Raw genomic sequence first — 123,105 nt, 5'->3', positions numbered from 1 at the left:
TGTGTCTTTTCAAAACCAGTTGCCATCAGCTGTCAGGGACAGCAGCTCTGCAAATGCTTCAGCTGGCAGAAAAATTCATAACAAGCATTAAAAGCCACTCAGAATAAGCTTTATAGGAACAACAAACCTCTCAGAGAAGGCATTCAGCTAATTATATTGCAATGAGCCTCACAAGGCCACCGTGTCTGGAGTTCTCTTTCCACAGTTCTTCACTTAAAAATAGTTAGCAAGTTGTGTAAATGTCCTCATGAGTCTGAAATAACTTTTTCTCTGGTTATCATCACTCTGACATAAGAACAGTCAGCAGGAGTGAAACCCCAGGGCAACACGAATGCACCCCCAGGTCAGGTCTAGAAAAACTAGCTGGGAAAAATTTTTCTTCTCTGTGCACTGTTCAGTGGGATGCCAAGAAAACTTGCAGTTACAGCATCAGCTGGTTAATCTGAGTGACAACATGCACCGGCCTAGTTAGGGAAGGAAAACTTACATTAACATCCACACCTTTGTACCCCCGGCCCCGTGCAGCTGTGCTCAGCCACATGGAAGAAGTTTCCAGTCTGTCTGACCTCGGGAACCAGCCATCCTCTAGGCTGGCTCTATCTGATCGCATCTAGTATGATGACACCTATGTACACTTACTCTGGCCGGGACTCATTTTTCTCTCTTCTCTGCCCTTTCCCCACATTTCCCTTCTCTCTTTTCCCACTGTCTGGATTGTTTACACTCCTCAGGTCCCAGAACAAAGGGAATCAATTTTTGTCTGCCAGCCACAAAGTGAAATAAATACATCTCACTGCAGATGTGAAGTGAAATGAGGTTTTTTTAGTGAGATGAGATACTGGAACTGCCACATCTTTATTAATTTAAAACTGTGATATTCAAATTACAATGCTGTGATGTAGATATGGCATGCCGCACAGCTGTGCCCCGCTATCACAGAACAACATATTGGTCTGATCCTATAAACGCAACATTTTCTCATGGTGTACTCCCCAGACCCTAAAACTTTGTGAATGTACCTTCTAGACTAGATATAAGGAAGAAATATTTCACAATGACGGTGGTGAAACACTGGCCCAGGTTGCCCAGAGAGGCAGTAGATGCCCCATCCCTGGAAACTTTCAAGGTCAGGTTGGATGGGGCTCTGAGCACCCTGATCTACTTGAAGATGCCTCTGCTCACTGCAGGGGGGGTTTGTCTGTACGACCTTTGAAGGTCCCTTCCAACCCAAACTATTCTATGTTATCATCCAAATTACAGCTATATAGCACTGAGCATAAAATGAGCTGGAAACAGCTACCTTCTGCATCTTCCCTCATATAACAGAAACACCTTACAAGTGCATGTGTAGAAGTGGCATGATATGGGCGCACAAAAACATACTAGCAATAAGAGGGGAGGCAGGAAGAATAGTGGTGAGGACAGTAAAAAATTTTGTTTCCTCAAAACAGGAATAGTGGAGTGGGTGTTCAATACACAGGATGGACTCCCTTCTTACTGGCTCCTTGATTAAAGCAAACTTGAAAGAAGAAGTGGTCAGACACTGTACTCTTCTGGAGCCAGTGTGAACACAGGATGCTAATGTGGAAAAAGTCACGGAGGGAGCTGATTAACAGACTGCTCAGAAAGTCCCCTAATGCTCACAATGACAGTGTCACATCTTATGAGCCTACGTGTAGCTATTTTTCCTTGCCTCACTGTTAAGTTTCCTTAAATTTTTACTAATATCTGCATGTGTTCTGAACAGAAAAAGACAGGACAAGGCTGTTATATCCTTCTAAGTTCTCTATTTCTCATGCACACATGAAGCTGATGATAGCTCAGTGATTTAATTTTCTTGTTGCTTTACAAAGACTGTCAAGAACCAGAAAAATGGACTTGTAACACAGGCAACCTATAATAATGAACAAAGGTTTTTAATCCTACTAAAAAAAAAAAAAAAAGATTCATTTCTGACTGAATGGATTTAATCTCACTACAACTTTCACATTTCAAGTTTCCCAAGTTAAGCTCTGAACAGCAGCAAGAAAGCTGACTTACTGTTTGGAAAATACAGTAATGACATACTTGTGAGATACAAAGACAAATCTATATAGGTGTACACAGAGCAAGGTATGTGGTTTAGCAGTTTCCTGTTAGGCGTAATTTTGGCTCATGTTCTCAGGGGTAATGTAGTGTTTAAATCTCTTATTAGTTATTCAAAATAACTTATATCTAGTCAACTTCTACAGTCCTGAGAAGTTCTCTGAAAATGACTACTGGAATTTATCTACTGGCTATTGCTCTGGTTCCCCTCTGTAAACATGAAAAAATTTCTTGGTTTATCTTAACAATTCCCTTTCATCAGTACAATTTCAACATTCAGCTCTCCTTGCACCTAAGTGGAACTCCAGAAAGTTTTTTTGGAAGAACTTTTATTCAAAGTTCCCATTAATGGGAACTTGCCAAGGAAATTAATTTTGAAGTTGTGAATTTTTTTTGGACGTGTTGCTTTGGTTGAGACCTTGGACCGCCTCACTGTTTCACTTTAACCACCTAGCCAAAAAACTGTATTGCCACCTTCCCAGGGGTCATAACCTTGTATAACCTGGCTCAACAATGGAAAATTAGCTTGCTTTTAAGAATGAACAGATAAAAAAAAGAAACTCACCTGTGAGCATAGCTTATGCAAAGAGCACAAAACTTCCCTTCTCGCAGCTCCTGCTTAGGCTGCTGGCAAGGCTGTCCTCCTCCCAGCTGTGAGTGAGGCTGTCGGTGAAACCGCGTAGGGAAGGAGGAGGAGGAGATTGTGTTTCAGCTCCTGTGCTCTTTATGGTTCAACTGCGAAGGAGTCAGCCCAGCCCAGCCCTCTCCTTCCTCACCCATTCATTCATAAATGAAAGAGATGAGAGTGCCAAAAGCAGACACTAAATACGGAGATGGCAACGCACACAGAGTGATGTTCACACCCATATCTACCGTCACAGGCACAAACCAGCAGATAACCATACTATGATCACAGCAGCTGGTGCAAGGTCTCAATACTGCTGCTTACAGCTTATCTAAACAGACATAGATGTTACCTCATGCAGGCGTATTACAAAGTATACAGAGCGTTAGTGTTGTTATCAGTGTTATTTACAGTAAGTTGTTCCTAGAGCTTGCTGAGATCAGACCTTCATCATGTCCAAACGCAGCAGAAGCTGATCTCTGCACGAGGAAGCGTCTTCTCTGACTCTGCAAGAGCAAGGGCTGTGAGAGTGGGTTTCCTTTTCTTTCCTCTCTCGTCTACACAGCAAGACACACAGAGGCATAAACGGATCAAAGGGCTCGTCCAAGGTCATTCAGGAAGACTGTAGCAGATGTAAAAACTGACCTCCTGCTAATTCACACCACTACTGTGCTCACGGGAGTGAAAGCTGCACCATGGGTTATGTATTAAAGTGTCTGTCATTCAAACTGAAATGCACTACTCTTAAAAAAATAGATAGATCTGAATTACACCACTAAAGCTGCAAACAAAAGCTGTTACCAGTTCAGGCTCTGAGCTGGTACATAACTCACCTGATGCAGTGCTCTGCCGTGCTGCTGTAGGGACACCGGTGGCCCTGCGTGCTCAGTACAGCTCCTAATGAGAGTTTTCGTCTGCTCACTGTAATGGGGCAACAGTGCTCCAAGGGCAGCCAGACACAGCAAGTCTCAAAATAATAGGAGTCTTGAGCAGTGTACTCCAGGACATGTTCTCCATTTCCGACCTGGTGGAAAGCAGAATGACATAAACACAGAAACAAAACAGGAAAAAAAACCACCAAAAACCAGGGAGAGGATACGGTGACATTTACAGAACTTGGAAATACTCCAGGAGTACCCATGGCTAACGTCAGAACCAGCATCAAAAATAACTCCTTATTCCAAACACAGGCAAAGGGCTCTTCAGGTATGACAGGCTACCAGATGGCAGAGCACTACTTCTGCCAGAGCCTCTGGCAGATCAGGGATCTAAAATTTTCTGCCAGGTTAAGGGACCTCTTTGAGTTTCTGAGGAGGAATGCAGCAGAAAATAAAGAGGAAATTCTTGAACATGTCCAGAAAAGGCTGCAAAAAGCACAAGAACGGTCCTTTGCAGGCTCATCGTGCTGCTCAGAGGACAACAGAGATGCAGACAGCCTGGCTGAACAGGCAAGGCACAGGCTCCCGGGAGCACAGCCAGAGGCTGAACACCCTGTGCAATATTAAAGAATATGAAGGGTTGGTATCAAATTTATCAGAGCTACTTGGAATGCTCCCTCCTCTGTCTTGTTTTGTTTACTTAGTACTCATTTAGCACTTATATGTATTTTTTTAATATATATATAAGAATACATATATCAAGAAAATTGCACAGACAGGAAGCAAAATAAAACATTTGTTCCAGTGCCTTTTAATCCACAGTTAATGCATATTGCAGCTCCTTTATCAGATTTAAAGAATTTATAAAAGATGACATTAAGAAAATGAAGTGCGGTTACTTCCTCAGTAATATGTGCGCTACTCTTCAGTAAGGAGCAGCAGGGCATTGTACTGGACTGTTTGCCTTCCCTGAGAGCCTGCCAGGGGCAGAGATCACTTTGGTATCCAGGTCTCCTTGGCAGTTGCAGGGGAAGCATTCCCACCTCCTGCAGGGCCCAGGCTGCAGATGAGGAACAAGTCTTGAGAAGACCCACAGGCAGCGATTACCCCTTTGGGTGCCAGGGAAAGCAGAGACGCCAGTGGAAGTAACATCCTGGGCAGTGTCTCCTTCCTAGTTCCCACCTTGGCTGCAATTCTCTGTCATGAGAATTGTGAACGTGCTCAGAGTTGTGTTAGACATGTTAGATACAGGTGACCAGAATATCCAGAAAGCAGAGCCAGAGCCTTGGTCATCAGACATAATTATGTCTGTCAGAGTGTGCTAAAAAGGCAGCACTTGATCAGTGCAGCTGGTAAATCAGTCCTTGCAAGTGGAGCAGAAACAGTCACTTCCACAAACCTCCTTTTAAAAAAATCACAGAGCAAAATAAACTCCAGAAAGATCCTGGTTTGCTTTTCTTTCATCCAGCCATGCTATTTTGCTTGTCTCAGTATGCAGATGCTGCAGAGCAGGTTGCTAAAATAAAGAGATTTAGTGGTTTGGGTCACCCCCACTTTGTCACTTCCAAGGGGACAGAACAGTATCTGTTGTCGACCACAGCCTCCATCACAGCCTCCATCACACATGCTCAGCAACTGCATGCTGGGATGTATTTAAAAATCTAAAAATGAAATGACAGCTTTTGTAGCCTTTTATCTCCATGAATTATACAGCAGCTATTAAAGCTGAAAAACAGCTATTATTCAGTGCAAGTGGCAGTTCTTGCTTTTTGCTCACTTTGGTCAAACCATTTTAATGTATGTGATGATTAAGTAACTCCACTGAATTGAATAGCTCCTGGCTTGCATGTGTCACGACTAGAAGCAGCAAGCTTCAAAAAGAATGGAGCTAAACTGGTGCTGTAAATGTCACAGATGCCACAGAAATGCAGCAGGAAGGAGGTCATCTAGACCGTCTCCTTGCTCTGAGGCCCAATAAGGAAAGCTAGACTACCTCCTCCAGACCTTTAGCTTCTCTTACATGTCCATTGAGGAAGATTCTGCCTCTTCTCTGGCAATGTCTCCGGCTCCTGGCTAGGTTTGTTCTTAAAAAGCTTGCACTAATATCAAAATCTTAATCTTTTATGTTTCTAATTAATTTAATTTCTTCTTGTCTGACATGAAAAACAGTCTATTGCTACCTTTCTCCATGTTAATCATTTAAATGTCTGAGGACTAATCATGCTGTCTCTTTTAGACTTTTCTTTTGTAGACTAAACCACCCCATTTTTTTCATCTTCTTCACAGACCATGCTTTCCAGACCCCTGCTCTCACATTGGTCTCATTTCCAGCCATCAGCATCCCTCTCTAAGCATATTCCAGCAGAGGTCATTTCTGGCAGTGTTTGCTCCATTTACTTCCATTTACCTGATCTATGCTTTACCTTTAAGAGTCAACTTTCCTATGGAAGTTTGATTTAAAGCCTTTCATGTGAGGATAGGATGGAAATAAATAACCTCTCTCTCTCTCTTTTGCAGTGATAATCCACATGCACATTCCCATTTTGTGTAGCTGAGAAACAAGGACTTGCTATTGCTTCTCCTTCTGTCCTGGTACCATCGCTAGAGCCCTTGCAGGTCCAGATCCCACACTGCACTGAGGGGTGGCTATGCAACACAAGGCTTCACTCGTTTCAGCTGCCAGTGCAAGAGGGAACCCCCCTGCGGACTTCGCTGGAGCCCAGGCATCTTTATCTATCTGTCCTCCTCCTATTTTCTCGTTTCTGTCCTTGTTCCAGTCTGCGCTGCATCGTGTGCTATTTTATATTTAACCTCTTCCACAGGTCTCAGTTTTCACTCTGTGGGGCAGATGCGCGGAGTCCTCAGATCTGCAATCCAGGTACTTCGGGAAGGTGTATGGACCAATGTCCTAGAATTTATGCCCAGAATGTGCCCCGAATGGTGAGCTTTGCTTCAAGGGTTCCCAGTGGAAAATGCCATTGCCTAACACACACCTCACAAATAAGCTCCGTCACCCACACCACTCCTCTACCTCCAGAAGAAACTTCAGGTCTCTCCCCTTGCTGCTGTGCTGGCAGCTGTCAGGTAAGACCCTCTTCTCCCCGCTCTCCGCGCCTGACCTCATGGCGTTTCCCAGCTTCCCTCCGGAGCCTGCAGGGCTCCCATTCCCCCAGATTCAGGACAAGACTTACAGCTCAGCTCCATCTTCCAAGCCAACAGAAAAGCACAAAGCTCTTACCCCCAAGAAACAAAAGGAAGGAGAAGAGACAAAGTGCTGGCTAGGCAGAGCACCATGTGTGACAGTGCTCTGCTGGCAGCATGACGGGGCTTTGACAAAGCCAGCACCAATGGAAAGCACTGTCCCGCAGAAACGCCGCTGATACCATGGCAATACACGAGGCCTGTGGCTGGGGTCACCTGCAAGCAGCACCCTGATTAATCCTCCTGAGGCCTCCCACCTGCCATGCTGGCTCTTTGGGAGCTTCCATTCTTCGGATGGTGAATAACAGAAGATGTACCCAATCCTTAACTATTTTAAAGACTTCCATTTCTGCTAGTAACGTCTGTTGACCAGACTTTTATCCCATTCACCGTCATGCCTCACAGAGGAAGAGAGGGAGTCAGGACATGCACGGGACCCTCTTCGCAGCCTCCGCCGCCAGCGAGCAGCACCTTCCAACTGACTGGGTGGGTGAGCACCTCAGCAATGGCTCACGCTGGCTAGCACAGCTCTGGCCAGGTATCAGCTGGGCTCTGCAGGGCTGGAAACGCAATCTAGCTTGTGGTATCGATGCCTTCATAATTCAACTTACTTTATCCCTAAAAAAAAGTCTTGTTATTATCTGTTTTTGTTCCTTTGCCTGATCACATAAGAAGAAAACAAGCACGTGTTCATATAGGACAGGGTGGGAGACTGAAGGGAATTCAGGATCTGCCAAATGGGACTCTGTTACCATTGATACGGCTGATTAAATAAACAAGGAAAAGGATCTGTGTTCACGGGAGCTGCATGCGGGTAACAGGACTAGGCTTCAGGAATTAAAGTTTTTTTCAATTAAATAAGCAAGGAAGGAAATTCTAAAACAATGAAAATTATGTGGAAACTCATACTATTAAAAATACTTAAGACTAAATAGAAACAACATTGCTTCAATATGCAAACAGTGATACGGACCTTCTTAAATGCATCTATCATCCTATTGGTATTTTTAAGGGCTAAGAAATTCTCACAGAACTTTAACCATCAAAGATATCTGCTGGTCCTAAAACGTATAAAAAACAAGCTTAGAAATTTTTATAAGATCTTGCTTTAAAATCCTGCAACCAATAGTAGAATTCTGTATTTATTGTGATGAATAAATGTTTGAAAAACATCTCAATAACTAAGTAGATTTTGAAATTTGAAAACAAGACTGGCTCTAGACTTCACGCGAACATGCATCTTCTGCGCCACAGACACCCACAGTGGGTTCTAGCACACAGTGTATTTCCTGCCTCAGGGCTTGGCCACCACTTGTCAGGGACAGAGCAAAATGGAACAACACAAATGAGCTAAAGGAGGAAGTGGGAAAGAGATGTGATGAGAAGATGATGATTGCAGTGTGCACTGTGGAGGGATGTGAGGGAGGAAAGGTGCCTTGAGCTGATGGCACTGGTGTATTTGGGCAAAAAGTTCGAGCAGGATGAGGAAAGATGAGTCAAGGGGCGGGGGGCAAAGTGTGGGGAATGTTTGAGACAACAGTGGATGAAGTGCTAAGGAAGCATCGGAAAGCACAGAGAACAGATACTGAGGTCAGGACTACAAACTGACTTGAAGACTTGAGAATGTGACTGTGTAACAGAGAGTTTGGCAAGGGTGGAAAGGTACAAAGAGATGACAGCAGCAAGAAAAAAAAAGGCAAAAAGGTGAGAGCTGGCTGATAGATGACTAAAACCTTGAGCAATGGAAGTGGGCATGGAGAGAGTAGAGAAAGACTGGAACTAGATCTGGAGGGAAACAGGCTACAGAAAGTGAACTCAAGGTTAGGAAATAGTTAAAGATAACACTCTGGATTGAAGAACAGAAAGGTCTCTAGTGCTGGAGAGACGTCATGAAGGAAGAAGGAAAGGAAGTTGCTGGAGATAAGGTGGGCTCGGCCAGACTGCGGTAGCTGGTTGCACCATCTGAGCCGTAGGACAGGATATAGCAAGAAGGCTCCTTCGTTTGCGTATTTCATGCAAAGAGTTTTCTGCTAACACACCATGTGGTTGTTTTTGGAAGAAGTGGTTTTAAGGATATACCAAAACATGAAAAATATACTGTTCCTCATGAAACGTACATTACTGACCTCCTTTAAGCTTCAGCTATCCAGGAGCAAGATACTATTATGTGGAAACATGAGTAAGAGAAAGTAGCAACAGCAGAGAGATGCTTGTGTCAGTGAAGGTACTAAAGCTGTATTCTGGAATGTACGTACTGGTGCCCTCAGCAGCTGCTGATTTAAACCTTTGTGCCCTAATTGATCTAAAACTAATCTACATGGAGGAGGATCAACTTTACCACATAGCTGGGAGGTCTAATGGAATGGAGCACATAAGCTGCATAGTCCTTCTGCTTACACAATCATAGAATGGTTTGGGTTGGAAGGAACCTTTTAAGCTCATCTAGTCCAACCCCCTTGCAGTGAGCAGGGACATCTTCAACTAGAGCAGGTTGCTCAGAGCCCCGTCCAACCTGACCTTGAATGTTTCCAGGGATTGGGCATCTACCACCTCTCTGGGCAACTTGTTCCAGCGTTTTACCACCCTCATTGTGAAAAATTTCTTCCTTAGATCTAGTTTAAATCTACATACTTTTAGTTTAAAACCATTACACCTTGTCCTGTCGCAACAGACCCTGCTAAAAAGTCTGTTCCCATCTTTCTTAGAAGCCCCCTTGAAGTACAGAATGCTTTAGAGAGCTGTATTAACAGCATTGTTACAGCTCTCTAAAGTGTTCTACCCTTTGTCTCATCTACTTATGGACAAAACAAGCTGTGAACAAGCTCAAGAGACTGAGGAAATTGAAGGTTACCAACCTTAGCTAAATCCCAACTAAATCAACACAAGGTCTATCCCACACAGCTTGTGCCTGCCTGTTTTCTCCATTTGCCTTTTCACAGAATATCTTGAGTTGGAAGGGACCCATAAGGATCATCGAGTCCAACTCCCTTCTTCTCGCAGGACAACCTAACACTAAACCGTATGACTAAGAGCATGGTTCAGATGATCCTTGAACTCTGACAGGCTTTTGCACTGTTATGAGCAAACAATCCTTGTTCAGAGGATTGCAGTTCTAAAAGAAGATCCCAAGATTTTCCTTTCACAGACATTTCCCTGATTCTCAGTATTTCTTCTACTTTCACTCACAAATAGCCAAAAAGGAGCACTCCTACAGGAGCATTCTCAAACAAATTGAGAGTTTTCCATCTCTGTAGAAGGCTGAGATTGTGCAGTTGAACATCCCCAGGTAACCAAGCAGCTCTGAAACACACACATCTGTGGATTAGGTATTTTATGGGCTCACAATGCACCCACATGCAAATTCCAAGTTTTGGATAACTAAAGGAAAACAAAAAATCCTCTTGCAAAGGCACAGGGAAGCATTTTCTATAGGTTTAACAAGAATGGGATAATTTTGGTCAGAGATATTTAAAGCAGCAAGGGAACATAGACTTCCATATCCCATAACCTTCAAAATACCCTGCCAAATGGTAAAACAATCAGACCAGAAGCGCTACAAAATGCTCACTTTGGTCCTTCACAGACATACTTTCCCGCTTACTTCTTGCGGAAAACTCCCTTTTCCCTCCAATGCGAGTCTCTAGAGTTGCCTCAGCAGTCCACTGGGGAGTTGTGCTGCTCCAGCTGGAATATCTTAAACTCTCACGTTCTTCCTTAGCAGTGTGCTCCCAAACACAAACTGTGCTTTACTTGCCATTAACGTGTCTCATGCTTCCAGAGCACGTCAACTACTGAAAAAGTGAGCGAGGTAATCTTTGACTTGCAAATTTTGGGGATTTTCACATGGAGGTGTTGCCCGCTGATCCTAGTGTGGTAGCTCAGCTCCATCCTGAATCTGAAGGCAGGCAGCACCTGATGTTGGAGAGGAAGGGGAGTCTCCTGTATTTTACCTGATGTTGTTGTCTTAAAGCAGGTGCTGTTAGCTCTCCCATAAACTATCTCATACCATAAATCAAAAGCATTAAAACACTATGATAGTACATGTATCTATTTGATGCCGTAAGAGCCTGGTGCAATGAGTCTCACCAACAGCTTCATTTTTCCCTTCCTAAGCACTCTCCCCTTTAGCGTGACTTTCAGATCTCACCATAAGGTGTCACTCACTGAAGAGGGAGCTGGGCTCCTGATTCCCTTTGTGCAATACATGCTTTTCTCAGGCTAGTACCAATGCTCAGATGTATTGCTCCTCCTTATTCTGGTATGCAACACACACGTTATGTACTTTGGCATAGCCTCATATCATAATCCGCAGTTATGATAATCTTTGGTTAAAAACATGCAAGTGTTAACTAGAGCTGATCAGAACAGCATCTGGGAATGATAGAGAGCTGACATTAGTTTCCATGGCATTCTGTGTTTTGTTTTGGACATATTTTAGGTTCTCTAGTTTCTGTGGAATAACCACATTCTCGTTGTCATGTTCTCGGTAAAAACCAATTTCGCTTCACCACCACTACTCCCCAAAAAATCCCCAGCAGTCAATAAACTGTCCCTTCCATGGCTTCAGCAGGGGTAAGCACAGGTAGTCTGTCACTGGGGTTCCCACTCATCCATGTTACTCTTTCACAGGATTCTTCACAATCCTCCAAATCTGAACCAACCTCAACTTTGTGTCACACTTCATCAGCTCACATTTCACTGTCTTTAGGACCCAAGTTAGCCTTTTAAGGACTTTTCCATTAGAGAAGCTTTTAAAGAGCAGCTCTCTGTTGTCTACTGTGTCTCTTCATACTTTTGAAGAAATCCTTGTGACTAGAAAAAACACCATTTAGTTTTGCAAAACTTGCCATAGCTTCTCCCAGTCACCTTAAACTCCTGCCAGTACTCTCTTAAACCATAATTTTTTCCACCACTTTCCAGCTGATGCCATTCTGTCCTAGTTCTTTTGGCAGCACTCTTCGGTCAAGTTAATTTTGCCTGGTACTGGCAATTTGTAAAAACATCCCCAAGTTTTCCACCTTGCCTTGAACATTTCCAGTGCTGTCAGGATCTGATATTCCATGGTTCTGATGGGCAGAGAAGCAACTGCTAGAATCAAATTTTTTGGTGAGGCTTACCACAACTGATTCCACCCACATTCCCTTTCATCTAAAAATGCAAAGCCGCAATTCAGATGCTCTCAGCACAGCTGGGTTCATGTTTAACCTTTCCCCCCCCGCCCAATTGCGTTGATCTCTTTACATCCATTTAACATCCAGGTTGTAGTAATTTCACATGAACTAACAATTTCTGGAGCATTTCTTCCATGTTCTGTCTTAAAGTCAGTTACCTTTGGCTGAACTTCTAATATGCCCCCAAACATCTGGATGATCAGAAATAATTTCCAACCACATGGTGTTCCTTGATGTGTCATTTTTCTAAGCTAAGTACTAGCCATTTTTACAATGCACTTACGCTTGGAACTCCCCTTGTTACAGAAAAAAAAAATTCTGTTTTTTCATTCTTCTTATGGAGACTTCAGGTTGTGAACTCTGACTGAAATCAGAAAAGGTCTGTTCACTTCATGATCAGCTCCCAAGTTTAAGGAACAGCTGAAGAATATCTAATAGGAAAAAGGTTTCCATGACAAGGTGTCCCTAAAGGGCCCGGGCTTCAGATTTCTTGGTAAGGAGACACTCTGTCACTGCAGAGCACGCAACTCCCTAGAAGCAGTTTCCACAGCAGCCATTTCTTTTACTTCAAGCAAATACCATCTTCACACAGCGCGTGAAATTTTAAGCAAAATTTGTTTCCTCACGTTAAATAGTTTTGCTGACTTCAGCATGCTGCGGGGAATGGGTGTTGCCAAAGGCACAGCCCCTGGCTTTCTCAGAAACCCATCTGCTACTTAGCTGCCTCTTTGGGATGGGAACCCCTTCAAAAATCTGTCCTGTAATAGAAAACATGATCTAGGGAATTAATGAGCCACGTATACAAACTGAGGCACTCTGTTATTGAACGATATTACTTGAAGCGTTATATCCATTTGCAGAGCCATTCACAGCACTATTTAGCACACATGCTTAGCCACCTTCAGAAAGCACACGCTTCCCCCGCGTCAGCAAACATCAGCACCCGACAGCCCTTTGCCACACAGAGCTGGGAAAAGCCGGGGCACCGAAGCCATGGGCTCCTACAGAGAGAGGAGGCGGAGTAGGCTCTCCAGCATGCCACCAGCACTCCCAGCAGCCGGGCCCGGCCACCTGCCCACGCACCGTATGTCTCAGTAGCCTTCAGAGTTGTGCAAATCGAAACGGCCGCTATTTCATCGCAGTTCCCCTTTTCTTCTTGGAAGGAATAAAGAAGCCTGAAGTGGTCTGGCAGCTCTGCCCCCTCACAGAAAAACCTCTCGCGGCAGCTCCCGCCACCTCGCGCAAGCTGGTGCCTCGCAGCAGCTCTGCCTGCCCAGCCCCACCAGCACAAAGGCCAGAGGCTTTGCTGATTACGCTCTCTGCCTCTCTAGACAAGTGACTTCTCTCCCGTGTTAGCTTTGACAGACCGACACGCCCGTTTAACCTACCGATGACTGCTCTGGGCTCCCCAGAAAGGCGAAGAGTAGCAGCACCCAAGCTACAGGCAGGCCTTGCTCTCCACTCGCCCCATTGCTTACCCAATGGTGGAGCGCACAGCGAGAGCATGCAGACTTGGGAGCCACCACCTCTATCAAAGAAGAGTTGAAAACAATTAATGAATTGAGCAGACTGCAAAATGACTGCACCTGCCACTGCAGGACAGGCACCTCTACCAAAATTTTCCTTAATGTTCTCAGGAAGGCCCAAGCGCCATGGCATCGTGTGCTTCAACGCTTGCTGCGTGTGATAATGTCTGTATTTAAAGTTATCCCATACTTGAAAGGTACTATGTAAGTATTAAATACATTTTTATTCAAACTCACTAGAACTGAGAAAGTAAATAATGTATAAGTAAACTAAGGTGTAAGTGAACTGGGCAGGTACTTATAGCAAAAGCAGATTTACAGTAACGGACAACTCACAGATCAATTCCTCAGCAGTCCAGCCTGCAGAGCAAATCAAGCACCTGCCCCCAAAAACGAGCTGCAACAAGGGAGAAACACCAGTCTTTCACCGTTAGTGATCTGGCCAAGAATCAATGTTGAGAGGGAATTTCTGGAAGAAGAATTTCTGTTCACCAAAACCACTCAGTATGTTCTAAAATTGCTGTAAAGCACGTAATTTTAAAACCGTTGCAAAACTATGGTTTGCAATTAAAACAGCAGAGAATGCAGAAAGATCCTTTTGCCAATTTCGTCACATTCAAAGATGAATAATTTCTCACTTTTGTAAGGCATCCTGAGAGTTAAGCATGAAACAGATTGTACAAAATGCAAGCCTGGTCAAAACTGACCAGCTGCCAAGCATGCTTGGCACTGCCTGAAGCGGTCAGAGCGGCATAAAAATCTAATGGTCTGATTCTACAGTGACATGGAAGTCAGTTGATTTGCATGATCAATCCTCCCAAAGTCTTCAGTAAGAAGGTTACAATCAAATGGAAAGATTTCTGATACGCCTTCTGTGGCAATGTTATAAAAACAAATGCAACTCTGCCAGAGAGATGCAAATCTATACTGAGGCTTACACAAAGCTATTGCAGATGGATCTCCATCCAGCACCATGAATCGTGCCAAAATAAGTACAAAGTCATCTATTTTATTTAATCTTTATTATAAACAATTTTGTAGTTTCCAGAATGTGATTACTACATACTAGATAACAAAAACATCCTCAGCTGAATCAGTTTTAGCTTTTACTAGATTAAATCAGAACCAGCAAAACAAGTATTACTCTTTTTAAGGATTTAGCCTATTGCAAGAAAAACAGCTTTACAAACATGAAATAGAATTAAAGATACACATTTGATCATATATACATAAGCAGCTGATGACACTCTGGACAGGAACATCAGGGAACTTCTTTGCACATAAATAGATTTTTAAACGTATATTTCTTTCATGTGTATACAAAATTATTTTGCTTTCTATACTGAGCAAAATTCTTGGAGACATAAACAAGGATTTCTAAGAGACAAGATCCCACATATCGCTTAGGATGCGGGCTGTCACACACACAAGGATGTAATAATACAATTTACACAGCATTCCTATACAATACTTGAGCTTCTTATGTACATACTTACAAGACACTTTTGTACATGAGATGCCATCTTTGCAATTGAAATGGCATCTACCCTGAAAGGCTGTGTTCCAGTGTTTGTATAAAAGATAAAACAAGTTTCAAAAGGCAGCACCACTTGGCTTGCAGAGTCAAGGATCCACTGAGCTGCAGCTATAGTGAAGGCAGTGGGGTAATTACACTGGCCTCTCTGTGTTTACACAGTCCCAGTGGGGAAGGTTAAGATGTGACCCTTGAAGTCTACATGTTACCTCTACAAAGTGTGGCTGTGGCAAGAACAATTGATTTTTAACAGATCCATGGCTAAAGCCACACACAAAGCTCTTCAGCTTTCTCTTTAAGCTACTTGAAAGCCAAGTGTCTGGTTCTGTCTTTCTGGGAGACGTTTGGCTTTTACATGACCTTTTCAGTATGGTTATTTATCAGTGTTGGGGCTGGGTTCAGCACACACACAACCTGTGAAACTCTTCTTTAATGCAGGTAGAAGGGGTGCACAGTGCAGATGACAGAGGACCCTGCTAAGCTTCTCCTGGAGAGGGGAATGCTCAGCACCTGTGAGAATCAAGTGCCAAGCCTGCTGTGAGATTAGGTCAGGCTTCCACTTTGTTTTAGGCACAACAGTGTCAAAAGGGCTGGGGTTTTGTTCCTTGTTTCTCTTAATCATACTTTGTCCAGCTAGAAAACAGTACCCGGAGAACACTCAGAGCAGCATGCAGGTGATGCCTTTTAAGACCTGGCACAGTGTCTAGCCAAATGCTACCCGTATGTCAGCAATGCCAAACACACATACTACCAGCTGCATCCATGGGTTACACACACCCATACTCATACCAAACCGTCTGCTGATCCCCCTGGGGGTCCGGAGACCCAGGAGTGCTGTTGGAGCCGCTTCCTCTCATGGGGTCCTCCATAGCCCCAGCGCTGCCTTCTGGCGGCTTACCCTGGCACTTGGTAAGTAGAGCATCACCCTGGCCATGCCCTAGGGAAGTATTTCCCTCAGTACTGCTGGAAATAGCTCTGGCAGGGGCCCCTGTGGCCACCTCCCCAGTACGAGGGGCTAGCTTGGGTTTGACTTTAGAAGGAGTGTGTGATGCAGGCAAATAGTGTTGTCCAGGGTTCACATGCTCCCGTTGTTGCACGTTCAGATTGCTGGTGGATGCTGTGGGTGAGGCAGAGAACTGATGGAAGGAGAGTGGCTTCTCATCCTTTGGTGGGGCCAAGGAAAGGCGCCTCACATCAAGCTGCCGACAGCGGGAATCGACACCTTGCAAGGAACCTGCCACCTTTGCAGACTGTGGCCTCTCTCTTAAGGTTGCCTGGGAGGTTGTTGGCACAGAGGCCCTAGTAGTCTGACTGACAGCATCCTTGCCCCCACGCAGGTCTGCTGCTGACTTCTGAGGGCTCTCCTGCCTGTATGTCTCTGGGCCGGTGGCTCTGAGGAGGTCTGCAGAGGCTAAGCTAAATGCCCTGCTCAGTGATGTACTCCTCCTGCTCGCAGATCCAGGCTGCTGAGGCTGTGCCATCTGCCGCATCCCACTGGCAGGCTGGTGCTGTGGTGTGTGAGGAAGCTTAAGGGACCCCTGGGAGTTTGCCAGAGGCTCAGGTTCAACTTGTCTAAGGTTTGGCTTCATGTAATTTCCAGGCTTAGCTGTTCTTCCTTCTTCATTGGCAATGTTCATCTTCACAGTCGGAGTAACAAGACTAGTGGGCATCTTAGCAGCCTCCTTTCTGGATGGCTGAACTAGCAGGTTCCCAGTAGCTGAAGGCTCATTTGCTTTCCTAAAATAATCTCTGAGCACATCTTCTCTGTTACTGGAGGTGTCCTGGTGTGAGAAAATATGCACAAGCCATGTTAATGACATTTTTTGTTTAAAGGATCATGCAGAGCTTTGTGTTCATATAATCTTCCCACTTAATTCAACCCAAACACAACCATAGGTTTTATATTTAAAGTGGAGAATAGAAGATATAAATGTTTGCAATGGTTATAAATCGAAATCTAAGAGTAACATGCTCATCATAATTAGATCATGATATCCTTGTTTGCCAGATTAATTGTCTTAAATTTAAAAAATTTCATCTCTCTTGCAACTTGGGCAGCATCTCTTTTGCTTCCTTTCACAGCATCCACTGTCACTGTAACATCAATATCATATTAATGACAGCCATTGGTATCAGCAGATATCAATGATGGTCCATCATCTTCCAGAATACAGTTCATCTGGATAACACCCTACTGCAACTTCAGGGATACAACAGAAGAGAATACCTTGAGGGGATGCGCTAGCATTACAAAAGGTTTCATTGCTTCTCCATCAATTCCTCTCACCTCTCCCAGTTAATATACTATACATGTTAAAAGTTGTGTGTACAATATAACAAAATGTAAGAAAATGGAGAAAGTATTGCTTGCCCACAATTAACTTGCAAATTTCAAGTCAGACAATTAACCTGGCAGTAAAAGAAAGTATACAATGAATTATTTCATGGGGATGGTCCATGCAATCCAAAAATGGTGTTATTTGATCAGCTGCCATTGGACTATTAGTATGAGGCATGCTCAGAATAGCTAAGGGACATGCTGCCTTCACAAAACACGTGCTGAAACAAGCTCATGGAATTTATTTCTTTACTCTTCTCTAGGGAGTATGTTAAAGCTTAACACATTCATTTCACTAGCGTTCCAAATGTTTCTTCCAGTCACAAAACTCGTTTGCTAGAAGTGAACACCATCAATGCTGATAGTGCAGCAGGAAGTCTTCTATGCTTAACTAAATGATAAAGCGTTAGGGTTATTTTTAACTTCACTTTAAACTTCTGTTATGCACATTAACATTACAGAATGACTAGTCCTCCAAAAACACGCATATTTATGAACAAGCACTGGAAATACTTTACGAGCAATTAATGCAAGTGATCTGGCAGCCTTTAAAATAACAGCTAAGAGTTACAGTATGCTTCTAAGGTATTAATATGCTAGCAAAAGCTGTGGTAAGTTGGAAGCTGTTGCCTTCAGAGCAAGAACAAGGGATACCCTGGGGATATACAGTGAAGTAGATCTCCTATTTCCCCTGCCTGTTCTCTGCCTCACGCTGTCGGGACATGAATGACTGAGGACCGATTCGAGTGACTGTGAAGGTTCCTGACGGAGGGAAGGACATAGGGAGTAGCAAGAGGGATACAGTGCATCAGCTTCTAATAGAAATTGGTGCAATGAAATCATTTCACTCTCATTTAAACTGCGCCGATGCTGCAAAGGAACAAGGATGACAGAAAGAATGAAAATGGAGACATGGTCAGGTAGTTACAGACAAAAAAAATCAAATTTTAAACATCTCTAAAAGTTAAGAATTGTATTTAGGATAATGAGGGAATAGGAGGTATATTTAAATATTGCTCTGAAAATTCAAGGACCAGAATTTACTAATGCCATAAAATGTACAGCTCTGTTGATTTCAACACTGTTACCAAGGCATTAATGAAACAGGAACATCTGTTCCCTTACACTATCAGCGAATTGTTCTTAAGATATTAACATGCTCAATACTGTACAGCATGTCTGAGCAGTAAAAGACAAATGCCATCTAGAAAACAAACATTTCATTTCTGACAAAGCACTTCAGCATGCGGCATATTCTTGCAGTCATTGAATGAACAGAACAGTGCCAGTCAGCACACAAACACACAGTATGGTGAAAGCATTGAGAACTTCCTTCAGCAAGAAAAATATTCTCTTTCAAATTAGGAGATGATTTTAACAACTGCATATTTTGCACTTCAGTTAAAAGCTACTGTTAGGTTTCATTTCTAATTCCAGATTTAGCAGCTGAAAAATACACAGAAAACTTACCAGTTCACAAATAAAAATACCTGGAGCTGAGAACTGATGATATAATATGAAGCCTTGACCACAAGTGTTTGATATTAAAAAAGGCCCAGCAGTCCAACACATAGTACTCATAGTGAATTGTCTGCCTGACTTGCCATACCTGATACACCAAAATAAATTAGCAGAGTGCTGTGTGAAAGTTAATCTTGCCTTAGTTGTTGGAACTGTTTAATTAATTTTGCAAGATTCGATAGTTCTCTGCAAGTTTCACATATTTGAACAAGGATCTTCTTGTCTTTCCTTGTTTCCCTATGGCCTCATTCCCCTGAATCAGCTTTGAACAGTTTTTTGAAATCTGAGATGGGCCATCTAGCTCTATTTACTTACACTTTGTGGGCACAGTCTGTTGCTCTCTTCCAAGAACTCTTCCAAAGTTACCATCTCACTGCCAGGTGAGGCAGACCGTTGCCTGTCTGCATAAGATTGGGATGAAGTACTCTTCTGTGGTATATCGTAAGACACCAAACCATTCCTGTGGGAGGAGGACTCATGCCTGCTACTAGGACTTAAGACAGCAGAAGCAGAGTGAAAGGGATAGGTGTCTCGGAGCAAGGCTGGTGCCTCTCTGCTTGGCACCATATCTTCACTGCTGAGACTCTCGGTTCTACCATGTATATGATCTAAGGAACCTGAGAAGAAGCATAAATACCATTAAAGACACTGTTCTTCCCTCATTTCAGTAGATTACTCACTAAGGTAGAAGCTTTATCATCCAGGGCCACTTCCACACAGACTAGGTGGCATTTTTGACCTTACTTTCTTCTCCCACAGAACTCAAGGCAGTCAGAACTTTGAAAAAACAGGACTAGTAAATGTCTTACAGTACATACTTTGAGCCTCTGTGTTAAACAAGCACAACTACTTGTCCAAAGAACAGGAATAACACAGATAGTAAGGGGGCCTCTTCAACCCTTCATGCCACTAGAAGATCTCCCAGTCTTGACTGTGTGTGATCTGAGAGGCAGAACCTGGCAGTGGGAAAGCAGAAAGTGGATTTTTCCACAGTGCCAGGTCTCTTGGCATCCTTCAAGGATACACAATTTCAGCAAAAGTAAGTCTCCAGAGCACTCTTATTCCATATATAAGCTGTATACAGAGTAAGAACAGCAGAGACCTGTTGTTGTAAAAGAAGTCTAAGCATGGCCTGATACTTCCCACGATATGATGCCAGTCAGACTGAAGCAAAACTAGACTGCCTGCCTTGAAAGCCACCCCTTGCCAGAATCAATCTTAGAAAAATACTTCTTGCCAGCAGTTTTGATTCCCAAGACAGCCACGTCCAGATTGCATAATCATTACAATTTCAAAACAACAGTCTTCAAATTTAATTGGAAGGAAAAACAGCATTTTGCGCACCGTTTCATGGAATTTCCCTTCCTGTTTGTCAGAACTCAGCCATAAAAGCTTTACCTTTCAAATTGAGAGGTGAACTACTGCTGGAAGCATTTCTGCTGCTCTCTAAGCTGTTTGGCCTGGACACTGAAAAACACAAAACAAGCATTGAACAAACAGATCTTAAGTTCCTCTGATTCTCTAAAAGACTTGGCTACGGTCTGCCTTCTGAAAATAGGACCTGTGCAACTAAGTCACTCTGAATGCATTAACAATTAAATATACACAGGATGCTAAAGTCTGGACAGAGTAGAAATAATTTTCAAGCCAAGTTGTTCAGGATCCATCTTGCTTTTCTCACTTATTTTTTGCACAAAGAAATAGGGTTTGGGTTTTGCTTTTACAGCAACTATAAACAAAGTAATGTAAACACTGAAAAAGTTCAACAATAAGTTGTTGTCTCTTTCTAAGTTTGTTTCTTTGGAAGGAGCCAGTAACCAGCCTGCAACTTAAGTCTTCCACAAAGCTCTAAGCAGGCAGTACTGCTGCTGCACCAGTATTCCTGACGTGCATCCACACCCCACACCTCCCCTGCCCCCAATTGTTTTTTTATTGCTGATTCACTCCCTTAAGGAAAGAGCTGAACATTGTCCAGAAAAATCAGCAGCAAATCTGTAGGACATGCATTAAAGGGTCTGTTGCTAGGGCAAGGCAACCCACCTCACTGTCAGCATTATTTCTGAAAATTGATTTTGGGAAAACGTCCATTAAAAGCTTCTCAATAGAAAAACAGAAGTGCTTAGACCCACATTCCCAAAATGGTGCTGTGTTATGACATCTCATTCCATCATGTTAATTTAACTAAACTGCTCCAGGACAGTTCATGTGGATGCAATGGAACAAGCCTTAATGTAGAGGTTTAGAGCATTTGTATATGCTACAAGCTTACCGTGCTGTCTGGTACTTGCAAACTCTACCTCAGGGGACTGTTCACACAGATTATCTTCTGAATTATAGCCTGAAAAGAACACAGAACTTAAAAGGCAATATTAAACACAGGAAGGTTAATTCTTCAGGTCAGTCTCCAATGCGTTCTAGCAGTGTAGAAGACTGAGGTGAACAAGAAGCTTTTATAGAGCCAACATTGGAAAAGCAGCCATCTTCTAACCACTGCTGTGAACCACTGGGCAGGGAATCATGGGAGAACTGACATCCACATGTGGTCTGTCAAGCCGATGACATTACAGGAGTGAGAAAGCCTTGTATCTGATCAATTAAACCATTAAGCAGATAGAGTAAGATTGAAAAATATTAGTGCACTGTTTTTGCCAGTAGAAGCCATGTTTCACCCACGCGGGAACTATGAAGTAGCCTGACTTGTACTAACGGCTGGTATATCAAATGCCCCACACACACCTTTTGGTCTGCTCTGGAGCCTGGAGATGGGGGTGGAAGTGTGCAGATGAATAGCTGAGGTCGAGAAAGTCCTAGGACCCAGTTCCACACAGCACTGCTTTGTCACGGAGTCTGCTGAGCTTTCAACATTATCATTGCTGCCTCCATGATGGGAATTCCTCTTTTGCTTTAGGTCCATTAGCACTGAGGAGGAGAGATGTAAATAAATATGAGTCAATGAAAAATAGCATTAGGAGATTTTTATGTATCTGCCCATACAAACATGACAAGCAGGCACAAAGAAACTGCACAACAGAAGCACTAGTTTTGCAAGCTCTTCCATAAACAGTTCAGTATTGGATAGGAAATTTCTGCCACCAGTTTTTCAATCAAGTGCGTTCTCTGTAAAGTGTGGGAGTGACAAGGGCTGCTTAGCACCAGTGGGAGGGTTGATATTTTACATGCAACAATTACTGTGAAAGGAGGAAGAAAAGGAGCAAAGACATGAATGCAGAAAAGATAAGTGAGGTGTGAAATTCCTGTAACATTACCCGTTGCAGCTACATTTTATAAGCACTTACCTATAGTCATAAAATAGAATAAGGAAAGAGTGACAGTAGTCACACTCTTATTCAAAGAGAAACAATGCTGATTTGGAAGTTATCTAGCATGATCTGCACACTAATCTAATTACTTTCAGGTTTAGATCTTTCCTGTGAGGTAAGAGCCCAGTCTCTACACAAGATTAAAAATCTGCTGCTCTCATGATCCTCTGGTGCAATGATTTTTTTAGTGGAATTCCTGGGATTTTAGCATGAGAACACCAAAAACTACCTGCTAGAATATTATTTATAAAGATGAAGACATCTTTCCTAGTGATGAGGTAGGTTAACTCATTTCTTGTAATGTGAATGTAACAATTTAAGGCACATGCAAAATAGAACAAAATTTAAAGAATTTGCTATAGGAAACACCCATTAATGAGATGCAAGTTTCTAGTTTTCTATATATTTCTATGGAGTATTTGCTTAACTAATAGTAACTAAATGCTGAAAACACAGCAGAGTGTAGTGGTCAAAACAAACAACTTGCGGAGACAATGGGCAGACAGTTAGTTCAAAGCACAGAGCAGCAGCAAAGTTGTATTAAAGAAAAGGACCAAGTTACTGTCATCTTAGATGACTCCTGGAAGCTGACTTCAGAATGTTTTCTCCCACAGTCTGCATGGGCTCCACGGCACAGGGCTGGCACTTTCTCTCAGAACTGAAGTTTATGGCACGCCTGTAGGGGCAATTACTGGCTAAAGCTTGGCATGAAAAATCTGTATTTCTAATTGACTTTGTAGAGGCACTTAACACGTTCCATAAATCCCAGAATTATTAACTGCCCTGGAGACAAATGTTCTTAACAAATCCCAAAATGGGCAGCAACAGGCTGCTGTGCCAGTGTCCCTGGTTGTGGCACAGAGAGCCAAATCTCAGAGTAAGAAGGAAGATGAGATCTTTTGGTCTCTCTGCTGGGCTCTCGGTAGCATATTGCCCATGCTGCATATGTTTCTCTAACACAGAGTGGGGACTGGACCCACACATTCATTTCAGAAGCCACCAGGTTATGACTATCAGGAAATAAGAATTCTGGGTAATAGATCCACGATGAAGGTTATTCCCAATCTTAAGGGAACAAATCTACTTTCATCGGAAAAAAAACAAAACAAAACAAAACAAACAAACAAAAAAACTGTCAAAATTGAAGCAGCAGAAACTGAAACTTTAGCTCAATTCAAGATGAATTTCCATAGCTGGAAGTGTAAAACCTTGCTAAACAGCAGGTTTGAATGCAAACATCAAGACATTTTGCAGAGAATAATTTTCCCAGTAGCTTCCACTCTATATTCAAAGCTAGACTATTTAAAAGCAAAGATGTTAAAAAACCTGCCATTTTTAGCATTTAGTGGCACAGAACATTGGAAAAAATCTCCATGATTTGAGAATGCTTATATATTAGACTTGTATTTTAGTAGACTACAACATTGTAGAAAGCATAGCAACAGCAAATCAGTTCAACACTTCAACTGGACACGACGCAAGTATGTGATTGCAAGAAAATATCAAAGCGCATAGCAACTTCACTTACTTATAACATGCACCACAGCCAATATACATACGCAAACTGTATGCCATGAGGTCCCCTAAAAATGTGATGCATTGAAGAAATGATCCACAGTGTGCAATAGTGATTCATCTTCTACAGGAAAACTTAAGTCCATGTTCACTAATCTGTGCTTGTATTTAGAATACTGTAAAGAAATGCTGAGTGTTTCTATGAAGGTGTGTGTTCTTTCAAGGCACATGTTTGGGTTGTTTTTGTTTGTTTGTTTTATTTTTAAATACTTGTCAGAAATAAATGAAGATAAATGCTAAAGAGAAGGTGTTAGAAAACTCCCAATTCCGGGAAAGAAAGAGGTTCATTAGGAGAGGATGGGATGTCGGAAGAAGACCAGAACCGGAGCCGGTTAGAGAGAGACTGATGGTTCGATGGAGACTTAGGAGACTTTTCTTTATCCTTGATTTTGCTTCTTATAAAGGCAACCCTTTTGCGCTGCGCAGCTAAATTGTTATCACCCAGGTATCCCAAAAAGAAGAAGGGGAAAAAAAAAGGAAAAAACCTTGTAAATAAAACTTAAAGTGTCTTAAAACAGGTTAAAGACTACACAACCAATAAAAATAAAAACAGCTAAACAAAGACTAACACATATAGTTGGAAGACTGATTAACGCATAGTTAATCATAGTTAATCTGACTCAGATTAACGCATAGATTTAACACATACACATAAAATATAAGCAAGTCCATTAAGAAATTACTGTTAGAACACCCAAAATGTTTTTACTTAATAAAGTAAAATCAAATAGGTGTGCATGTTACTTGGTGATAATATACTCAAATTTCCTAGAGTTCTTCTAGGCTTTAATACTCATGCTTATCATTTCAGCATACCATGTTTCATGTAACATCAAAAATAATGAAGCCCCAGGGACTTTCTGCTACTCTCTGGCACTCCACGAGGGCCTTGTCCTGTGGAAACCCAAGCCCCAACTCCCAGGCTGAACTTTGGATGCATGTTAAACACTTAACATCCCCTGGAATCACATGGATGATCTGAGATATGCGTTTTAATTTTCAGTGAATCAATGACCTCAGAATTAGAATGGAGAAAGGGAAATATACAACACAATCAAAACAAAAACTTTAGCCAGACACTTACAGTAGTTTATAACAACAGTTCTACTCTCCTCAGCTGCTCCCCTTCTCTCTTCCACACTCCCCAGTGGGAAGACAGGAATTATTATGTAAGGATTAATTTCAAAACTGCTTCTTGAAAAGTATTCCTGGAGGACAATGATCTACACATAGAAGCTGACAGAGTGATCTTCAATAAAGATCACAGAGTATTTATTTTGAGAAGCTTTCTTTTAAATTTCCCATAATTAGGAACACCTGATTTATTCTATGAACTAACTAAACAGAAAAAAATCATTCTACCTTCCTTATGTTCACCTTAAGAGTGTTCAAAAAAATAATTTCATCATTTTACATTAAGATATTCTTAGTTTGACTCAAAGTCAAAAGACAGTATCATCCTCCAAAATAATTACAGTAAATTAGCCTTTTCCATGTTATTTCTTTTGCATGTGCGCCATCTCCTGGCAGCGGCTGTAAAACCTGCTACTATCCATTTGAAGAATAGTTCTAATGAACCGTACTATTATATGGTCCAACTTTAAACAGTTTTGTTGCAAAACTCCAGTACATTAAGTATTTCCACCAACTTATTCAGTAACATGCAATACATCCAGGAAAACCGAGATACTACATACAAAAGCTGAAGGGAGAATAAGTAGGTATAAGGAACAAACCAACCTAAAACCAAACCAACACACAAAAACCCCCACCTTCTAGTTTACTCAGATTTTTAGTTTAGGGTTTTTTTGCTTACTAAAACTTTTAGTTCACTAAAAAAAGGGATACAAAACATAATGTGATGGAGTATTAAACACACCCTATATATTAAAGATTTTTAATTTTGTTTCAGAAAAATAGTGTTCAGCTCATGAATTAAGGGCATTCCTTACCTTTGTTTGAAGAACCCCCAGGGTTCTCTCTCTCTTCCATAGAGTTTGATCCTTGAGAGGTATTATCCTGAGTCTCTTGATGTTTCAGTTTTTGGGAGGCAGATGGAGAGTTTAGTGTTTCTGGGGATTCAGAATGCCATGGAGGGCTTTCTGCTGCTGGTTTCAACCGCTCCCTTGTAGTCTCCTTCTTTGGCTTGATTAATTTGACTAAGGCTCTGGCTCCAATCCAGTGGTTTTTCCTGATAAAGCAAGTTTTCTGAATGGGATTCATAAAACATTACAACAAAATACTCCCCGAAGGAGTTTACAGCTGTGCTAAAGCCATCAAGCCAGTCTACATTCTTATCTGTTTGCTGGCATGAATTGGTTGGAAAGATGCAGCATGACTTTCACAAAGCTTGAGATCTATTTCTCTCCCAAAGACAAAATTATTTTACAGAAATATTTCTTCCGCGTGAGAAATGTGAGAAAGACAGCCATTCCCTCTGCTAGAAATTTAAACTACACATATGGACGCACATAATAATTTTAACTGTAAAAAGCTTTACTACAGGAACAGACTGAGTAGGAAAGAAATGAAAACTGCTTTAAAGATGAATCCCTCTCTTTGCTAAGGCTATCAGTCAGAATGATGTATGATGGAATTAGTTTGGCTCTGTGTTGTTGTTCTTAATATAATTTTTTAAAGTCCATTCTCTCTGATGGACTGCTTATCAGCAGTTCTGGAAGATCCTTACTGCTGCTTAGTCACCATATTGGGGGTCCCTCCCCCCTGCTAGGGACAAGATGATGTTTGTCAGGGCAAGGTGTCTCTCCTCCAGTTAATACTGTTTCAGATTCCAGTATTAAAAGAGGGCCCCACGTGAGGTGCTGTGCTCTATATTAACACAGCCTGCTGCTACAGGGAATGGCTTGCGTAGTGAGAGTGAAGACAGAAGCAGAGATGACACTGTCCTTATTTCACATGAAATTTCTGTTATCTCCAGTTATGGAGAACCTTTTCTCACCCTCGCAAATCCACACAACAACAGCAGAACTGAACCCATATAGGACTTACTTTTTTGGAGTAGGATCATAAAACTTGTACTGATCCATTATCTTCTCTTCAAGTTTTTCCTTGTGTCTCCTTAAGGCATTTAATTTATCACTGTGAGGAGGAAAAGCACATTCTGAACCATCTGTATGAAATTAAGCATAATCAAAAAACTGAAAACCAAAAGCCACGAAGAAGGAGACTGAAATATCTTCCTATTGTGTAACCTGCAGAATCCTACTGAGCTCGTTCACTGTCTGTTTAGAGACGCCAAATGCAAAAGCCTACCGAAGTTGCTGATGGGTGATGTTTGTGCAATAAGCATCAAAGGTGAAAGAACAACAGTATACTGGTGCTAGATTACTCACTAATAACTCAGGCAGAGTTTGTTTTGTGAGGGTTAAGATTAATCTTATTTTGTTTTTTGAATATTTGTTTGCTGATTGTTCAGTCTTATTTGCAGATCACTGACAATTACTCTAGGGTTAAGATCCTTGCATAATTTGAACTTCTTGTCTGCTTGATAACTGGGTATTTTATTCCTGTTCTGATTACTCTGCTGTGAGTAGAGAAATAAATATTTGATCTTTTTAAGACTGCTTTAGTCTCCTGCGAGCAGTGTCAAAGTACTTTCAGAAGTGCCATGTAATCTTACTTTTTTTTACTCATTATTTTATTAACCTGCACCGTGGACATTAGCACTTTTTTTTTTCATTCAAGTAGTAGGTATAATGTGCCTCCATCACAGAACTGTCAGACACCTGGATAAATATGCTTAGAGTACATTTGAACTGTACTCATCCAATTTCAGCAAAAAATTTCTAACATTTCAACCATATAATCCAGTACTAAAATAAAACTCAGTCAGTAAGTCCTACATCATCTTGAGCTGCTTATGCTAAAATTCTTGGCATTAAAAACACTTTTCTTCCTTCTTTCAGACCTGTAAGAGAAATTCACTGCAGCGAGAACAAGATTCTTTGTAAATGTTTAAACAGGGTATCTCACTTAAGCGTGTCACCCTGTGCATGGGGGATGCAGCAATGTATGTTGACACTTGCATCCTTAAAAACAACATCAAAAGAAGTTATTTCTTATTATGCAAATGGAAAAAACAAGTACGAGTATTTTTTATTCTTCAGGAATCTAAATATAAAATGACTTTCATAAGACTAAATTTTTATTGCAACTCAGTTTTTTTCCAAGCTCTTCATAAACTTTTGAGAAGTACCACTGGGTTTAACATTCCATCTTTTATAACCAAGTTTTCCACATGGTTTCATCTGTATTATTTGAAAAGAGCTGTACTTGTCCAGGTGGCTCCTGAACATCCCTTTGCAGTTGAGGTAACGCAAAGAAATTTTGTAGCTTCTCCCCATTACATACATCTCCTCTTAAACATCCCCTTTTCTAGACAGGTATCAAGTAGACCTATAATTCCGCTGCTTGTCCTACTCCCGATAGATGATTTGTATTCTATGTTTGTCTAGATGACTTTTTTTACATTTCACAATTCAAATCTCTAGTTTCTTACATGTACTGTTTCTGTTCTTCATGATACTGCTCCTTGTTCTCCATGTTCTGCTCCAGTAACATCTGATTCTGCTGGCTCAGCATCTGAATCTGACTCAGGAGATGATGGTTTTCTTCTTCCAGATTTCCCTTTAGACGGGACAGCAGCTATTAAAAAGATAGATTAATCTCCCTTCTGCATCTGGCTTCCCTGGAAGTACACCATAATCAAGCTACCACAGTACCATAGCAACCTGGGATACGAATCAATAAACTTCAAAGTATACAGAGGTGCTGCTATGACAACATAGCTTGACCTTCTATATATAGTGTGCCAAAAACTTCACACAATGAACGTTAGCTCTCTAACAGGAACCCAGTTACATATACTGGGTTATACAGTTATATACAGTTACATATATATGGTTATATACCTACCTATAGCTACTCACCTCACAGTGGTTATCCAGCTTGGTCAGAGAGATATCCATGGACTGGTGCTGTTCTTTCAGCTCATCGTAACGAGCCTGCCAACGATTCAGCTCCAGCTGAGAGTTGTTCAAGGAAGTTTTCAGCTCTTTAGTGTGTGAATGCAGCCCTTCATACTCTGCCTTTAGTTGGTTGTGCAAGAAATTCACCCTAAACACGAAGAAGCCAGCAGGCTTATGAAGGACACTTCATAGAAAGTTCCTCACATTCAAAGACCACACCATCGGTATGCAGCTGTCACTAGGATCAAACATTAAGTTCCAAAGACTAATTCCTAAAGACATTTTTATTCTAAGCATATAATAAAATTTTATTAATAAAGTAGCAATAGCATTATAAAATATTTCAAATCTACAAGAGAGCTGGAAGGAAAATGGATGAAACATCAAACTGCTATTTCCCCAATGTGTAAGAAACACAAATTTCTGAGGCACAATGTATGTGAGAGTATTTGGATATAAAGGCAGCTCTATTTGGCACAAATAAAGAACACTCACAGAATTTTTTTCCTGATGCATGAAATATGAGCATTAAAGAGTCCTGAACTGTGAAACATTGTAATGTTGTAAGATGATACTGTGGCTTTCTTTTATAGCTTTTGGTGAATCTAAAAACGTCTACAAATCATGGAGGCATAAAATCAGATAAATAAAAAAAGATTAAGTTCTCTATCTGCTGACAGATCAGCTAAGCCTTGCTGTCTGCCAGCACTGCAATCGACATTTTGCAACATCTTCCTTTGTCCTCAGAGAAATTGAGTTGAAAACAGCGAGTTTGAGGAAACCTCCTTTGCAGAGCTCTCAAGTGTTCTGAAGTACATTAGAATTGGGACAGCATATGAAACTTTCGTGACCGAATTTAACAAGTGATTTTTAAATAGTATTCAAACTGACACTGCTTTAACTAGTTATGACCTCCTCCCCTCATTTGTACCAAACTATTTCTCAAAATGCCGTTGTAGTATGAACAGTGGTGCTGAATTGGTTATAATGGAGAGCACCTCAGTAGGGATACAGGTTGGGGGAGGGTACGTTTTTCTGATGCATTATGTGAAGTTCAGGTGCTAGCTCACAAAAGGGGTTTTGACATGAGTTTACAGTTACCCAGTGATCATATGAATTGCTAAGGCCACTTCTAATAACAAGAATCAAGTCTCTTTCGAGTATTAACAAATGGCAGCTTTCCCTGGGCAGCAGAAAATAAAAAGCAATGCTAACTCCTAGAACTAAATCATATTGTGTAAAAAACATAATACTGTTCTCCTTAAGGAAAAAAAAAAGGTAGGAACCATTTCACAAACTTCTAGATATTACTGGGGGTTTTGGGCACTTGCAGTTCTACTTAAAGACAAGCACTTGGAAAGAAGTCATTACAGAAACACTTGAGAACTGAACTACACATGGAAGCTTATTTTGAATGAGCAAAAGTCCCAGGATCAGACCATGTTTGAAGCACCGAATAACAGTATTTGTTGACAGTGTCCAAGAACTTGATAATCTTAGATGAATTAAACAAAATTATCAAATTAACAAGACAGAAGGTGAGAAAAATTAACAGACATTAATGAAGGTATTCTGGAGCTACAGTTAACACAACACAGCAAAACAACTGTGTGTTTTACATAATTGATTTTTTAAATGAAATATGCAAGTATTTAGCAAGGGAATCATACCTGTCCAGTTCCTCCCTCAGCTTCTGATTTTCCCCAGTGCTTATTGCATTTGATCTCCTCTCTTGTTGCAGAGCCTCTCTCTCAGTTTTTAAAACTATTTCCAACTCTTCCAATTCTGCCTTGTGTTTCATTAAACTGTTGTATCTGCAAAAAAGAGGAGTAGCATACTCTCAGCTTTCATGTAAACATTTTTCTTTCTCTAGTTTAAGATTTTTAATAGGTAATGCCACTATGACCAGAAAGGATTTTTCCTGCCTGCTTAGTTTCATACACATTTGTGTGGTTAAACATCTACCAAGGCTGAAGAATTCCACACTATGCATGGAAATTCAGCTTAGTCTGTAAGTCAACAGGGAGGCTTTTAGAAAAAGAAAAAATGCAGTTTTTAAGCAAACTGGAATGCAATTGCCAGAACCTTATTTCAAGTCCAGATTCTGGTCATTTGGTAAAAAGCATGCAAGTCTCCAGGGTGAGTGGAAACTGCACCATTAAAGTGGAATCCCATTTACAAATCATTGTCAGTGGCAGGTTTCAAAAACCTGACTAAAAAGCAGAAAGCAGAGGCAAAAAGCAACAAGAAAGCAGTGGAATGAGCAACAGTTTATAAGATAACAACCTAATGCATATTAGGTTATGTGCATAGGTAACAGCATCCTGCATATGTAATAGTCTCCTGCATATTCCAGACAGACGATGAGGCTAGTATCAGCGAGTTGACAGCAAAACACCTTTAAGCAGAGGCCGACCCTGACTGAGTGGCTTTACTTGTTCACTAGTGAGAAACCCAAGAGCAACACCAGTGTTCATGTCCAGGTTTCCACTGGTTTATATGATTTGTGCATAAATCATTCAGTGCAGGGAGATGGGCAGAGACAGAGGGCAGATGCCATCAACTATGTCTTTAATTTCATTCTCTGGAATGGTAAAATAACAGAGGTGTGGAACACTCCCCTGACTCTTGGCACAGGCATCAAGTAGGCAGGCTTCCTGAGCTGCTACACCACCTGCATTCGGAAAACGCTGCAAAGAACAAGGTGGCTTGAGACCATTTTACAAAACAGCAAGCTGTTCCCAGAAGATTTTTTTTTTCCCCCGCTCTGGTGGCCTCTGTCAGGGTCTTTGCCCATACACACAAACCAGCAGAAGCCACTGGGGACACTGATGGGACAGCGAACGTCAAAAATCATCAGCACATTTTTCTGTGACTGTGATAAAAGGATATCGCCCTGAAATATCCCCGGGCAGATACACCTGTGCCGATCATGGAGAAACATCCTTCTAAGTAATTTTAAAACAGCAACTACATGGAAGATGCAGCATTGCTTGAAAAAACTAGAGAGAACAAGCATCATCTATCTGTGACTCTCATCCCAGCAGAGACGAATGCAGAGTACAATTACTCTGCAGTCATGAAAACTTCAAAACAAAAACAAAAGCAGCAGACAGCACCAAATACACTGACTCCTGCCAACTTGTTTTTCTTTCAGACTACCATTCCCTTCATCCTAGGGTCAAATTACAGCCTGTCCCAAATTCCAGTCCATTGAAGGGCCACACAGAAAAGTACCTGTCTAACCAGACAAAAGCTGCTTTTTGCTATTCATTCCCAGTAACAGCACTGGAGTTTAATTAAGCTTATTTATTTGTTTTCTTCCTCCATTCAGTTCCAGGACATTTCAAATTCAACGTCCATACAACAAATGGAAGAACCTGAAAGCAGAGGAAGGTTTCACATCCAGCTCCAAGAAGGATTTAAGACAGACTGTGTGCCAATCCAGAGTCTGAGAAGACAAAACTCCACAGTCAGTCCCTTGGCAGAGATTACCATGCTGCCTCTGCAGAAACTGTGTTGTGAATTCGTTTGCCATTTCTGTATGATAGGGCTACTCTGTTCATTTTTATCCAAGCCCTCTATTTTTTAAATAGGGGTGCTTAGAGGGAAGCAGTATACTGGTCCAGTTTTACCAGCTTGGCCCAGCTTCACAATGCTGCTTTTGAGCATGAGAACCCCTGAGGTACACCACAGCTGCTCGCCTAGATCTTAGGTATAACGTAAGAAAGAAGAGACTGTCTGCAAAAATGCAAGTGATTCTGCATCTCTGAAGCCCTAATAAAATCCCCAAGCAAAATTTTCTTGTAGTTCAGATTCAGCATGGAGTCCACCATTTGAGGAGGATTTGTGCAGCCTGACAAGCTCCAATACCAGGGGCAAGGTTACCCACCCTGTAGGCTATTCAATGCTCATGTTCACTTCTTTTAAGCATCAGCACTTGGACACAGGGGTTTTAAAAAGATTTTCTTATACATGCAAATGAAATCCATTTCAGCTCTGATGCAATCCATTCCTGGAATCAAATAATCGTATTCCTCTTTACTCATTTTGGCTTTCACTATTCCTACTGCTTTGTTAGGAGAAATACTATAGGTAGGTATTTATGACTGAGAGAACTTAAAATGCTCAGCTATGATAAAAAGCATGTGGCAAAAGGAACCCAGAAAAATAATTACCAGCCAGCATTGGTAGCATAATAATACATAATAATAAGTCCCTGCAATATGTAACCCTGCACAGCAGGGATTCTCTTTTTCCAGTGAGATGAGTTTTTCCAGTGCCTCTGCAGGATTAGACTTCTCCAGAGTAAGCCACAAAGAAATGCTCAAGGATCTGTTAATCAATTGTAGCTAGTAAGTTATTACCTCCCCTTACTAATGTGCAATATGTAAAGCAATTTAAAAAATGCAGCAAAAGAGTCCAGCTTTTCTGTGTTCACTGAAATGGTTAGCCAAACACCGCAAAGTGAAGAAACTGCTATTAATGGTAAACGATCCTAACACACTAACTCTCCTTTTCTTGCTAAGTCAAACCCACATGTTGGTGGTTTGCGTCGGTGGTGTGCTGGGCTATGACAGGCCATTTCACTACAGTTACACATACAACCCATTATTAAATGCCCACTGCAGTGCTAGTACTGTGCAGCTAGAGCCAAGGGAGGTTTAATGAAGTTTGCTCAGGTGCAGAAAATGTTCTGTGGTTAGAATGCATCAGAGTGAACTACACAGACCCTGGGGACCTTGGCTGTACATGGTGTCAGGAGTCCACAGGCTAAAGCTGCTGTGGATTTTTCTAGACGAGCTTCAGTCACAGGTTTGTGCAGGCATGCAATCCTGCCTTAAGCAACAGAACTACGATTACAGTGCTGTCACCAACCGAGAAAAACCAATTACCTTGGAGTTGGGACAAGCAAAACCTGTCTCAGACACGGCACAAGCAAACTTCTTGGCTGCTCTGGGAAAATATAGCAGGTGGTACATTCTAGCTGAAGTTGAAAGTGAGATATTTCATCTTAGCAGGGTAAATGCCTCCAAGTGGCAGAAGAAAACGGTTCTTACAGCTTCTTTTCTAACTTTCTCCCCTCTGCTTGCTCCCTCAGCAAGCTGAATTGCACATAACACATGATGGACAGAAAACAAAACGCACACAAAAAAAGTGGCTTGTTTCTCTTTTCTGACAGCCAAATGGAGACACAGGCTGTCCTTGGACAAATCACCTTGACAAGTATCTTTTGAGACTGATCTGCTGAGGGGGATATTGCACTCTTAAAACTGCCAAAATAAACCTGCTTTGAGTATAGAAAAGGCCACCATCTACTCCCCTGTAACATCTCTCGCTGGCAGTCACATCTCAGTAACAGACACTCAAAATTGTTAATTTTTACAATGGTGATCTGAGCACTTATGATTAGAGATAGCCTATTTTTAGGAAACCACTTTTTCCTCAGGCTAGAACTGTTTAATAATTGGTAGTCATCAAGAAAAGAAAGAACCCAAACGGCCTCAACACATGGCAGTATGATCATGTCAAGCAAAGCCTGAATCAATGAGAACCATTAATCAGTCAGAGATTTGGTAAGCAGGAAGTGTGTGTAATCACCTACAGCTTATTTAGTTGACAGTCAAGCAGCTGTCCTGTTACACAGCTCTGGTGGATATTTTAATCACAGTACATTATTTCTGTACTTCACAAAAACCTACCGCATATTGTATTGCCAGATCCTTAGTCTTTTGGAAAGACAAGTTCAGCATCAGTTTTTAGTTCACCCTCAAAGACCACCAGTAAGTTGCTCTGAACCCAACCCATGGTCTCACACAGAAACTGAACCTAAATATAGATATTTTGAGGAAAACCACTGAATTGTATGAGAAAAGTTTTGAGTGGTATGCAGAGTGGCATTTATGTAGTAGTACATTATGTATGTTGTTCAATCCATGCACAACTGTCAGAAGATGGCAGTGACTAGAGACTAAACAATCATAGAATCAATAAGATTGGAAAAGACGTTTCAGATCAAGTCCAACCATAATAAACAATGAACAGGTTACTCTGATTTCACAATCAGTTGAAGGGCCTGAAGCAAAAGCCTCAGATTGTGAGAACTAGAAGAAAACAAATACATCACTAACTCATAGTTAGCTCAATACGGCTTCCTTTAGAGAGCCTCCTTTGTCCTGAGGTTGATGCCATGCACAATCTTCAACGATTTAAAAATTCTCAAGATACATACTACTCACACCTAGGTGACCTGCAGACCTCACTGTATGACTAGAAAAAGATACGCCACACAGTAGAACTGGGAGAACCTTTTTAAGGCTGCATGTTATTATAGCAGAGATCTTTAAATCTAGTAAAGGCATTTAAGCTACTTCTGACAAAGCATCCCCAAGACCCAAGCCCATGTTTGCCAAATTTCACAAGCCATCTGTGGTCTGTCACCTTTAGATGTCTAAAATCTACAGCTTTGCAAATATTTTCATCTAGTCTCCTAACGATAGCAAGAATGCGAAGACACTTTTTCAGGGGAACAACTTAGTAGTTTCCAGTTGCAATTGGAGACCAACATTTAAGGCTAAAATTGTCACATGGGCACATTTCGGCTACACTACACAGCTGAGCCATGAGCGTACCTCTCACCCAGACCTTTGTGCTCCAGATCCAGGTTTTTGTGTAATGTTTTCAGGCAGCTGTGCTGGTTTATTAGCATTTCATATTCTGTAGACTGCCGTTCATGCAGTGAAGCAAGGTGTTCATGGTCCTGAAGCAATGACTCATACTCAGCTTTCAGCTGCTCCTTCTGTTTCAGTAGATTTTCATTCTCGTTCTCCTTGGCTGTCTGCTGATTTTGGAGTAAAGCATTCTGGGCCATCAGTGAAGCACTCTGGGAGCTGAGGGTTGAATTTTCTACCTAAATTTTCTCAAATAAAAAGCAAGCATTACTTATTTACACCTATTGGTGCATACAACAAACGTAGTAACAGCCTGCATCTGTACTGAGTTAATCAAGAATGCATCCATTGCTTTGTAGACTTAAGGCATCTGTGGGCAATTTGGCATCATTTTGGTATTATTGCTGGTAGTATACACCATATAAAGCCATGCTATCAGCAGTCTGAAAAGTATCAGGATAACCTCCAAACTGAAAAACTACTGTTTTACTAGCAGAAGCTCTTGATCCTGAAGATCAAGATGAATGGAATGCTCAAAACTCAACTGCATCTCTGACAATCATGTACAAAGCCGAAAGTTACCCCATGTTCGTGTACAAGTAATGAAAACTTAAGTTCACCCAAACTCAACAAAATTAACTGCACCACTGTGTATGGAGGCAGCACTCCTAGCAAGTCTGATTTCAGTAGATAGGTAGTGCACTGATTTTATATGTTGCTTATATACTTGAATTACATGTAAGAAATAATAAAGAGAACAAAAAAGTTATCTGTGAACATGCAAGCGGAAAAACTTAAAAAGAGAAATTCACATAAGAAATAACCCCAAGTTGTCCTTTAAAACCGTTCTCTTTTCTCAAGTTGTTTTTTTTTTTTCCAAAATTAAAGTATTGTTTAAGAGTATCTGTTTTCTACTGGCATCTTTGACATTTTGTCTGAAAGTATGGAAAACTGTGATTGGAAGTCATTGCTACAGTGCCTCTTGGGAGATGACTTGTGTCCTCTTCCCATTTTTTCCCCAAGCTCTTTCACAGGCATAGCATTAACAGAAAAAAAAAAAAAAAAAAAAAAAGATATTTTATTCCAGAAGTGCTTCTGGAACAACACATCTGGATTTTGCTGTATTGATTTTAAAAATTTCTCTCTAAATAACTACCTTCTTAATGAAGGTACCATACATTAGCTACAGAGCCAATTTCCCTCCTAGTTTGGAGAAATTCAGACCTCAAACTAAGTTCCACCTTACAGGTGGAACTCATCTTTATATCACTACATCTGCCTACCAAGACAAACATTTTCTTATTAGCTGTCATTCCTTCACACTACTATATAATCAGACCCAGTCTCCTGGCACAGAGGTGCAAGGTTGTCCTGACCTGGAGTTTGGCCGTTTGTGTCTGCAGGGCAGTGTTGTGCTCCTGAAGGAAGATATTTTGCTTCTGTAGTGTCAGGATCTGATTGTTGAAGGAGACATTCTGTGTTTCCAAATGCTTCAGCTGTTCTTTAAGCAGCTGCTTCTCAGTATGCAGGGCTGCATTCTGAAAGAGAGATGGCATTGAAGGAGTGACAGGAAGAAATAAAACAGCTGACCTAATCATTTGGAGTCCTATCAAAGATGAGAACCAACTAGTGATGATCATTCTGCAACAAATGTGCAAAAGCAAACTCTACTCAGCATTAAATGAAGGTAGGACAGATGTTATACACAGGATTAACCCCTGCAATGATGTTATACAGCACTGAAGTCCCATGCAGTCCTAAGTGATACTCAAGGAATTGGGTAACTTATGTACTCCAGAAAATCCACCAGATTCCTATAAGCTCAAAAATCCAGTTCTCAGCAACCCACTCATAATTGCAAGGGAAGTCTGAGAGGTAACAGGAAATAGGAGAAGGCTTACATTCCTTTCCAGTTCAATTGCCCTGTCCTTCAGCTTCAGCAGCTCCATGGTAGCTTCTCGGTGCCCCACTTCCAATTTCTCATTCATTTGATGGTTGGGAATGAGTTTCCCTGCAGAGTACCTCAGTGACTTCTGAGCATACTGCCCATCATGCTGAGTCTGCTTAAGTGCATCAAAGTCCTTCTTTACCTGCAAAGCCAACAAGCAACAATCTGCAACACTGATTTAACAGTGGGATTTTATATTAATAATTATGGGATATGCAGTTCTTCTCTTGCATTGTAGGCACTTTAAGGGATTCAACAACCATTACCCTTACTTCACAGCCAAGACACAGACAGGTGGAGGAATCCACATCTCTTGGCCTCCGGTCAGGTGCCCTTTGACTCAAGCTCACTATCACTTAACAAACAGACTGTTCTTGGGTGAGATGTTTCAACTGAAGTCTTCCTCAGCCTACGCTTTCATTAAACAAGGCAGAAAAACAAGACCACGGCAATGAAAAAACATGCGAAAACAGTGATCTATTATCTCTGAAGTAGACACAACTTGCTATTGCTGACTAAAGAAAAAAAAAATAGCATGCGAATGTTCAGAACAATTAAAATTCTGTTAACCTCTTACCATATTTAGATCATTCTGTAACTGCTGGTTCAAGTTCAGAGAGTCTTTCACTTGAGCTTCCAGCATTGCAATCTTTTCCTCTTTTCCAGCTAGTATTGTTTTTAGTGTTGATTCAGTTTTGCTCTCCAGGATCTTGTATTTTCTGAAAGACATGAGAATAGCTTTCCAATGTCTGCCACTTGGATATGAGCCACATCTATATAGGAGACTTCACCTCCACCCATTCTGAATTTCACTACATATTACATTACATGTGTTTGCTTCTTCACGAAAATTATTTCCTCTACTGCTGCAGATCACTACTGATACATTGTAGCTGGGGAACGTGTTTTTGGGAAATCCAATCAATTTTAATAAAGGTAATGCCAGCATGGTTCTACAGAAATATCTAAGAGCTACATAACTTAAAATATGTTTTCCTCTTTTTCCCCTAATTACACTACAGAAATTCCTTCTCATGGCTCCTTTGTACATTCTTGACAAGGAGAAAAACCCACAGTGGACTCTAAAGACTCCCACAAGATGGGTATGTTTCTCTAATTAGGTCTTATCAAGAGGCCTATACACACATGGGTTGTTGGGGTTGGTTTGTTCGTTACCATAGGACTTGCAAAGGAATTCCTTGCAATCAGGAACTTCACAGGCAACAACAATCTATATTTTTATTAACAGGTGGTTGCATCACCTCACTCATGTAGTAATGACAGACACTGTTTAATAGACACTATTCTTACTTGTAAAGAGAGTATGAGGCGGAATAGACACTGAAATAGCTACCCAGCTACTCTGCTGGGGAATAGGGAGGGACTGTAGTAACACTGGCTAGCATGAAGAAAGAAAATGGCATTTCTTCCTTCCACCCAAGAAAAAGTTTTACAAAACTTGCTGTATACTGCCAAGCTTCTACAGACAAATAAACTTTATGTCCAAAATTGGTAAGGGTAATTGGAGTGAGACAGATGAGAACCAAAAAGAAAGGCAAAGAGCTTGAGTTAGGCTGAGGAAAAGTCTGCAGAGTCAAAAGAATGACTAAGAGAGCTCAGCTTCCTTACGTGTCGTCATTGCCATTGTCATCCTGTAGCAGCAGCTCTTTGTTCAATCCTATCTTCTCCAGTTCCTGGTTCAGTTTGTCCATCTCACTAGACAACTGTTGGCTCTTCAGCTTCTCCAGGACCAAATCCTGTAATAGTACTAATATGGTTAGTTGCTGTGCAAAGGGTGGTGATAATTATCCAGCACTATATATTTTTTTTCAAAAGTACTGAAAAAGTCATTGGATAAAATTCTAGTTCCAAGGTCAGCTAAAACTCATCAGTGACAGCTGAGTGCAGAATTAAACTGAGTGCTTTTATTTATTGTTTACTTGAAATAAATCTGAAGAATGTTTCTTTTGGCCTTTGTCTTCACTGTACTGAATTAATTCTGCCAGCACTGGCATCCTGTCCACCAGCCAAAACGGGGAACGTGTGTGGGCCAGGAGACACCCTGCCTTTGTGCCACAGAAGCAATGGGTGCAGGTCAGGGGACACCAGCAGAGGGAGTTCCAACCTCCCAGCTAGGACAAAAAGCCCAGCTGAAAAGCCCAGCCAACGCTGGCACACACAGAGAGGAGTGACAGGACGTTAGTATGAAAGTTTCTTGAGATAATAGGGTTAAGATGTTATTACCAAGGGACTTTGTAATAGTGCAATTTCACTACTGACAGTCTGAGTTTCTGACATATGGAAAATTACTGCCAAAATGAAAAAAAAAAAGTGTAATTACATTGTCATGTAGGAGACAGGACAGGTTTGGAGACTACAGAGCTTGGTTGCTTATTCTGGCATCTACTGGCCTGTTCTGGTTTCATTTAGGGTTTTTTGAAAATTTAAGCAGAACCAGGCAAGGAAGTCATACGAGGAAGACATTTGATGGAGTTGTACCAGAAGGTATATTGGGACAATGCTTTACTGGCATAACAGTAAAGTGCTCTGTGTGGAAATGGCCTGAAAAGACCAGCCTGCATGCTTAAAAAGGACAAATCATTTTTGGTGCATAGTCAAGTTCAAAGACTCCTACCGTTCAAGATTGTCCGAAATGCAAATGTTCTATAGAGAACTACATTGCTTATGTTTCTGCTCAAAAGTTTTCTTAAACAGGCATGAGGAAAGAACAACAAAGTTACTGAAGCATTCTAATAAGAAAAAAATTTATCCTGGATATCAAACAGAAGCAAGAATAAAATTAAAAACAAACCAACCAAACTTTGTTAAACATAAATTGTAGGTATTCAATAGTCCTCTGATATCACAAATTTAGCCACATATTCATTTACATGGCAAAGGTAAAAAAAGGTAAGGCCAAGGTCAATGCCAATCCATGGTCTGTAGACAGGTCCCTTCAGATAACCATGAACAACTCCTGTAGAGCCTATAGAAAGTAACTAAGCACAGGAGGATATACTTCTTTAAGGGTCTGCACCACTGGAAATTTGCTGAAGTCTGAGAAGGAAAGATTAAAAACCAGCCTTCTCAGAAATGCTATTTTACTTATTTTTAAGGGAAGTTGGATAGAAACACAAGTTGGGACTGTTTAAAATGTTCTTTTTAAACTCTTTTAAACACTTTTTTTCCTCCTCAAAATTACACTAATGCTTCAAAAAACTAACACACCTCTAAATCTTCAAGAAAGTAACTGCTTACTGCATTAGTCTTGCTAAACTTACTTATTTCACTGAGCTACCACTGCATTGACCATTACTCCTTTGAATGCTCTTTCACAGGAAATCCTGTTTCTGGCAGGACAGCAGCAGCTGCAATAACCTGAATCTGCTCATAGGCCACTTATAAGAGAATCAGGTTCTGGCATGCACATCATTAGTTTCCCAATGTCCTAGTGCCAACTGTGTATTTTAAAAAGATTACTACTAGGAAAAGTGTCGATTGCTGCATTCTGCAGTGGAGAGGGGTTTTGGAAGAGATCGCGGCTGCTTAACAGAACTGCTTAGCATGCTCTCACTCCGAATGGAAGCTTTTGGGGAAAAATGCTGCAGGCAGTTGTAAAGCAAAAACTTGGTGCAGCTATTTTTGAAAGGCTGGTCATCTGGGATGGTTCTTGTCTTAGCTAAGTCTGTTCTAGAACAGGGACGTTAATGTGTCCTCAACAAGTGCTTTAATTTCTAGAACCTCCCCTGCTGGAGCTCTCACATTAGCAAACAATTTTGTGGTCACAAGATTACAGAAACTATCAAAATATTTGGTTTACAGCTACCACATGGAAGCTGTGTTAAAAACCTATTCTGCATGAAAAAAAGATGTCATTTGGAGACGTTGTGCTTGTGGACACGAAGTGGAACATTGCAGTTTTTGGCCATTCCAGTCTCCAAGGCAACACAGCGATGGCTGTTAAGGCTGTTGAGATCTCCTAGCTCGTGTATTAGTCATGGCATAGCTGTCTCCCTTTGGTACTTCACAGAGCTGAAGCAAAAAATAGCGTCGTATTGAAACCAGTAGTATTATTTTTGCTTACCTCTCTCAATGTAGCTAGTGTTCTTTTATCAATTGTAACTTGCTTTATGAGATCTTTATTGTCCTTTTCAAATTCTTTCAGCTTATTAGATGAATCTCTGAATCGAGCAATTTCCTTTTCCAGTGTCTTATTTTCTTTCTCAGCAACTGCCAACTTTACTGTACTATCATCCAAAATAGCATCTTTCAGCTCCACTTGCTGCCAAAGCCGTTTTGTTTCTTTCTCTAGCATTTTTTTGTCTTTCTCAAGCTGAGACATTTCTTGTTCCAGGGCTTTGTTCTCCTTTTCTAACCTCTCTAGCAGTTTGGTAGAAATTTTTAGTTCCTCAAGGTTTCTCTGGAGGCTCTGATTTTCACTCTCCATTCCTTGTACTTCTTTTTCTAGCTCCTGGATCTTTTTGCTGCTGTTCTCCAAGATTTGCTGAAGTCTCTGATTTTCCGAGTTGACGCTCTGATAGCTTAACTCCAGCCTTTCTGATTTCTTGTTCATTGCTTTTAACATTTCCACATTCTTCCTTAAGTCCTCTTTCTCCCTCTCCAAATCTTTATTTTCTGCTTCTATTTGTGCCATTTTTGTGCTGGTAAATCTCATTGTCTCCACCACTCTCCTAAGCTCTAGATTTTCTTCATCCAACTGCTTGTTGTCCCTTTCCAGGTCCCCTAGCCGGATGGAAATATTCTGCAATGTGTCCAGGGATTTTCTCAGCTTCCTATTTTCTACTTCCAGATCCCCATTCTCCTGCTCGAGAACTTCAACTTTTTCTGTCACTATTTTCATTGCTGCTGCTTTCTTAGTGAGCTGTTCATTCTCCCTCTCCAGCCGATGGAGCTCTTTTTCCATTTCTTCCACTCTTTCCACTTTTTCTTTAACCTGGTCAAAATCCTTTTGCAACTGTTTCTTCTCAAATTCCAGCTTGCTCAGTTTGCTACTAGTCTCTGTAACTGTTTCATGAAGGATCTTATTCTCTTTTTCAATATCTTTTACTCTTGCCTCACTGCTCACTTGAGATCTTTGTCTCAGGGATAAGACCACTTGATTAAGGTGATCATTTTCTTGTTTAAGGTCCTTTATCTACATAAACAATAAAAAATTCACACAAACGTTACTCATCTACCTTACAATGCGCTGTATAAATTAATCTTGAAGCAAACAGGACAAAACCACGTCCATTTAATCCAAGACAAACTCCTCAACAGTTTTCCCCGAGTAAAACCAACAAGATAAATGCGTGTAAAAATTGTTACCTCTGGTAACATGGGATTCTAACAAATTAAAAATGATGCTATATTCCTCCTACCAGCTAAGAAGGTCGAGGCAGAGGGAGAAAGTGGACAAGTGACCTTGAGAGAACACCTTGGAGAGGATGCTTTCTTAAGAGTCATTCCTAATAAAGGGTACCTTTCTGTCTAGGTTTACATTCACCCCTCTGGCATCTGAAGAGACACATTCTCTCCAATAAGGCATCAGAAACCACAAAACATTTGAAAATTTATAGCAGTTCTACATCTCATCAGGGACACACTTTCTGTAAAAACAGTATACTTACACCACTAGCCAAATTTCAGCTGAAGCAATTGTGACTTAGACTGCAATTTACATTTGATTCTTATATAGACAACATCCACACAAATCAAAAAGGACTTATAGCTGAAAAAAATCAGAATCTATCCTTTTCTGACAATTGAAGATACCTCTGTTTTTACTTCCTGCCCTACCTGTGAAGCATTCATTAATTCTTACCACAAAGAGTCTGTATGTGTTCTAACTGAAACGTAGGACTTTGGTGGTAAAGTGCAGTTTCCCAGGTAGAAGTCTGGGTAAGAATCCTTCAAGATGTAAAGCACTACACAAATAAAACATTTTGCCATTAATCTTCACCCACCCCACAAATCTTGGAAGTTAATTTTAATACAGGTTTAAAAGATATAGACCAGCCTTCAATGACCTGAGTCTGTATTTTCTTCACTAGTTAAATTAATACAGATGATACCTTGCACGAACCTGTAATAGGATAGTTTCAAGGCATTGCACATGAACTGCAGCACAGTAGTAAAAGCTGAAGGGCATTTAAAATATCAATTCAGAAGACATAAATGCTTTCTCAGCATCTTTTTAAAATAGAGCAAAGAAGGTTGGGTCTAAGAAAACCCAACCAAACCAATCAGGACATAAGGCTGGCAGAAGACCCATCTTCTGCAATAAAATGGGGGTTTATTTGCACATTCTAAAACCAGCTGGTATCCCATTTAGTAAGATCCAGGGCTTTATTCCCCAAAGAGGGAAGGTCTGTTCTTCCAACAGCCTGAAGATCCCCCTATGGTTACAGGAGCAGTAGCTACCAAGACATGCTGGGCTTTTTTGCTCAAAGAAACCTTTTACCTACATTCAAACAAGTTCAACCTGCACTTAATAGCTCTCAAATTGCCCTATCTCCCTAAGAGAACCAGATGCTCTAAATGGCATCAGTAAATTACCATTACTGAGCATATACTTTTATATCACATTTGTGGTTTGCACCTGTCTGTCTTTGTCAGCTTTTAGAGTCTCCATGATGACTTGTAGCTGTTCCTTATCTTTTATCAGCTCCTCACTCAAGTTTTCCAGATCTTGATTACTTTGCTTCTCTTTTTCAATTTGATTTTGCAACTTCTCGATCTGTGTGGAAAGAACACACCAAAACACATGAGCCACAGCTTGACACAGTGACTGCTTGCACTTTAAGTTATTTTGAAGACCAGAGAGGAATGAGATGGGGACTATGGCTGAAAGATGTAAAGTTTCGCTTCTGCAGCTTGCCAGTCTCAGAGGAGGAAATGGACTGTTTTGTTTCTCTCACAGTGCCAAAAATCACCTTCATGCCTATTAAGATCAGAGCATATGAGGTACAGCAGTAAGAAAAGTTTCATCTGCCTACCTGAATGCCCTGTTTTGCCTGTCATCAGTGACTAAGTTTCTTGTGCTCACCTTTCTCAGAGACTTGCCTCCTCCTACCCTCTCCATCACTGATGGCCTTAATCTACCAGTGAAGGCAGAGAAAGTTATTAGGACAATTCAGTGAGCAACAGAATTTAAAAAAAAAAAAAAAAAATCAGGAACAGAGGAAAAGCACTGGAGTCTCCAAGTTTAACTTCCGTCCCCCTGCGCTCTCTGTCTTCTCCAGCAGGTGACAATACTGGATTTGAAAGACCTGTGAATAAGGTTTCAGTCTTACAATGAACGATGTCTTCTTACTCTGTCCTTTTGAAAGTTGTACTCCTAATGCACTAGGCACCGAAAAGCGGTAGCTCTTCAGTATTTAGAAGCAAGAGGCTCAGAGAGTTCAGCTCCCCAAGTCAGGAAGTATTCTTTTGTATACTTGCGAAGTACTGTGAGCACCTACAGCTCTGCACAAGTATCTACTAATTTTTTATGTGTTGGTATTATAAACTTTGCCAACAGTGAAAATGTCAATGAAAAAGGTATTAACAATAATTCTTACAAGTGGGAAATAGCTGGAGGCTGGGCTCTGCGTATGTCAACATGTGCCTCATTACAGGAAGTGTTTAAACAAGCAGGGGCTGCCCAGATTGGAGATAAGAAGGGCTTAACAGTTAGAAATGTAACCATGTTAAGGTTCATTGGTCTCAAAGGAGCTGTTCAGAGAAAGCTGGAACATAAACTCAGTAACTCAGCAATAGCTGGTCTTAATTAGCACCTCCCAGAAAACTGGAGGCAAGTAAGAAACTACTGTTTACAGCTTGTTTCAGTCCAAGAAGTCAGGAATGCAGGGAAAACAGATAGGTACTTGGACTGCTGCTACTTGACTGTGCCTGAAAGGACGCTTTTCTATTATTAGCTCCTCTGAAAACCTTGCAAGAAAGAAAAAGACAAAACCATGTACGTGACTTTTCCTTCATATTATCTTGTCTTGTACTACCTGAATAATCTTGTTCTGGCTATGTGATCCTCCTAAGCACTAGATCAGTAGAGAGCCAAGCATACTCAGACAATTTTTTAAAGTCTCAGACAGTAGATGAAATCTGAATCCAGTTAAATGACTTTAGGGGGGCAAGATTTTACTATGGGTATCTCAGGAAAGTTACAAAAAAACCTACAGGCCTACAACATTTGAGAAAAAACACTTCTCGTATCTCTTGTCCTGTGTCTTTACATATGCTTGTCTTTAACAGTCCTTAAGAACTGTTGCCCTCTCCTCCGCCTACTGTAGAAACCATTCTGCAACGAATCAGAGACTTCCCCTATTATCCTCCTTTCCCCTAGCACACACCCCCTGTGGACATGCAGACCTTCTAATTAAGGGGAATGCATGTGTGAGAAATACAAAAGCATGTTAGAGGAGGAGAAGATTTAAAAAAAATTCAAACATCTCAAATCAAGACTATTTTACACATCGTGTATCAGGTCTCTGTACACTGAGAGACAGCTGTATGCCCCAGACAGACTACAGAATACTATCTACTACCTTTTTTCCCCCAAATGTCCCTGAGTGGGAGGTGAACTCCATCAACAACTTGACTGGCCTGTGGTACTCGATCAACAGCTCCCATCATGTTCTGTTTCTCTGGTGAAGAGTTCACACATTTCAACTGCTCTTAACAGCAGTATTTCTAACTGCCATTTTTTTTCTCATTGGTCTGATGCATACAGTGCCCCCTTTCACCACACAGGCATTCCCAACACGGGTGTTTGTCTTATTTAACTACCAGACCTGTAGGTAACCCCACCATGCCAACGCATTCATCATCATCAAAAACATCAGACTAATTCTGTAATCACAACTGTTGGCACCAATACAGTGCCATAACAGGAGGTGCCCACAGGAATGTGCCTGGGGCAAAGCCAAAGGTTGACCACAGTTGTTCAAGTGACTTAAACTGCAGATACACCACAGGTATCTGCTGAGTGTTTTATATGCCTTGATCTCAAATTTTAAAGCATGTAAATTAGAGCTGGAGTGCATTACTCATACACAACTGGTGATAAATGTGAGTGTGGAAGGAGGAGTACAGTGAACTGAATTTTTGCAGTATTCCTTGTTCACAGAAGAAAGCCAAGAAGCAGAACTGGTCTCTCAACTTGGCAAAAGAATCTCTCTAGAAGATGGAGTGATCCAGTGATAGATACCTGTTCTCCTTGGCAGAGAAACTGGCACTCTGCTAGTTACAATCTGGTAATCCATGACCAGTATTTCATATCCAAATTCTTTCCCCCTTATCCTTTAAAACATTCAGTTAGCCCATAAGCAGGCCCAAGGGGACTGAAATCTTGGTATCAGTGTCACACACAGAGGTTACAGCAGCAATGGGACAAGGAGAAACGAGCCCTGGATTCCGGAAAATTTAGCAAAGATAGGAACATGGAAAAAAAGAGACATAGAAATTTTCTGATGCCAGCAAGCATCCTCTTTCCCCACTGGCACTTAGGTCAAGTAATCAGGGTTCAGGGCGCAAGTTACTAGCCAGACAAAAATATAGTGGTTGGAGGTGAACTGAGCACCATGTTTCACAATGACAAGTACTGAGTTGGCATTTGAGCTGAATGTAATCACAGTTAATAACAGAGTAACACACATAAAAATAAATTTTAAAAGTGATGACCTGCATGTTTGTTATAAAGATTAAAAGAACCCAGATCTTTACAGAGAGGGAGACATTAGAGAACTTCTAATAGCCAAAAGGATAACACAAAGAGAAAGAGCTGATCCACAACTATGGACAGAAAAAAAGACTTAATTAAAAATATACTAACCTGAATTCACCCATGTGATTTGACTTACATGGAAACAATATTAAAACTTTCAAACAAACAAAATAGTTCAATGTAGCCATGGTTTCCTTGCCTAGTAGTGACTGCCATAAGACAAAAAGGGACACAATCAACAGTACAATCTGACGGGGCAAACGAGCACTGAAAGACAGCTTTTAAGAAACAGGAACAGTCACCTTTGCTTACTATGACGCTAAGTAGGCAGTGAAGTAGAAGGCAACAGAGTATACCAGTGTTAGAACATAATTAAACAGATGGGCCCAAAAACATGCCCAGTCTTCTGGGGAACACAGGTGAATTCCCCGCAATCCCTCATCATTCAGGAATGCCATACAACCCTGCACACACTGTTTAAAAACCAAAGAGCTCTGTTTGTTCCTGTGAGCAAATTACCTTTTTGCTAAGCTGTTGATTTTCCTTTTCCAGTTCCACAAACTTTAGGCTGCTCTCTCTGGAGGTCAAGGAGGCATCTCTCAGCTCTTGGATTGTGTTCTGCAAGCTCTGATTATCCTTCTCTAGCTTCAGTATGCGACTTGAAGCACATTCATTCAACTCAAACACAAAGGACTTTCTGGCTGTTGAAACATGAGAATCAGAAGGTGGCACTAACCAATTCACAAACATCTCCCTTCCTAGGTCCTTAAGATTCACCTGTCTTCATAGATAATTGCAGTCAGATCCTTATCATTTCAGCTTGACTGTTAAGTAAACACTTTGTTAAAAATAGAAACCATTTTCACAGATAACAATTAAGATTTTATTAAATAGGGAAGTATCTGAACAGATAACCATCTTAAAAGTTACTTACTTTCCTAACTCTTCTTAAAGTTGCTTTTGTCATGTTAGTAGCATGTTTAATGTTAGTAGTAAAATATACTTTGATACCCTCTCATACTTCCATTTTTACTTCCAAAATTTATGCAAGTTTTACAACAGAGAAGTTATTTTACTGTATATGTTTGTAGATCAGAAGTCTCACTACCTCTCAGCCTTAACTCCCAGCACCAAAGCCTCACTGTTCTGTTCATTTCTCTGCTCAGCACCTGAATAATTATGAGCGCAACCCTCTGTTTCACATGGAATAACTGCTACCCTTCACCTCAAAACCACATTTCATATGAAATTGACTTTCAGAAATGAATAAATAAGAGATAATAAAATAAAACTAGCATCCTTCCTTCTGTTACGTCACTGGTGAAACCAAATCAGGAAGAGGGCAAAACTTGTTATTTGAAACAAGGCAGAAAATAAGTTAGTTTTACATTTTCCTGAAATACTCTTCATCAATATTTGTAAGCTTTGAGAGAATGGTGGTTTTTCCCCACTGACTAGTATAATAAGAAATAGCCTTGATTACACATAAGGAGGAATTGACTGCCATTCACTTCTCAAGCTAAGGTAAACCTACTTTGCAAGTTTATTAATTAAAAGTAACAATTAATTAGCCATTAATCTTAGTAAAGAGAACTCAGATCCTCGATAGCAAGTAGATTTGAGAACTGGTGTCAGGGACACATTCAGTTATTTTACAAAACAAAGCTATTCTTCTAGACAGCTGTCCTGAAAACTGAACATCTGCTTACTCTAATTTATTGCGTTGTCTTCAAGTTAAACTGTTCCTGGTACACAAAGCCAAACATGCAAGTCTTAGCAGAATCAGGTGAGTAATCAATAAAAGCTGCACACTGAGCTCCACAAAATAGCTTATATTTCCCAAATTCCATTTAGCATTGTTACTTAGGCTGGTATTACACACAGAATGAATGTTAGACACAGAAACCAATGCTAAAACCTGACTAGTAAAAGAAGCATTAGTTATGTTTGTGATAGTTATGGAAATCAAATCAACCATTAAAAAAAATAATCAGCCAGTTATTTTAACTGTACATATTTTTCAGTATCTAGTAAAAATAAATGACTTCAGCGTACACTACTTCCTGGGACTTAAAGACCAGCTAATTGTCTGTGCTAATTGTACTAAAGAATACTAATGATCACAGACTCCTCCCATCCATTCAGCTAGAAACATCCAGTGTTCAGTGTGACACTTCTGCTGTGTCATTTACAAAGCTTTTTTTTTTTTTTTTTTTTTTAGTTTTCATCATTTTACTTAGAAGTCACTCTCTCAGTAACAAACAAAATAAAAGGAAAACATTTTAATACTTTCAAAAGAAAGTGAAAGAAACTAAAATTAATACATTTTAGAAGTTCTGACAACCTAAGTTCAAAGTCAAGTGGCTGAATGAGGGAAGCTCTCCACTCCAAGCTTGGACTCAACTTCTGTTCCCATCTCAGTCAACCAACCTGTTGAAAGAGGCCACAAACACAACAACAGCTACCCCAGCTGATACTCACTATCTGCAAGATCTGTGCTTTTAGACAGCTGTTCTAGTTCCCAGCCTAGGTGTGCAGACTCGTTCATGCTCTGTTTCTGTGCTATCTCCAGGACCATGTTCTCCTCCAGCAGCTCTTCAATTCTCTTCTTGTCTGTGTCCCGGTCCTGTCCAAGACACACATGAATGAAAATGCATATTCAGCTTACCATAAGATTGTTTTGTCAGTTGAACTGCTGCAAGCACGACATACATTGAGGGTAGAAGAATCTCCTTAAACACTGTAAGCTTTTATATTGAAATACATGTACAGCATTAAATGTTTGCTGTGGCCTACCATACATGCCACAAAATGCAGAGCAGAGACACCCAGCTAGCCCTGATTAGAGTCAGCTCAGGTCCATGATACACTTGGAGGGAGGGTGACTGGAGTGAGAACATACCGGGTGATGACAGGGCCAGTACAAGCCAGGGCTAGTAGGGCAGGCTGGATTTCAAGCTGTCTCCAGAGCTAAGCTCTTCAAAAACATGTAGCATCGTGCACTGACACACTGGAGACTCTGCAGATACAACCTTGAATTCTACAGATTTTCTTCAACTCATCATGTCAAATTTACATCCAGTCATATGGATTGGTAAGTAACATCCGCTTCATAATTTGTGTTTTAAAATATCCAGAAAACAGATCTGCAGAATGAATCTGCTGTTGCTTCTTGTGACTATTTTGGCCATTTCCATTTCTGGGAGCTGAAGTGGTGCCTCAAGGGGTCCAAAATTTTCAGGAAGCATTACCCAAAAATTCATCAGGTCACGTAGAAAAGAGTCATTCAGAATCATCAGCCACTTTGGCAAAGCTGGAGCATGGCATGACCTGAATCAGTTATTAAACATAACACCACACAGCACCCTCAACATCTTTGTTTCCTGTTGGAAACCCTATACAGTTAAACACACAAGAATTTAAACCACAGTGGGATAAGAGAAGGAGTGTTAAGTAAAATACAAGACATGAAAAAGTATTTATTATTTCTAGTAGGATCATAAAATCCAATGTTACTTTTTGTTTGTAGACAATCTACCACTTCTTATGTTTCCTTGTCTATGAAGCAGTAAGTCTCTGATTTACACAGAAATAAATTTTGGAATTTTGTGTCTTTTACAGAAGTAACGGATTTTTAAAGTCACTAATGGCTGGGGGCTTTGTTTCCAACAAGAAAGGTCATTTGCTATAGTAGATTTAATTTCCTATACCTACAGATTTCTACACAACTGACAGACTTTAACATCTCTGTTATCAATATGTATGAAAGCAAACTGTATTTTAAAATTGTGATATACCTTCTTGCATAAAATTGAATTCAGTCTCACACAAAGCCGCATTGGCAATATTTACACTGTTAACCTTACAGTATTTCAAGAATTCATGTACACAAAGTTCAAACTAAAGACCTCTTTAAAACCACTGCTGGTTTATTTGCCTGTCTTCACTGGTTTCTGTGACATGAATCTGTGACCCTGTATAAAAACAGAAGTTCAAAAAATCAGCATAATGAAAAAGAGAGGGCATACCAGCTCTACATCATGAAGTTTGGATTTCAACTGCAAATTTTCCTTCTCTAATTCATGCAGTTTATCACCACGAGCTCTTGCCATTGTTAGCTGTTCTTCTAGCATTGCCTTTGTTTCAATTAATATGATGTTATCCTCTCTTAACTCCTAGGGAGAAAAAGTAACTATTAATCTCTTTAGATGAACTGGCTTTTCAAAGACCAGGTGACTTTCATAAACTGACATTGCAAAACACAAGAAAGAAGTTTGACATGTTTCTCTGTTTCATAAAAATGTTTTTACCTGATGTTTTAATGGGAGATGATACCATGTTTAATTATCTGTGAGTCATTAATGCAAGTAAATCTAATATTTCTTATTGTTTTTTCCTGAAATTTTAGAAGTTTAATGGAGTTCCTTTTGCTTTCTATGAGACTAGATCAAGAGGTGCACCAAAGAGACTCAAAACACAGAACAGCAACTGTTCAATTCCAATTCCACTATTAAAATAACCATTTCCTTAGCTAACTTACTGTAGCCCCCAGTTTCAAAATAGATTTACTTTCAAAGGATGTTACAGTGTCTGTTTAATGAAGTTTCTCTCTCTCATGAACAGAATTTTAATTCACTTAAAAAAGAATCTGTTTTATACTTAGCACTTAACTCACACCCTGCCCCATCCTCAATAAACACATGAGCATTAACTGCACAAGCCATGCTGCTTATCCATTACAGCTTTGGGACCTGTTTTTACTGAGTAAAAGTTTAACTTACTATTCTGCTGTAGCCACAGCATTAGAAACAATTTAATTACACTGCACCCTGAATGTTCCTTGCAAAGCAACAAATGAAGCTCTGTGCATTCAAGTATCTTATCTCCAGAAACATGAAATGTCCAAAGCATAAAATATGGTCATCCATTCTTGGTCATATTTTAAACACGTTTATTAAATTGTGTCTTATTTCAAGTTATAGTACCTCGCTGCTAGCTTTTACTCTTGTTGATCATCAGATAAGTCTTGAGTCAGAGACAGAATTTTCTAAGGCAGGAACACATCAGCATTTAAAAGGTTAAATAGATACAGGAAGGATTTTTGCCCCTAAGAGTTACAATGGGGCAAGAAGCAGATTATTTGATTGCCTCAAGAAATCTCCTTCTGTCTTTCTTTGCTTTCCTCCTTCCTCTTCCCATCTCTTCCCCTGCTCCAATGAAATATGCAAAAACGGAAAATGCGTATGCAGGCAGGACGGAATGGTCATGGCTTCACAAGTTTATTCCTGGACAACTGTCTTCAAAATGTGAAGTCTCTGCTGACATTAGTGTTCGTGTCAGCTCTCTCAGACCACAAACATCCAAACCAAGTAGATTCCTGAAAGATCACCAGGCATGAGCAAATCACTTTCACTGCTTAATCAGCAACTACATTCTCATTTTTGGGGTAGAATCAGCCTTAAGAAACTTTATGTGACTCAGTTATTTAAAAAACAAAAAGAAAAAAAGACAGCTGTAAAGCACAAGCTAAGAGTATCTGATGACAGACATTCCCCTTGCTTTTTGATACTACAAAGGACCATGACTTAACAGCCTTATATAGCAAGTAATCTTAGTTGTTTGCTGCATCTTGACTGTAGATGGCACAATATGGAAAGTCTACTTTACGCAGTACCGTATCGCCCTTGATCTCTCAGTGGGTCAGCTACCAACTTGCAAAATATGAGAGAAAAAATTTCCCTACCACAGTAGTGTTAAAAGGACAGGTATGTTAGTGCTTATGAAGTGATTCAACTACAGAAATTAAAATGTCTGAGTACACAAGTTACTAAAATAGTAATAATAATACTGAAACACTAACTTTATAGAACCAGCATTTTGGGCCAAGTCTGATCTAACAGGGTTACTTCAGGGTGGGCAAACTAAAAAGGCTGACACTGAACAGATGACAGACCAGAGGAAGTACACTACATAAAATGTGCTGGGTGTCATGTAAGCTGCCAGAATACCTGTAATGAAACAGCAACATGACAAAAATTTACTGTGCTAGACCACCTCAATCTGGACCACAGCCCTAAGTAGTAAGGTGGTGTCTGACCTCAAAAACATGGCCTAAGAACTATCCCCAAAACTGCTTACCAAGCAGGAACTAGTTATTTTAGTGTCTCATGAAGAGTCAAGCTACGTGCCAAGTACATACACACATCCAGGCTCTGGTACAAACCACACATCACTGGGAGCTGCAATATACAGAACACTGAAGTACAGGAGGGGCAGACATGTCAGTTCAAAGCAGTTCTGATGAAATCTTAAATTAGTAACCTGGTGGAAATGCCTGCTATAGTGAGGTCAACATTGCTCACTGGTGTACCCATGATCTGAGGTTGTCTTAATATTGAAAATTCATATAATTTAAATAATTACTCCATAGGAGCTTTGTAGAGTTACATCTCAAGGCCTGGAAGGTAAAACTGTCCTAACTAAAACATGCCAGCACTAACATCTCCCAGAAGTCACTGGGATAACACAGGTGACCTAAAAATGTATCTGGCTACAAATCATACTTGTTAGACAATCAGCAGGAGGTGATCCTGGAGTGGTGGTGCTTACACTACAATTATTTTTTTTTCTTTAATTAACAAACCCATCAACATGATTTTGTAACTATAAGTTTATTTTTAAATTGACAGCAAAAATAGTTTGCTGTGGATTTTTTTTTTTAATACACAATTTACTAGGCAAGGAATTAAAAAAAACCCTGTGTTTTATATCATAAACTGTGATGGCTTAATATCCAACATATAAGATCTGCTTTTGTAATTCCTAAAATAAACTACATACTGTGGTTTAGTCCTGTATCACTGTGCCTTGAAATAGCTTTAAGAATGTGCATTGTGTACTCATATGGTTACAATTAACTCTGGGGTAAGTGGTTGCACAATCAGGGTGTGTTGCTACTGGAAAACATTTTCAGAAACTAAAGTAGCAATCAGATGTAACTAAGTCTGTGTGCATGTGCAGATTCTCTACTTTCAGATTTAAACAGAGTTCAAACCCCTCCGTTTTGGCAGTTCAGAAGCTGCCCCTACTGAACCTTGATACAATTAACATCCTGTGACAATCAAACATTTCCTTGGACAGCTATGGGAAAACATACTAAAGATGTTTTTGCTTTTTTTAATATTCACAGAAATTCCTTCTGTCATCCCCCATGGAAATGTGATTGCAGTGAGAAGGAGGAAGAATGGGCAAAGCAGACTCCCCGGCCTCAGAAAATAACCTGATCTCCTGGAGCAGCCCAAGGTTCAATGGAGAGGAATGCCAGAGGGAAGCTTTACATCGGAGAGAAGCACCTCCTTGGAGGAAGCCCTGCATTAAGCCTGCTTCTCCACATTCACAGTTACGACCTCATTAAGCCACCCCAGCAGGAAGGTCTCCAGAGCATATTCATCTCTATGTTCCTTGAATGATAGTCAAATTAAAGCATCATTTCTGAACAACTTTGTCAAGATATACAGAGAAGGAAAACACCACCCAAGCCTAAATTTGTTACATTCACATAGAGAAAGACTTGCTCCTTTTGCAATCCTTCTGCAATAGCTCCTTAAATCTCTTCCTGCTGCCACTGCTGATTTGTATTATGTGCTTTCAGAAACTAGTTGTAAGCTTGGTCAAAATTCCTAAAGCTTGTCACGGTATCATACACAGACCACATTCCATATTTTTTGCTCAAACTACCAAATGTCTATGTGAACTACATGAAAGAAAAAAAAATTTAAGTGCTCATTTAATAGCTTTTTGCATTGATGCACAAAGATAAGCCCACTTTTTCTTCTCACTTACCAATTTGACACTGCTTATTAAGAACCCTGGCAAGACCCTTACAAGCCTTAAGTTATCACATTACCATAGAAAAGTGGCTTATGCTATACTTTACGCACCTATTTTCATTGCTGTGCCTCTGCAAGATTTGTTCAGGTCTTAAGACTTAAGAGCTTAGGAAGCCAGCCACAACCAGTAAATGCCATGAGATGAATCAGCACTGTACGGTCTAGTAGTAAAATTCTCTGCCATGTTACATCCCTGCACAAATTGTGAATCTTGGAATTGGAAGCCTAGCAGTTTTTGGGGCAGTGGCAGGAATCTGAGCACACACTGATCTGACTCTGGCCATTAACCCTCTTGGAGGGGCAGAGGACTTGAGACAGGTAAGACAGAAACTGAGGGACCATGGAGAGTTTGATACTGGCTACTATGCACAGCCCTTGTGCTACTCCATGACCATAAAAAAAAGACAGGATAGTGGCCTGCGGAATCCTCTGAATGTATCCGCATGAAACCAGTGGAGTTTGCTTGATGACTGCTCAACACTGGCAGTCCACGGCTGTGCCAAGACTTGATCAATGATGGAAGAGGGAGTGGTGAGAATGTGAAACTCTCTGGCTATTCTAGACCACAGAGCAGCCTGTAGACAGCTGTGCAATCCTGCCACATATTAGAAGAGCTCAGCCCCTACAGCAGTGACTTTTGCTTGAGGCCACACTGTGGCCCAGAATTAGAAAAGTGCCATATCAACGGGAAATATTCTTTGTCTCACTACTGTATGTCAGGGAGGTATCCTTGGAGAGCCAGCACTCATTTCTGATGTTCAATACCTTCACCAAAAAACTCACAGGGTGGAAGAGGGAGTGAGGAAAGCTGGAACAAATTTGAAAATGAAGCGGAGGTCTCTACTGAATGGTATGTTAAGCAAGATTAGCATGCAGACAGCAGAGTAGGAAACTGCTGGGCTCTACGACAAGCAAGGAGGCTGAGAATTCAAGAACAGAAATAACTACTCCCTTGATCTCAGATGAAGACGAGACTAAAAAACTCCTCTCCTAGCTCTGGCTAAATTATCTAAGCAGCAGGTAGAAGCTAAGTGACTCCAGTGTGCAGCCAAAAGGGAAATGCCAGGATGCCATGCTGATAGCTAGTGTGCCAGGTTAATGCATGACTGATTTGCCAGCTCTAGGGAAGAAAACAGAGTGAGCCAGGGCTTCATACTTCCTAAAGTAAACTGGGAATTACTGAGAGGGAAGACGGGCTTTTGTAATCTATTACTACATTCAATAACCATCTATTTTAGTGATTCTATTCAAAAGAAGCACCAGCTAGCTGGCCCCTTAGGTCAGAGGCAGGCGGGTGAAATCACCTACAAAGTAGAGTTTATAGAGCAGAAATAAAGTCTGTGTTCTCAGTCAGAGGCCTGGCAAATGCGAGTTTCAACATCACTCTTCTACCTCAGACCTGGGATTTTATCTAATTATAGCAAGGTTGTCAATTACTGAACCTCCATGTGTTCAGCAAGTCTGGATATTTGACTTCAGCTGAAGTGTTTTGTATGTGGATTACTGAGAGTTTATATGAGAACGGCTCAAAGAACTGAAAAGAGAGAAAATAAGGGCAGCTTGTCCTAAACTTAAGGTCAGCCATCCTGTGAGCAATGAGTTTGTCTAGATGATCTCCAGGGTCCTTTCCAACCTAAGTTAATTAAAAATTCCAGAATAGGCATAGCTGCAGGTGACTAAGCTGAGTAACTGGCATTACTACTGGAGCAAAGCTATACATTTCTCATTGACATACCCTACTCAGGGAGGGCACTAGGGAAGATCCAAATTTTCTCTCCTTTCTACTACAAGCAACAGTTGCAAAAAGGGGTGGCTAGAATTTGTCATCTGAGGTCACACTTAAAAATGCCCAGCCATTTTAACGACAGTTGCATCTGCTACAAACCCCTAAGGAAAAACACCCAGACATTCATTTAGCTAATTTATACACGACAGTTAAAATGTCGGTCAAAGGAACAACTCAAACACAGGCATTTTACCTAAGAGTAAATTTTCAAGGCTAGACTAGAGGTCTGGATTCTCTAGAAGCAGTGTCCAGAAAAGGTCTGTCCTGTTTAGCCACATAATGCATAAACAAAGCAGCATTTATTAAAACTAATGGGTATTTATTTCTTGTGTGCACTAACTCCTTCTTGCCGCTGAAAGAAGTTTTAGTGTTGCTAAGTCATTAACTATGACGTATGTTATGAAATTTCCACTTGCTCTGATGTTTTGCTACAGTCAGCTCCATGACAAATGACACATGAACTGGTAACACAACAAAAGCCAAACATTAAGGATTACTTTCTCCCCATTCTCACTTGCCTCCATGCGAGCTTTGTAAAAATCCACATCATGAAGTTTCTCTTTGCACCGAACAAGTTCCATCTCAAGTCTCTCAACACGGTTTGCCCTCTCTCTCAGAGAGTCGAGCTCATCTCTATATGCTCGGGCAGAGCGAGCATCTGAGGCCAGGTAGATATTCTGTGAAAAGTGACAAATAAGCAGGGAGAAGAAAAATAATCTTAGTTAATACTTTAAAGCACGTTCTTTAAACTCTGTTTTTATTTATTTACTTACTCATTTTAAGCGTAGGTGAATAGCATTCCCCTAGCTCAGGAGTAAGAGAATTCTCCTATTAGCCAGTAAATTCTCTACAATTACAGAGAGGCTCTTCATCCTGTTGGGACATTTCTAACGCTTGATGCTGCATAAGCTTCAGGCATTACTAGGCTAATTGCAAGCTGAACAGATGAGACTGCTCTCACCAGTTAAGTGTAAAGTGTAGCATTGCTATGCCATAGCCATAATCATCAAACAACTTGCTGGAGTAACTTGATTTCTTCACTAAAAAAATAGGCATAGCAGTATTTTTAGCCCCACACTGAAGGGGGCTTTTTTAAATAGGGAAGACTATCACAACAAAATGAGCCCATCTTACCTCTTGTTTTATTTTTTGCAGCTCTAAGGTAAGCTGCTCAACTTCATGTTTAGAATCTACGAGCTGCTCAGACTTCTCTTCCCTGAAAAGGATTAGAAAAATCTTAGTAAGAATTTTTTTTTTCCCCTGAAACAATATTGATTATATGGAAACTGATAGGAATCTGGAAAGGAAGGTAGAAATCTCCTAGCATATTCTGAACATAGAGCTGTCATGACAGTTTCATAAAAGCAAAAGGGTTTTTTGTCATACCATACACATAACAGATACAAGTTTGCAACTCTACTTTTATACTAAGGACCTCTGTTTAAATCTCATTGGTGCTACTGCTGTCATAACTAGCTTCACTGGTCTCTGGACTTTGCACTAATACTTAAGAAGTGCAGGTAGCGGTTGGCATTTTAAAGAGGGGAAGCATGCGATGAGACACAAGAAGAAAAATGGAAGTAGCCATCACTGTGTTTAAAGACCAGTTAAGAAAGAAGAAAGATGGAACACCGATACTAGCTTCCCACTGCTGTGAATAAAAAATTTGAAAGATGTGATTCTAAGAGGTCCCATGGAGGCCAGTATACTGGAAGCCAACAGGCACCTGCATTTTCAGGATGTGCAAGACTTATATACTAAGTCTCTCTAGAACAAATCACTGGTGACTCACAACTCCTGACGGATTCTTCTCAGTTTAGCCTTTGTGTCTGCCAGCTCAACTGCAAGGTGCTGCTTGTCTTCATTAGAAAGAGGGTTGGCTGGGTTTGGTGAAGAATCTGGACTTGGTGCTTTCAGAGGACTTGGTGGTTGTTGAGACTGCAGATAATCTCTCTCTTGAGTGAGATCTACAATGACCTGGAAATACGGAGAAGTATATAGTGTCAAGAGATAAATAGTATAATTATATATCTAAAAATTATTTATAAATGTAGAAAATTATTAGCCTGGCATTCTACAGAATTCAAGTTATAGCCAGGAGGGAAGGTTACACAGAGGAGGAAAGGAATCTCCACTATGTTCAGACCACTAAAACATTCCCCTTCCAATGCTCAAAATAAGCATTCTGTTTTGCTTGGAGAATTCATAAAAACCTATAACAACTAACAGTTTTAACTAACACAATCACAGTTAAAAGCATGACAGAAAATTAACAAGTTAAAGGAGGGGAGAAGCCTCCTCCAGACATCTGAAGGGAAAGGAACTGATGAGTCAACAACAGATAGGGCCATCTTCACAGAGGAAAAAAAAACTAGGTAAGACACTGGAACCCATGATGGTAGATACCCATGGAGAGACAGGCAAGCAGCCACTCAAAGATGAATGACTGAGCAGATAGGCAGAGACAAAAAAATCCAAGACGAAGTCACAACTTCAACTATTTTGGTCTCTCCACTTCATGGAGAAACCACTCCACTCCTCTTTACCAATCATTTCATCACACCTTAGATTTTATGCACGAATCAATGAAAAAGTCCAAATCTGTCTACAGATTTTCAGAAGTGTACTAGAAAAGTGCAGAAGAAATAGAAACCCAGTGCACAAACAAGACACAAGAGAAGCAGTGAAGCCTGAATCGGCTGCTTCACATGAGCTCCATATTGGAGAGAAATCATCGTACTTCTGTGCATTCATCTCTCTCATCAATGAGCCTCCTGAGGTGGAAAACCATATTCCTGGAGAGAGACTCTAGTTCTTCTGGGGCCATATCTGGGAGCTCCAGCCACTGCAAGTCAAAGACGTTCTCCTGGTTGTGAGTCACCTAGGAACAGGAGCAAAAAAATTGTCTTTTCACTGGTTGATTTGTAAATTTGTTTGCTGTATATGCTGCATCCCCCAGGTTTCTTCTACTGATCAATTAAAAAACATACCACACTTCACCAAAACCAGGTTGTAAATAACAAATACAACTACCTTAACTCTCAACTGTAACACCACCCAGCAATTTCTGGTATTTAGATTTCTGAATAATTATTAAGGCTGATTTTAAAAAGTGATCAGATACATATGATGATTAATAGCACATGTACTTGCATATTAGAAGTATGCAACTGTCTTACTCTAAGCATCGAGGTAGTCACCACAGGGATTTGAAGGGACTGATCCCACACCGAACAGTTAGGCTGGTGTCTCACTGAGAAGTAGCCCTGCTTTCAATGAATTTGCAATTTGCAGCTGATACAGCTGGGAGGAGCTGCCTTTAGCAGAAATGTCTCTGGTTGCTGCTAGCAGTGCACCTTTCAACTGCTATCTTACCCAAGCTGATTTCCTCTGAACCATTTAGCAGAAAAATGTCAGGCAAGTGTCTCAAGCCCAGTTAAAGACTGTTCCTGCTTTTGTCATAACCATGTGCTTAGTTCATCATGATTTTATTTTTTTTTTAAAGCAGAACTACTTTTTAAGTGGTAAGAAAAAAGTTTCTGTCTTAGACTTTCACTATTTGTTCTTCGAATCCGAGTGTACCGGGCTTTCTATACCTGCACGCGCTGACGGCCAGCCTCAGCCAGTGCCCGCGCCCAGCGAGGTGCACCCAGCAGGGGCTGTTTCCATGTGGCTCTCCTTTGGGCTTCCAAAGCAAGCTGGCTCCCAATGCCTACCTGTACTCTCTGTACTCCCTTCTACGGAAACCTCAGAAGTCCAACAACACTCATCATTGGATCAAACTTCTCTTTAAAAACAGAATATATGTCCAATTTCAGCTGCAGAGTACACTTTTCAAGACCACCTGAGCTCAGAGGTCACTGTCCAAAGCAAGCCACTGGGGAGAGGCTGTGTCTCACCTACCACAGGGCTTGGGGACTAAGTGCCTACACCATTGCTGCAAGGAGCACTGCAGTTCCTAAACCATACATGCTTTTTGGAAATACTACACATGTATCTTTACAAGAATTCCTTCTACATAGCCTATAACAGGCAAGCAAGGCATTTACCACTGCATCTCTTTAAAAAACCACTGAGCCAAGTAATGTTCCCAGCACCTATCATTTTCATCTTGTAATTTGATTGCAGTAACACATTGAATCTTTTTTTGGTCAAGTTCATGAATCCATTATGAAATTCCAAGCATCAATATTGCATAGCAAAAAAACCCCTGTTAAGTCAAGAGAGGAAGAGATAAAAAAGTCAAAATAGGCAATGCTGAAAGTCCCACCTCCTGAATATGTGACACAATGGCAGCTTGGGTTTCAATATCCAGTTGTTTTATTCTTTCAATAAACTCTTCTTTTCTTTCACACTGTTAAAAGAAAACACACCCTGAAACAGTGCTACATACCCTAAAACTTACTGCAACATTTTTCATTTAAATAAAAAAAAATCCCCACACTGCTAACAACAAAATATTCAAGATCTACACTTTGTCACACTAGAAGGGATAACACTTCATTGCTCCATATGGAGCATGAACTGAATCATGCATCAAATTATTTAAAAACTTTTTACAGTCAGTACAATTAAGGCCAGGTTAAATGGCTGGCTTTGCTCTTTAAAAACAAGTTCAACATGCAAGGAGATCAAGAGGTGGGGCAACAGCCAGAGGAGATCATCACAGCTTCATTAATGGAGCTGCATAGACGTAAACCTACACTTACACTGCATCATTTAACATGTCTGCTTTGCTGTTTGCATTTTGTTTCATTTTGGCAATGAAGAGAGATGCATCACTTTAGATACTATTCACATCAATGCATAATATTGCTTGTTGGACTAAATCAACTTGTGCTTTAGATTAAAAGACGGGGTTGGGAAACATTCTGAATAAAAATGAGTGACATTTCAGATAACTTAAAGATTTACTAAAATCTGTTTAAGGCTTTAAAAGAGGCAGACACCTGCTATCTGTGTATCTGTGATACTATACTAATAATATTGTTGCCTTCTTATAACAACTTTGCATTGTGGAGAAGGTAAGCACTACTTAAAGTTTTTTTAAACTCATTTACAGTCTCCTTTTGGGGCCTGGTTCTGAGTCTCAACCATTCCTTTCACTGGGAAGAACCTCAGACCCGTAAATGGGCCCGAGGAGGCACAGCAGCTTGCCAAATAAGACCTTTATTCTTTGTGCTGCAATACAACACTGAGATAGTTCAGAGCAGCCATATGTAGACAGCTTTACCCTGACATAATTGACTTGACATAGCTGAGCAGGGTAAGTGTCCTAAGGCATGACAAAAACACTAGACAGACCTACAAACAAGGTCAATTATAAGCAAAGGCTAGCCTGCAACGCGTCTATTGTTTACCACCACAGAAGTTTGGTGGGCAGAACACTGATTTCTTTATCTGGTAACTGTCATGCATTTCTGGGGAGTTTCTCATATACATTGCCTATTTTAATAAATGCCGTATAAAAATCCCCACATGAATATACAAAGTATCTACTCATTTTGGACTTTCTACATATAACATTCAATCAAAAGATTAGGCAAATAAAATCAGGATTCATCAGACAAGTGTTTGGACTGTTAGCTTATCTGTTTGGCATTAATATGTACTCTTCCACTCTATTTTAAAACAGTAAGAAAACAAACCAACAACAGTCTTGATTTCAAGAACACTGTTCAAAGCTTATCTCTTCCCATCTTGTTATCAAAGTGGACTACTTAGTTGCAAGAGTACATATCCTGCGGCTGTTTAAGCACTGGCAACAAATTGAGGCTAGTGCTATCACAAAGCGTGCTTCCTTTCCCCTGCATTTCTTTCATTCATCTATTGTGTCTTCTCACAATTTCAGCTCACAAGCTGTCCTGAGCTAGAGATTCGTTCATATGGCACTGATCTTTGGGTGGATGTTCTCAGTCCAGAAAAAAAAAAAAGACAACAAAAACCAAAACAGATTAAACAACAACAACAAAAAAATCTTATTTTTCAAGCCTTTAATGAATGTTCACCTGCACAGCACATCCCAGAACCAACAACAGCAGCTTCTTAATTTCATCCATACTTTTACCTGGAGAAGAAAAAAATGGAATTAGTACATATGTGCAACAAATTAAGCACTTGCAAGTGATCCTCTCCAAAATAACCACCTGAAAAGAGAAATAAGACTTTGAACAAGTGCCTGAACAATACAATAGATATGTGCCCATTATAAAGTTACCATACTTTCCATGTAACAGTACAGTTCTTATGGATTAGTTTAAAATCCCAAATACAGCAAGACTTTTCTTCCTTGATGTGCTATCATCACCTACATTTTCTGAGGCTTTTCTGATCAATGCCAGGGGAAAAAAAAAAAATCCTTTAAATACTTCAGCACATTTGCCCAATGCTTGTCCCTTGTTTTGTGATTAACAAGGGGGCAAAAAAGCCCACCAAACTACCACCACCTCTTCCCCCCCTCCAAAAAACCCAACCAAAGCTAAACAAAAACACCCTGGGCAGAAGCAAAGGAAGGTTACTCTCAAAGAAAGAGCTTGTCTGTAAAATAGTTGCCGCTCAGACTTCCCAAAGCTGAATGCCATTCTGTGCATATAAACTCTCTCCGCAAGATGTTTTAGCAAACACATTCTCTCTCTGTTCTGCATTAAAGCCTGTTCACACTTTGAAGCGCAAACCCCATGCGCTAAGAAGGATAAAAAATGAGCGATGTCGGAGGGAGAAGATGCAGCTGACCAGATGCTGGGGGAGCCGCGGGGGGTAGGAGACACAGGCAGGTTGTTACTGTGGGGAGCCCCGCTGCGGCCAACAGCCCTGCCCGCCCCCTCCTCAGGTCAGGGGCGAGAAAGCCGCGCGAGGGGAACCGGCGTGGCTTTGAGCCAACTCCAGATCTTGTTTCGACAAAATTAATGCGGGGATTGTTGGGTGGTAAAGAAAATTACGTATATCAAAGTTAGAAAAAGGGAGATGGAAGGCGAGGAGCTTCAATGAGGAAATAAAAAAAAAAAAACATTATGAGTTAGGTTCAGGAAAAGCCTGTCCTCATCCACACTGGGGGAAGAGAAGGAGAGACAGACAGGCCACATACAGTTTTCTCTCATCCCTATACATCTGCAGGATTCCTGACACGGAGCATCTACCTGTGGGATAAACACTTTCATTTTATACCCTGCTTTACTTGGCTGTTCAGTTGCTCCTATCACTAAATAGACAGATAAACAATTTCTGAGTGCAACTGTGCTGGCAGAAAGTTAGAGGCATGTGCAGGACCCTCGGCTGGGGAACTGGAGTTAAGCTGACTCATGAATTAAGCTGCCGCAGCGCCCCGGATGCACAAAGGCACACTGACCTAAATTACCACGGAGGTGACTTCCATTCTCAGAACCTTGCAGGCCAGCGTGACCACATGCAGGCAGCTTAGGAAATAACTTGTTTTCTGATTTCAGGGCACATAAATGGCCCAAACCAGTCTTTAAATGTACCTTATTTATTCAACAATTTTTCAACAACTTTTAGGAATGTTGATCTTTAAAATGTTTCAAGAATGCCCTACAGAAATTATCAGTATACTGTATGAATCAACACTAGAATTCTCAATGTCCAAGTCCCACATTATTAATCAGTAAGACTGCAAGCAGGAATTCTTCTGCAGAGAAGATATATTTAAAACATGCTAGCTCACACTTTACCCTGTAAACACAATATTGCTTATTTCCCTGCAGAATATTTAAAAACAGTTTTTGAACGACGTGCAATCATTCTTACTCTTCTCCCCATATCTAGCAGCATACATGGCTTGCTCTTTTCTGAAAAATTACAATTTAATATACAAATAACATTTCAGTCTGTGAAAGTCTGATTACTTTGTATGATCCTGAATAACACAATCTTAAAAGTAGACAGTGTCACAAAAAACCACCTCAGCAACAAGAAAAAAAATCTGTTACTTCATGAACAATTCCTCTGAGGGCACTACTAGCCCAAGGAGATACTTTGTTTGGTCAGAAGACTTTTTTTTCCACAAAACTGAGTTCTCACTAGAGTTTCAGCACTGGGTTTCATTCTGCATCCGCTTCAGAGCAGACCCAGACCAGGGATTAAATGCAGAGCATGCTTGCGTGACATGAGAGCAAGTTACTAAGTTATGGAAAGCAAGGGACTCAAGTGTGTGTGTCTGTGTGATTCTCCTAAACTTACTCAGGGTAGAGCATCTTCTCCATGAGGGACTGAAGGAGTAGCCACCAGGCTGCTTACCCCAGATCACACCAGACAAGTTTTCTAACCCTTGCATACTCTGGGCATCTCCATCTGTTGACAATAAATTCCAATCTGTGCACCATGGCGTCACAGCTATCCTCAGGGCAATCCTGGTGGCTTGAAATTAATGCTGCTGTTTTCTAAAATGAGTACTTTCCAACAGTGACGGTATCTATACCTTCTTAAAGACATGTGAGCTGTTTAATCCATCCAAACCACACTCTACCTCTCTGCACCAAAGGTAGTAGGGCATTGCTATTCTCTCCATGAGACAACAGAGAGGCATCAGTGATGCTGCACAACCCTGTGAAGTGAAACACCTTCAACTATTACTGCAGAGTAATTTAGCAAGGTCAACCCTGTTCTCCCACACCAGGGTCTGACCTTGCCTGGAAATACCACTCTGAGACCTTTTCTTCATTTGGGCCCTCCCATCAGGAAGAGAAGCTGAGGCAGACATGACAAGCCCCTTTTGGCTGAGAAGGCCAAGCCAGAGTTTATAGCAAAGAACAAGAAATTAAAAGACTCAAAGTAATCATGAGATTATTAGTTTGCTACTGTTTTAAAGATAACATTTGGCAGTCTGCTCTCCCCATTGGTAGCTTTTACAGAAAAGTTTGCTGTCAGGATTTTTCCAAGTTTTCTTTTTTAGTAAATTACTTTATGCTTGCAGACATGCTATACACATGTAATGCAAATGAGATTGCACCACCCACTAGAAATACTTTTAAGGTTGAAAGGTCTTCTTAGCAGATCTACTCTGCCAGCCACACAAGGGTTTCAGAAGATCATGTATGACTGTTTTAGAGTCAATTCTTTGGGCTTTCATTCATAAGTTGTTTCCCATGGGATGGAGACAGTTTGTTGGCATTAAGGCACTCTGAGATCACTCATACTCAAGCTAGTTTTGAGTAACATTTTAAAGCCTCATAGAATAATATTATTTACAGGAGATAATCATACCCTATTTCTTCTAAGTATGAAAAAAACCTCTCTACCAATCTAAAGTGCTTTAGAGAGAGTTTTCAATTAAACCTCAGAATGAGCCAGGAAGGGATTAATTACCCCTTTCCCCTTTTGTCTCACCCACAGGAGAGCTGAGATACCACACACTTTAGTGAATCAGGGTTACTAAGTGAATCAGAAACACATCTAGGATTATTACACAGCGCAGCAGCTAAGGTCTATACTCAGAACAGTGCATTTATCCTGTAATGCATGCCAAAGAAAAGCAAACGATCTTTAGCCCCAATTCAGTCATGCCTCCTAAACGGTGAATAATTCTGTGGTGTTTTTCAAAGGGTTTGATTTGTGCTAATTTAATAAGGTGGTAAAGTTCCTTGTGCAACTGCATAAGCAGGAATGCGCAGGCTTCCCTATGCTGGCTCATTGGGATGACATATGTCCTTCCTAGATGGCTAGGAAGGAAGTCTGCTGGGTCCACCCAGGCTTATTAGCTGACCTTCCCAAGACAGTGTCCTCCTACGACCTAGGATGCAAACGCTTAGGTCTAGCGCAGCTCCTGGCAGACAGGTACCCACAAGCTGAAACAAGTGGCCATGATTCAAACCAGCACTTAAACAGAAAGGTGCTGATTTAAAAAAAAAAAAAAAAAAAACACACACACACACCACCACCACCACAAAAAACCTCGCTTTTCTTTTATACCTTTTTGAAAATTCCAGGGCAGCTGCTCTCGGGCCACATGTTTGTGCCTGCAAGGGAGCCAGCCACCTGGGGGATTTGCAGAAAGACCATCTGCTCCCAACTGTGAGAGAGGGCCAGCAGTTTTTTTGGAAAATAAAGGGAGGGAAAGCCCAAGCACCACCTGTGCATCCTGGGAGCCTCCCTCTGCCAGAGCCAGGAGACCCCTCTGCTCTCGCAGGGGACGGAGAGTGGGAAACAGATGGCAGGACTCCAGGAGAAGGCGGGCAGAGGGATTAAGAGACACAATAACAAAAAAGAGCACCAAGGTACAGAAAGAATACAGACAAGGGCGGTGGGGGGGAATAGAGGGGATAGGAAAGGTGTCCGAGAAAACGGAAACAAGAGAGCCCAAGCATGTGAAATCTTGAGCTTGTGCTGCTTCTTCCTGTGCATTTCTACTTTGACATTCCTCCAGCAGAGGAGAAAGAGCGGCGGCACGCACCGTGCTACACGGAGCGGCCAGCGGATGTGCTGAGAAGGTGGGAAGGGCTGAAACACACAAGAACCATTTTTCCCAACTGTAGCAACATCCTGAGGGAGAAAAGCTTGAATACTAAATTTACACTATTGAGGCAGTGTTTTGTTATTAACTTGATATTTTATGAACCTTTGTGCCTCTGGAGGCTTGTGAAACAAAATGAGGAAGGAAACGAGACATGAAAAAATACCCCAGTGAGCATAGACATCTTTTATGATTTTAATGAAAAACAGTTTCTATAGACACTTATTAGGAAGGACTTTGGGCTCTCTCATTCACAAACTTAACGTGTAATTTGAAAAGGGGATCTAAATAGCAGAGGTTTTTGAAGATACAGAAATGAGCCTCCTTCAGGCAAATAAAAGCTCATTTCCATTCTTGGTCTGAAAAAAGCTAACCCCCCGCCCAATTAACTACGACTGTTTCAAAGGATTAATTGCCATCAGTTTCCAAGTACACTCACTAACTGTGTTAAATTAAGCATGTCTAGAATCTAAGAAATTAAACAACACCTCTAAATAGAGGTTCAGGACCAGTACTCTACACTGATATTCCCTGTATAGGCACATGAATAGGTGGCCATTTATGAGGCATACTAAAACCAGAAGTAATTATAAAAGGTGATTACAGTGATGTGTATAGATGATAAATATGCAGATGATTCTCATATTGAGCACAGGGGGATTTGTGGTGCAGTAATTAATTGAAAAAGCTGTTCAGCAAGAAAAAAACATGCCAGAAGAGAAAAACAGAGAGGAAATTTAATGATAGTAGCTGTCTACTGTACAGTGCAGTGAAGAAACCCTGTAACATCAGCTGCATCATTCCGCAAGTCAGATTCCTGGGAAAGTTTTCTACATCCTTCAATTAATCTTTCAAGTTTCTTTTCAGCTCCCTATATTTTAGAAAACAGTCAAAGCTTTCAACTTCTTACAAGTATCTTTACAACTTTTATGCCCATGGCCAAATGAACTAAAGTAGGCAAAATTACCATGGCCAGGAACAAAATGATTTAGAGGACATGAAAGCAAGTAAAGCTCCTAAATCCAGCAAACGTGTGCCTTCTCCTATGCAAAAGCCCAACTGCTACTGCATTTTTAATGGTGGCAGCTCTGTTTTTCCAGTAGTCTCATGTTCAAAGCAGAGCTGCCAAGCCCTCAATAGTCCCAACTGTTGAGAGCCAAATGGGAGCTAAACAGCAAGAACAGCATTCTCAACTTTAGAGCTGTTCAGTTTATAATTTAAATACATGTAATACCACTTCTGGCTGTGTTTTAGAAGAAAAAAATGAAATTTGCAGATAGCATTGGTGAACAGACATACATGCATAGCAAAACATGGTGTGGGCTTGTTACAAGGAATAGGTCACTGAAATTGTTACACAGTGAATCATATTGAATGATTTAACAGCTCTCTGGTCTTGGACCTATGGAATCAATACAGTCATTAGGAGCCTTTCCAGCTCAAACAGAACAAAGCAACACTGTATTTGTTCCAGATATGTGATGGCGGGATCAATTTTTCTTCCTCTGGTCAAGAGGAACCTTTCATTGAGATAACTTACCTACAGGACAGGGAAGACAAAACTGGGATTTCATCACTGCCTCTCAGATCCAGCCCAGCCCTGCAGGCCACCTGCACCTTGGTCTCCAGCTCCTAGAGTTCCCCACATGGCCCAGCACCGTCCCTGCAGATGTCCCCTCCAGGACCCTCCTCCTTCCCTCTCAGTCTCTGTCCTGGACTGGATCACTGACAAAGAGAAAGAGGAGGCTTCTTCTCTACCATTCTTGCCCCTTTTAAACACTTCCCTCAAATAACCATCTCCATCACCTCTTCTCCCCATACTGCTGTCAACCCCCGCCTCCTCACTTCTCTGTCAGCTTTCCCTGGGGCTTCTCTGTATTCCTGCCAGAAGCACCACTTCCCATGCTGACTGCGTTGTCTTCACATCTCTATTCGATCTGCAGCCTTTCTTTAGCTCTCTCACTGACAGAGAGAATCTCTCATTTCACTTTGTTTTTTCCTTCCCAAGTGTTCCTGCCTTTCTCTCACTCCTCTCTGCAAGACACCCAGTAACAGAGACATCAACCCAACAGTCACCTGGTCATTGCTCACCAATGCCTATTCCTTCATTCAGCTTTTTGTATTGGTTTTACTAACTTCTCCCCAGCCTTCTCCTCCCTGTTCCCTCTTTCAGACCTTCCTGTCAGCCCTCAGCCAGGTTCCTTCCCTCTGAAGGAAGTTATAGTTCTCCACTTCTCTAACAGTTTCTTCAGCACATCTTAGCAACGATCATCCACATAAGAGCAAGATTAAGACAAACTTATCTTGAAATCCTATCCCTCGGACACTCTCCTCCTTGAACACATTCTTTGGAGCAAGTATTTCTCAAGCCTTTCTTTGTTCACCGTCTTCCTTTGTAGTGTCTCTAAGCTGGGACTGGTTCTCAAAATTATTATACAGTATGGCTAAACAAGAACTTAACTTTTTTTATACACGCATACCCCATCAATTTTAGACATCCAGAAGTTACATTTTTGTATCTTTATCCTCTCTTCCCATGTTCTGAATAATGCCAATGATAAGTCAGCAATGGATAAAATAAATTTTAAAAGACCACAAAAAAACCAAAGAACCAAACAAAACCAAACCACCACATTTTAAAAGATGTCAGAAAGTAAAGCAAAACTTCTGGTTATAATTAAAGGAGCTGGAAGACAGGAGCACATGGCTAACCAATATCTTTCCTACAAGACACACATCAGGTACTCTCTTCAAAGAAAGACAGATCTAAGGTGCTGACAAAAACAGCAGGTCAATGATGGGAAATTATAGCTAAATACAGGACAGCTTTCAAGTGTGCAGCTTCCCCAGGAACCAACACTGTGGCCACTGCATTATGAGCCTTCTGCCAGCTGTCTCTCGGGAACAGCCATGAGAAGAAACCAGTCAGCCTTTTCCATTGATACTCAGCCAGCAGAGACACTGCCTTCTTGGCCCAGACATCTCTATTCACTAGCATTCTTGACACTAGCAGCCCAGGCTCTGCCCATTGCCCATATGACTGAGAAAGTCAACAGCTCTTGTCTATTTTTTTCCTTACCCATAACCATAGCCTGTACAGAAGAATTAAGACTGGCATTGCAGACTTTAATCTGCTTGCTGAAGAAGTGGATGCCTTAGCCTCAACTTGATTTTACTGCAGAAGTGCCAAGACTATGAGTTTCAGTGATCTAACATCTGTAAGTTAATACTCTTTTCTGATAGAAACTTTTCTGTACACACACACACACTACTGCTGACAAGAGCAGCAAAATGAAATATTCTGCCAAGCTTTCTGCCACTTGTTTGTTCTGGAGATGCTGATTACCGTGTCATTCCCCATCACTGCTGACAGGATTCATCCAGTTTTCCTTCTTTGGTAAAAACAAATACATTGTCCTTGGCACTGGCACAGGGCTAAGGCAGAGATGGAAGGGGCATGCAAAGAAAAAAAAAGTAAAAACCACAGTAACAAAACCTTTCATTTCAGAAATGTGGTTCTAAGGAGAAGTCAACTTCATTTGCAGACTAAACAGCTTTCATTTTGTCTCACCAAAGATATTAGACTCTGGACCTGAGCTCACTGGCTTCCAGGTCACTTTTGATGTGATACCTCACATGACAGATGTCCTTGTCTAGACAAGGTGCTCAGACAGATGTTTTTCTCCTTGTCCATTCTTTTCCTCACTTTTTCCAATTTGTCATATATGTATTTTTCTCTCCATCCTCACGTATTTTTCTTCACACATTTCATTTGCAACAGTTCCTTCACACTTTAGGGCAATTCTGCAAGACTTTTCTGGTGTGTACATATTGCCACAACCGAACTGATTATATAGGCACACAGGACTGAAAGCTTGGAGGACTAACGATTCTCCTATGGCAGACTGTATCCTGGTTCACTTGCAGCAAGGAGTGAAGAGACTTGACTTCCAAGCAAACAGTTGCTGCTCTGGCTTTGGCAAGAACTAACTCACTATCACATGCATATGACGTCCAAACACACGTATATCAGATATTATATTTGTATGTAAAAGCATGTAAATATAAGTATTCCATACTAGATGCATTAAACTGTGAGACTTGGAGGTATTCAAATATTTGTACTTTGGCTATAAATACGTACAGTATTTATAGTATCGAAATGCACGTTTGTTATTTAAGAAAAATTAAAAAAGAAATTATTTAGCATTTCAGCAGAAGGGGTGAAGGACCCAACAAACTACTCACCAGAAAGAGGATCTTTGCCAATCATCAAAACATTTGGTAAATTCATTACAATCAGCTGCTGGAGAACCTCCTAAACAAAAGAGAACAACAGGCAAAGTTCAGTGTGAAGGAATTCCAATCAATCACACCACAAAGAATACAGAGCTCCACCGATTACAAAGCTTTTAACATACTGGCAGGTCAGAGGTCACAGGAGGAAGCCCCACTTGAGAGAGAAATCACTATTTGAAGACAGCATCAGGTTGCACAGCTAACATACACTAATCGCCTCTTTTAACAATGGCTAATATAGAACTTAAAGGGTCCCATGGCACTAATCAGGATAAATGTGCGGCCATGCCAGGCACACCCATCAGTCATGTCTTTACCCCAGGCATGACCTGTATTCATTCGATGTTCAACATACAGCTGCTGTCATGTTCCAGGGTGTATAAATGCAGCTGGTTCAAAGGTACCTAAGCCATTCTGTGAAGTTTCAGTAATTCAAATAATTGTTCAGATTATTTCATGGGTCTGAAATTTTAATGATGGTCTGGGGAAGTGGGTGTGGGGGAAAGCTATTGAACAGGCACCTGGCACTACTCTGAGAAACTGGATTTGAAGTTCTAGATTTGTTTGCATTGTTTTTAATGGGAAGTAAACCAGATTTATGCTATGAACTTCATTTAAAGGTCTTTTATTTTGGGGGAGATGAGGGAAGGGAGGTGCATTGCTTGGTCAGGTTCAACATTTAAACGTCAGCTGCTGAAGCTACTCAGAAATGACAGAATGGGCTTAAGGAACAGAAAGGGCTACAAGTCCTGGGGCGGACAAAATGCTCAAAGTGGACAAATAAATACATGGCAAAGGGGACTCTGCATGGTAATACGTTCAGCCATGCACCCCCGTAACATACAGAGCTCAGGAGGACACTTGTTAGCTTCAATCTGCAGTTACCCGCACTAACTTATGATGTTCTGAAAAAACATTTTGCAGGCAAGTATTTATTTCACATAAGAAGCCTGGGAGGAAAATGGTTGTGCGATTATAGCACTGTGCTGCTATTCAGGAAACAAAGGTTCACACATACAACTCTACCAAATGTTTGGCAGGTGCCTTTTCCCCACTAGTCTCCGTTTCCCAGCCTACCTCTAGGCCACTGGGAGGGCACATGCATTGATACTTGCAGGGCATTCAGAGCCAGGGGAAAAAGTACTGCAGCCGAGCACAGAAACATGTTTCCTGAAACAATCACCCATTCACCCAAACACTTCCCCTCCAAGTTACCCCATTGTTATTTCTCTTTCAAAGTTACCACAGGAGGAAAATTAAGCCTGACTGAAAGAGGAAATATTTCAGGGAGCCTGCAGCATTTGATAAGTAATCAGAGTGGATATTCTCAAAAAAATGTTTTGGACATAACACATCTCTTTTTTCCTCTGATCCATACCCCAGAACATACTCCTCAGCAGTTTCTCTTTTGGATAAAGTAGAAATATCTCAGTGTCACAGCTGGCGGGGTTTTTGGTGCCATTAATAAAGAAGGCTCTATAGACCTTTATGCAATGTGAAGTTTGGCTAATGCGGACCAAGCATTCACTGAGTCATTAGCCAAATACATTTTATAATTTGTGCATTCGAGACATGTTAAACCAAAGTTTGTTTGCACCTGTTACCAAAACAGGTGCAAAACCTATTGGATTTAACAGCACATGGCTATACTGCAATATCTGCTATGACAATACAGCTTGGCACTGAGGCTTTAAACAAAAAATCAGAATTTGCATATACTGAAGTATTGAGCTTTAACCAGCAATTTCCATGGCAAAAAAGATAAAGAATTGTGCTTCCAGTCACCCAGCCTGTGGAGAGGCACTGAGGCAGGAATGCATAAGGAATTTGCGTTGTCTTTGTGTAATCATCAGATCGCTAGCTATTTAACTGGCAGACACAAATGACATTACAGCTAACTTTTATGCTGTTAACATTCCCATGAGCTCTTTCTGTAAAATTATTTGAATATACCATCCAACATAACCATGACTGAACGCCCTCAGAGCTGTTTGAACTTAGTATTTTCTGGCAAGAATCCAACAGTCACTGAATACAAGCAGAAACGGCCCCGAGCCTGTGAAGAGTGATTTCTTAATTCAGATTGAAAGATTCAAATTGTTGCAAGAGGCAATACTCTGACCTGTTTATTTTTAAAATAAATTGTTTAAACAGATAAGTATCTTTATTGTTCTAAACACCTTCACCTTCAGATTAGTGCTTGCGATGGTAATACCTAGCTGTTATGCAGTGCAGCTCACCGGTAGATCTCAACACTTTATAAAGGAAGGTCAATGTCATTGCCCTCCTTTTTCAAGATAAGGAAAGTGAGTCACAGAAACAGAGTTACTTCAGTTTAATAAACTATCCTCTGTTAACAGAGATGTACCAATGAGCCATCCACTCACACAGCTGCAAGTGTGAGATAAAATGTGTTAACTGAAAGCTCTTACACTGACACTGATCAATTTAACTCAGATTTTGTCCAGGCTAAAAACACAGTAAGTTAGTAAGGCTCAGCTGACACCCAGTGACAGACTCGGTAGCTGGGATAATGTGACCATGACTCAGGTTCATTGCTTAAAATCCCACATATGGAAATATAACCAGAGTCCCCTCCCCCAACAGCAAATTAGAAACTCTTCAACTTCTATTCACTCAATATTTTCTTGTTTTCTTTATCTGAAGCAGCAATAACATAGGTTTACAAGTAAAGTGCTGTGCTTCAGTCTGACCTTTCTGCTCCCCTCATGTTTTACCAATCCACTCCGAAGATGCCACGAAGTTCAACTTGGGCTTCGGGCAGGGAGCTGTGCTGCTACAGCCCATGAACCGGCACCGAGGACCAAAGGGCTCCACAGACCCGACCGACTCCCAGGGTACAGCTACACTGGGCATTGCGTTAACCTGGGCATGCCGCTGAAGCCCAGCCAGCAAAAGAAATAGTAGATAAAATGCAAAGTTTCCCCACGAGGGCAGCAAGTTATTGTATGATATAAAAAGATGCTGTTATGCTTGAAATCAAACACAGCTGCGAGACGCTGCAGCAGAGGCAGAGATGGCATGTTGTATGCGTCCTTCTGCCTCAGGCGACCGGCATGGCTAGGGGCAGCCTAAAAAAAAAATCTGATTTCTCCTGTGAGAAACCTCTTAATCGTTTTTAAAGCACAACTAAAGCTTGGTTAAAACAGTAAAGGTTACAGCAACAACAGATGGTAACAATTGCCCTGATTATTAGAACAATTAGGGTCTGAGCTGCCAGCTTTACACCTAGACCATTAACCAACTCAGAGGCCAGCTACTGCAAGTCAGGAATCACCTCCCTCAGACTACCATTTGCCTTTTTCTTTTTAATTTTTTAATTTTTTTATTCCTGTTAATGAGATTTCCATGAAAAAATCTTGGTATCAGAAGTGCTATTTAAGGAATCAAATTCAAAACAAACCCCCGCCAGGCCTTAGTGCAGCATCTGTAGGTGCCTGAAATGCTCCTCTGCCACAGATCAGGATATTTTAAGCTTTAAGAGATTTGTCCAAAATCTCAGCTCTTTTGACAGCAGTGATGGTTGCAAGAACGGATGCTTTTAGTTAGCAGTATTAAAGATTAAAGTTATCACTATTAAAGATCAGCATCAGAGCCAGACCCCCAAACTCAGTAGATAAAGCCCACGAAGGTTTCTGCATGAAGAGTTACATGACACCGTATGGACAGGGAGGGCTTTCTAAGTGAAGGTCAAACTGGGTGTTCAGTCCTTGATCGCTCCCCTCTGCTGTGCTTGCCCGCAGAGATGTGGAGCTGAGACACCCAGCAGATCTGAGCAACAGAAGGGCTACTGCCTAAGCCAGAGGTAAGTTCTGCTGAAAGCAGCTAGGCACTCCAGGACTGGTACCCCAAGGATTCAAACACATTATTAAGTTACCTAGAAATCATGAGGTTAAACATAAATAAATAAATGCTGTGTTCTCATTAGTAGTCTTCTGGCTTCTAAGCCCTTGCTGCACGCTTGCCTCACATTTGCAAACTTTTTGCAATGGCTTTGCTAAGAAAGGAGCTTAAAAAAAAGCCAAAACTCCCCCACATTGATTCTAGCAGTCAAGGGCTTTAGGAAAAATCAAGACACGTGTGATTCAGGATAAAATTCTAAGCACCAAGAATTAGCACTGTTAGCACTTGGGCTTATTAAGAGCATGAATAAACATATTCATTCTCTCCATCTAAAGTTTCTAATTCGTTTCTGGAGTGCTGAGGCACATTTTACCTATTCTTTTTATCCTTCCAAGATCACACACCACCACCACCCCCGCCATGATTGCTCTCCACCTCAGATCACCACAAGAGATGCAGTAGCAGCTCTCACTCTCAAGTCACCATGGTCATATATTAATGTTTTATTTACCTGCAACAGGGTAAGCGGGTCCCTTGTAACTTTGTAAGAACAAAAGTTGGCCCATCCTACACTTCAATACACATTTGCTTCTCAAAAATAAATGTGCAACAGCATGGAATAAAATGGTCAAGGTATTATTCTTGGTTGCATTTTTAAGTGCCAATATAACCATGCCAACAGCTCTTGCAAAGAATGCATTGCTAGGAAAGGAGTAGGTAAAATTGTCCTTTCCATGGATGAGAGACCAGGCAAATAAAAGCTCTACACAAAAAACTTTCCCCTGCACTGCAGTACTGCACAGCATTAATGTACAGTAACTACTAGCTTCTCATGCAGAATTAAATTAACCTCTGCCTGAGTCCTAAACAAGAAGCGAGTACTAAATAAATTATGTAAGAAGAGCAGCAGTCTACCGGCCATTGTAATTCAATGCTCAAGCCAAGCAATTCCATTTAAGTATATTGCTTGGCTATAAAATGCTAATTGTCCAGCTGACTGGAAGCCAAATGGTGCTTTCCTACTTAAAATGCCCATCAGGAAAAACCATCACCAGCTTTATTTATACCAGCAAGAGCAAACACCACCTAGCCAGGGAATCTGGCTTACATTTCAGCTGCAACAGGCCAACAAAGCAGGAAAGTTCAGCGGTCCTATCTATGCAGCACAGCCAACATCTTCCTCCGATACCCTCAGTATGGATCTGATCTCACAAACACCCTTGGAGTGGGAAACATTTGGTGAAGGAGACACTACATGCTTAGATAAGGTCTCAGCAGGAGTCAGTGCTCAGAGACACAGCAGTGGCCATCTGCACCAGCTCAGAGCCTCCCAGCAGCAGGCTGGGGTGGAAGCTTTGCCCCTGCAGATCTTAAGATCCCTTTGGATGCTACCACAAAGACAGGCTGGGAGCTGCGTTTCCCAGGCAAGGTGCACTCCAAGTCCAAGGGACAAATGAACTGAATCTTTTCTGGAATCAGAACTCTAAGGAAGAGTGAACATTCCAACTAATGAACACATTTAAAAACATATTTTAAACAGAAAATTGAGGGTTGTTTTTTTAAATATGATTTTTAAAAGCTCCCAGTTTTGTTTTTATGTAACAATGGAAACAAGCTATTCTGCAGCCTACAATAAGGTTATGTTTTAAAAGAAAAGAAGAATATTTTCATTCCAGTATATTTTTTTACTTTTTTTTATCTCACCATAATTATCCAAGGAAGTTATTAATGGTGTCAGGGAAGTAGTTTATAGCACGATGCTGTAAACTGTATGACAGGGTCCCACAAAAGATTAGACAAGATGAAACAAGGTGTTGCAGGGGAGTGACAAGGAAGTGAAACAAACAGACCTTTTATTGACATGTTTTCCACATACATCTTACCATGCGAGCATGCCTGACGACACTATGTGTGTGACTCAGTACCCACTGTTTCCCTGCCAACATATTATATACATGACAAAATTTGACTAAGAACTTTGCTCATCTCTGCAACAATTGTATTCGTTATGTGATGGACTAGAGGATTAGCTGTCTTTAAAGGCTTTTTTTTGTCCTGAAAACCAGGAAATTACAAAGCATACTTCTAAAGGCCTTTCAAGTGGAAACCCAAAAGCCACTAAAATAACTGTTGCCTCGTCTGCTGAAAATAATCAGTTCTGACAATTTATACTGGAACCTCAGTGGGAGGGGATGTGAAGGAATCATACCTAGTCTTAGCCATGCTCAGCCTGTGCGGGGTGCAGATAAACAACCAAATGACAGAAATATACTCAATGTAGTATACCATGCAAGACCAGGTTTTACTAAAAAAGTAAAACCACACATACGAAATTTGGATGAGACATAATAGAGTATCATATAAAAAAACCTGGAAAGAACCCAGGAACAATCATCCACCCAATTCATTGTTACAGTGCAGGTTTTGTTATTCGTATTAAATAGCGCAGAGGTCCCAGCCAGGACTAAAACCTGACCTGCTGCAAGCTGTACAAACCCATAGTGAGGCATCCCTGGAACAAAGAGTTTGTCATATACACATGCAAGGCATCAGTAGGCTGATGAAAAAATAGTAACAAGTAATGGAGGAAGGAAATGAAAATCATATTCCGTGGTTATAATGTGATCCGTTGTGCACGCTTTCGCTGCTTTATGAACTGGTTAAATCAACTGCTCCAGGCTGGCACAGAACTAAATCACTCTGGACATCAGCGGGCAAGGCAAGTCCTGATAAAAACATTTGCTTCAAGATCAATTCAAATTGTTTACATCACATAACAAAAGTTTATGTATATTTAAAATAAAAGTACTTTTATATCTGTAAAAAGTATTTTAGGACACAATTAGTTTTACTTCTAGCCCAGGGGAATAAATAATGGAGAAGCTGCCACCCACACACACCAAGTTGCAAAGGAAATAATTTGTTTTTAAAATGAAACTAAATACAAAAATGTACATTCACCTCTAAAATATGAAATTAAATGTTCAATGGATATGTAGCAGCAGATTTCCTACCCTACTTTCACTGACTCCAGGATGAATCGCTTATGTTAATATAACATGCAGCTCTATGGTTGTGCCAAGAGGCAATATTGATTTGACCCAGAGAGGAATCCAATTGTGGAGCACTGTGTTCTCCTGCTTTCGTTGCCAGCAGCACCTTTGACTCATTTACCTACTCTGCTGAAAATAAAAAGCCTATTGATTTATCCTCAACTTCTCTCTTCAAATCATGTGCAAGTGACTTCACATGTTTATAACAGTATCTAGACAAATTATTCTCAACTTCGATTTTATTTCACCTTAGATTTGTCCTGGGTGGTTTATGCAGTAATAGGGAATAAGAAGCGTGCTGTGTTGAAGGCCTGTCACTTGACCTTACAAATACAACCAGCTAAAATGCAATCCATCTGCTCAACACACGTCCAGCTAATCTATGGTGGTCTCTAAGGACCATAATAATTTAGCCTAACACACATTAAAAAGAAACACCACAGGCCATCAAAACAGACTTGAAGCACTTCTGAATTCTCTGAAACTCAGCACCAAGCACACTCACTTGTTTTAAAAGGAAGTCAGTTTTCTCATACAGTCTGGGCATATTTTACTGGAATAATAAAGCCAAAAGTTTTCACATGAAACTCTAAAACTGAGCCAGTATATTTCAGCTTTTAACACCAAAGCCTCATACCAAAGTACATTAGCCATGCAGAGCTCTGAGGTACAAACACTGCTGCACTGCTCTTATTCACTAGAGTGAAAAATTTACAATATTACAATATAGCTTGCCATCAAGAAACAAAAAACAACCCATAAAAACATTTCTAGGAAGATTATGTATAAGATGCGTTTTCTACCATTTCTTTTATTACAAGCATTTCTAAAACTTTGGGGATTTTTAATACATTTATATGGAACAGACACAGTAAACTCCTAACTGGGCACATGATATTAGTTCACATAAAATACATTTAATTCGTTAGCACAATTTCCACACTGCCATGAAAAGCAAAAATAATTAACCTGACACAAGCATATGGTGAGTTGTGGGGCTTATTTAGAGGTTGAGAGCTAGACGTCTGCATTGCAACTTTAACACTGCAATACGAGTCCCAGGCTCTGAAAGAGTTCCAAGAAGTCGAAAGAAGCAGCTGACCACTGAAGTGACAATCATAATGCAATGCCTGAAAAAGCAGTAGCCAAAAGTGCAGGAATACAAAGAAGTTAGAGACAGGAAGATGTAGGAACACTGGTTACACACCATAGCAATAGTGCTTTCCTAAAGATGAATAATGAGCAGAAGCTACATGGTATAAATGTACACACATTTTACGCTTGTGCCAGTATCATCAATTCATTTATTAGTACAAATTTTGTTTGAAATAGAATGATACATCTTGGGGAAAACTCTGTAAAACAAACTGTTAATCCCAGAAGGGCACAGAGGCATGTGTGCCAAGAACCATTTTGAGGTTCTCCAGTACAAATATTGAAAAGTCAAATCAAAGCCATCAAAGTTTAAATAAGAAAACAAGTCTCTGAAACTAGAAAAAAAAATAAAGCAGGGAGGGGATACACACAAGAATAGGATACTTTCAGGATTTCTAACGAAGTCCTTGTTAAGAACAATATTTTAGTAGCAAACAGAAGGCCTAACAGATGTGATCAAGTTTAATGTGAATGTACAAGTCAAGTTTTATCAGTGACTAAGAGTAATAGAAGTCAAACAAACATCCATCTCGTCTGTTACTAATCTGATATTCTTACATCCTGTTCGAAGCAGGAACTTGCTAGTAATTTCCAATCTACCTCTGAGTCCCCTAAAGAAACAAGCTGCTTTACCCTGCCACACTTACTAATAACAAGTAACATCCTACTGTCTCAGTAGCCCTCATGATCGCCATGCGGTCAGCTCATGAGAACAGTATTTCTCATTGTTAGCAAAAGGTGCCATGCCTCACCTTCTCTACATCCAAACATCCCTGAAGTTGCTTAAATATAAAGGTAGTCAAATGCTTAGAAACAAGCATAGACATGCTTGGTCTTTCCAGGATAATACTCCCTGAATAAACAAGATTTCATTCACATTACCTGGGTAAACCATTTAGAGAAACTTGAATGGATGGTCCTGGTGAAATGTAGAAAATGACACTAGAGACTGAAGTACAGTAAACACATGGACAGCATTGAGGCAGTGATGACCAACTGGGATTTTATGGAATAAGCCATGTAGATTATTGGTTAACATTGCTAATTTCAAAATGCTTGAAAATCTTTCAGTCCTAACTCAGGAAAAATGGTAATCCCAAGAAAATTTTTTCTCCCAGTGAAGAAAAGGGTTGTGACAGTGCTTGAGGAATACCAGAGAGTGAACTCAGCAACAGGTCTGTTAGCACTCATCCTTCTCCCCCCCGCCTGTTTAACATCTATATAAATGGGTGGGGGTGGGGAATCAATTAAGTTTAAATTAAACTGATTAATTTCCAAAAGCTTATTTAAAGATTTTCAGCCATGAGTTTCCGACAAGCTTAAACCTTCTTGTGCTTGGGCAGCTTATGGGCAACCTAGTATTGAACAACAAATTAATGTTTCAGAAAGCATGCAAACAGTCACTATGCCATTGGTTTATTATCTAATTTCAACAGAGGACAACAGCAGGGGCAAGAGAGGTCCTTGCAGCATTTGCAGACAACCGTGCAAAAATCCATATTGGATTTACAGAAGCGGGAAGCTTTCAGCTGGTCTGAAGGGATGACAGAGAGGAAAGACCCTGCAAGGATGCCTGACTAGACAGTAAGATGCTATGGGACAAAATGAAGTGGTTGAGGAAGTACAGGGAGGGAAAGGTTTTATTGGTAACGCCCGCAGGTTAAAACAGAACGAAAGGAGCTCGTACATGCTACTCATCTGAACTCATCTGATTACATTAGCTGCTGTCTCATTCATCTCCTGCAACAACCTGACCTTCTCATCACTGATTGCTCTCTCTTGCAGGCAAACTCCTGTTACCAACCAGTTACCAGAGGCACTAAAAACTCAAATACCAGTAATGTAGAGAGAGAAAGTCCTCGCAGTTCAGGCATGCCCCTGTCAAATACTCCAAGAAAACCTGAAGGGGTATTATTGCAGGTTAATGTTAAGAGCTTTCCAATTTTTTTGAAGTAGAATTTATATCCAACGTAATTACCTCAATGATTTGCTGCATTATAAGTATATATCATCTAATTTACCCAACATCAACAAGTTCAACAAACAACCAGACAGACCCTAGCCAGGAGATTTGCCAGTGAAGAAAAAAAAATTGCAGGCTGTTGCTAAAGGTGGGTAAAGGGACAAGCTTCAAGTCAGACCAAATGGTTCTTCCACACGCAAATGTACAGTGGTGTTTCTCTTTCTAGCCAGCAGATTGCCCCGAGCAGCTAACACGCAAGGGGTTTTGAAGGCAGTCAATGCTTCTTGCACTGTACAGGTGGAGAAGCTGCAGTAAATTTCAGGTGGCTTTCCCAAAGTAACCCAAGCACTGGTGTGAAAGAAAACACTCCCAGCATTTACTGTGGCAATCGCCTGTCTTCCCATTAACACCGTGCTGCTGTTATACTGGGGGGTGAGACCACAGAAACTAGCAGCGGTAAAAAGTAATAGTGAATAAAATGGGAGAGGGCAGGGAGAGGAAATGGGGGCATGCCCTCAAAATAGCCTCTGAGCCTTTCATAGTTCCCTTTCTGGATTTTCCATGCTCATTTGTTTTCAATAGCAAACCACCTTCCCAGCTGCAAAGCTACTGCGTCCTCCTTCGAGGAGGGAACAGTTACCTACAGGGAGGTGACACTCATTTGCAGCCGACACTTGGCTATGCACAGAGTTTACTGCCAATAATTTGCACCTCGGCAAAGCCAAAGTCAGGCACATCCCACAGGAAATTACCAAGTCAGGCTGCCAGGAACAGCCTCCCTGGTCTTCCCAACTTGTTGTCACGGAGGAGCTGACAGAGGAGCCTTCCCCTCAGTCCCACCCCAAGGAGACCTTTCACTGGCATCTGATCACTTTGTAAACCGCCAGCCCATGATAAAAAGGGATGGTGCTTCACGATGCACCACCCGAGGCAAGCAGGTCCAAGAGGGTACCTGAGGCAGCCCCTGCACATCCTCAGCCCCAGGACACTGGGGCTCAGGTCCCACCCTGTGCCATCCCCACCTCTGCCAAGTTCACTCCTTGCCCCTGCCTTTTGGGCATCACACAATAACTGAAATACTACGCTCTAGAAGAAATAGATATATACAGATGTATCTATATACATATATATACACACATGTATAGTTACGTGTACATATACATGTTTCTGCTACTTCTCCCCACTATGCTCTGGAATTACTATACCTGCTCAAACCTGGGACAAGGAAAATCCTTCTGGGGACACTGTGATTTGCTATACATAAGACTGTCCCATGTTCAAAAGTTGAATCCCATGGCTCAGCAGCAAGAAGCACTAGGAGTTTTACCCCACACCATACAGTGACAAGCTGGCTTCTTAAACACATGACACTGAAAAGTTTGCAAAAGTGGTTAAAGTGTGACACTGTGTACTTGATAAAATTTAAGGTTAGTCTTTCAGGGTCAGGAAAATTCAGTAGTTATTTTGAGACAGAGAAATTACACAAAAAATTAGTTGCTCCAACACTTTCTTTAAAAAAAGAAAGTGAAAACTCAAACATTTTGAACAAGTATGGAAAACCACAACACAAGGTGCTGTAGTACATTAAGATTTTAAATCTGCAATCATTACATCCTCCCTTATGACAGATTCATCCTTTACACACTTACAAAACCCAGTCACCTTCCACATTCTATTTCACACATACGCAAGAGAAAAAAACATTAAAAATTAATGGTGAAAACCTACCAAGCCACAATGAGTCCACAATTCAAGTAGTAGTTAATAACACAGGGTAACAAAGATCTCCTTACTGTCACAACTGCACAGCAGGGGAAATATTTCATATTCAAGAAGAGAGTTATGGCAAAAAGATAAAAGAAAGGAAAAAAGTCACTTCCAACAGTTGCCACAATTTCATCTATATACAGAACAGGAAATAGCCAATGTCCCTGTGTAGTAGCTGCTTGGCAAAATTTACTTATCAATGGTAATCCAGGCTATGCATTTGCACACATATATATACTTGCACATGCAAACACTCTCCCAAGGAGAATTTTCAGTCTTGCCAGCCCATAACAGTGCTTCTTTAAGTATCTGAAATGACTGGTTAACTCTGCTTAATACAATCTCTGTAATCTACTGTGAATCTTGCAGATAACTCATAACTCTTAACATTAATTAACTCAGCAGAGTTTTACCCTTCTTGCTTCCTCACCAGCCTCTTACTGCAGACCTCAATTTAAGGGTTCTTTCACGACAGCCCTAGCAGACAGCTTAGGCAGGGTTAAGTAGCAATGGCAAGCTTCTGATGTAGAAAACCCATTAAATACTTGATGTACATCTTTTTAAAGATTACTTTCCCCATTTTATACTTTTTTTCATCAATACTCACTGGCAGTCACAGCACACTTAATGCGTACAACACCCTGGGAATACCTACGACATCATAAGAAAAAATGTGAAGGGTGCACTTGCATCCTAGAAGATCTTTCTTTATACCATCTGTCACAGAAACAGAGGTAAGCTGTGTCACTATGTTATTAACATTCAGGAAAGATTTACTTCTAATACCCCTGCTATGCCAGTTTTAAGGTTTCTGACCACTGGATTTTCTATGTCAACAAAATACAATTTCCTCTTAAGCTGTGATATTTAGCATTTCCCAAAAGTGAATGTCATCTATCACGTGCTAATACAAAAGCCTCACCTATAACTGAAAGAAAAAGCAACTTTCAAGACCTTACATTTACTGAGGAAAAGCTTAAAAATAGTCACAAAAGTTTCAAAACTAGCAAGAGCCCCCAAACGCAAGGAGCTGCTTTGGCTACAGGCAGAAAAGGAGAACTATACACACTACCAAAACCCTTTTGTATTACTAGCATTATTTTTCAATTATACTTCTTAATCTTCAGTATCCTTTAATGGCGCATGAAGGTGGCAGGCATTTATGTTTCTTGGCAATTTCCAAGGTGCCTTATACGTGGATCCTATCCCTTACCTACATCAGCAGAGCTCAGGTTTGCTATTTAAGCAACATAATCAAGGAAACGCAATATGACGTATCGAGTGACTTGCACTCTCTGTCAACCAGATCACAAAACAACAGCAGTGCAACTGTGATGGGCTGGCCTCTCAGCTAGCTGAAAGCAAGAGGAGGGGAGGCTAAATCCCCAGAAAGATTGCTCCAGGCAAGAGTGATTCAAGCCGCAGGCTGCAGAGAACAGCAACACCTCCTCCAGTCTCACACATTTGCGCTGTGTTGCTCTAAAAAATAAAGATTGTTAGAATTTTAAAAGATAACAGGTTATAGAAAAGCTTCTATTGTTGTTGCAACTACTGAGCAGCAGATCTAAGCCTAGCAGCATTCAAAGCATGACAAATCTCCTTGGTGGTGTGGAAAAAGTCTCACTCCTAGAAGCAGCCTCAGACAAAATTTTAAGGGGCACTACAATCAGACACAGGTAGCACAAGCAATATTTTATCAGCAAAGAAAGTGTTTACACCCTCCACTTCAGTGAAGTACAAAACCTTGGCAAGAAGATCCAGCTGTACAACAGGGAAAGGAGCAATGCTAGGTCCACTGCAAACTCCAGAACGTTGATGATGTTAGGTGCTGGAGTAAGGACCCTTTTTGTTCTGGTTTGGACACAGCTTCTCACATAACTTACTAAAATTGCTCTGCACCAGAAACTGGGGCTGATCAGAAACTCAGTCAGAATTAGTGCAGTCACTCACCAAAAGAAATGGCACAGTAAAATAATTTGTGCTCTTCAAACATATAGCAATAAGTTGCATTTTGAAGCTGGGCATCTGAACTAATGGTCTTACTTCTCAGTGCTCAGAAAACATCCAGCCCCCACTACTTCCAAAGGGAGAAACAGATGCTTACTATCTGGAGGAAACAATCAGAGAAAATCCAGCAGTTGTAATACAGTACATGAATGCAAGCCCAGATGCTTTGGCATCTCAGTAGCACTACCTGAATTCACCATTCCTCTAAATCTCAGCATAAACCAATGTTGTATTTCCACAACATTAAGACATATGGTAAATATAGGGTGCTAAAATCAGGCATTTAAGTTTGAATCTCCAAGCTAAGCAATTTCTACTGACAGTGTAAATATGCAGAAGATCTGCTAGGTCCCTAAAATTTACTCCTGAACTTTAACATACAGTAGTAAAAAATGGAATTTCCCCTGAGCTAATCTGCAGTCACTAATGTCGCTTTCTAAGTGGCAATACAGGAAGACACGCAACCAAACCTGAATATAAAAAGAGCGTTTGCTGTGTTTCAGATTCGTAGATACATGATTCCTTGTGAATTTTGACTGAAAGTCATTCTCACGAGGTAGAGGCAACAGCTCCTTTGAAATCGGCTCAGCACAATGCGGGCAGGAACTAAGTAAACCTCTTCAAACAGCTCTGCCAACATCATTCAGCTCCAAGCTGCAAAACTCCTGCTGTTTCAAACTCAGGGCCTCCTGTGAGCAGACTGCTGATTACACCAGGTTGTATGGCAGGTTTTTGATACATGCACAGGGCAGAAGAATGAGAATGAAACCTGCCCACAGGTCGTGTTAAATAAAAGATTTCACACCACACTGAAAGAAAAAAGACACTTTGCCATCTATTCGTTTCCTTACCCCCTGTTAAAGAGAAAGTATATATGCTACACACATACTCCGCTCAGTGTGTACAACTCATGCAAATATTACCAGACATGCTACTGTCCTGAAAGAGAAATGGAAGACAGCACAATGCAAACATTGTATCTCCAAAGCAGAGGAGACGTGCACAGTCAAAAAACACCGGAGTGCTGAAATACAGAGCTGTGGCACATTTAATTGGGCTCTATTCCCAGTTACACCTGTACATTGGAGAAGATTTGGAGCAGTCAAGGAAAGGGAACGAAAGCAGCTCAACAGGCATTTTTCACCCTAATTTTTATGAGGGGCAACAGAGGAATCAAACTTTTACAAGTTTCTGTGAAATTCTGACAGGGGAGACACTTGGGTATTTCTCCCAGCAAGGGAAGAACAAGGGTTACCATACCAGGCAGCAGCCAGGTCAGCCTACGCTTCGCTCCACACGCACCTCAGCTCATGGCTGCTGTTAGGTGCAAGCCGTGGGGAAAAAAGGCAGGGTTTCTGCAGGTCCCATGTCTTCTACAAAGCTTTCACCTGTTACCAAAATAGTTGTTTTTTATTTATGAATTCGAGCAAAGAGGCCTTTTGCTGCCTAATCAAGTGTAGCCCCCTTGTTGTCTTGTTGTAGCATCACAGCTGTGAATCTCCTAATTGCATCTTTGATATGCAGAAGGTAAGAAATGTTCATGAAAAGATGACACAAAAGGCTTCACTGGTTGGTCATAAACATAAGCGCAGGAGTCTTTCCTCAGGGAATGGCCAGTACAGAAATCAGATGTTCAGAATATATTTCTGCCCATATGGTTCAAAGTGATGAATAATGCACTTTGGAAAAGAAGGATGACAAAAATAATACAACACTGCAGTAAAGCACCCATCATATTAAACAAATAACAGGTGGTGACTTAAAAATGCATTTTTAATGAGGGCCTCTTTATGAATGCACACAATGCAGAGTGGTTTCCACTGCTTTATAACACACCAGTCCTCATTATGGATTAAAATATCTCAGTTTATAGAGCTACATGTGTAAGCTCTTCACTTTCTCTTTGGAAATCTCATGAAATTATTTTTCCTTGAAAAGTGTTCGCAGACAAACAACATGAATTTTAAATTCTCAACTCTAATACTCACAGAATCTTTAATTAACACTATTTTTTTTTCACTAGGTAAATGTATAATTAAATGTTAAAACAGATACTTTGATGTGTGTTTTCAATGCATCTGTCTCATCAAATGTGTTCTTCACATCTATACAAATTAACTGCGGAAGAGGGCAGTCCAATGGTTAAGGCAGAGGACAGTGTTTGAATTCCTGGGTCCAGACACGCATGAAACACACAGCAGTTCTTCAAAGTGAAATACTGTGCTCCCAAGCTCTTCCCAACCAGTCTGCATGAAATCCAGTGGTCAAGAATGAGACACTACTCCATAGCAGGAGGTGCTCCAGTACCAGAGGTTATTAAAACATTGGAAGAACCATTTCACCAGAGTTACTTATCCAACTGAAAGCTAGAGAAATTATTATAGAGAACACTTATCTAAGATATTTAGAAAGCAAGACTGGTTTAAATGGACTGTTTCTGCAATGGAAGTAGTCTTGGAAAGAAATCTCAAGCAGTTAAGGCAGTCATGCAATGAAACTTTGCACTATTACAGCTACAGCATAATAAAGTATGTTCAGCTAAACCTGTACCCTGCTCGGTCTCAGCAGAAGAGCCATATTGTCTCAAGAACTGGAGCAACAGTTTAAGTGGTTACTCAAGTCTGAATCTTCTTGCATGAAGGTCAGTGTTACAGAATATGAAAATAAATGTATTCCTCCTCTCCCGAGTGCAGCTGTCTTGTTAATCTCAAAGATGACATATTCCTCATATATCAGTCACCACTTTAAAGCCCTGATTCATACAGAGAGACTTAGGAGCACATAGCAGGTAATTTCTTCAGCAGGTTGCTTATTTCTACGAAGCATAATACTCCTTGTAATTCTTAACTGCTTTCTCTCTCGAGGGCATAAAGCGTATGTCTTGGGAACTGGAACAGACTTGCTATAATATCAAAGGAAAATCAATGACTTGTCATTAAAAAAGGTGAGAGGTAGTATTTAAACTCTACCCTCTCCTAGTTCATTCTTTAGAAGGATAATAATTTTTAAAAAGGATATTTTTCTCTGTTTAATAATCGTTTAGATGATATGCTAAAAAAAATAAACAAAAAAAGGCCTGTCCCTGCAAACAGAAATTATTTTAGGCTGCTGCATATTTAATATTGTATTACATTAGTCAGCCTGGTTGTCCTGTTAAGTACAAATGTCGATCACTTCCCAAGTGCCAGGAAACCAGTTCACCCCATTCATAATTTCTCTTTGATAAAGCAGCAGTGTGTGCCAAAGATGTGGAACTCAAAAGAGCCCGTATCACACCAAGCGGATGATGATTAAACAAACTGTGAGTGCTTAAACTGACACAAAAGACTCCCTTTCTCCCTGTCCTCACAACAGTAAGTGCAGTGAGCAGACCTCAGTTGATGTTAAGAGCCAAATTCTGCCTTTTTATGAACACACAACTTCCCCGAGGCCTTGAGATTTGCATCACAGAATACAAAAATTTGGAAAGGATGTGAAAGATTTAAGACTAACAGGAGGAGCAGAGAATACACTTCTAGTAGACTTTTTAGAGCACCCAGCAAAAAGTACTGCACTGTAATTCCTGCATGACATTTGAACACTTCTTTGCGTATACAGAGTAATTAAATGAAACATCCTACGCTAGCCAGCTAGATACAGCCGGTACATATTAAGATACACCAGTGTAATAAGCCTCAGAGTTTATGTGGGGAGGAGCTGCCTCGTTGAAGCGGCTGACCATGACTGCAGCTCTCAACTGGCATACCTAGGGGGGAAAAAAATACCTTCTGACACTGTGGATGGCCCTATTAACTGTAGAAATTCAAGCCATTAGGTGCAAGAGTAAAGTCTACTCACTGGGAGCTTCCTTTTGTATTGCAAACCAGCAAGACTCCAGAATAGATAGCAAACACTCCTCAGCAAAGCTGTGGTCTCTTGAGGAAGTACAGGTCTAAGCCTTCACAAGGGAACACCTTCAAACTGAGTTTACTGCATCTAATGAGGGGGTCACCACTCCTCAAGGCCTGTTCTTTGCTGCCATATGTTCTATGCCCTACACAGCATGAACTGACTTGGAAACGCTTTATGTCCTCCACAGTCGCAGAGTATCTGACAGATAGAGACAAGCAGTTCTTAGAACCTGGCGGAATGCCTGTGCTGCACGTTTTGGAAATTTGGGAAGCTGTACGTTTCAGTTCCCATGCATTCATGCTTTAGGTAAGTCAAAGTCACTGTCAATATCAACAAATCTACCTGTCAGTAAAGCAGAAATTTCAAAGTTTTCCATCCAGTAACTGCCATGAACCCAGCAAATGAGATAATCTCAGATTTTACCCTTCTCCCAAGTAAATCTGTAACACCTAGAGTGCAGGTATTATGGGGTCAGGGCATTCACAGTCTTTTCCTCTGACAACTGTTCCATTTAATTTATTTCATATTCTTAAAGTATTTCATATAAGACACGCAGGTGTGCTTTGATGTCACTCTTCCTCTTGTTTTGTAAAACCAGCTCTTTTCTTCCGCTTTTCTTACAAGTGACTTAAAACATTTAAGTCTAAGTTAAACATTTCACTTGGCGGCTGGGAAGGTAGGAAGAGAAAAGGATGTAAAAAAAATAAAGTCATGGTCCTAGTTGAAAGCGTAATAAGCCAACAGTTAAAATAAAAATCACAGTGAATGAAAAAGTTAAAAAAAATTGATACTATTTATTCCTATCTATTTTCTATTACTGTAGAATCAAACTAATGTTTGAAATATTAAACAACTGTTGCATTAAACACCTTGGAAACATCTTACACCTGAACTGACCAGTATGAAATATTTATCAGGTTTTTTTGCCCTTTCAGCTCTCCTCCTTTACACTCAAGTGTACTTCATTATAACTCCCAGACTAATTTGACAGTACAAGTCTCCATGGTGAGAAAGGAGTTCCAGGTGTCTCCAGACTTGTACACTTAGAATTTGTTGGTACCGTAGCAGGCAGGAATTATTCCTTATCACCCCAGCAAAAAAACCAACAATGGTTGTGCATACAGCAAAAGAATACTGTGGTAGCCAACCACTCCCCATAATTGGCACCAGCCAACAGAGAAGATAAACAGTGAAGCAACTGTAAGGTCACAGCATATACTGGCACAGTGCATTTACCCTTACTTAAAGAAAAAAAACCAACACAATGAAACATAAAGTTCAAAAAAAGCAGTCTTTGATGCAAATTTCTGATAGAGGGTGTTTGGGTTTTTTGTTTGTTTGGGGTTGGGGGGGGTATTTTGGTGTTGTGGGGATTTTTTATTTAAATATGGCTTTGTTTTGGGATGAAAAACACAAGGACTGAGCATTTCCTAGCCTCTTCTCTGCTTATGCAGATGTATCTTTTAGCAGCACCTCTTTACCAGTTACACAAACACAAAAAACAGAGAAGTACAACACTATATACTCCAAAAAAAAGACTTAAACCTAGGGCTAACCTGATAAGCTTCTTCTGGCATGCTGGTCAGAATGCTGCTTTAGAATGTCAGATTCACCTATGCAAAAGTATCACACACACAACCAAGTCAGCTATAGCCTATGGTTTCATGGTGCTGCAGAGGTACATTAAAAGCTGCCACATAAAAAGGTTATGTAAAACAAATGTGCTGAATGCATCTGCTTGTCACCTCCTTTGCATATTAAATACAGTTGGTGGAAACACCAAGACTCCAGTGTATGCTAAAGTTTTAAGTTGGAAATTGTACACTACCTGTTACAGAAAGCAGAACACATCAGGAACTTGTTTGTGTTTTAAGCATCATTCTGCAGCATTGGTTAACTTTCCTGACTGACAAAAGACTTTGAGGCATTAAGATTAATGCAGCCTGATGGGAAAGACTTGCATGAGTATCAGTAAGATCAAGGTGGTCTGGTTGGGGTTTTTTTAATGTATTTAATACTTAAGATTTTCCCTTTAAGTTTTTCCCTTTAGAGTCTCAAGAGGTTAAGTCATGTATTCTATGTATTTCTACTGGTTTATAAGCAAACTGAATAGAAACTTCTAATGATCTGTCCTTTATAAAGGGGTGACAGACTACAGTGCAGGTAAAGTCCGCATGCTAGAAGAGTAGAGCAGTTCAGTTCAGTCTGTTACAAAAACAACTGCTTTTTACACTGTCACGTCAACTCAGCTCTCTCATCTGAGTGCATCTCTTACTAGCAGGTTAGGCAGAGTATTCAAAGCATCCAAAAGTAGGTGTCCTGCTAAGCACAAACTGGGACAGCAAGTCAGGATGAGCCCTTCTGCAGATACTCAAACAGTTGCCATAAACGCTGCAAAATCTCCAAGTACTGATAAAGTGTGATAAATGCCTTGACATTGGTAAAGGCTGCAATATGCTGTCAAGAAGAGCCGAAACAAACCATGATCTGGCAGGCAGCTCTGGTTTCACAATATTCAAGGGTATCAAAGAAAAACTGCTTAAAGACCATGCCATGCAAGATGCTCAGTGTCTCAAGTTGCATCAAGTCAGTCCGAGAAAGCCAGTGGCACTTAAAATCAGGTCCTATGCCTTACAAAGAAAGTGCAATTGCAAGTTAACAGATACGCTTTAACAAACAAGAGGCCAAACTGAGGCTGTGTCTTACAGAGACAAGTCTTCAAGCAATAACAAATGATTTGAAGTTTGAATCTCTCAATTGTGTAGAATTTGGACCCAGCAATTTATAAAGAGAGAGAGAGATCAAAATCACCTTTCCAATCAAGATTTTGGCTCAGGCTACAAAGGAAATGCATACTGGAAGAAACGTGGGACAGCTCAAACAAGTTTGAGAACTAAAACAGAGCACTCTGGTTTAGTTTCTTCTGCATGACTGGAAGCTGGGGGCTAGATTAAGTGCCAGCGCACTGAAGTGTAAGCAAGGCTTCTAATAATGGCAGCTTTTGTGGTCCTCTACTACAGACTCATTCCTTCTGCATGTAAAACTGTAAAGATATGTCCACGTGCTGTTCAGATAAGCATTTGCTGCAAACCTTGAAAACAAAGGCAAAGCCTTCAATACTAACACATAGCTTTTTCATATTCAGGAAAACACAGAACACACAGGGTGGTGTTTTTCGTTTGGCTGTTAGGTTTTTTCCCCTCCTTTTTGAAAGATCAAAGTTGAAGAAGTGACCTTAAGACATTCATTGTATTAAAAGACAACTCCTTGTAGTTAAATTCTAGTTCTGCTTTCAAGTAACTGAACAGTCTTGAGAGACTCCAAGTAACTCAAACATGTAACTAGAAGTTTGGGGGGGGGTGGGGGGGTGTTTGTTGGGGTTTTTTTTGTTTTTACTTAAACAAAAAAAAGTAAAGCATGTTTTTTAAAGATACCTACTTATCAGGACTGATCCTGTTTCTTTGGAACCTGCATCCGTGCAAATAAGGCTTTTAACATACACAGTAATTCTGTATTTAACACCAAAACTTAAAGGAATTTACGTCCTTCCAGTTTCTAGCGGTAAATGCTTATGCCTCTCATGGGACTCCAGTCACTTAGCTTTACTGTAACACAGCTGCTCCAAAATAAACCAGGCATTAACCTCAGTACCACCCTGCCCTTTTCTTCTAACACACACTGGACAAACAGGTCTTCCTGCAATATAATTTTGATGCTGCGCTCCTTTACAAATACCTTTCCAGTGGATACATTACAGATGTGATCACCATTGGAAAAAACCAACAAAAAACACCACCAACAAAAAACTGTTTAAAGTGCCACAGTGAATTTATCTTTTTTCTTTTGCTCCTCAACCTTACAGCAAACAACTTAGATTTCTTTGAAATCAGTTCTTTAGCATCAGTTAAATAAAGGTAACTTTTTCTAGAGGAAGAACACCACCTATTGTAGTTTAAAAAATTTTAATAATCCACTAAATCATTTTCACAGGACAGGAAGATATTTAAATGGAATTAATACAGTATTTTTCCTTTGTGCAAAGACCACAAGTCTTTCCTACCACCTCCCCCAAGGAGCAGATGTCTATCACTGCTGTCTTGATCACCTAACGATGTCATTCTAAGTCTAAAAAACAAATTAAATAAACATCTAGAGACTTCTAATAATGCTAATTATGAAAGAGAACAGACAGTGACAGCTCCACAGGGGCCATTTCAGTCTGCTGAGCAGACTTTTATTTAGGTACCTTTACTGGCCATATGAGGACCCAGCAGAATTTAAACACTTAACTCCCCTCCAGCTCCATTTCTTAATCTTAATGGGAAACAGGAGAGGCACCAGCTCACACACAGCTTATATTGAAACAGCCCACCTAAACAGCTACAAAAATGTCATTCTGCTTACTTAAAGTACAGTACACACACACATTAGTTTGCCACTTTATTTGCTCTTTAGAGCTCGCTTTAAAAAAAAAATCCTTCCTTTTAAAGACCGACATATTTTTAAATGGGAGATGTATGCATGCATCAGCAAGTGACAGCATTTCAATTTCTGTGCGTTCATGAGCAGGTGTCTTCCCTAATTTGTGCTGGCATAAACTCCATACACCATGTAAAGTAAGAAATAACACCCTTTTGTGTGGTTTGTCTTCAGCAATGAAACTAGCACACTAAAACTTCCTCCTGACCCCAAGTCTGTTGCTTCCTCAGGTCCAGAGACCCACTCAGAAGGGTAAATCTCATCATTCTTAACCAGGGTAAGGGATTCCACAATCTCCTCACCCATTTCTTAGCCCAAGAGCATTCACCTTTGCCAAAAGTACTGAAGGTCGACATAAGCTCAAGCAGTCCTTTACAATGCAAACCACATTTTGTTTTCAGAAGTAAATACAATTCTGCACTTGGCTCTATCCAAGGTCTCCCACACATTTCTGAAACTGGTAATTACTCCTTCAAAATGACAGATTTACAAGCACTACTTTAAAAGATATCTCAAATACCTGTCTCTCATGAAAAGAGACTGTGGAAGACTTGCTTACAGGTTTGATAAGTCATTAATAAAAAAAGCAGCATATAAAAAGGTGGGAGTTTGTTACAGACCTTTGTAACAAAAGCTAATTACAATGCTGTTGGAACAGAAAGCCTAGGCCTGCTGAGTTAGAGACACAAAGAGACACCTTTGCTCACTCTGCACCAGAGGGTCACAGATCCCACTGGAACTGACAGGAACAAGCCTTGACACCAAACCTTAATCCAGAGTCAGGGTTGTGCAAGAGCAAGACTGTGGACTGAATCCAGTGTGCCACAATACAGCATGTGACAGTATCCTCAGTAAAAGCCACACTGGATTAAACAACATTCTCACAGGCAGAACATGCAAATAAAATAAAAACATAAAATCACTTTCATTTGCTACCTGCCATTAAAAAGCAGAAATTACTTGCTTTGGGAACTGGTATGCAGTTAGGGGGATGGTTTTGCAATCATACTTTATACATTTTGGAATTCATCTTTTCCCTTTAAAGAATTTTTAATGAAAAGGACTACATGACATGGAATTCATTACAGAAACATAAGCAATAAAGAAATCTTTAACTTTCATTTATTATTATCTTTTAGCAAAAATAAATCTCAAAACTATTTTCAGCTACAAGTGGTATGCAGGCTATTTTCCAACTTACCCAAAATTGGTAGGCTCTACAAAGCTCCTTCGCAAAATTTCAGCTGAAAAAAATGGGACACTTGCCTGAAGTCTAGACAGCAGGACTGAACATGGCTGTCTGGTGAGACCGTCTGAACAGTGACTTACATCTTAAATCTAATATAAAAAAATATCTAAGTAGTAGGGGACTGAAATACCCTGTGGCTTTAGCATTGGTAATCACAGCAATAGTCTAGGAGATTAACATTAGGCCTTGGCTTTCATTAAGAAAAGCCATATACACTCTGACACTACCCTTTTTTAACCCATATAAAGGACACAGTGGATGCATTCTGCGATTCAGACATCTCAAGAATTGTTTTCAATTAACATGTCAGAGTAACTTAATATGTTAAGTAAATACTGCTGCGTGGGAACCAAACAGCTATTCCATATTGTAAAATTTTTACAGGTCACTTCCGTTTGCCTCCATATTTTAGAACACTGCTCCTCTCTTTTCTTGGCTCAGTTTCTTCATTTGTCTGCACAATGACTTCACACCCCTCTAGCTTATTAAGCAAAACAAAGACAGGACTACACAGACACATGCCGCCTACTCTGCCCTTTCCCATATTCTAGCTCCAGGAAATTACAGGCAATAAAGTAGTTTAAAAGCCAACCTATTCTCTTCCATCTGTTTGAGGTCACTATTTCATTCTGTATTAAAATGCATGTGGAGCCTCAGGGGAAAAAGATACATCTCTTTAAGCTCAGTCCTCCATTAAACTTCCGACATAATCCAATATATCAGCTGAAATGCATCCTACAATCGCAGCCAGTAATCTCAAACAGGTGTCCAACAGCATGCTACTAGCCACCTGAAATGGTAGCTCTCACCAACTTGGAAACACTTTTCAAACTGACCTCTACAGAAACTCCAGGGCAGAAATGGTTTTTTTGCCTAGTTCCTCTGGAAATGAGCAAGACAATTCTTACTAAAAAAGCACCAGACAGTCTTGAGCTGGTAGTGATGAGTCACTTGCCTGTGCCTCTTTCACCCCAAAATGCTTGATAACAGGACCTATACAAAGAGACCATGATCTTTGTAATTGTTCTTACATTCATTCCACTTGCAGCAGAGTGGTACGACTATTTTCAGGTGAAGGACTAAATCAGAGACTAACATCACTGGTTCAGCATTTCCCAGAATGTCTGTGCCAAGGTCAGTCATTCCCTTGCCCTGTAGCCACTACTGCAATAACGGAACATCTTCACATCACCAGTGTGATGCAACCTTCATGTCAGATCATGCTAATGCAGGACAGAAAACCTAACTCAAAACATTTTTGTCACTGCAGAACCAAGAAGGCCTCGTTAAGCTAAGTACTACATAAATACATATAGACAGTCTGTGCCTGTAGCAAGTTTAAACTAATTAGAAAAATCAAATGAAGAATAGGAGTGGAAACAAATACAAGCTAATAAGGTCCCACTCTAGGTCATGCCTATGGCAGACTAGCAGCATCTCCCAAGTCCTAGCCCACCGCCTTACTGAAACACAGAACATCTCTGCAATAGTACCTTAGTACTAACTTATTTGTCATATTAACTTATTTATGAAAACTTTTTTTCCACTTGTACAAAAAAAAAACTACAACTGACATATAGAGAACTTCAGCAGCTGCTCATTGTTGTTTCTACATGCAGCTGCAACATAAGGCCACAAGAATCTGTAAGTCACCTTTGGTAGGTGCAACACCACAATTCCCAATGCAGAAACCATTCAGGAGACTGTATGCATATAGCCTGCTGAACTGTACAGAAGCAGAAGAACATACTCTTAAGAGTGCATGAGATCAGCAAAGTATATGAATTAGAAAGAACTTATCTGTTGAAGTTTCTGGTATCTTGCTCAAGAAAGCTGCCATTTTTGGTTAATAATCTTGGAATTTAAAGCTCAAAATGAAGAAAGGTCCCCCCTTAAGCCAAGTTGCTAAATTAAGATTTCTAGGGAACAGGGAAAAAAAAAAAAAAAATCAAAGGAGAGCAGTCACCCAGGCATACTGTAGTTTAACACACCAAATGGACAAGGCTAGCAAAAAAATAACTTTAGTTTTATCACCTAATTCAGTAGGCCATTGTGGGTAGAAACTCTCTCCCTCAGAACAGAGGAACGGTTTTTGACTTCAGGGTGTGCACATTTATGTGCATTTCTAGCATTTTGGAGTTTACTTTGCTAAAGACTGGATTACTTGCCCACTAGAATTAGCCTGCCTAGTAGGGAAAGATTTCAACTCACAGAAGAGGACATTGCTACTTCCAGAACTTTATTTATAGCTTGAGTACAGTTGCCAGTTCACAACTTGTGCCCAAATCTGGAGCTCCAAGTTTGAATTCCTTTTTGCAGTCCAGTCAAGAGCTCTAAACCTGACTCAATGCTTCAACCACAGAAACAGGAGTTGTTTATTGATCTGGAAGCTACTGGTATTGAAAGACCTTTGCTGACTCACCAGGAGAACCAGCTTTTGCCCCAGCTTGAAGACAAAAACGTTCGTTCTTTCTTTCTTTTCCGGCAGTTAGAATCACAGCACTTACTGCAGCCCCAGAGCCAAACTGCTCACAGCAGCAGCCACACTCACAGGCAGCTAACTACCTTTAATGTGCCTGAAAAAAACCTGCTGCTTGTACTTGTTTTACAGAAATACAAAGCAGCCAAGTAAAAGGAGAATGACACAGGTCAGGAGGAATATGCCCTTAAAGTCATCCTTGCTCACCATTATCTCTGAGCCTGCTAAATGAGTTTAGGTGGGGAGGGTAGGATTTGTGGCAATATAAAGTCTCTAAAAATTCAGTTTATGGTTTCATCTTTACTCCCCTGCATCCCCACTTTAATGTTAATGCTAAGTGTTACGAGTTTCATATTGATGCTGCACAAGCCAGTCACAACTGGTTTCAGAACTGTCTCTTAGTACAATTTTTTTTTTTAATTAAGAGATCTTTCCAACCCATTTAGAAACATGAAGCAAGCTGCTACATATTCAGTGGCCTTAACTGCAGGAAAGACAGGAAACAAAAATACAGCCATGACCACACTGCAGCATTTCTCATCCATACTCTCCAGATGTGGCCATAATAACCATGCAGGGACTAGCCAAGGGATGATCACAATCTTTTTTCTTCTTCTCTCTCTCAACCTCAAGTTTTTCATGTAAGCAGTAGGAATTTTTTCTTGAGAGTGCAGTATTTACTATTGGAGTGATTACTGGCTTTTTTGAAGGTTAGGAGACTAGCTGACACCAAAACAGATCCTTACATAAATTTACTTTTTTTATAAACTGGTATCAAATTGATTTTTAGTTCCTTAGAAAAAACCCTAAACCCAAGGGTTGACACATGAGAAGGATGACAGCAAAGCCACTGCAAGCTTCCCCTGCCAGCCTGCCTTAAGCCTCTTCCAAAACTCTATAGGTCTGAGCACATTCTCCAAGTGTTGCAGACATCAGGGCAGCTACTCTTACATGGACACTTCAAATACTAGCACCTGCAGGATTTAAGTATCCCCCTACAGCATGGCAAAGGGATAGGCCAACACCCCTCAAGTTTTCTAGCTTTCTTCTTCCATCATCACAAGTGACAGAACCAGCAACAATAATAGCTCTGCATAGGTTGTTGCAGCTTAAGGGGGGTTTTGTTCCTTTTTTGGTTTTTTATTTGTTTGGGGGGCATTTAAACATTGGCAACAAACTCTGCCAGAAACGGGGATAGTGCCACACCACTATGAGGCTAGTTGCCACAGCTGGGATTAATCACCATTTGGAAAAGAAGCACAAGGGCCCAGGGAATTAAAGCCATAACAACTCACTGTCAACAAGGGTCAAGAGTGCTTATTTCAGTGAAGCCAAACTTCATTCAGTCTTGCAGTACTCCCACCTGAACTGTATTCAAGCCCATTTAATTGGACCTGTAGACAAGCCTTAGTGGAGCTCACAATAGAAGCCTTTCAAAGTAAAGGCAAAGCTCAGGAATAGCAAGATAATTTCATCTGTGCTGCACTGGGCTAGCCAGTGTCAGCTTAAGGACCAACATTCCCAACTGTTACCAACACAAGGCAGCAGACTGCAGCTGGAGGTCAATCTGTTCCATACACACTGGTTAGCAGTAGTATGGGGTAAAAACTTCACCCTTTGACCAGAATGCACAACACCTGCACCAGTGAGAAATGGATGATCATCTTTTCTCCAATACACTCAGTTCTCTATTGATTCCTTTAATCAACATCCTCACTGCAGTTACAGGCAGTAGCCTGTAATTCTCTGTACTAAACTATTCCCTACAAAACCATTTTGAATTCCAGTTTAAAAGACAGTCAAGTGTCCAAACTCAGTCAGAGCAAAAAGAGACACATAAAACTCACACTATGAGCAATGAACACATTCTGCCATGCTCAGTCCTTTTCCAAGATACAGCAACAAATCCAGAAGTTTTATGACCAGCCGTTTCTACAATGAACCAGTGCTGTAAGAGTTACTAAATGCAATTAATGACAGATTCTCTTGAATGCTCATGAAATCCCACAGCAAAATGAGTCATTTGCCTGGTTTCAGAAGAGGCCCTCTCAAGCTAGTAACAGACCTGCAAAAGTGCAACTGCTCAGAGTGGGAAATGCAGAGATGTTGCCTGCTACCACCATTAACAAATATTACATACCCAAATATTAAAAAAAAAACCAACCACACCAAAACCTCCATTTTAAGAGTTTTGACACATGTTTTTTTTTCCTAGTAGCCATCAGCAATCCAGTTTTATGCAGCTGAAAGTTGTGAGAAGGCAAGTCTTCCCAAAGTTGTTAATAAACAAATTCAGTTAGCCAACTCCTAAAAATGAGATGTTATTTGAACTGGAAAAAGGCTTCTCCATCTGATCTTTATGGCTCAAATCAAAGTCAAATTCCACCAATAACCTGGTTTGTCCACAGTCATTCCCAGCACAGACCTTCAGCCTAAAAGATGAGGAAAGCCCCAACACTGTGGAGAATACCTGGATTCATGCTTCTGGATTAGACCTATACTTGTTTTCTTAAGTACTATTACCTGTATTAATGAGAATTTTGCTTTAACAAAGAGATTAGCTATAAAAATACATGAGAAATCTGATATTAGATATAGATACACTATACAATTACATGATCTGAAATGTCAACTAGCTTCTGAATATCAGAGTTAATTTTAGTAGCCACTTATGTCACCTTCCTCAGATACAGTTTACAGTACCATGAATTCACATAATATTTTTGGTCGCTTCTGCCCAGTGCAGAGAGGGTCACGTATTCTTTCATACCTAGCAATGTCCTTCAATAAAGCATGAGGTGGCATTTTCCTCATTCTAGGAGACCTGGTCTACCAAATTCAGTAACATCCATAAACTGGACTTGGGTCCATTAAATGAAAGGGAATGTAAAATGTCAAGGCCAACACTGTATTTTTAGAGCTTTTGTTTCTCTTGAGGAAGCAGCAAATTCATGTTCCTATTGTTTGTCAGGAACTTTCCCCCCCAACTTCCAGTCTGCAACCAAATTTGATTGCATGTTTTCAGTTAGTAAGACACTGCCCTCATTTTAGCTTAAGGTAATGTATTAATACTACTTCATCAAACAATGCCTGCAACTTCAACCTATTTTTAAAAATCTAATATTCAAGAGAGAAGCCACCTAACAATATTTAATATATTCCAAAGCATCCGTTTGGCTGCATGTTGAAAAAACTAGTAAAAGCTACTTAGATCCCAGAACACAAACTTTCCAAACATCTAACAGAGACATCAGTACGGACACAACATTACACTCGGCATCAATCACACACAGATCTCGGTTACAGCATAGATGGCCTTAACTCCTCCCAGACTACAGAGAGTTGAAGGCTGTTATGCCTGCTACTGCAAGCCTCAACTCCCGTTTCCCATTGAAAACTCTGTGTCTTAACCTATTTTAGTTGTTGCTAGCTTTATTGGATTACAATTACACAGCTCAACAGCTAGGTCAACAAGACACCAAGCAACATATCACATGATTCTGAATCACTTTCTTCCTGACTCTGATCTCTCTTCAGGTACTCTTTAAAAGAGGTCAGATTATCAGCTCCAAGACAAAGAACCTGCATGAATAAAAAGCTTTAGTGTTCCAACATCTGAAGGACCAGACTCTTAGACTGTAAATCCTGTGGGGGTAAGGAGAGAGGGAGAAAGACTAGTCCTGTCCCTGTCCTTAATCATGATCCTTTTTGCTTGTAGACTCCATATACACTTACACTGTTCAATAGGTAACAGAGAAACCAAAAAAACCTTCAGCCTCTAGTTATGACCAAATGGAATTTCCCCTTAGAAATCACAAGTCTCAAGAATGACATCACACTGCATCAGCATCTCTAGTTCTCAACAATCAAGACACAGGTCAGCTGCCTTCAGAAATACATGATACTCTCCTACATCATTTCAAACCCAAGTTACACTCTTCATTTTTCTAGCAGGCCGCTGCAGCTTGCATGGATGAGTCATCCACCCCATCTGACTTAAAAAAAAAAAAAGCCCCGCTCTTTTAGGCTTCCCTAAGCAAGTCCCGAAGCAGAGTAGTGGCAGTAACATGGAAGAGCAGTAGGCAAGCTCTGGAAAAGAACCGCATCAAAAGGCACTACTGTAGCTAACCATTATACCTCTTCTGTATTTTGAAGACAAAGCCAATACACAGTCTCTCCTATATGTACAAAAAAGATGAGGTGTCCAGGATGAGCACAATGACATCAACTCCTACAGTTTAGTTGTTTTGTCCATTATATGATTGAGACAAATATGCATGGGAGCATTTTAATGGTCCTCAGCGGTTTCAGCCTGGTTTATACTGCACAGCATTCAAATCTGGCAAAAGATGTGTAAAAGGAACGGGTAGAACAGTACCCCTCTCAGTAAGGAGTCTAAATATACACCACTGTGTATACAGAAATTCTATTTAGAGTAATTGAATTCACTCCTATGGCTTTTCAGCAGCATCCAACATGTATCTAGGTCTGCAAAAGAGCTCAGCTGTCACCACCTGGTTTTACGGGAGCACCAATACAGCAGAGGAACACTGACCGTCAGTTCAAGGATGTTGCCTAAGTGCACTATTTGTGAGAATTTGCGGTCATTCTTGCATTTAAGTCTTAGGGAAGCTGTTCAGAACAAACAACCATTTCAACACCTAAAAACAGGTACACAGCATAAGTCTACCTTCAAGATAAGCACAAATTTATTTTTTCTAATTAATACTATATCAATTTGACATTTATATTCTAGCATTAAGGACATTTCTTCCTAATGACCTATTTGCTGGCAGCCCCTTTAAAGAAGGTTACTTGTTTTAAACAAGTTTTATACCCAAAATTATTATTCCAATTTCAGCAAACCCTGCGCATATACACCCCACAAACCCACCACAAAAAAGCCTTTTTGCTACATGTATCTCCAAGTGCTATCACAGACTTTAAGCATGATTTCTTCTTTAAAAGAGGGGGCAAGGAAGCAGCCTCCGGCCATGAGTGATACAGAAAGTAGCCATATTGTCATTTCAGAAGGAAAGCATGGCTGAAAGTATTTGTACACAAACATAGTTTCCTCTCCATTTCCTGTAGCAAGCCTCCTTTTGAGCCACCAGCCCCTGCACTAGCTGAAACATTATAGCAATCACCACAGATCAATGAGCAGAGAGCAGAAATCTCACCTGATAGTAAGTCTTAATGTTTCTGACTAGGATGGTCAGATTTTGAATCCGAAGATAGGTGTCATTATTTACGTGCTTGTTCACGCGTTGGTTGGTTGGTCGAGGATCTCTATTAAAAGAGGAAAAAGAAAATAAGGTATTACTAGTTTACTTGGTGCTAAGCCTCAGCACCTCAATGACGCACCATTAGGAAATCCCATAAAAATTTACCCATTAAACGCGCTGACATAATTATACAGGATACATACACGTTAATTCATGATAGAATAAGCTCGTTACTTTTGCACCTACGTATAACTTGGAAGTCTTCCTGCATGCCACAAAGTAACCCACTTTAGGTTAACCCACACAGCAGCTCTGGGCAGCTCCCCTCCTTGTTTATATTTCCCTGAAGCAAAGAGCATATTTAGTTTGTGCACACTAGATCAAGGCAGTCTCTGATAATAAGGGCATTCTCTTATTCAAATAAAGGAAGCCTAGGAAAGACTACCATGCCTTCCTTGGCTTTGAAGTTTTATAACAAGAGGAGGGTGTTAACACTTGATCAATGATCACTGTGCAAACTGCAAAACCCAGATCTATTATACTGCACAGCATTCAAATCTGGCAAAAGATGTGTAAAAGGAACGGGTAGAACAGTACCCCTCTCAGTAAGGAGTCTAAATATACACCACTGTGTATACAGAAATTCTATTTAGAGTAATTGAATTCACTCCTATGGCTTTTCATTGAAATGAAAGGGAAAAAAGAAGCATCGCACTTTTATTATACCTGTATCATCTAACTAGATCTCTCTCATATACCCATTATGTCACAAAAAACAGCTCTACTGGGCTCTAATTCTACTGGTCGTCGGGAGACAAAAAATATAAACATAGGTAAAGATATAAGTAAGATGGGAAAAAAGTTGGTGGAAAGATTTTAAGGTAAAGAAGCCTAAAGTTTTTGTTTGATTTTAAAGGAAGTAAATCAAAATTGTACCTGAAGCAATTTTATTTCTAAAATAAAAAATAAAACACAGGAAAAAAGCTGCAAATAATTTAATATGAATGTGCACCTTCAGATTCTCTGTGTACACCCTAATATGTTGCAAAAAAAGGAACCTGAAAACCTTTATCTGCCACTACCATAGATCAAAGCCTTGTGCTTCCCCTCTAATAAAGGGTCTTATCAGCAAACTCCTACATAATCCAAACACCTGCCTCCCAGAGCTCTGCTTGGGCTGTTAATTAAGCCATTAACAGCTCTTCCAGTGCCAAATATTGAATTCAGGCATTGACAAGGAAATAAGAGAGGAACTGATCCAATATTTATTTTTAAAATATATCTGCCAAAGTTTCCACACGTATGTCAAAGAGCTTTTCTTTCTTTCTTTTTTTTTTTTTTTAAATGCACAACCATCCCAGAGCACCTCTCTAGTGAAAACAGTGCTATGTGTATAAATATGCCAGAATACATAGATATTCCAGAGATGAGAGAAAACTGCCTTGGCAGCAGATAACATCATACACAGTATTTATGTACCAGGGTCCAAGCAAACTGAAGTACAGATAACCAAAATTGGCACTGACATGACATGAACAAGCCTTCACAGCAGCAAAGGCTTTTATATACCAATTGGCACTATAATAAATCATGAAAAAAAAAAAGAGAACACAGAAAAATGTAACAAGCTTTTAAAGTAAAATCTGTAGTAAATATTCCATTTTACTGATGCTCAGATACAGGAGTGCAGATGCCATACCCATACAGTTTGACAGTATGGGTCTTCAGCAACACAGCAAGTTGGAGAAGTGTAAATAGCACCTGGGCTTGAACTTGGAGAGTACCTTGCCTTCAGTACTCTCTGAGCAGACGCTGACGCAGAATTGGATCCTGAAGGAAGCTGGATGCTCAGCCTTTTTAGACAAGGTCACCACAACAAACCAGGAAGCTAAAAGGGAAGAAACGTACAGTAGAGAGAAGCTGGCCAAGCAGAAGGATCAGTTTACAGTTCTTAGTTCCACGTGAAAGCTCATGTAGGCAGCATGCTGCCATACCACTGTCTTGCAGTGACCCAGGTTCTATGGCCAGGAAGAGACAGCTTTGGTTGTATAGCAGACCTCCAAGACCCTTCCCAAGGTGCACCCACTGGCCACAGCAAAGGAGAAGCAATTTCTTCAACAGCTGTAAGCAGTGTAACTGCAGGACTTGGATGAAGTTTTCAAAAGCACACAAGACACAGAACTCCTCCTCCTTGCGATACAAGACCTGCTCATCTTTTGGCACAGCGGAGCTAGTAGTCTGTTACAAGAACATAGCATTAGCAGGACAGGGCCCTCAGACACCATTCTGGAGCTTTTATCCTATCACCTTGGCTGTAACTGGCTGCCCAGAGAGCCCTTAATGCCACTGACCTCGGGGTCCTCTTAACCTGGGGCCAAGCCACAGCACATGGTGCCACTCTGGCAGTCCTGCCTCCTCACAGACAAGGAAGCTAAAAGCTTTTCTGAAAACAGAATATAGCTCGAAAAAAAAGATGATTTGGATTTCTGAGTATGTTGTGTAACCAACTTCATCCAGCACCTTGGCTCACTTCAGAGGGGACCCTTCGCACAAGACGCGTAAGGCCAGCACAGCCTACACTTTGAACTACCACAGCGCTTATTAATTCCACAGGCAAAACTAAACAATTCCCCCTCAACAAGCAATATCCCATTTCTTCTTCATTTGTTACTGTATTTTTTCTTAATCCTGGATCAGATAAGCTTGAATACTGACTACAGCTGTCCTAGCTCCAGAGCTGAGAACTTGGAGGAGCCGCAGAAAGTTGCTCTTGGAGGCAGTGGGAGGTCCCCCCCAAAAGAAGACAGATTTATTCTTTTCCATTTACCAGGTAAGCTCACTTTTAGCCAGTTGAACTGCCAAAACATCTTTTGACCTAACAAGCATGGAGACGAACATTTGTAAGAATCAAGGCACATGTTTATTCAGAAAAAATACATTTGTTGCAGTTTTCAAAAATTTTCTGCCCAGAAGGCTTAGGCGAGGAGGTCAGCTGGATCCCTCCTGCTGCTGCCGCCTCCCGAGACATCTCGGGGGACGTGGAAGGGGAGCGCCAGAGGAGGCCGGACAGGCAAACGGGCCTCTGCTGCGGGAGCAGACCCAGACCCACCTGCTGCCTCCTCCCCAAAGGCAGCCCTGCAGGTGAGCCCCACCGCAGGGAACAGGGCCAACACCCCGGGAGGGAGCAGGCCTCAGCTTACCTGGGCTGAGCTTACCTGGGCTCAAGGAAGGAGCGAGCTGCCAGAAAACCCACGGCCACACGCGCTTATGGCCCTCAAGAGAAACGAACAAAAAAGGCAAAACATCTAGAGAGATGGAGGTACTTGAGACACTACAACCCGAACGGCCTGACCTACAGCAGGGAAAAGCAGGAAGGGGAAGCAGAGTCCTCAAGGAAAAACCCACACCTGAGTAGAATCACACCATAACAGGCAAATTCGGTGTTTAAAGACGTTTCTATCCTAAAGACGACAGAGCTGTCAGTACCACACGCTGCACATTATAGCACCTGTTTGGTTGGCAAAACTTGTTTATGAAAAATTTTACAGAAAGAAATTCTCTCCAAGGATCATATTGAAAATTAAAAAGGAGATTTTTTGTAACACTAATCAGGTAACCGAAACAAATTCCTGTCTGAATATATATATAAAAAAAAAAATCCCTGAACACAATTCTCGATCAGGAGCTTTTTCAGTTCTTTGATGTTTGGTCTTTCTCTTGTGCACAAATATAATGAAAACTACAGTTCTCTCTAAAAAAAAAATCTACTCCTCAAGATCAAAAAAGTTATTTAGATAAGACTGAGGCATCACTAAATAAACAAAGGTTTCACTGCCAACTGAACAGAAAGAAATCTCAAACCTCACCATATACCTAAACATTTTAAAGAAGCTCACCTTCACAACTTTTACAGGAGCACAGAGGAAAGGAAGGTCCAGGAGACAGAGGTCAAGTGACAAGTCCAGAAGGCTTGGGGCTGGCAGCACAAATGCTTGAAGACACAACCCCTTAAGCCACCAATTAATAAAAGTAACAAACAAAAACACCCTCATTTTTAAAATTCAAAATCACAATCTCATTCAAGCAATTTGTAACAAGTAATTTTGATGAGTAAGGGGGAAGCTCACAAGCTGGGCCCAAGGGTTATGAGACACTGGAAGGAACCAGCTGTGCCCGCCGTGCCCAGCATCCCACGACACTTTGCTCTGCAGGTGACCCGCTAACTGAAGATACACCACTCGTGGACCAGTCTAACTCTCCCTTCTTCTAACATGAACTGGGATGAAGGCACTGAAGGCTGGAGGGATTTCTGAATTGCCTGGAAAATGGTAGAAAAATGCACCTTTAAATAGGATTTTAAATGAAATGGATGCATATCTTCAACCTTCCGGTATTTGCACTGTTTGCTACAAACCACAAGAAGCAGGCACTCACAACATGGCTGCTCCTGTCACGTGGTCTAAATTAAAGACGACAGATTGACAATACCACAAACCATGACAGTTGCAATTTAAATGGGAAAACCTATTATTGTGCATTTTTATTATGTGGGTTTAATACAAGTGGTTTTATCAGATGCATTCCTGATAAAACATTCAGCAAACAGGAATGCGTAACAGAAAAGCAGAGTCTACCATCAATTAGAAGAATTAGAACTCCTCAATATGAAAACGTTTATGTGCTTGTGTGCCTGCATTTGTAAACCCCCACATCAGTTCCCAAATAAAACTTTCTGTAAGTTAAGCAGGACAAATATGTGCTTATGCTTGTAGGTATTATGCCACAGCTGCAACGGTAACACTGGAGGCAGTCTATGCAGTGTCACCACGTGCTAGTTTCATACCAGGAAGTGACACACAACCATCTGAAAAAAGTTCTTTAAAATTTGTCCACAGAGAAGCTCATTAACCTGATACACATAAATCCACCAGAAACACAGAAGCTCAGGACATGGCAGTTCCACTTGGAAGATTAACAAGCATTTTGTATGCAGAGCATCCAGCCCGTACTGCAAGTCTGCAAAAATCAACACGTCCTTCATGCATGATCAGGTTGGGGTTATACACTTGGACAGAACACAGGAAAAGGAAGCCACCCATTTACAGCAAAATGACTTGAAAAAACATTTGTCTTGTTTTAAAATGTAAGTGGGGAAACCAAATGCTGCTGTCTGCCTCTTCCTATTAGATTTAACTGGTTAAGCAGCTGGGCATCATTACTGAGAACTAAGCAACCCTTAGCTCTCTTCTATAAAGGGTCTCACTTTGTTAAGGATCACCAGCAAGCAAAGGGATCACCAGCAAAGCCCAACAGCTGGTTACCTACCAACCACATTGTGGCCAGAATCTGCCTAAACCCGGGCCATGTTCCCTTGCCTCCACCCTTGCGCCTTGGCCACATTTGGTGTGTGGCCACTACAAATGGCAAATGGGGCAAACTACATTTTCTTCAGGCCTAGAGCTCCTGGAAGCGGTTCATTTCATTTCTGAAGAGGATGGAGCAAAGGCACAACCCTATTTTCACCTCCTGTCACGCAGCCTGCAGGGACCTGGCAGGCAAGAAAAGCCATAGATGTCACCTATCTCTCTGGTGACACAGCTGCCTTGCCGATTCGAACCCACCACCTAGAAAACGTTGACACCACAACATCAAGCAGTTGGGATCTTCTCCACCCACTCTAAGTTGCCAGACAGCATTTAGGCAAAATCCAACCTATTACAACAGAAACTAGACACTGACTTAAGTCGTACAGCCCATTCATGCCTCTAACAGCTAAAGCCTTACTTTCACTCAGCAATCTCCACTCAACAGGTATATCTGGATTTCTTCACAGATGCACCTGTCTTTTTGGCCATGGAATAAACTTCAAATCTGCTTAGCTGCAGGACAAAAAGTGTTTTATTTTTAATAACGAAATTCCCAAGAATGTGGCTTTCAAAATCTTTACCAAAAGAAACCTGTTGATCTGCAGCACAGAAGTACTGCATTACACCTGGTGTTTAGATGCAGGCTCATGTGCCTGTGTTACTTCCGTTCCAGTAAGCAGGCAAGCAGGATCTTCAACTTAAAAATCTAAAAGCAAAATAACAAATTAATGAGGAGGCTGCTATCCACATTGGGAGTCCAGCTCTTTCACTCGGCTACCCCCTGTTCTCTGCACATGTATGATGCATCTGTGCTTCCAGGCAATCAACACTATCATGGCATGGTGTATCAAATTCTGGCAGATTTATCAAAGACCCTCATTAACACAATTTAAGCAGGAAGAAATCTCAAGCCAAGCACTGAAAGTCATCTTCAGTGACAAGGACTCGGAAAACTGATGAGAAAGCATTTTAAAACAAACATTTATTTTTCCATTCTGAAAGCTTTGTGGGGCAGAAACACGCCTTGCAAGGCTTTCCTGATTTACAGGCAAGCAGTAATTGCATTGCAATTTCTAAAGGTTAAGTCAGGAAAAAAAGTGAAGGTCATAGTCAGCACCTCTCCTGAGCGTCTTGCTGGGCTGGGATACATAAATACAGCCACAATCCTCCCCAACCTAAACAGTCTTGTACTCTGTAGAAAACTCTTGGTTTCAAAGCCCTTAGACACTGCCAAAGCTGCCTGAAAAGGGAGAAAAAAAGCCCTGATTGTGTATAATGGGACAGTTTCCTACTCCACACTGCTTGTGCTTCCTCCACTTACACTTTCTGCGACACTGCTGGCAAAGATGCTTTTTAGAAAAAACAAATTTGTTTTCCAGACAGCTTAAGGCAAATAAACATGCCAGGACACTTTTCACAAACTCAAGATATCCAACAAAATGCCAGCTAGTGTCACTGCATTCAGTCAGCCTATATGCTCCTCTTCCTTATTTCAATGAGACCGTATTGTCCATTCTTTGTCCCCAGCGCATTGTTAAGTTGCTTCATAGACTTCAACAATTTTATGCTACCTAGACATGTTTCAGTGGCCAACTACAAACTATTTAAATTCGCATACACCGCCAGATAAAGCACTTCTAAAATACATCACTCAAGAATGCCAGTCATTCAAAAGTCACAGAACTTCAGCCTATTTAATAACAAAATTCAAGAGCAACTAAGTATTAATTTAATTTTTCTTGTTTTGAAATAGGAAGATTCTTGCACACATTAGACAACAGTGATAGTTTAGTTAGTGAAACCTGCAGCAGACTCAACTGCTACTGTTCCTTGGTAGTTTGGTTGATCACCTCTGTGCCAAACACAACGGTCATAAATCAAAGTCCAATTCCCCACATCTTGGAAAGGTACAAGTCTGGATCTGAACGTTCATACTCAATGCTCCAATTTGCAGAAAGTTCTCTTTTTAAAGTGTAAGTACTCCTTGAGAAATGCTGAAAATTACAACTTCTCTTTACACCAGGTTTCCATCCCAGCTATTATTTTACACCACTATTTTATTATCCCCAAGCAGGCTGATTGATCTGGATTCTGTTCCAAATCATGAATCTTCACCAGCTTCGCTATCTAAGTTCCAGTTCACAATTTCCCGTTAGTAACATCAGACCAGAAGAAAATTGTATTACCTTTTCAGATGGAGCAGCCAGGTACCAGAAGATAACAAAACTTGCCAGCTTGAGTGGGTGGGGCATGGTTGTCTTGTTTTTTTGTTTGGTTTTTTTTTTTTAAGTTCAAGAATTTCACTTCAAGATTCTAATATGAATTCTTCATTTAGGTGCTTGGCCTTGGCCTAACATTGCAAATCACAGGTCAAGCTTCAATTGGTTTCATTCGCTTAAAAGAGTTCAGTGCCAAAGCTGAGTGATTTCCAGAGTCTCTTCCCCTGAAAGTCAAATACTTCTCCCTACAAACGCCTTGTCAGACACATTTCAGAATATTTAAAAGCAAATACAGAGATGATAGAGAGCAGTCAGGATCTGCATGCAGCAGATCAGCAACAGGAAAGGATGTGGTTAAGAAAATGTCTAAGTTCTATCAACAATTCACTGCCAGGGTGTTTTCAGTGTTTGTTCTTTTAACCTATCTATAAGTTTCCTCAAGACATATCCTTACAGTGCTGCCCAAAAGAAATACCACGGAAGTTTTCTTTTTGCCCAGTTATGTATTTCATATCAAAGTTTACACGAGAACATAGAGAACTTCAGATGAAATCTTCCCAGTGGAGCTTCATAATGGTAAGGTACTTCCATTTCCTTATTTGTACTGCCGCATACCTTCCCCTAAAGCCTATATGAACAACTAAGGAAAAATAACTGCTGGGGGGGGGGGTGGGGAGGGGGGGGGAGGCAAAATCCAACACCCTCAAAAAAAAAAAAAAAAAACCCTAGAAAAACGTTAAAGCAGATTTTCTAGAACTGTATGAGTTTGCGTTTGGGTTTCCCTCCCCCCTTCCTTTTTGTTCGTTTCAAATAGCAACCAAAAGGGAAAAAAGCGAAGCGGCGAGGCGCAGCACGGTCCCAGGACCGCCCCCCGCCCCGCCAGAGGCGGTCGGCCCCGCGGCAGCCCGCCGCTCCGGAGCCCACTCACATTTGCAGCATGATTTTGTTCAGGACGACGCCGTCCACCAGGTCCATGTAGACGCCGAGGTTGTCCTCGTCCCCGCTCCCCAGGGCCCCAAAGGTTTTCACCTGCCGGGAGGAAGGGCGGCGGGGTTGGGGGGGCGTCCGCAGGGCCCGGCCGCCCCCCCGCGTCCCCGCTGGGTCGGGGCCGCCCCGCTCCCGGCCGCCCGCCCTGCGCTCACCCAGGTCACCAAGGGGCTCTGCAGGAAGAGCTCCAGGAGCTCGGAGACGGTCACGTCCATGTCGCTGGGGCCCGGCTGGCGGCGGCGGGAGGCTGCGGGAGCAGGGCCGGCTCACTCGGGAGACAAAGGCGCGGAGCCCATGGCCCGCCGCCCCGCTGCCCGCCGGGCGCTGCCTACAGGGGAAACAATGCGCGGCTCATCGCTCCCCCGCCCCCGCGCCGGGGGGAGACGCGGGGCCGCTCGCCGCCGCCGCGGTCCCTCCTCCTGGCAGCAACAGGCCGATCTTCCCCCGCCGAGCTCGCCCCGCAGCCGCCCGGCCCCCACCGGCAGGAGCAAGCCACGCTCGGAGAGGGGGGCGGCTGCCCGCGACGGACTCCCCCGAGGCGGGGAGCGGAGGCGCGGCGATGGCGGCTCCGGGAGGCAGCGCAGCACAGCCCCCAACCCCGCTCCGACCGCCGCCGCGACGCTACCTGCGGCGGGGCGCGCCCTCGACCCGGCAATTAGACCCGGGCCGCGGCCGCGCGGTGACGGGCACGGCCCGTCGCGAATGAGAGGCGCGGAAAGGGTCGGCGCCGGCCAATGGGCGGCGCCCCTGGGCGGCCGCGGGGTAGGGGGCGGGCCACGGTACGAAGCCGGGCTGGCCGGCCGGTCGTTGCCCCGCTGTGCGCGGCCCGGGCCGGCGGCGCCCGCCCGCCGCGCCCCCCCGGTAGCGGCTGTCCCGCCCCTGCGGTGGCCAGATCCCTCGGACGAAAGTTTGCGAGAGGGGCCCCGGCGCCGAGGAGGCGGCCGGCAGGAGGCGGGGGGGCCCCGCTCCCAACCCGCGGCTGCGTCTCCTTCCCCCGTTTGAACCGAGGCGATGCGAGCCCCCGCGGCGAGGTCGGCCCGCGGCGTGGGCGGCTTTGGGAGCGTGCCGTGGGCAGTTACACCCACGCACCCGCCTGGGTGCGTTGCGGGGAGCTGCCGGCGCCGTGCCCTTCGTTGTAGCGTTTCTGCTCTGAAGAGCGTGGAGCTGTCCGTCAAGTGCTGCCGCGGGCACGAGCAGCTCCAACGCCCCTCGCGGCAGCACAGCCGCCGCTAACGGACAGCTGTCGAGGAAGGCGAGAGGCACGACCTGTCGCCCGCGCGTCTGAAATAAAACGAATCACGGTGCAAAAGGCGTTTTGCCTATTCCCAAACGCGCGGGCGTTTTGCTGTGGGCTGGTCCGGCTCCACGCACAAGGGGTGCGCGGTTCATCACCCGGGTGCTGTCCGGGCACAGACAGCCGTAACTGCACCGAGGCTGTGCATTATTTTCCTGCGGGGGCAGAATTTACTCTATCTTTAGTTAAAAAGAAAAATAATTTTAAAAAATCATCCTAGGTAACCTGGATGATTACTGCTTTATTGATCCCAGTCTCAAATTTTGAGGAAATAAATTTAGTCATAAAGTCTAACCATTCCGTGCGTGGTGTTACATAGCGAGCTTTAGTTTTGCTAGGTTCGCGTTGGGCAGTTGGCTCTGTTTTTCCCAGGTGCAGTCTTTTCTCTCTGGTATTTATCAGTCCTTGATGCATTTTGCCTATTTGTCGTTTGATCAGACTGAATCCCCCAAATACACTTTGGATTTTACACAGTAGGGCAAACCGTATCTGAAATTCTGTTTATTATTAACCACTTCATCGTCCATACTTTTTTTTTTTTTGGTGGGAAGGGAGATGGGTATCAGTGTGTTTGTGTAGTGGTTGAGGGAGGGACGGCTGGTGTCCTGCCCGAGGGACCCGAGCAGTTTGCAAGCAATCTATTACCAAACGATAGATACTGGCGTTCGTGGCAGTGGCCTGTTTGTCCCAGTAACGATCGGTTTTAACGATACGCTCCGTGAGGATCCTTACTTTAGGCAGCCCCGTGCGTATCGACGACCCTGCGCTTTTGGGGAGCATCAGTCACCGACCCGTTAGCACAGACTTTGCGTTTGCTTCTGACGGACTTTAACAGAGCACAAAGGGAAATCCGCTACCGTGCGAGAGATGCTGCGCTCACCCGCGGCCCGAGTGCGGGTCCCCGCCTGCTCGTGTCCCCCCCGCCGTGCTGAGGGTGCGCTCCCTCGCTTTCCCCGCCGGGGAAACATCTAGGTTTTCATTACAAAAACCAAGAGCAGCTCAAGCCTCAGGCTTCGGATTCGCATTTGGATGGATCCCAGTATTAGAAGGGAATGGCCCTAAATTAGCTGGGGAACGTGCTCTTTGAGGCGTGCGATTTATTTTTGCTCCTCAGAGGCGTAGACCAAGGGATGGTTCACCCCTGGTCGCTAGCCGGCCCCTGTGAGCTGCCACTTGCTTGCAAGTCAGTACAGCTTGTCCTGCCCTAAGTTTCTTGAGAGGATGTAGCAGGAGGGTACCGACAGTTAAATTAACCTTTTTTTGTGTGTGAGCCACGTAGTCTCAGCGTTTCTGGGCCTGGAAAGAAGGAAGGTTTGCAAGGAAACCCTCCGTTGTAGCTGGAAGGAGAAGTAGGTATGCATTTGAGTGTAAGAGCTCCTGCTCCTGTGTGGAGAGAAAAAGTAGAATGGTTGATAGTTGCTCACCACTTCGGAGAGATGGGCCGCTAAACTTCTTGAAGCCTGGTGATCTCCTGTTTTGTGAACAGATTTCTTTAAACAAAATTTTAAAGCTGTTAACTGCAGTACTTACAAGAGGACGGGTGTGTTAATGAGTAGAATCAAAACAAAGCCAGCGTAATAGCATTTGAAAAATATATAGTCCCCTCCAGAGAAGACAGAACACGAACGCAAGACTACTGCCCACTTTCCACAGCTGGGGCGCCGCTCCTTTGCAGGCGGGTGCCCCTACACGCTCCTGAAACGAGGCGCCCGTTGCGCAGCCCGATGCAGGCGCTGCTAGTGGCGAGAGGACCGAGAGGACGGCCGCGCCACGGAGCCCGGTTCTGAACGCCCGGGAAGCCTCCCCGGGGCTGGATGCGGGGCCGGCGGCTCACGCGTTGCTCCAGGGCCGCGCCCGCCCCGCGGAGAACGGCGGGTCCCGCCGGCAGCGCCGCGCGGTCGCTGGGGAGGGGCCGCGGCCTCGGAGTGGGCTCCGGGCGCCCCCTGCCGGCCGCGGGGCGTCCCGCCGAGCCGCGGCGACGGCCGAGGGCGGGAGCGGGGTCCCGGGGAGCGGCTGCGTTCTCACCCAGGGCTGTAGGAAATAACGTTTTCCTCGTTCGGAACAAGCGGTGCCACGGATGTAGCGTGTAAACCAGCGGTAAACTCCTTCACCACCTGTGACAAGGGGGGAAGGGAAGTGCTGGAGGGGGCTGCAGCCCCCAGCTGAAGCGCAAGGAGCTGAAAGACCGAGGGACACCCCGAAAGGGTGAGTCTTTTCGAGGCCCCGAGTCCAGCCTACAACCTTCAAGCTGGGCACGCAAGAGAGCCGCGTGTTGGTAAAACCCTGCTGACCCGAAGGGGGACAAGACCAGGCTTGCCCTGGAGTCCTGCAAAGTCCCGTGGCGGGTACCGAGCGCAGGGCTGGAGGAGGGCAGGCGGCCTGCCTCGCGCGAGGAACGTACCCTGGCCCTTACGCCCTCAAACTGCCTACGCTGCCTTATTTTTCCTCAGTAATTCTGCCGTGCCCGTCAGCCCCAGCCAGGTGTGTACTGCTTCCTCTATGCTCTCTCCCGTCTGTGACTTAGCGGTTATAGTGTGGGCGCTTATATTTACCCACCTTAGACGTAGCTTGTAAAACCTCACCTACCTACTAGAGGTCAAGTTCTCATTTCTGGTGGCACCTGAAGCTGCCGGCTGCACACAGCAGACAAAGTAAAATAAATGCCTGTGAGTCTATCCAAGAAAATAAAACAAATGCCTGTGAATATATCCAAGAAAGTTCCAATCCAGACACATACATGCAATTGCATTTGGAAATCATGCCTCTTACAGTGAAGAAATGATGAAAATTTGGAGTATTGAATTTCAGTGTGATTTACAACAACTTTCTTTTCATTCCATTTGCACACAGTCAGCTTTCAATTATGTTTTTCATTATCAAAGAAGACGCACTGGAATAATGATCTGAAACACATAGAAGGGTACAAGCAACTAAAGACACCGGGATGTTTAATGCCTCCGTAATCGTATGTTTCTAAAGCACTCTTCACAGCCACAAAGCACTCGACTCCCAGCAACACAGACCACAGAAGGACATTTCTAAGCTCAAGCATTTCCAAATGTTCCTTCAGGCTGACTGTAAATGGCGTGATTCACCTCCCTCAGACTGTCCCTTAGCAACGATTACAACCATCAACAAAGCTCCACCATTCATCTGCTGTCTGAAGCGTAAGTTGCTGAGGGATGGGAATAACAGAATTTACAGGGTTACAATACCAGAATTAAACTCATGGAAATCAGGAAAGGGCTTTTTCTCCTTCTTTGCTTGGGACTGTCATTAAGCAGCTTTCTTCTAAATATGACTCTACTGTTCATCAACCAGCTTCTCAGCTATGAGACAAGTTTACTTTAAATAGATTCTGGAGCTGTAAACAAGGGATGCCAGGAAAAAAACAAGGTGGCCAGAAGATAGCTTTGCTCCTCACAATATCCGATTCTGAAATGCTATTTTCAATACCGCTGATTTTGTTTGGACAAAGGTGGTAAAGAACCTGTGTTAGAGACATTTGAATGAAAGTAAAAAGGAACAAAACTGTATGTGCTACCAAAACACAAACAAAACCCCAGAATTATTTGTTTATGTGCCTTAGATCAAGCTGAATGTGGGGAGGGGCGATGCGGGTGATTTACAGAGTCTCTGTGATTGGTATCTGAAAGAAAACATTCAGAGAGGAACTCCCAGAAACTTTAGCATTAACCTTTGATACAGAGCAGGATGGTCATTCAGTGCTGAAATTTAAGCCTGATGAGATTAACATAATACAGGATCTAAAATATAAGAAGAGAGAGCTTGAGCAGAACATCTCAGTCCATAAAAAGTAAATAGAGTGCCAAATACACAAGGCAAACAATAAAGAGCAAAAGATACAGGGAGAAGACGAAGGACCAGCAGTGGGTTGTGGCTCTTTGCATGAACTTGAAAGCAAGGGAGGAGTATTCGCATCCCAGGCAAACACCGGGACAGTGGTGTAACCTCCTTGACTTGAAGCCTTCAGAGAAGCGACAAGTGTCACAGCAGCAAAGGAGTGCTCATGAGGCTGAAAGAAAAGAGAACAGATTAAATTAGACTCATAAGATAAAGAGACAAAGGCTGGTTGTGGTGATCTAAAGCGGTGAGCTTGGGCAGAGGCGTGTGGGAACCACGTGTCCAGCAAATCGGAAAAGACATAATTTGAAGCAGCAGCAGAGAGGGGAAGGTGTCTTACAGGTTTTAAAGGCACAATGGGGCCTGGCCTATTGAGAAGGTGATTACTGAAGAGGCAAGGGCCAAAATGATTGTGTAAAGGCTTGGGGATGTTATCCAAATGTTGGGTTCTCATCAAGCCACAGAACACAACTGAGGAGGATGATTGCCATGTATGTTCCCCAGTTTCTCTCTCTCTGGCAGGAGGTGAAAGAGGAACTACACCAGCAGTGTTAACTGGGAATCATGAGATGAGCAGAAGAACCAATGGGACCACACTACGGGGACTGTTACTGGCCACTCTGAAGGGAGAAAGGGAAGTATAGAAAGAACTAAAATATACCAAATGGAACATCTTTTGATTATGTTAAAGATTCAATACTGATGACTTGAAAACACTTCTAAAATACTTTCAAATCATCAGTATCAATTCCTATCAATCATCACTAGCAAATATCCTTATAAAAACACAACCTGATTTTGAAGATCCAGCACTTTAGGGAATTGTTCATTCTTCAGACTGCTGTTTCAGCATTTTAGTTATACAAGACCGTATCAATATCTATATTTATGACATTGGGTGCTAGGTAAAATAACAGGCAAGCACAACCAAAGATTTTATAAGTGGTTTTGGAAAGTATTTAGGCTGGCTAGAGCTGAAGAAAGTGTAAATTTACATACAAGGAAAACACTCCAAGGAGGAGAAATTAACAAAGCCTCGGCAGGGAGGTAGATGACAGCAAGGCTGGGACCATCACCTCAGATATCTACCAAGAGGACAGCCATTTCTTGGAACACTGAACAACATGGGGAATGGGGAAATTTGTGTCAATGCTGCCTGCTCAAACAGCACCCTGAATTCACTTCTGTGTGCAAGTCAGTCAGACGCAGGAACTAGTGAACTAAGAACTTGAGGAACTAGTGAAATTAAAGACTAGTTTTGAGGTGGTGTGGTAGAAGGCACTAAACTAAGGTTGTCCAGTGATAACCCCAAAGAAGAGGTTAGAGCTAGCTTTTTTACAAGAACATGGTAAAAAATGGTGATCAGTGGTTTATGCATCATGTGCGCTGACTTAATGTGCTGAAACACAGGTAAGTGGATTATGTAAAAGTTCAATATTATTTAGAGGTCAATGTGAACAGAAAATGAACTCAAATCACATGGGCTTGGCTCACTCTCTTAGAAGTGAGATTATTTTCAATTATAGATGCTTGAGAGAATTGTTATTTCCATTATAACATCTGTGTTTCACAGATGCTGTAGTGACTGTAAACTCACTGTAGAGCATAAAAGGACTGTATTTGGTGAGGCTACTGTTCAAAAGCCATTCCCTTCCTTGGCTATACATGCCTCTGCCTGCCCTCATACTCTGATGCAAGACTTGTAGGCAAATTATCGATCAGTATAACTCAGTTCTCTCGCTATTTGATGTAGTAGCAGCTGGAGTGTCCAAAAAGTACAAAGAGAACATCAGACACATGTTGTAGTGATTGTATTCACTACACTGTACACACTGTTGTACCTGATCTACATCAGCCATCTAGCCATACTTTGCTGGTATTTTACAAAGGCCTGTAGGATACTGCAAGCTGCCAGACACATTTTGATATTAGCAGCACCCTAAAATAGCCACAGTGTATTATTAGTGCAGTAGATGAAGCCTTGATGCTCAGTGCGAAAGGTCTATCAAGCAACCAGTTATTAAGAGATGGGGTATGTTGTGATACGGCAGATGACCTTTCAAATGCCTGGATAATGGCTAGAAATAGATGAGGTGGTGATGTGAATGCTTTAGCTATCAGCATCACACATCCAGCTTGCAAAGGTTCTCTAATTGCCAGGTATGTCTCTGGAGAAGGACAGGCAAGACGAAACTTGCTTTTACATTTGGAGCGGGTAACTGCAAGGACTCCCCAAAAATGCCAGAAAAGTAAAAATTCAGGTCCTGGGGAGCAAGATGCTTTGCTGTTCTGGTGAGCAGTTTTATACCTTCAGTTATAATATGCTGAACATGGTTATCTCCTATCTTGGATACCTTTTCCTCTTCTGAGTTTTAACAGCCATCACTGGCCATTTTCAGAGCTCTACAAGAGGCTTCCCAGGGCACTCTGGCAACTGCCCGATTGGTTTGGGTTGTTTTTATTCATCACCAGTAGCCTGCTGATCCTTCCCCTAAAGAAAAAGGAGTTCATTTTCCACAGTCTATGGAATTTGTCACTACATTTATGGTACGCTAGGTAGATAGCCTTCACTCCTAAAACGATCTCTTCTAAGAGGATCCATATATTTAGGCATGTATTTTATTTATTTTTCCTTAAAATTATGTAATTAACAGCAATCCTGAGTTTGAGTAATATTGCTTCACTGTGAAGGTAAGCTGCAAGGTGAACAAGATTTGTAAGAATCCATTAAGGCTAGCACACTGAAAATGGGAGTAATTCTAGTAATCTCATTAGGGATGATATGATCAAAATAAATACACACACAAATCTCTGTAGATTTCTGCTGCTGTTCTGAAGTTTATAAAAAACATCTTGCAGTCTATTACAAAATTATCAGCACATGGCATAGGGGCCAGCATAATTGCCCAATGATACCAAGGTGATTTGCCTTTTGATGGAGATGCTGTAACTAGCCTGCTGTTCTGAGGTCTAGCATGCAAACATGATGCCCTGGTTATTCCTAGCTTTGATAGCAACATATGGAAAAGGTCTGTCCTATTCTCGGACCATCCTATTCTTGGATATGGCTGCAAGTATCAAAATGACTCACCTTTTGCAGCTGTGTAGCAAAAGACTAGCACCTTGCTGCTCCCTTACACTAAAGCCCTGCAAGTGGTCTCCCTTCCCATCTTGATCTCTTTGAGTCCACTTCAAAAGGCAGAAGAGCAATACAGTTATTAGGGGTCAAAAAAAAAAAAAAAAGATACTTGGGCTGTGACTTGGGTAGAACTTGACTCAAGTTGTGCTCGGGGATGAGGGGCTGAAGTGTGTTTCTGTCAGGCACCTCACCCAGCACCCAGTGTTGCCAGGTTATGAGGTAGGAACATGTTTTTCCCTGGGGTCACAATCAAGCATCCTTACATTAGCAATAGGCTGCAAAAGACAGCTCGTAGCTCCAAACAAGCTACACAACTGCCACAGCCATTTCTTTCAGGTATCACATCACATACGACGCAGCCAGTCACACATCTCAGCTAAGAGTTGTCAAGACAGATTTGCATGCAAACATGTCATGCAGATGTAGCTCTTCCTTACTACAAAACTAACAACAATTAAATACCATTCAATCAGTGAAATGAAACGTATTAAATGCATGGAGTTCAGATCCTAGAGAGTCCAGCTGAGGTCACTGGTGTTCAGGCACCTCACTCTACAGGGAGGAGGTCTGAATTTGAAGAGAAAGCCCATCTTATTCACCAAAATGAGGTGAAAGTCAGCTAGTTGGGTACTCGAGAGGTTCCACCTGTTGTCCTGTTCATAACAGCAAACAGCGAGGACTGTGGTGATTCTCACTCTGCTGTGCAGAGCATCTGTATGGCCCTGATGGACAACTGTATCAAAGAGTAAATCCCACAACACAACTGGTCAACCAAATACATGCATCTCCATACTTGGTTCCAAAGGATCATATGCTGTAAAGATGAAACAGTGCCTATATATTCAGATAAAGATTATGGCGAACTATATAAACACTTAAGAAAATTTGAAAGGTGTTTTATAAAGAGCACACACATACGAAAGCTTCTGAAGACAAACACTTGAATTACTCTATTATTAGCTTTGGTGCTTAGTTCTCTTGCCCATGAAAACCAAACATTTACATTTGCATCTTCCCCTGTTTCTTACTGCAGGTAGTCTGGACTCTGAAGGTGTAGAAGATATATTGCCATTTTGAGGCTAAACCCAAACATGTGAAGAGCTGTGCTCTGTTGCTGGTTTTAATCAGCAGCAGTTATTTCTTCAATAGGAATTGCAGCTTCCAGCTCTTCTGGCTAATCTACAAAATCCCACCTGATAGCAGCAGAGGAAGTTACTTCTGTTTTAGTGGAATCGTGGGGGTGGGGCAAGCCACGGGAAGGAAACAAGCTTTTTTTCAAGATAAGATGGATCTAACGTAACAAACTTTTCGGATGTGTAAAACCAGCAGTGGTGCAAAATATGCTTTTCTTAAAGTTTCTCCTAGATGTTCACTGTTAGCACAGACTTTTGTAAACCGGTTCATCAGGAGCTGCTTCTTAATTACCTCCACATCCCTAGTCGCAACATCGATCAAATCCTGCTGAATGGCGAAATTGGCAAATTGCGCATCCCTGATCATAGGTATCCTTGACCATTCAACACCAATTCAGCAACTGAGGGAAGGCACGGTCGTACTGTCTCTAGCCTCACCAGAGGGATGGAAGCCAGTACCGAACTCTCCAATGTTAACAGCATCAATCTCCCACCAGAACACCACAGTTGCCAAAAGGCCACTCAACATCAGCAGGTTTAAAACAAGCCTTACTGAGGTAAGGACCCTTCAAAATCAAATTTCCAAGAGTTCAGCCACCCAAATGTACAGCTGAAACGTAAGGACCAGCTCATGCATCTGAAAACTCACGAGCATAGCGTAAGGGCTCTGGTATGCGACTACTGAATGCTTCTGGCCCCTCTTTGGTGGGCAGCCCACATACAGTCTCTTTATGCATGTAATTTAAAGTTGCTTACAAGTGGAGTATCAAAATCAGCCCAAATCATCCCTAGTCTGTATTACAGATGCACATTTTGTGAGCTTAATTCCACTCCATACTGAATAATTTCCAGGTGTCTGGAACAGTTGTTCACATCTGGAGCCATTTCAGAGAAGTTCTGAGACAGGCGAATCTCTGGGAGGTGCAACAGTGCACAGCCAGGCTATCAGCATAGGCCTGAAATCACTGTAAATCAGTAGCTATTTCAATCATTTTCTAGTAGCATTCTACCTACTTTTTTAACGTTATCCACTAGCTTAGATGTTATTTTTACGTTGTTCATAAATGAAACTGGCATATAGAAGACTACGTCTCCTCCCTTCCTTTTTTAGATTGCCTTTCTTCCATCAGTCCACAGGGTTTCATTTCAGCTTTGAATAGTTTCATTGATTTCAATTTGTACGAAAAACCCTCACAAGTTCTACATATGATTGCTACTAGAGCAATATTAAATTGAGATATAAGCTCCCCAGATAGCCAGCCACTTACTAATAAGTTATGCCTCCCTCACATGAGTAACAGACTTTAAATTCTGGCTACAGCTGAAGGCAGGCATTGCAAATGCTTCCACAGAAGGTTCGGCTCTATCATGCCCACATGCCCTGCCTCCTTTCTGGACTGACCTATGATTCAAGCTGGATATACCTTCATTTCTTCTGGACTGCAGAGAGAAAGCAGTAGGAGCAGGTGGGGAACACGCACATGGGCAAATTACCTTGAAAAACTTCGGATGTTGGTAACTTCTCTTCTCTGAACGCTTGCCTGGTTTTGCACTTATGCTGCGGGGTGAGCCCAAGTAACCCATCTGGTCTCGTACTTTCACAGCTTACCTGGAACAGGTCTCAATATCCTCAAGGCAGGGGTCTAGCACAGACAGCATTGCTCCAGGGGACTCTGCAGCTGTAAGATGGTTGCTAAAAGGAAGGCTGAACTTCTGTGGCCACTCTAGAGGTGCTAGGGAACATCATTTAGCAAGGTAACCGATGTAACTTGTGCCAAGTGGAAAGGTAGCTGATTTCCCTGATGGAGCCATGGCAGCAGTATGAGAAAAGACAGTATGGGATCAGAAAGTTGTCTAATTAAACAGTTTCTGAAATTTGCAAAGATGCAAAAACACAGCCAAAAAAGCCATCTGAGCAGTTTCACCCTTGGTATGTTAGAAGGACAGGGCCTATTTGACATTTAATTCGATGAGAACATGACATCTCACCTGGGTGGGCTACGAGATGAACAGTCTGATCTTGTTTACTAAGTAGGTATGTTAGACAGGTACATTTTAGAGTTACATTTACATCTAACTTCTTGTTAGATACACCAGCTTTCAGATCCTTCCATCCTCATGACATAAGAGATCTGCTTTTCGGTGAAGTGCACTGTTACCTGAAAGCAGCCACCCTCTCTGTACAGTGGAAGAAAATCTGGAAATGTTCTAGATTACCTGACATTAGTAAGTGTAAAGGTGTGCTTCCTTGGGGGACCAGGTACTCTATACACTTTTGTCTGGTATCCCCAGTGAATCCAGGCTCAAAGCTGGGAAGTGTACATTAAAATAACCAGCATCAAGTCTTTCAGCCACCAAAGGAATACTGAGGCCTGTACTGATGACTCAAGCACGTTGTATCTTGTCTGTATGATACTTACGGGCTAACTC

At 41.5% G+C, this 123,105-nt stretch overlaps 1 protein-coding gene across 1 annotated transcript; it reads right to left on the bottom strand.

The window, feature by feature from the left end:
* Positions 1-15,787: 15,787 nt before the first annotated feature.
* Positions 15,788-111,548, bottom strand: CCDC88C (coiled-coil domain containing 88C; the record flags this gene model as incomplete). Its single annotated transcript, XM_082000779.1, has 31 exons — positions 111,401-111,548; positions 111,187-111,287; positions 102,629-102,737; positions 71,491-71,560; positions 62,789-62,847; positions 61,051-61,134; positions 59,521-59,661; positions 58,573-58,757; positions 57,915-57,996; positions 57,299-57,457; positions 51,134-51,280; positions 49,587-49,731; positions 47,625-47,806; positions 43,983-44,120; positions 41,466-42,536; positions 39,011-39,138; positions 37,959-38,100; positions 37,335-37,523; positions 36,810-36,971; positions 35,395-35,672; positions 30,433-30,576; positions 28,724-28,910; positions 28,294-28,439; positions 26,784-26,873; positions 25,727-25,965; positions 21,616-21,798; positions 21,149-21,217; positions 20,278-20,346; positions 19,195-19,496; positions 18,013-18,228; positions 15,788-16,801 (listed from the first exon to the last, which is right to left on the bottom strand). Exons 1-31 carry the CDS (start codon positions 111,458-111,460, stop codon positions 15,788-15,790), a joined length of 6,291 nt encoding a protein of 2,096 aa, XP_081856905.1. The 5' UTR covers positions 111,461-111,548.
* Between the last annotated feature and the right edge of the window lie 11,557 nt (positions 111,549-123,105).

The sequence above is a fragment of the Phaethon aethereus genome (genome assembly GCF_964289735.1).
Source record: "Phaethon aethereus genome assembly, chromosome: 5".
Taxonomy (NCBI): domain Eukaryota; kingdom Metazoa; phylum Chordata; class Aves; order Phaethontiformes; family Phaethontidae; genus Phaethon; species Phaethon aethereus.
The sequence above is the reverse complement of the archived record's forward strand: the minus strand, read 5'-3'. Positions and strand labels throughout refer to the sequence as shown.